The 144,179-nt window shown below is 39.9% G+C and overlaps 2 protein-coding genes across 6 annotated transcripts; one reads left to right on the top strand and one right to left on the bottom strand.

The window, feature by feature from the left end:
* Nucleotides 1-5,597: 5,597 nt before the first annotated feature.
* On the top strand, nucleotides 5,598-103,561 carry tnk2.S (tyrosine kinase, non-receptor, 2 S homeolog). 5 transcript variants are annotated; one of them, XM_018265636.2, is made up of 17 exons: nucleotides 5,598-5,923; nucleotides 25,589-25,936; nucleotides 60,755-60,932; nucleotides 62,187-62,257; nucleotides 66,349-66,555; nucleotides 68,418-68,570; nucleotides 68,969-69,246; nucleotides 69,552-69,678; nucleotides 69,933-70,079; nucleotides 71,450-71,544; nucleotides 77,651-77,845; nucleotides 86,432-86,523; nucleotides 89,571-89,615; nucleotides 91,372-92,813; nucleotides 100,753-100,848; nucleotides 101,301-101,428; nucleotides 102,491-103,561. In XM_018265636.2, exons 2-17 carry the CDS (start codon nucleotides 25,934-25,936, stop codon nucleotides 102,495-102,497), a joined length of 3,264 nt encoding a protein of 1,087 aa, XP_018121125.1. In that variant the 5' UTR covers nucleotides 5,598-5,923; nucleotides 25,589-25,933; the 3' UTR covers nucleotides 102,498-103,561. The 5 variants fall into 5 exon arrangements, with proteins under 5 accessions (XP_018121125.1, XP_041420708.1, XP_041420705.1 ...); XM_041564774.1 differs by lacking the exon at nucleotides 5,598-5,923 and adding an exon at nucleotides 18,952-18,970; XM_041564771.1 differs by lacking the exons at nucleotides 5,598-5,923; nucleotides 25,589-25,936 and adding an exon at nucleotides 36,700-37,571.
* A 12,631-nt stretch (nucleotides 103,562-116,192) lies between these two features.
* LOC108718064 (protein kinase C delta type) lies at nucleotides 116,193-119,737 on the bottom strand. The gene is made up of 4 exons (XM_018265638.2): nucleotides 119,604-119,737; nucleotides 118,921-119,097; nucleotides 118,007-118,135; nucleotides 116,193-117,846 (listed from the first exon to the last, which is right to left on the bottom strand). Exons 1-4 carry the CDS (start codon nucleotides 119,676-119,678, stop codon nucleotides 117,712-117,714), a joined length of 516 nt encoding a protein of 171 aa, XP_018121127.2. The 5' UTR covers nucleotides 119,679-119,737; the 3' UTR covers nucleotides 116,193-117,711.
* Nucleotides 119,738-144,179: the final 24,442 nt, after the last annotated feature.

The raw sequence follows: 144,179 nt of genomic DNA on the forward strand, positions 1-144,179 counted from the left end.
ATGGGGTGATTTTAGCTAAAGGCTCAGTTTATTATTATCTGAATCTTGCTACCAGCAATTACTTCAGTTTCCATGGGCTTTATAACCAATAGAAAGTAGAATTGTGTGTTACAAATTGTTTGAACAAAACATTCCTTCACAATGTGTGTCCTGCTAAATAAATTGACTCATGAGGAAGAAAGTGTTTAAAGGGGTTGTTCACCTTTAAATTAACTTTTATGACGTAGAGAGTGATATTCTGAGACAATTTTCAAATGGTTTTAATTTTTTATTATTTGTGGTTTTTGAGTTATTTAGGTTTTTATTCAGATTATCTTGCAGTTTCAGCAATCTGGTTGCTAGGGTCCAAATTACCCTAGCAACCATGCACTGATTTGAAAAAGAGACTGGAATATGAATATGAGAGGGCCTCAATATAAAAATGAGTAATAAAAAGTAGCAATAACAATGCATTTGTAGCCTTATTGAGAATGTGTTTTTTTAGATGGCGTCAGTGACCCCCATTTGAAAGCTGGAACGATTCAGAAGAAGGAGGCTAATAAAACTATAACAAAATAAATAAGGAAGACCAGTTCAAAAGTTGTTTGGAATTGGCAGTTCTAGAACATATTAAAAGTAATTTAAATGTGAACCACCCCTTTAAAGGAGAACTAAAGCTTAACTATAGAAGTAGACTAGAAATGTTTTGGATGTTTTGGATTTCTATGCCAGCCCAAGGCATCCACAGCCCTTTAGCAGTAAAGATCTGTGCCTCTGAAGATGCCACAGTAGCTCCCCATCTTCTTTTCTGCTGATTCACTGCACATGATCTGTGCTGCTGTCATTTACTGAGTTTAGGGACCCACTCACAATATACTGTATATACAGAATAGAAATGTCACAATGTTTGTACTTAATACAGATAACTACTACATGTCAGCACCAGTCAGAAACCAGTGCAATTAGCATCAGAATGTCAGCCCTGTAGCATCAGCTTATATTACAGACAAACTCATTTTATTGTTCACCAGAAAAAAAATTTTTTTATTCCAATTGCTTTCCGTGTTTTACAGTTTTTTTCCCCAAAATTTAGGTTTAATGTTCCTGTCTCTGGTTTTTCCGTCTGGCAGCTCATAATCCAGGTACAGACAGTAATGTAACTAGAGGGGGGCGGGTGCGGGACATGCTGCCGGGGGGCCCTGAGCGGGTGCGGGCCCTGGCCCGATCGTACCCCCTGCTCCCCCGGTAGTTACACCACTGGGTACAGATTCTGAACTGTTACCATTTGCTACATTAAGTTGATACAATTAGTTTACATTTCTCAGCAGTATCTGTGGAATATTAACAACTATTTTATTAATTCTAACAGCTGTCATGATGTCAGTGGTGGAACTACCGGGGGAACAGGGGGTGCGAGCGGGCTAGGGCCCGCACCCCCTCAGGGCCCCCCGGCAGTCCGTTCGCCGCTGAAAATGCTGCCAAATGCGGCTGTACGGAGGGGGGCGGGGCCCAGCTGCGCGTCATGCACCAGGGCCCGTCCCCTCTAGGATCGCTACTGCATGATGTATTTTTTATTTCTAAATTACACTGTTTACACTGCAAATAATTCACTCTACAATATATAGTGTCATTCCTGAACCAGCAAGTGTATTTCTTTTAGTTGTAATATTGGTGTGTAGGCAGCCATCTTAGGCCATTTTTCCTGGTCATGTGCTTTCAGAAAGATATAAGAAGGTGAAAAGTTTAAAAAAAAGTTTAAACTTCAATATTAGAAAAACCATCACAAAAAGAAAATAGAAAGTAATATAAAAAGGTATTTATTTTAGTGAATTGTCTGAAAACAACCAAACTAAAAAAAAGTTTTGGTGGGTGAATACCCCTTTATAGGAACATTTATTGACTGATATCCTTGGAAAGGATGAGTAATAACAGTTGCTTGTTAGGAAACCACACCTTAAGTACCAAGAAATGATCAGAAGTCTGGATGTGAATAATATGTTGAGCTCACCTTCTTTTTGGCATGCTGCTGGCAATTATGCAAATTCAAAGTAAGACTGAAGGCTTTATATCATTCTTACAGCAGTTTGACTTTATGTTGCCAATAGGATAATGAGTGGGTTATAGCTATTTGTCCATTGCTGCACTAATATAAAATAGATTTTACTAACTCTGTGTTCTGTTCTTTCTACTTGAGAAGGCTATGAGTCACAACTTGTAATACATACAAGATGGGTGGAGTAATTAAACTGATGATGGGTAGTCATCCTTTCGAAAACAAATCTCAAAACCAGTTTTTAATAAACAGCTCTTAGAATGTGTTTTTATTAGTAGAATACTGCTAAATTTAGGGCGAGTATGACTTATCCTTAAAGGGCAACTAAAGTCTATAATAGAATAATGTTAGCAATGCTGTATTTTATATCCTAAATATAAACATGAACTTACTGCACCAGAAGCCTAATAAGACAAATGATTTATGCTCTCAAAGTTGGCGCAGGGGGCTGTCATCTTATAACTTTGTTAAACATCTTTGCAAGACCAAGACTAGGCACATGCTCAGTGTGGTATGAGCTTCAGCTGGGAGGTTAAGCTTAGGGATCGTCATAAACGATCAAAACAGCACAAGTCAAATAATATCTGCCATAGGAGCCAATACAGCAGAATATACATACTGCACTGGGTCTGCGGATACAAATCTCTACAGGGAAACAAACAGAGCTGATTGAGTTGTGGGAATGAAAGTATGATCATTTCCCTGCAGAGCAGTTAGGGACTGTCTGAAGTTTCCTATCCGCAGCTGTGAGAGCAAGTAAAATGAAGGGGGAATTTCACTGCATACAGTCAGGTTTATTATAAAAACGTAGACATTATTTAATTGAAGATAGATTTCTTTTTCATTAAAGAAAGTAATTTTATTTTTTTGCCTTTACATCCCCTTTAAAGCTGTGATATTCATAGCAACAACACTGCTCTAATTGACCAAGTTTTTGTATAAGGTTATACACAGTGTAATTTCTCTGCTTGGGGTTTTACTCAACGTACCCTTCAGCTGTGATGGTAACCTCCTCTCACTTCACACAGGGTTGGACTGGGCCAGTGGGACACCAGGAAAAAAACTCAGTGGCCCGACCCTTGTGGGCCCGTATTACTTTGATACACTGAAACAATTGCTGCTCTACTTTATCTATCCCCGATCATGGTGGCAAGAGAAAAGAACAAGGTATGCACAGAGGGAGGAGGAGTTGATGTGCGAGTGAAGGACTCCACAACTGGGACAGGAGGGCCCAGGAATATGTCGGGCCCCTGAGGTGACAACCCTGGCCCTGGGCCCCCCAGTCTGAGGGAATAGACGCTCTAACACTAAAAGCTGCTGTTGTCCTCTAACACCAATATCTGTATATTGACATTCAACAAGCAAAGTTTTTGCAAGTAAATATCATGGGTACAGTTAATGTTTGTTTAATCACTGCAATATGAAAATCGTTTTTTTTGCAAAGTCCTACCAATTTTGTAGAACTTTGTATAAGTTAAACAGCCCCTTTAACGTTAATAGCTTCCTGGATGGGCGATTTGAAGTAGTATTTGCATTTGTTTGCTTTCATTTTTCTTCCAGCAGCCTAATGGTGTGGTTACCAAAGCCAGGTTCTGTAATAAAATGCACTAGGGGTTATTTATTATATTGTCTAAAAAAGACACGCTACTAGAACACCATACAAATCAGGAAGTGACATCACACTAATGCGCAGAACCTCTCCTGAATCCACAGAAACAGCTCCACTGACATCATTGAAGTAGTCTGTAGATGTGCATCAGATTTTTGCCTGCAATCATGCGAAATTGGCAGACTTTGACAGAAATGAGAGGAATGTGTGTAAGTGACGGGAGACCGGGGAACACAACGTAAAGTCTGGTAACGCCTGATAAAATAGGGGAGTTGACAGCTCTACCACATCAGGAAGAGATCCAGTTGTTTGGTGAGGTCGCCAACGACGCCAAACGAGTTGATCTCTGCATGTGTGGTCACCTTAACTTGCACCGTCTCCAGACTGATGGTGAGTCAAGCGAAACAGCACATGCATGGTAAGATCCGCACCCTGCGCCTCTTCTTTTTTACGTGGCGCGACCAAAAACACAGTGTGTGGCGTGGGGAGTCCCTAAGGAAGCAGCCCCTGTGGGCCCCGCCCCCCAGTCCGACCCTGCAGGTACCTGCCCTGCATCCCCTATCGTTGTGTCCTTGACAGGTGCTTCTTCTACCTATCCCTAGATCTGGCCCTGCTCCAGACTGATACCTGTTGTATGCGGATATCAGTCAGCAATGGCTGGCTAGAACACATGCAATGATTATATAAGGAAGATCCTATCTGTATGTGTATTGTGCCAGGCTGCCAGCTTTAGTTGTTGACCCATTCAGTATCTCACTTGCTTAGCTGTCTAAGGGTAAGGGCACACCTAGCGATTCGGGGAGATTTAGTCGCCCCAAACGGCTTCCCCCTGTCTTGCGCCGGCTATAATGAAAAGTCGCCTGCGGCATGGCACACACGGCGCTTTGTATTCCAAAGTCGTCCGAAGTTTCCTCGTGAGGCATTCCCGCTGGCAACAATACGAATTGACGGCAGCATGGCATAAGAATCACTTCGGATTCAAAGTCGTCCGCACCCTGTCTGCCACCACCCTAAGAATTTCTCACTGTGTCTGGATCATCTCGACATTTTTAATGCCATGGGAATCAGACAGGTTAGAAGATTTCTGTCAGCTTATGTTAAAATCTCTACATGTATTGCCTATCTGATTATATCAGTGGGGGACTGTCACTGCTCTTTGTTGGACAACCTTTGTACAATTTGCTGTCTGTCAATTCATGGAGAGAACATTGTCTGATTTGTTCTTTTTACTACTTTATTTCATCTGAATGGTTAGTTGTAGGTCAGAAGATTACAATTAACTATTGATCATCTGACATGAGGATAATCAGCACGTGTATGGCCAGCTTAAAGGGTTTCTGTCATGAGTTTTTATGGTGTCGTTTATTTCTAAATTACACTGTTTGCACTGCAAATAATTCACTCTACCATGTAAAATTGCATTCCTAACCCAACAACTGAATTTTTTCATTTTAGTTGTAATATTGGTGTGTAGGCAGCAATCTCAGGTCATTTTGCCTGGTTATGTGCTTTCAGAAAGAGCCAGCACTTTAGAATGGCACTGCTTTCAGACAGGCTGTTGGGTGCTGTTCTTGGATCTACCAGGGAGCTGTTATCTGTTTACTTGACATTCTTCTGCTGATGAGCTGTGGGAGTGCTATCACTCTAACTTGCATCACACATATCACATGACTGGGGCACCTGAGAAATAGACAATATGTCTAGACCCATGTCAGATTTCAAAATTAATCAGTTTGGTCTTTTGAAAAATGTATTTTAGTGCAGAAGTCTGCAGGAGCAGCACTAATAATTGATGCATTCTGAAAAAAACCAACAAACCCCTTTCTTCCAGAGACTTGTTGGGAAGGCCTGGTTTCTAGCCCCACCCCCTGAGCTTGGCGTGCTAGTGTTATAGGGCGTGTTCTTGTAAGTCCCGCCTCTGCGTGAGGCAAGTCTAAACACTTGTTTGGAGTTACAGTCACCAACACATATAGATACGGTGGGAAGGATGAAGAAGGGGAGTGAATGTTTGAAAAGTGAAGCAGAAGGGCCTCAGTGATGACGTTACAAGGCAAGGGGGGAGGTCTGTGGGATAAGAGGGATCGGAGGAGCAATCATTTAGTAGTCCGTAAAAATGATGATGGAAGGCTGGGGCCAGGGATAAGGTTGGACTGAGGAGGGACGGGGGATGACGTCACATGAAGGCGGATGAATGGGGAAGCTGAGACCTGTCAGGAACAAATACGAGGAGCAGACATCGCAAGGAGGAGGGTGAATGGACAGACGGGACCTGTCAGCACAAAGTAAGAGGAGCCTGCAGCGCTGTTACTGGGGGGTTAATGAGGATATCTTAGCCATATGGAGATTCTAGAGGGGGAAAGGGCAGGCGGCACTAGAATTGGGCGCAAATATGTACTAAAATTAACACCGTATTGGGGAAAAACCCTTGCCAATACACCCCTTTGCCAATACGCATAGGACATCGCAAGAAGGAGATGCATTTCGTTGCAGGATGTCCTAAAATGCGTTCGGTCAGCAATCTCTGCGGGACCCGTAGCTGCATTTCTATGTTATGAACTGCTGGGCATGAGTATACAGCTGTACACGCTGCAGTTTCTGCCTGTGTGTTACTATATCCAGTGATTAGCACGGGGATCGCAGTATAAACTCACAGAGCCTCAGAGCTGTCTGATGATGACGTTTGGTACATTGCATGTGTTTTGTTATAACTTTGAAATGAACATTTGTTGTTATTCTTGGTACCCTTGTCGTTCCTGGTGCCTTGATTTACAGAAAACCTATTGTTTGGAGAGGAAACAATGTTATTGTTACTTTTAATGCCTTATCTTTATATTCTCCTACTTACCTCCCAGGCTGTCTTGGTTGCTATGCTATATTGGACCCTAGCAACCAGATGCCTTCTGACGTTCTCAGCTGCAGTGCTGCTGCAGAATATGCCCAGTATGTCAAAATCCACATTTCAAGACCTACTGTAAATTGGCTTACATCGTACCTAGGTTAATTTAAAGGCAAACTATACCTTTAAAGCGGTGGGGTGTATAACTATGACTAGGCTAAATGCTGCCTAAAGCTGGCCATAGATGCAAAGATTCGATCATATGAATCATCGTACAATCGGACTTTCCCATCTCCCGACCCGCCACTAACCATTCAGATCAAAGTCTTACCAGTCAGATTAGTTAAAGAACAGATCAGCAATGTTCTGCCCCTGACAGCAATCGTACGATATCTATGTCCAACCAAAGCTAGTGACCGTCTCCCACTGAAAATCGTACGATCGGCAATACACGCAGAGATATTATCGGCAGCCGACAGAAATTTTCTAACCTGTCCGATCGACCAAACGACCGATCTCCACCGGACGAAAAATGTTGGGACTCTCCACACACGGTTCGAAAATCATACGAATCCTCGATTCGTACGATCAGATATTTGCGTCTATGGCCAGCTTAAGCCATAACGGGGACCAAGCTGAGTGACTTGGGCAGCAGCCAAAAAAGCATTGCTCTGTTAGGCTTCAGTTTTGTGATTTTTAATTTTTATTCTCTTTTCTGTTCAGACCCCTCTCCTATTCATCTTTTAGGCTGAAGCTGGCCTATTGTCTGGTTGCCAGGGTAAACTTCTCTCTAGCAACCCGATAGCTACAGATATTCCAAACTGGAGAGCTGTTGACCAAAAAGCTAAATAACTAAAAAATGAAAATCAATTGAAAGATGAACCACCTTGTTAACCACATTCACATCAGTTCTTGCCCCAATGGAGCATACAATCTAAGTCTCTACCACATTCACAGACATGCACCGCATTCACAGACATGACCCAGTTAATTTGCCTGTTCTCTTGTCTTACCCTCCAGGTATCCCCTCCACTGCAGCTTTAGACTAATCCTCAGCATCACATGCTCAGTGAGGTTCTCACATAAATTTAAATGTATTGGATCACATAAATGTGTTTCTTCATGGGACAAGCCTGCAACAACCTAGTGAATGCTGGAAAGGTGCCTTGTGTCTTTTGGCCTTTGAAGGGGTGGTTCACTTTTCAGTTAACTTTTAGTATGTTAGAATGACCAATTCAAAGCTATTTTGTAAGTTTTCTTAGAATATCTCTCTCTTCATCATAACTCAAAGGCGAATGACCCCTTTAGGATACAACTGACAGCATTCCTTTATAAAGTGAATTAAAATAATGCCCTCTCATAAAAAGCCAAAGTGCCTCAATAAAGGGAATATTATGATACTCGAAATCTTGTGACTCATGATTCTACAGGGGAGCTTCTGCTGTGAGGCCAGAGGAAAATTCAGCAGGAGCACTCTATGCTTCTCCTACCGCTCTGTGCCACAGAGGCCCCAAAGTGCCCATAGGGTTATGTCTTTAACAGAGTCAAAAACTGTAACATGGGAAACAAATAAAATAATCATCGTTCCACTTTGTAGGCAGAAAGTACCTTTAGTAAATGTGCACTGGCACAAGCCACTGACATAGTAGTGTTTCTAAAGCAAACGCACCAGTTTTACCAGTGCGGGGCAACACTGCATTATATTTTTATTACTTTAATACACTTTCATTTTTTGATGTTACTGTTATAAAATTCAACCAGACAGATATATCAATAGGTACATATTATGGGAAAAAACAACTTGGTATTCAAGGTAAAAAGTACATTTTATAGTGAATATGGTAAATGTAGAAAATGGTGGTGTGGGGGTGTTAATGTACCAAGTGTACAGGGTTCTGTTTTTTTTATAACTTGCCTTTATACTCCTATTGGAGGTTTTAAAATAGTTACTCATGCTACATTTTAAACGGTTGAATAATCACAGTTGGTGCTCGTGTTTGGAACATGTACATATCCTTTGTACCACAGGCTTCACTGTGAAGTGTTTTTGCTTTTCTGTTTGGGGCAGAAATGGCTTAAAGCTCACCTATCCCAATTAAAAACACACATTATGGCATTGGCTTGGCTATTTCAGATTTCATTTTGCATCCAGAAGTCTTACTGGGGCCTCTGAACTGCCCACTATGCACCTACAGTGTTCATCCTACATTGTACTTTCCTGCTGCAAATTCTGCACTTAGCACATACCCAGTAACTTGCTTTGGTTACTGCTACTTAATGCACCTGCATTCAGAGGTTGCACAGAGAAAATGTGCTATGTTATGAAAAATAAAGAAGTTAAAACATTTATGACCCGTGACTATATTTCTTTAAAGGCACATACTGTACAACCTTTGTTTCTGTTAGGCTTTGGTTGTCATTTTAAAATAAACCCCTTCAGCAGAGCTGTAAAACCATTTTCTTTATGTCAGAGAAGCAGCTTTGTGTAAGGGTAGGACTACATGGCCGACTTGGATGCATTTCCGTCGGATCCGACGCTGGGCGACAAAACGCACGCGCCAAGTCAGATGCGACAGGAACAAGGTAAGTAATATAAAGTCGGATGGTCTCGCAATGGTGAGCCGACACGACTGTCGGATGAAAATGCTGCAAGCTGCGTCTGCATCCGAAAGTCATGTCGGATCACTGTTGCGGCACCATCCAACTTTATATTACTTACCTTGTTCCTGTCGCATCCGACTTGATTGTCGCCCAGCATCGGATCCGACAGAAATTCACCCAAGTCGGCCGTGTAGTCCTACCCTAATACATGGGAATTGACAGCATGCAGATATAAGGGCCCTGTATGAATTAAAACCGCAGTAGTAGGAATTGGTTTGGGTTAAAACAAAGCATTATCCTTTTTTTCACAGACAAGAATAGGAAATATGGAGAAACACAAAATTATATTCTGATTAAAGTGGTATTGTGCATGAAGCATCTATGAATTCAGATGGGCCGTGTCTACCCTGTAAATTATTCAGGATAACATATCTTCTGGGATGATCCAGCCATTGATTCCCTTCAGAATGAAATACTGGGATGCAAATTGCAATGTTTTGTTTGTTTATTTTTATATACACACAATAAAGAGTAATTTTGCAGAGGCTGCATTTGGAAGGTGCAAAGGAGCATGTATGGGCAAAAGTGCCTTACTAAATAACATCAGTGCACACTTAAAGGAGAACTAAACCCTAAAAATTAATATGGCTAAAATGGCATATTTTATTTAATGAACTTGTTGTACCAGCCTAAAGTTTCCGCTTCTCAATAGCAGCAATGATCCAGGACATTAAACTTGTCACAGGGGGTCACCATTTTGGAACGTGTTTCTGTGACACTCACATGCTCAGTGCGCTCTGAGCAGCCGTTGAGAAGCAAAACTTAGGGGTCGTCACAAATTATCAAGCAAAAAATGAGGTTGCACTGGTTTCTCTGCTGCCATGTAGTAATTATCTGTATTCATTACTAATCAGCCTTATACTTTGACATTTATTTCTATGTGTACTGTATATTGTGAGTTGGTCCCTAAGCTCAGTAAGTGACAGCAGCACTGAGCTTGTGCAGCGAATCAGCAAAAAAGAAGATGGGGAGCTACTGGGGCATCTTTGGAGAGACTGATCTTCACTGGTACAGAAACCACATAATGTACAACATTGTTAGCCTACTTCTTAAATTACGCTTTAGTTCTCCTTTAACTTTGAGTCTGTCTGGTGCACGTTCATTTGGGAATGAGCCCTTCCTTATGTATTAGAGCAGGAATCCCCAACCTTTAGAACTGTGAGCAACATTCAGAAGTAAAAGGAGTTGGGGAGCAACACTAGCATGAAAAATGTTCCTGGGGTGCCAAATAAGGGCTGTGATTGGCCATTTAGCAGCCCCTATGAGGTTTGTCAACCTACATTGAGGCTCTGTTTGGCAGTGCCCCTGGTTTTTATGCAGCTAAAACTTGCCTCCAAGCCTGCAATTCAAAAATAAGCACCTGCTTTGAGGCCACTGGGAGCAACATCCAAGGGGTTGGAGAGCAACATTTTGCTCACAAGCTATTGGTTGGGGTAGAGTTTGGATGCCCTTTTCTAATCGTCTCCTTCAGGTTTAGCATACCTTATTTGTGACATTGCTACTGGGGCTGTTCATCTTTAACAGTTCAACTTTTAGTATGATGTCAAGACTAGAGAGTGATATTCTGAGACCATTTGCAATTGGTTTTCATTTTTATTATTCAACATATTTTTATTCATGTTATTTATTACTAACATTTAATTTAAAGGTGGACCACGCTTTTAAAGCTTGATAATGCAAAATGTTGTAGTGTTTTCTTGACGAAAGTTACTTGAAAGTTAGGTATGTTACATATAAAGTTTGGTGCTAGCGTCTCCTCTTGAACAAGCATGTGTAACTATCAGCTGTCCATCTGTTGTTGAATACAACTCCCATCATCTCTTTTGGGACATTGGAAGGCGTACTTCTAAAACTGCTGGATAACATTGATAACCTATCATTTTTTATATGGAAATCTGGGCACAACTTTGCTTTGTCTATCCGCTTTTCACAGTCTCAGTATATTGATTGTTTCCCGGTATATTGAGTGTATGAAATGATGGCTGAATCATGCTCTGGTGGTGCCTGTCATTGTTGTAATTGCCTCTTGTCTCTCTATCTCTCTGTTAACTCATATTTGCACAACTGTATTTATAAAGAAGAATTGTCAATTTACACTTTTGATTTCATTTAACTTAATTTCTGCATGTGAACCAGAGGAAAGGCAAATTTGCAGCTGCTGCAAAGACAGTGCTTTTATTACCGAACATTCCCGGAATCTTCTAATTAGCCAAGTCTTCCCCCAGAACAGGCTGGACAGCTGTATGTAAGTTTAGGGAAACAAGAAACACAGGGTCTCATTCAACTTAAACACTCCACCCCATTCATAAGTATAAAAGGGAGGGTCTGAGAAACATGAAGGACACATACCTCACCCACACTCTTAAACACCAGGACACTACCCGTCTCTCCCTTCCAATGAAAACATTAGGAACTGCCTCACAGCATCTCTGTGCACTTCCAGACACTCGGTGTACCAGACATGAAACAAAATCATCCTATGAATTGCTCTTAATACATAGCTTTTAAATGTACCTTCTTTTGCAGACATTTCAGACTTGCATACACAACCATCACTACTTTTGCAGACGTCTTATATAACTCTACATTTTGTTTTTAATGTTTATTTCATTTTTATTGATCGGCACCTCCCAGGAACTACAATCTATACCATTTTGCCCCAAGGTACTTTACTACTATTCCCAGACCCCTGCTTTGTTTATGCCCTGGGTGGGTGCATATCATTTTAGGGCTTTCTTCAGCTACTGTTCCGACCTTGAATATTTTTTTTTTTTAATATCTTTATTTGCACCAAACAAAACATATCAACAAACAAAATCAAATGCCATACAGTGTTATAGTTTTACATAGGGTTACAGATAAAGGGTAGGACTACACACATGGGTTTCCCCCGGCCTACTTTCACCTCCATCTATGTACATAACAAGATGAAGCGCCTTATTTCTATGTATATGTATCTTCTACTCTTTCCCAGGGGGTTACCACTAGTTATGTTCAGAATCATACTATGTATGCGGCCACCTGAACCCTCATTGATTCCAATACCCTTAAGTTCTTGTTTTTATTGCATTTCTCCCTGCCAACTCTTCTGACATGTACCATGTGGTAAAATGAAAGACATAGGAAATTTCCTGTTGACGTGTAGGGGGGTAGTGTTTGTATATATTTTGACCAAGTGGCAAAGAAGGCTACAACTTGGAGCTCCCCGTTTAGGGAGGCCTCGAGCCAATTCATGTGGTAGGCAAAGTCTAGCTTTGTAATCATTATTTCAAGTGGTGGGGGCTGGTTTGTTATCGAACAATGTAAAATTGCCTTTCTGCTGACTGCTGGAATGATGTTTGCTAGTTTCTTGTCTGCCTTTGAAATTGTTGCTGTGTCTCCAAAAATCGCCCATAGGGATGTAAGGTGGACCTGAATATGTAATGTAAGTTTACAATATGAAGTGGCCATCTTCTAAAACTGTTTAATTACTGAGCAGGTAATGGAGGGTTGTATTGTAGCTGATCTAGACAAGCAATCAATCGGGTTATCAATATCTTGTGTTGGGACAACTCAAATCACCATTTGTGCATAGTGTCTTATTTATAAATAACCTTGAATAATTTTAATGGATACCTGTGATTGGAGAGAAATGGCAGTGTGAGGATCTTCAATAGGTTCTGTGGGGCTGATGTTCTTTTAAAAAGGGACGTGCTGTACCAGGGAGCAAAATAAGAGAAGATTGATTCTGCCAAGATATTCACATCTGTTTATTTAGGAGACCACCTCTTCGCTATCAGCTTGGGACATGTGTACTTTGCTATGGTTTTTATATACAAAATATTCAGTATTTACAAGGACAAGCACAAACATTGTTTCTTGGTGATAGTCAGCATAAGGCATTTATTATGCATGTGCTTTTCATTTTGCACAGCAAAAATTTTGATTTCGAATAAAGAAACATCTCCGCCTCTGGTTTAAGTAAATATACATTTTATATTGTGATGCAAATGACAGAATAATGGCATTTTATTTATTTACTTGGGATTGACTGGGATTCGAAATAGGCCCTGCCATTTCAAGTATACAGAGACCCAAACACCCCCCACCAGTCCACTAAAGGTAACTGTCTATCTATGGCATCTTACAGCAGCCCCTAGAACATTTGCTAGAACCCAAAGATTACCAGTCTGGGCAGGACCTTCCAGTCCTACACCATACCTCCCAACTGTCCCGTTTTCAGAGGGACAGTCCCTCTTTTGACAGATCAACCTGCAGTCCCTCATTTGTACAATTGTACAACAATTTTAGGGCTCTTATAGATGAGCGTTTTTAGCTGCGCTCCCCTGCGTTCCAATTTCATGCGTTCAGCCACAGGGGAGCGCAGGAGTAGATGCACTTAATTCTTTATCTAGAAAAAAAGAGCCAGCGACCATAGGCACAGAACCAACAAACAAAATATAGGATAATATTTCAAATAACACCACTTTTGTGCTCAGGAGTATGGCTTAACTATATCACCGCTAAGTGTGAACCCTGGTAAGTCTTGCCACCACCTTACATATTGAAAATAGAGAGGCTTTATGAACTTTCCTTAACGGCCTTCAAGGTGGGTACTCACAAACCTAAATTAATTACTTGGCATATAAAGAGACTTCCCAGCGTCTATCTCAACTCACCTTCTTATGCAGCTGTTAAAAGATATGCGCAGCAAATAGTGTAAAACCTTTTTATACTAAAACAATTATTAAAAAAATGCATCTCATATAAAAAGCATAACTATGCTCCGTCCTGGTAGGAACCGTCCCCTTATGGAGTCCGCACAGTCTTTGGTATCTGTAAGGTGTAAAAACCGGTCTGTAGCGTTTTCCTTGTGTCCTCCGATCAGGGCGCCCTCCAGTGACGTCACCTGCAGTCCCTCGTTTGTACTGGAGAGTCCAGTTTTTCTCTGCACTGAACAGCCAGAAAAAGAAACAAAGTTTCTATCTTAACTGGCTTTTGGCAGAGAGCCCAGAGCAACCACAGCTGCAGATAAGATACTTTGTAACAATTTCAGGGCTCTTATAGACGAGCGTTTTTAGCTTCGCTCCCCCGCGTACCAATTTCATGTGTTCAGCCAAAGAGGAGCGCAGGTGTAGAGGCACTTAATTCTTTTCAATGGGGCTGTACTCATAAAGATGCATGTAATTGACGAACGCAGGAAGAATGCAACATGCTGCGTCCCAACCTGCGTTCGGCGCTTACATGCATCTGTGTGAGTACAGCCCCATTGAAAAGAATTCAGTGTGTCTACACCTGCGCTCCTCTTCGGCTGAACACATGAAATTGGTACGCGGGGGAGCGAAGCTAAAAACGCTCGTCTATAAGAGCCCTGAAATTGTTACAAAGTATCTTATCTGCAGCTGTGGTTGCTCTGGGCTCTCTGCCAAAAGCCAGTTAAGATAGAAACTTTGTTTCTTTTTCTGGCTGTTCAGTGCAGAGAAAAACTGGACTTTCCAGTACAAACGAGGGACTGCAGGTGACGGCTGAAAGCATGAAACTGGAACATAGGGGAGCACAGATAAAAACGATTGTCTGTAAAAGCTCTTAAGATAAGCAAATAAGTAATTGTAACAATATAAGCTAACGGGTCCCTTGGGAGAAGTTAGACTCACAGCTTAAAGGGCAAGTCACCTTCATTAGCAAAACTGTAATAATTGAAAAAAAACACAGAAAGATGTTCAAACTTTCATAACCTGCCAAATTTTGTAAAATTAACATGATAATTAGGGGGTGTGGCCATAAAAACAAAAAAACAAAAACACAACTTTTTTCTCTTAAAGAAAAATGGATTTTATTTCAGCCGGCAGCAACAGGTACAAAATAAAGGCAGTTTTCTTCCCAAACAATAAAAAAAAGCTTTTGGCAGCAGTATAAGTTCAATAATAACAAAAAGGCATTGCAATTACAGACCTTCCATGCAGTGACTGTGTGCACAGGCACATAGGATCCTTTGTGTTAAGATCATAGAGACTCTTCCTAAATCTCTCCCAGTCAGAGATTCTTAGGGTAGGACTACACGACCGACTTGGATGTGTTTCCATCTGATCCAATGCTGGGCGACAAAACGTCCGCAGCAAGTCGGATGTGATGGGAAACAAGCTAAATAATACAAAAGTTGGATGGCGTTGCAGCGTTCGTCCGACACGACTATCGGATGCAGACGCAGCGTATTACTTAGCTTGCATCTGACTTGCCGCGGGCGTTTTGTCGCCCAGCGTTGGATCCGACGGAAACGCATCCAAGTCCACCGTGTAGTCCTACCCTAAGGGCTCTTACTGACGAGCGGGTGAAGCTGCACTCCCCTGCATTCCATTTTTCTGCGTTCAGCCGCAGGGGAGCGCAGGAATAGACGCATTTAGCTTTTTTCAATGGGGCTGTACTCACACAGGCGTGTTTAGGCGCCGAACTCGGGTTGAGACGCAACATGCTGCGTTCGGCGCCTACACGCGGCTGACCGCAGAAAAACGGAATGCAGGGGAGCGCAGCATCAACCACTCGTCAGTAAGAGCCCTTAGAGACTGACCAGCCTGGGTTTTAATACTGATTAGCCACCTGAGGCTAATCAGACCCAGCTGGTCAGTCAGTAGCACATCACTCCATTGCTGCAATATGTTAAGGCAAGTGGAAACCTATAGACATTTTTCAAATCGTGAAACAACAGTTCTCCACAAAATACTCCCTCACACAAATAAATACACCCTCATACCTTAGGCCTACATTAGGCAGCGCTCTTTCCATGAGGTCCAGCAGAATAAAGGCACAAGGGTGTGCCCCAACCTGCAACATAAGTTTGGCAAAGTATTTTTTGCACTTTGGAAGAACTTTGCAATAGGTGAACAACCCCACCAAACAGCCAGGCAGCAGACTGGAAGTCACAATGGAAGAGGAGAGGACATACAAAGAAGAGTTACAATAGAGTTAGAAGCTTTTGGTTGCCAGGGTCAGTTAATTTTTTGTACTTTTTGTGAAAGATGAAAGCATGGGATGGTGAAGGCATGTTTGCTTCCACCATGGAAGAGAACACCCCAAAACAGAACATGACTTTGAATGGCTATCAAGCACTCCTTACATTCATAATGTTTTCATTTTGACGAATGCTTATCTTTCAGACTATTGTGGGCACAGGCCTGATCAAGTGATCAACTTAGTGGTCTTGGACTTCAAGCTATTTTGTGCTGATTTTTGCCATCATTTTCTGCTTCAATGCTTTTGGGACCACCTTTGCCTGAAATCCATTTCAAGGCTTTCTTTTTTAATGTAAACTCTTTATTTACTTTTAAACATAACATAACATTACATAACATGACATGACATTAAACAAGAAACATAAATAAAAATGTACCTTCAACAACACTGTGTTTCGTATATGTACGTATCATATTTGTTCTGTTCTCTAAGGGTGGCCTGTTTTTCTACAAAACACTTTGCATTTTGTATTCTCGATAGAAATGTCAAACATAAATAATAAAGAAGCTAAAAAGACACTAAAGTTTCTTGTAACAACAGTGGTTACATTTGTTCAAATGATCATTCCTTCAGTAGACAAGTAGCTTTCTTATAGAGTATATATATATATATATATATATATATATATATATATATATATATATATATATATATATATATAGAAATGAACAGTAGCAAAAATTCACCATTAAATGCTCGCCCAGACAAATTAATGCTAGCAAAAATTCCCCAGCGTTTGGCAGCTGAGACAAAAAGTGTACCCCTTAGTGCTTATTAGCACCTACCTCCATGTTGGAAATCTGGCGCTATAAATAGAGCACATCACTGGAGGGCACAAGGTAGCCCTATCCTTTCTGCCTGACATAGGGCAAATGGTAAGTACAGGGCTCAGTTGCAGCCTGCTGGCACTTCCTAACTTGAGTGTCTGACACTTGAGAAAGGGCACACAAGGCCCAAACATGTATGTAATCATATAGTCTTGCAGTTTTTGCTCTCTGAGTGCTCTCCTCACCCTTTATTTAAAGAGTAACTACTGGGAAAGTGGTAACCCTTAAGAGGATTGATGCATTTACATTGAAAAGGATTAAAGGCAGAACGCAAGAACAATCTCCACAATTCCTGTCTGACTGATGTGTTTTTGCCATCCAGCTGGACATTTACTGGCCTTGTCTGTAAAATACCAGCCAACGCTGGGGCTGATATTGCAGATTTAACAGTAGTGGAGTTGACAATAAATTTATAACAGTCTTCTGCTCCTGGCCTGATTCTAAACAACATCCCCTCTCCCAGCTCCACCTGCTCCGACTGTAACCCACTGAGCTCACACTCTGCCCCCAGCTTTACAGATCTGCCCACACCCCTGCCTGGCCAGTAAGAAACGAGCAAAAAAAAGTGTCAACCTAAGACTGGTGTTCAAATTAGGGGACAAGAGTCAACTACTTGCCTCAGCTGAACAATACAGTGCTGCAGAAAGGGGCTGAAATTCATCTGATGTGCAGTTACAAGTGTTATCATTATTTTTTCTGTGGGACACAGGCTGTGCTCCTGAGTGAATATCTGCCATAAAAACACAGTAGGGCTTCTGTTGCTTGTTCATTAGAGTTATAACAGATGGGACATTTTGTCGCCTGTGCTAACTCTCCTTCACAACTGGCAATAAAACATATAAAAACACTTTTGTATTAAAGTCAATGTGAATTTCAGTCTGTAAAACATTTGAATTGCGTAATTTCCTTTCCCTGCATTTTGATATGATGAAGCCATTAGTGTGGGCAACAAACTGGAGTGTATTCGCTGAGCTGATAAGTCACTTTGAGCAAAAAGATAAAGATGAATACACCTTTATTTTGAAGAAATATATCAATAGTTACTATAAATATATACAGTCTGTGAGCATGTGCAATGAGGTTACCAATGAATTTGTGACTGGAAATATTTGAACCTATATAAAATCTATACCTTCTTTTTGTGGGCAGAGCAATTTCAAAGGGCATGAAGTATGCCAAGTCCTCAAGGATGCTGATCCTCTTCTTAAAGTATAGGCATGGGATCTATTGTACAGAAAGCTCTGGACCTGGGGTTTTCCAGATAAGGGTTTTATCTGTAATTTGGATGTTCATACCTAAATCTAATAGGATTGATTTTCCTCCAAAAACGATACATTATACCTTCGTTGGGATCCAGGTACTGAGTACAAGGAACTGTTGTATTTTTACATAGAAAAAGTAAATCATATTTTTTTACATCTGCCTTTGTTCCTTCTAAGGCAGGAGTGCCCATGCTTTACTTTAATGCGAGGTCTACTTTTAGTGATGATGTCCCATTATGATCTACATCCATAAGAGCATTGTTAGCATTTTTTTCCATGAAAAATATTACTTAAATATCGATTTATGAGAAAATGTATATTGCTATATTTAAAAACAACTATTTCTTATGTAAACTTAACATAAAAAATATCTAAATGAAATAGGAGGGTGATATAGACAAGCTGTTTGTTGACAGTGTCTTGAGATCTACTGATCACCAGCTAAAGGTCTACTGGTAGATTGCAATGTACCTTTTGGGCACCCCCTGTTCGAAGGAGTTTCACACTCCTTAGAAGCACTTTCGCACTGTTTGAATGCAGAGCAGAGATGGAGGAGAGGGGAGGCCGCATGCTTATGTTGTGCAGCCTAAAGCCATTCTTCCAGTGGTGCTGAAATCTGTCAGTCACGCAAGGCGGGGCATAGCTGAATATCCACTCAGAGGGCAGTGGAGGCGGTCTTTAGGTTGAGTTCCGTGCATGCACAGAAGGAGGGGAGGGAGAGAACGGGCTGTAGTGATTTTCATCTCTGGACAGCATGTAAGTGATCCTATCATCCTGCCTATAGCACTTCTTCATCTCCTGCAGCAGAGTTTGCCAGTGGCAGCCATGAGCACAACAAGCCCAGTATTAGTGAGTACCTATACATGTCTGCTTTGTACTAGCCACATTGCTGCACCTGCACTCATTTGGAACAGGTCAGACTTTGTGCCAACCAGCCCTTTAGGTAGTCACATATTCAGATCCACAGTCCTCACTCCCTATTCCAACTTTTAGAAAAGAAATGCCATCGCTGCAAGTTATGCCTGAATTAGACACTGAATTAGGTATAAGAAGAAAAGGGACACAATTTAAATATAAAGCTTAAAATGAAGAAAGAATAAACGTTGAAAAAAGGGGGTGGATAGCAGGATAAAATGATGAAAAAATAGTTAAAGGGGTAGTCCACCTTTCAGTTAATTTTTATATATGTTCTAGAATAGTTCTAAGCAACTTTTCAGTTGGTCTGCATTATTTTTTTATAGTTTTTAAATAATTTGCCTTCATCTTCTGAGTCTTTCCAGCTTTCAAATAGGGGCCACTGTCCCCATCTAAAAACAAATGCTCTGTAAGGCTACAAATGTATTGTTATTGTTACTTTTTATTATTCATCTTTCTATTCAGGCCTCTCTTATTTATATTCTAATCTCTTGTTCAAATCAGTGCATGGTTGCTAAGGTCATTTGGGCCAGATTGCTAACATTGCAAACTGGAGAGCTGCTGAATAAAAAGCTAAATAACTCAACAACCACAAATAATAGAAAATGAAAACCAATTGTAAATTGTCTCAGAATATCATTCTCTACATCATACTAAAAGTTTACTCAAAGGGGAACAACCCCTTTAAGAAGGGAAAATTAAACCGCTTAAGAAGCTAATGAAAAAGAGCATAATGTAGTACTTAATGGAGAGAGAAGATTGCTGGGAGAGAAGTAGAGATGAGATGAGAAGAGTTGTGCAGATAAGAAAGGTGAAGGTGAATGGTCTATAGAGAACAGGTAAGATGAAGAAAACAGAAATAAAGAGAAAATAGACTGAAATGATGGTGAATTGGGGATCAGACTGAAGAAAGGTTAGCGAATGAAATATATTTAATAATGTGTTTGTGGTATCAGGCAGAGGGGAGAGTAAATACACAATTCTTTACAAGACATAAACATAGGCAGGAGTATAGTTATTATAAGTTATACAGTAAAAATAGATAAATCGTTGCTTAAGCTCTAAGGTGCTTTAATACATAGTTCAGATGATGTCCCTGTCCTACATTTTATATAGAATATGCTGGGGGTTTGGTTGGTCATGAAATTGTAGGGACAGCAGTACGACACATAATACACAGGCAGGGGGGGCTGTTTTTGCAGAAGCTGAATTGCCGACCAAGAAAATTCATATGCACTTTTTTCATTTTGGGTCCCTATAGGCCACACACTTTGGAAAATCTATGCATGTTGGGAATAAAACTGTTCAGTAAACTCCCAATGTTTATATTCAGGGTATTTTATATTTGTATGTAATACACTGTGTGAGATAAATGTGGTAAATTGCAATCATTTTAGCTGATTTTCAAAAATGTCATAAAGACTGTCTTTAGTATAGCTCAGTAGTTGGGAGTAGAAAGATGTCTTTACCCATTTTGGATTTGTCAAAATGTGTACTTTCCAAAAATATATGGTTTTTAGGGTGTCTACGACACATAATATGCAGGCAGGGTGATCAAACAAATAAATATTTTCATTTTATAATTAATACATACTTTAATTAATCAATGTATATTGGCCATGAAACTATTTGGCAGATTGAAATAGCAAAATGGTTTTGCTTTAAAGTGTGGCTTATAATTATGGGTTGGCTTACACACCTTTTTTTAAAAAAAATTTCAATTCAACTGCTGAATATATGTATGTTAATTATCTGTGCAAATATTTTATATTTATTATAACAAACAAAAGCAAATACACATTTCTTTTGTGGGTCCTGGCCTCATACAGAAGTATAATTATTGTGTAAACTATATTTTTAACACATGATAAACTAATCCACAGAGTAATATACAGGTAGGGGGCCTTTATCCAGAAAGTATTTCCCATGGGGTCCAATGTAAAAATTGGTCATTTTTACTGATTTGTATTTGCTCTTTGTTTTCTATACAGTAACTTGACCTCTTTAGTGATGGCAAAACCATCCCAACTTGTATTCTTTAGTTTTAGTAGCTTTAGGGCTATTCCACACGGGGAGATAGCGACGCGTTTGCGGTCGCGGCGACAAAGCGCCGCGACAGTCGCCGCGACCGGCGCAGGCGACAGTTTTGTATGGGCGCCTATGTAAAAACGCCTGTGCTAACCACACGAGGCGATGCGCTTTTCAACAGTCGCCTGAAAATGCCTCGCCAGGCTTTTTCAGGCGACTGTTGAAAAGCGCATCGCCTTTATATATTACATATTTTGCTAACTAACTATATTGGAAACATTTTTTATTTTGCACAGCCTATCTATTTACACAGTTTTTATTTTCACACTGAACTATTCCTTTAAGGCATAGTGGTCAAAATCATACAAACTGTATTGAAAAACTCTTGGTGCCAACATTTCTGCATAACAGATCACATATCTATAGTACGAAAGGGAAAGGAGAATGATGACAGCAATCATTCTCAGTGTGGTTCAGTCCTTTGTTGTTGTCATTTAGCAGTATGACATCTGGCTGCTAACTGCGAATATCTCTTGCAGAATATTGCATATGTATGGCAACATTTTTCTAAACCAGTGGTAATCAAACAAAATCTATTAACTTGTGTGTTGATTTGTAGATGATGACAATAATACTCAGCAAATGATATTAATATTGTGTTTGAGAAGCATGCAGAAGTTCATTTTAAAGGGGCCCTCCAACCCAAAATTACATTACATTTAGCAGACTTCAAAATTACTGAATAGGTTGAATGTATAATGGAAAGTTGGCTAGAATCACAAAAAAAAAAACAAAAAACCAACAGGTGAAGGCCTATAAAAGGGGGGAGAATGAGAAAGAAACAATTTAATCAAAATCGTCATTTTATTAGCTCGGAAAACATTGGGAGGTGCAAAAATACTCTTATATAAATAAGACCCTATGTGATTGGTTTTTTTTTTAAATTGCCGTTTATTTTTTGTTGAGTGCAAACCTTATTTAAAGCCCTTGTCAATCCTGTTTCATTGGACATGGTAAATACTTTTTTGAAAAAAACTGCAGATGCTGTTTGACTATTTGCTGCATGCATACAAGTCTGTATGTTTCAGAATTCCCTTATGTAGTGCTCACAACAGGTATTTCAGGTTCAAATATTGCTTAGTAATAGGGGAGTGGTCTACAATATAGGTAACCTTAGGGAAATAACCCCCGGGTGACGTGCACTTGTTTGGTTTCAGCCTGTTAAGGCAAGAGAGAAATTTTATGAATAAAGATATTGGAGCTATTATTTCGAATGCTTTGGGTTTTCCGGGCTTATTGTAGTTTGTCTCACCATGCCTTTAAAGATTTTAAAAAACATTTCAATGTACACATTTGTATTGTATCACTGTTAGCACTGATTCATGCTAGCTCAGCATAAAATACTGTTTTCAGACCGAAAAGAAGCAAGTAATGAATAAGGAGTAAACCTTATGTTGGTGTTTACTAGATAATTGGTTTCAGATAGATCTCATAACTAAATACTGGCAGATGAACTACATTTGTCATCTCTTCCTTTTGTGTACATTAAGCGTTATGTTGTCTTTTTTTCAATGGTCCATTGTACTAAACATAGTCATACAGCTTTATCATATAGAGTCAATAACGTGTCTTTGTGCCTTTTTGATTTATACTAATAGGACTGATTCTAGAGCATTTGTTCCTGCCTCACAGTTATTAACTTGTTGACTGTCTTGCCATAACTGATGGTGTATTTATTGAAAAAGTTCTTTTGTATGCCATGTATGTTTAGGGTTGCCCCCTTTTCTGTTCGGGGAACACGGGCAGGGGGCGGTGACGCCGGGGGAGAGGCTGGTGATGCTATGAGAGGAGCTGATGGCGTCAGGGGCTGGACTGATGGAGTGGTGATTGGATGATTGCCATGTCATTAACTTCAATGTCCTGTCCAGATTTCATAATTTGGAGATCCAGACAGGCAGTTTTTAATTTGGAAATCCAGACAGATGGCAACCCTATGTATGTTACATATTGTGAAATTCTGTAATCAGCGGGGGTCATTTACAAAGACCAAGGGAAGAAGTAAGAGCGCATCCCTTAGACTAGTGCTCATTCAGGAAGTGATTTTCCCTTGTATGGCTCCACTCTGCATTATGTGCCTCTCTCATGAATACAGCATTGATGAATGCAGACAGCTCTGTACTCATCAGGGTAGCTGCAGGTCTTTGTGTTCCAGAATGGAGCACCAATATTGGTGGCAGTTTTTTTCTAGCAGAAAGGCAGTGTGCAATAAATGACCCCTTTTAACTAATTTGAGAGGGTTAACTTTATGATTGGTGTGACCCTTTGTTTATTCTTTTGATTCATCAGCAGTTAGTAAACATCACACAAAGTCAGCCATTTATGGTTTGTCTTTTGAGGCTGGTAGTGACTGTATATGTCTTTCACAGCTGATGTGAGAATTCAGGTTGTTCCACCCAGTCATCACAAAAATCTCATTGCATCACCCTCTGCCATTCATGTACTAGAAAAGAAGAAAGGGAAGAACGAAACAGTTATTGGCATGAATACTGCATGTTCAGCTGTACAATTATGCACCCTACCCATCCTAAGTGCATGCATTATTGTCCAGCTGAACATACAGCCATTATGGCCATAATGCTTTATTCTCAAACACGAGGTAAAATAAACAGCAAGAGCCACAAAAGAAGCGCAGACATAATATTATTTAAAATAAGAAAGGTGTAAGATTTATATGGGAAGAATTGAGGAAGTATTTTGAAGCAGACACTCATCTGTTAAATATCTCTTGTGCTGCCAGAACCTCATAAATATAATTGCCATATGTTTTTATATAAATGTGACGTGGCAAAGTTCCAGTGGCAGCATTTTCTTAAGCTGCTTTTAAACAATTTGATAAGGGAACAAGCTTGCACTGCATTTCATGGCATACATGTGTTGCATAAAACATGTTGTGTTCTAAAATGAACTTTGTCCCCATTAAAAAAAAATATTTTTCAGACTTGGATGGGGGCTGTTGGAATGGTCACTCTGCTTTACAGCTCTGGAGATGCTTTGCCTCATTAGCTTGACACCCATTCACCGAAGCTAGTAGCTCAACCCCTGTGGGCAGTGGGTTTGCGGTCCATTACCTGAGCTTAGGGACCAACCTACAATATGCAGTATATTATAATCACAGTGCAAGTATGACAATTCAGATTCACATAACATGGCAGAACAGAAACCATTCTGCATCAAAAATGATTATTAATACTTTAGCATTAGTAGCATATTAAAAATCCCTTTGAAATCCAGCAGCAGATAAATTACATTAAGATGGAGGATTGCAGACCCCTCAATTGTACAAATCATCCTTTGGCAGGGATTAACATTTTCTGAACCTTAATCAGCCCCTTAACGTTTTGTGTTTGGGGACAGCCATTTTTTCCGTTTGCTTAATGCATGAATTGTGAGGATTCAATATGTAGTTCAATTACTGGCACTTCCGTCCAACGAAGCCAAGTAGGATAAGGAAAACAGTAATGAACTTCAATTAAGCGCAGAAACTGCTGCAAAAGTTGTGCTGGTTAATAAACAGAACAACTTTTGCAGCAGTTTCTTAATTGAAGTTCATTACTATTTTCCTTATCCTTTTCTTTTTGCTTATAACAACTTGTGCTCATTTTGATCTGGTGCTTTAACTATGGGGAGAGTAGGAAACTTATTTTGTTGTGTGCAAAGGGAAACGTACAACTACACATGTAAAAGTTTTAATAACAACTTAGGGGGGTTATTCACTACAACTCCACTTTATTTAAAAAAAAAAATCGACCAAATTCCCAAACCCAAATAAAACGTCTTGAAAAAGTTGCGACAAAATCGAACGTTGAATTGTGCGACTTTTTCAAATTGTCGCTCTGAAAACTCGACTTTATCGAATTGTTGTCCCGAGAACTCGAATTTATCTGATTATTGAACGAAAACCAGTGTAAACAGCCTAAACCTTTCGAGAACCCTGCCATTGACTTCTTTCAAAAGGTTTTAACGAAAGGTTTTAGCAGAGTATTTTCTGATTCTAATTTTTAGCAGCTTTAGCATAATAAATCTCTAAAAATTGGAGTTTTCCCCTTTACTTGCCCAGAAAAAATTGTGGATTATTAATTAGGCCACTGTGTGTTTATTAAGGTGTGGTTGAGGGACAAACCAGAAGTTGCAGATGCACGTCCGAAACTGTTCCACAATTACAGCATGGGATTTCCAAGCCTCCGTTAATTAAAGAATCATTATTGTTTGCATAAAGTGAGGGACCAATATGCACATCCGAATTAACATGTGCCCTTCATCATTCAGTATCAGTCAAAAAGCTTTCATGACTTAATTTGCTAGATAGATGTTAGGATAGACAAAATCATTTTTTTTTTTTAATTCTAACATTACTTCTCTCTTTCTACACAGGTATAATCAATATTTTGCTTTACCTGAACCCAAAAGTATGGCGTTGTGTTCATACGGTATCATTTGGCACATTAGATGTTGTAATAAATCTTGCGATATCACCTATGGAGTACTTCTGGGGTCGATGTGAGAAGAATCTGTTGGGCCCTCAAAACAGGATTACAAGACAATGCTGCTTTATAAAACACAACGGCAAAGACTTTTCTGTCCAGAGTAGCTTCTAATGCACTCCTAGAGATGTACAGAAACAAGCACAGGTTTACATATGAAAACACTGGAGGTGCATTGGCGGTAAAACAAAAGTGACCTGGGAATAAAAAGGCACTACGATATTGCACAACATCTATGGTAAGTATTAGTAAGGCTTTTAATACAACTATTGTCTTAAATATTTTAGGCTTATGATATGTGGATGGACATTCACATGTAGATAGAACATTGATTATTTTTATAAAGGAAGCACATTCTGATTCATCTTCTTTTCCTAAACCATTTTCTGAAAGTGTAGTCGAGCTAAGCACAAAGATTTGCTAATCATGGTTGTGTGCTGGAGCTCTCAAACACTGACACATACACAATTCTGTGTGTTTTGAGTAACTTGAAGGGCAGCTGTACAAGGTGAACAATAAAGGGTTCTTTTTCAATATTGTATGCTATTTCTCAGGCAATGTGCACTGTGTGTGCCCCCCACTGATTATTTATTTACCTGATACCAAGGGCCTTTAGCAGAAATCTACACTGGCCTGGGAATTTCTGTAGCTGCAATCTTCTTCCTTTTCTGTCATCATCGGGGTTCAGGCATGTACAGTAGACTGAATTAAAAATGCTTTCTGTGGCTAAGGTCAGCTTTTACTCTACTATGCATGCACCTGCCTGGAACAGAAAAAGAAAAGTTCAAAAAAGATGGAGAAGCTGGTGATGAGGAGCTTCTTCAGAAATACCCTGCACCGGTCAGTTTAACCAAAATTGGTGAGCCCCTTCATCTCCAGGCTTGTGTTTAGGGCCCATTTACATCAACATTTTTATCTCTATCTACTGCCTCTCTCAGTATATTTGTTCTTTGGTGCTCAACAAGTAGCTGGTGCAGTAGTTGTAGACCCAGTCCTAGGGGGTAAACTGAAGTGGTCAGATGTGTCCATGAAGGCTGCATGGGTCTTTTTATTGGCCGACACCAGGATTGTACTATTGTACTTCCCGAGTACTGGGTTGCTGAGGCACTGATCTGCACCCACAGAATCTTAAATATGTTACCAGGTGATTTATTTAACAGAAAGTTATATTTCCCTGTACTTTTAGAAGTCCCTGCTACTGGTGTGCATTTGTTATTTAGAAGTGTATTAGCTAGGCAACTTAAACCTTAGGTTCAATAAAATGACGGTTGTTGTGATGTTTTATGATGCCAGGCAAGTGCCAGTTGTTTCGAGGTTGTAGCAATGTGTGTTGTATGCAGGTTCCTCCCTGCATAGGTTTCTAGGTCAGAGGAGGTGTAATGGGGCTTTCAGGAAGTTCAGCTGGATTCCTGGGAACATTCCACAGTGGGTGCCCACTCCGCAAGGCTCTGAACCGCCTTCTCTTAATTACAGGCTCAGCCTTACATTACCTGTCTGTGCACTGTAAACATTATACCTTTCTTTTGTGGCCTTCACATTTAAAGGGGCAGTAACATGTATTTCACACCAGCTATTTTACCTATCATTATGTTTTTGATGTCTATATTGGAAAATGACAAGTCTTTTTTCCCCATCTTCACAATAACTATTTGGTGATTTTTGTATTCAGAGTTTAGTAAATAACCCCCTATGTGTGTGCCAACAATAAAAGCTTTTTTTTTTATCTTTAATAAGCCCTGTGAGTGCGATTTCTCTAGCTAGAAGTATTATGAATCCATGGCATATTGCAGTGCTCTCCAACTGTTTTCCTGTTAATTATTATACATACTGTTGATTATAAATATAATAAAAAAATACTAAAAGTTTTTTTCCCCTGTACAAAGAAGACTATGGAGCTTTTAGCTTGTTTAGGGCTTCAGGTCGGATCACTTTGGCATGCCCCTGCGCATGTGGGCATTGCAGTCGCAAAAGAAATCCTTTATCATAGGGTGAATGTTATTCCGCAACGTTGTTGCACATTTGTACAGTGCAGAAGTATTGCAGTTATGAAAGTGCCATATGGATTTCTGTATACCTTACTATTGTGCTGAAACGAAATCTCTTCAATTATGGTTTGTTTAATAACTACAGCAGGGAAAATAATTATTGAACACATCAACGGTTTTCTCAGTAAATATATTTTTAATGGGGTTATTGACAGGAAATTTACACCAGATGTCAGTAACAGCCCACGTAATGCACACATACAATGAACTTAAAACAAATAAGTCCATAAATGAAGTTATTTGCTCAAGGCATTGTTTTCACCTCGCCTCAAGGCAGAAGCAGCTCTGGATTTTTAATGCACAAAGGATTGTGAAAAACAGTAAATATCAGAAAAAATATTACTTTGCTTTTTCTTTTATTTGTTCAGCCCTTGCAGATAAGTTGATCTCTGACAAAAAAAAATTCAGTGAAGCAGGTAAACACGTCTATTATCAGGAAGCACGTTATTCAGAAAGTTATATGGTAATATAATGTTCCATTAAAGAAGGTATTTTCTGTCGTCTACAAGAAAAGTGACAACCAAGGACATTGCACATGTTTCATTAAAACTTTGTTGTCTAGCAGTGTAGTTGTCACAAAGCACACTTATCCTATAAAACCACTTGCACTGAAAGGGTTAAGTGAAAAAAACAAACAAACAAAAAATAACTTTATAATAGTTTTTTAGTAATCTTTTAGGAAAATTAAAGCCTAAACATGAATATGGCTTAAAGGGGACTTGTTGCCCAAAAAAAATATTCCAAATACTATTTTATGACATTAATCAAGCAGAATAAACTTTAATTACACTGTATAAATTATTTGAATCTCGTTTCCATCAGTCTGGGAACTCATAATTATAGCAAGCAGGCAGGAGCCATTTTGTGGACACTGTTATTAAGACAAGCCTTGCATCATCTCAGAATCATGTTTGTGCACCAGAATGGGGGATCTGATGTCCATCCCCATGCCCTGGCTACACAATTAAATGGTTAAGAGAACTGGGGGAATGTAGGGAGTACAGTGATATTTAGGAAGTGCTGGATGAAAAGGGAAAATAATTGTTTGCTCTGCCTCTATGCCTAAGGCATAGAGGAGGGTCAGGCAATATTTGATTGAGAGCTTAGATTTTTAAATCAGCCATGAATGTTTTAATAAAAATGAATTTGGATTGGATTTCATGTTTTATTATAAAAGGACTTTTATTATACAGCTTTGTATGTCGGAGTGACAGGTCCACTCTAAAATGCCATATTTTATATACTGAACTTATTGCACCAGACTAACGTTTCAGCTTCTCAATAGTAGCAATGATCCAGGACTTCAAACTTGTCCCAGGGGATCACCATCTTGGATAGTGTCTGCGACACTCATATGCTCAGTGGGCTCTGAGCAGCTGTTAAAAAAACTTAATTTAGGGGGCTACGTAAGTTATCAAGATGAAAATTAGGTTTGTCTATAATATAAGATAATGCTACAGGGCTGATTATTACATTCTGATGTTGTTTGGGCTGGTACTAGGGTTGCCACCTTTTAAAAAAATCTCTACCGGCTGTTGGAGGGGGCGGGTATAAAAGGGCGGGCCCTGGCTGCAAAGGGGCGGGTCGCAACAATTAAAGGGGTGGATCCATGGCACGTGATTGGCTGGGCCAGTCGTGACGTCAAAGGGGGCAGGGCCACAGCGCGCGTTTGGACTCAAGCCAGCAGCAAAAAGGTACGTTTTTACTGGGCTGGGTGCAGAGCACGGGCATTTTTTGATGTATTACAAATTTACCGGCAGCTACATTGCCGGTAAATTTGTAATACCGGCCCAGGCTAGGCCGGTAAAATACCGGCCAGGTGGCAACACTAGTTGGTACAGAAGTGCAAAACATAATGTACAGCATTTCTAACCTATTTCTTTAGTTACGTTTCAGTTCTCCTTTAAAGGAGAAGGAAAGGTTAAAACTAAGTAAGCCTTATCAGAAAGGTCCATCTAAATATACCAGTAAACCCCCAAAGTAATGTTGCTCTGAGTCCCCTGTCAAAAGAAACATTGCATTTCTTTCCTTCTATTGTGTATACATGGGCTTCTGTATCAGACTTCCTGCCTTCAGCTTAAACCTCATTGCCCTGGGCAAGAGCATGCTCAGTTTGCTCCTCTCCCCCCACCCCTCCCTTCTCTACTGTAATCTGAGCCCAGAGCAGGGAGAGACTCAGGCAGGAAGTGATGTCACACCACATTAATACTGCAGCTCCTATTCTAAACAAACAGAGAGTTTCTAGAGCTTTTTACTGAGGTATGGTAAAACATTCTACAGAATAAATATAGCATTCTAGCTTGCACTATTGCAGCTAATCTATTGGCAATAAAATGCCTCCGTAGCTTTCCTTCTCCTTTAAGCAGTAGTCCTTCACTTTACGGAAAGACTCCTTTACCTTGGTGTAAATAGAAGAGTTTTTACAGAAGGTGATTGGACTGCGTGGTAATGCGTCACTACAGCACACAGTCCTACTAGCTTCTGTAATGGCTATTTTAACTCATGTGAGGTGCAGGCCGAGTAGCCAATAAATATGGAGGGCTATACACCCGGCAAAAATCTCATTGGGCGAACACTACCACTGATAGCATACCTGCAGCTTCTCCCACTGGATTTTACCCTCTGTTCAGAAGTAAAGCACAATGCCCAAGCATATGGAAGGATTTATCTGCTGAAAGCTGCTTAAGCAGCATTTCTTGATAACTGCGCTGAGCTTTTCCTGGGACAAACTGATAGAGGAGCTTGGCTTGGATCCCATTTATGCTGCATGGCTTAAATATTCCTTCATTACTGTTTCCTTGTTGTTATTTTTTTTAGTCCATGCTCAATCTTCCTTTCATAATAAAAGCTGTTTTGAATTAAAAAATGTTGCTGACAGCTAAGGATGGTGGTAGTAATTAACTAGGGTACTTATTAAGTCTCCCTTCCCTGCCACTCTGTGTGGAATGTAGGGGTAATACATGTTTCAAAGAGGAATTTCCCAGACTGCCTTCTAGCAGTTTGGGGATCAGTATTTTATTTATTATTCCTTAAGCAGAAGTTCATCCTTTTTTGCCCTTCAACCCCAACCCCTGACCAGGCCCAACAACATTTTTCAAATATAAAATGAGAAACATTCTGTGAAAATAACAAAGTTAAAGGGACTCTCCTCAGGTTAGAAAATCCAAAAAATTAATGTCAAATAATTAAAAAAAGAATATTTATTACAAATACTGCTAGCACATATTAAAAATCCCAAACCCATAAAAAACATAGCTAATGCCTTCATGTTAGGGGTCCCTCCTACCCAACATTAATCAAATATGATCACAACAGAAGTAAAAGTCCAGTTCAGACACTATCCTCACTCCCTTATAAATTGAAAATTATTTAATAGGGGCACAAAACTAACTTTTCGACTGGGACACCAGCCTTTCTCAAAGTTAAAACTGGGGGGGGGGGGGGGGGGGGGTTTAATGTATGTAGAGCTTAATAAAGTCACAGATATTGTCTCCCTTCAAAAATCGTATGCAAAACGCACGTCGGCTAGCCTTCGTTCTGAAACCTTTTTAAAAAACCTTTTTAATAAGTCTTTTAGTCTCGAATCGGCAATCATTCTCCAGATCTCCTTTTACTCTAAGGGCTCTTACACATGAGCGTTTTTACCTGCGCTCCCCTGCGTTCCGTTTTTCGGCGTTCAGCCGCAGGGGAGCGCAGGAATAGACGCATTTAATTATTTCAAATGGGGCTGTACTCACACAGGCGCATGTAGGCGCCGAACGCAGGAAAAATGCAGCATGTTGCGTCTCAACCTGCGTTCGGCGCCTACATGCGCCTTTGTGAGTACAGCCCCATTTGAAATAATTAAATGCGTCTATTCCTGCGCTCCCCTGCGGCTGAACGCCGAAAAACGGAACGCAGGGGAGCGCAGGTAAAAACGCTCATGTGTAAGAGCCCTAAAGCTGGCCAAAGATGCAAAGATCCGATCGTTCGAATCCTCGAGCGATCGGTCTTCCCCATCTCCCGACCTGCCACTAACCATTCAGATCAAAGTCTTACCATTCAGATCAATAAAGTAGTTAAAGAACAGATCAGCCAATGTTCTGCCCCTGACAACAATCGTACGATAGTTATGTCTGACAAAGCTAGTGACAGTCTCCCACAATCATACCATCAGCAATACACGCAGAGATATTATTAGCAGCCGACAGAAATTTTCTAACCTGTCTGATCGACCAAACGAGCAATCTCCGCCGGACAAAAAATGTCGGGACTCTCCACACACGGTCTCAAAATCGTATGAATCCTTGATTCGTACGATCGGATCTTTGTGTCTATGGCCAGCTTTAGGCACTGAGGATTTGTGTTTTTTTAGGGAAGTCAGTTTCTCCTCCAACAGACAGAAAGTTAAATTGCGAGACCACAGTCCTCCGAGTCCTGCCTTCTTCCTTGTGTGATGTCCCAGGGCCGAGATAAAAAAACATCAGATAGGAGACTTTGGGACAGCTCCACCCCTATTCTTTTTTCCTTTTCCGTTCCATTACTCATGAATTGCTGGTTCTTTGAAAATTCTTAGCTGATGAACTCACCTTTTATAATTCTCAATATTTATTAAGCACAAGCACTTTAATTAATTGATTTTCTAATAAAAATTTATTAATTTAAAATGGATTTGTAATTAATTGATTGCTTTGATTACACTGAACTGTTTTTTAATTGAATTAATGAATTAATTAATTGTGTTAGCACTGAATTGATTTACACACTTTGGGGCCCATTTACTTAGTTCGAGTGAAGGCATAGAGGAAAAAAGTTTGAATTTCGAATGGTCGAATATTGCTACTTCGACCATTGAATGGGCTACTTCGACCTTCGACTACGACCTTCGACTTCGAATCAAACGATTCAAACTAAAAATCGTTAGACTATTCGACCATTCGATAGTCGAAGTCTCTTTAAAAAATTCTTCGACCGCCTAGTTCGCCACCTAAAACCTACCGAGGCCAATGTTAGCCTATGGGGAAGGACCCCATAGGCTTCCTAACAATGATCGAAGGAATATCCTTCGATCGATCAATTAAAATCCTTCGAATCGTTCGATTGTAGGAATATCGCAAAATCCTTCGACTTCGATATTCGACCCTAGGTAAATGTGCTCCTTTGTGTGAGGCACTAAGCACTTTTAATAATTGATACACTATATGGTTAATCAATCTATTTAAATTTAAAACAACTCTAAGTAAATAATCGGAGAGTGTGGGGTTTTACTACTACCTTATTTTTTGATAAAGTCACAGATATACAGTTTTGAAGCTTGTCCATATTGGGTATTGCGTGTATATCACAGCGTTCTCAGACTCACGGTGATTCCCATTGCTGACTGACACGTTGTGGGATAAGTATCATTGTTATTAGAGAAAGCTCTATTTATCCCCCACAATAGAAGCAAATCCGCTCAATGCAATTTATACTTATGGTAATGACTTATCAGCCTTGATTCCTGGACTGGAGCTTCCAGTGTAGAGCCCTTCTTATTGTGTCACATCCATGTACCAATTTTAGTTTCGTTCGACCAATGAGTCCTCCCACAGGTCTTTGCTAGGAAAAGGGGGCCCACTACTCATCGGCATATTATTGCTCACTAGTTTCAATCCCTTGGATAAGGATTTTTATGTTCCTTATTTCAGTGTATTCTTCTTCCCTTCCCTTCTGCTTTGCTGAGGTCATTTCAAGCAACCATCTCCAAATTTATCGGGAATGACCGCCCCACTAGAATTAAAATACCCAGACTGCCTCCGTTACCATAAGACCTCTGTTCTGAACAGACTTATTGATTGGTCGAATCATTTAGATAATAAAACCTGGATTAAGATTAGGGATGCACCGAATCCACTATTTGGGATTCGGCCGAATCCCCGAATCCTTCATGAAAGATTCGGCCGAAAGGAAAAAGTGGAAAAAATTCTTCATTTGTGATGAAAAGTCATGTGATTTCCCTACCTGCCCCTAATTTACATATGCAAATTAGGATTCGGTTCGGCCTGATACAAGGATTCAGCCGAATACGAATTCTGCTGAAAAAGGCTGAATCCTGGCCGAATCCCGAACCGAATCCTGGATTCGGTGCATCTCTAATTGAGATATAACAGCAATCCACATGTACTAATTTGATACATCTCCCATGGATAGATAGATTATTTAGGAGAATTCTTCACAATACCCATTCAAAGTTAAATTACACCTTGAAGGTCTGGGATACGCTCAAGGGGAACAGGAAATTTACTAAATACCCTACCCCACTTATACCCATTGTTAATAATCCCTCCAGTGTTAAATACAAACACTAAGGAATGGCTAGTAGATGACCAGTTACAATTTATTCATCTTATGGCTCATGTTTAATTAGCAGATTTGGATAAATTGCAGTGTGCCAGACCGAATAACCTACAGGTACTTCACGAATTCCAATACTCTCAGATTAGGCATTACAGATTAGGCATTACTATTAACATTTACGCGCCATTATTCGGCTAGGGAGAGACCTCACCCATTTTGAAACTCTATGCTATAACACTAATCCACCGAACCATACAATCTCAGTTCTGTATAAGCTTCTGGTCCCCTGCAGGTACAGTAAGCATTTGCTCTTGGATAAGTCCTGGGAAAGAGACCTTGGGCTGGATCTTTCAGAGGAGGTCCTTAGGAAAGGTCTGCGTAACTTAATTTTTAGCTTTCGGTCTCGGTGCTGTAAAATTCAAGAGCTGAACAATAAGATCCTTACTAGATGGTACCACATACCTCATAAATTGTAGCAAATTCTCCCTCAGACGAGTAATATCTGTTAGACATGCCAGTCCGCTACAACTACCCTGCTTCACATTTTATGGGACTGTACTGGAATACGTTCATACTGGACAAAAGTGCTGCAGCTATGCAAATTGGTTTTGGGTCGTGAAATACCAGATTCCCCAGCCCAGGTCTTACTCTTTAGGGACACAGGGGCCACAGATAATATTTTAGACTTGGAAAGGCATTTGCTAAATGCAGCCAAACTCCATATCACTTAGGTGGAAAACTGTCACTCCCTCATCTCATCTCAAAGATTGGCTGCGTAAGGTTGACAGATTGGCAAGATTTGAGGAACTTTCCGTATATACAGCCCGACAAAGGGAAGATTTTAGGGTGGTTCCTTTTCAAAGAAACAGAAGAATACAAACTGACCTTAGGCTCAGAGGTGTTAAACTTAATAAGCAACCTAGGTGGTATATCCCAAGCATGGTCTCTTTGGGCACGTAGGACGTTGTAGGGTATGCAACAATATAGCCTTTTTAACTTTGTGGTAAGAAAGGTGTCCCTGAAAAGTATTAATGTTCGATGTATACTTCTAGAATCTAGAGTGCTAGATATTGAACTTTCACTGTGTGATGATGGCATGCAACTTCCCCTTCCCCCCTTTTCTTTTTTCTGTATCCCTTTCTATTTACCGAAACCTTTTAATAAAAATTATATTAAAAAAAAAAAAAAGAAATGGCAAAATAGATTTTTTAGTATTAAAAGAATGTGAACTTGAGCATTTTTCTGGCTAAAATCTGCTTAGTGTCCGCAGTAACAAGCAGGTTGCAGAAAAATGTTGGTACTGTAATACTTGTTACTGAATCACACAGAAAATACATTGCCTCGAAACACCATCTTTGTCTTGTTTGCCTGGAGAAGAATGTGATTGTGTCACTCTACGTTTCTAGAGGAATTCCACTGTTTAGTGACAGCTTTGCTGCACTCAGATGAGGGATTTTATGGATTTGTTTGTGTACTGAAACAAAATTCAGCACTGTGACATGTAAACATGTCAATCCCACTTGTCTTTTATTTCTTGTGTATGGGAGCTGCCATAGTTCTTGTCTTAAATGAGATTGGCAAGAGATTTTCTAGTTAACTAAAGTGATAGCAGCACCTGTCGTGGTATAAACAGGTGGCTCTGTTATTGGTGGTGACTAGAGAGGGCATGCAAAAAAGCAGCTCCTACATCTTATAATGAATAATGTGCCAAGCTTGTTGTATTCCATCAATATGTAGAATATGGCCTATATCAGGATGTATGCATAGAGATGAGGCTGACATTTTGGCTAGATGCCCTATAGTTATGTAGTTCTTTGCTTTACTGGTGTTTTTAATTTTTTTGTTTAAAGGGGTTGTGAAGTTTATTTTGCTTCATAAACACCATAACATAGGATTTGGAATTTTTTCTTAGAGTGACAGGTTCTCTTTAAAGTAAACTAGAAGTTAAAGTAAAGGTGAACTTTTAAAAATGTTATTTATATTCAATGCATATTGCTGTTATTTTAATAAAGTGAGTGTAAAAGGAGGCACAGGAGCTGCACATTATGAGGTGCCAGGCGATTCTTACTATTTCATATGCACAGGGGTTCACAGTACTAGGTCTGTTACCTTGGCCTGGATTTATTACCCCCAGTAGACTTCCCAAGCCCACATTGTCCAGTCATAATGTGCTGCCCAGGCTCCTGGCTGCTAAGATGGGATGGTGCACAGAGAATGGAAGGTCCAGTGTAGAATTAAACTGTTCTACTAAATCTTCTGGATAAAAAGCTTTGTTTCTGTTGCATAAGCTAGATAATTGCTTTCTCAAAACATCACAGTAGTGGCCCATAAATTGCTATTGAGAATATTTTTTGAATGCGATTTCCTCCATCTTTTGCGCTCGGTGTCATCTCCATTGTTGTTGTAGTGATGTCAATTCTGCATTCACAGACAGCATTACCGGTAGGAAACACTGTGACAGAGGGACAGAAGTGCCATGTCCCCCTCCTTCATTTCATTATGTCAAAGATGTAGGGCTGAGGGGGGGGGTAGGCCGGTGGCAGCAGATGTGCCTCGGTGAATGCAGCCTCTGGGTTCTGAGCCTGTGTTGAAGCCTCACTAATCTGCAGTGAGAGGTGGAGACATAAAGGAGCTGCTTCTGGCACAGGCATGGAGAGGGAGGGCTGTGTAGTGTCCTGCAGTGGGGGGTGTGAAGCTGCAGCAGAACTGCGACAGACGTTTTGCAAAGGCTTTAGCTCTTCATTCTGCCACACATGCATAACATTCCTGGCCTGGCTCACACATTCTGCATACAACAGAGGAAATCATACCAGAATTCAAACCTGCATCATCATCATCATCACCATCACACTGGATACCCTTTGCTGATTCAGTCTTGTTGGCTTCTGCTCTGTGAAGTGCAGGTAGCATTACTGTATATTGCCATGGAATATTGCTAATGTTTCCAGCAGCCCAGCAGATCATGATAGGCACTGGAGGGGAATCCTGTTTCATCCTCTCACTGACAGTGGCATATTATTCTGGTGCAATGGTTATGTGTGCATATGTCAGGCTTTCGACTTGGTAGAGGCTTGAATATGTGTGCATAACATGGCAAACTCAGTGTTCAAAGCAGTGACTATTTGCTAGCACCGTACTGTGCTTCCATATTGGTACCTTCCACTATGCTGGGAGCGAGTGTCCTATATCTGCTTTCTTCTGCCTTTTTTGCACATGGAAGCAATGGGTATCAGAGATACATCACATGTCTAAAGAACTAGACATTCCAATGAATTTTATGGCTTTTGTTTTTTTTTATTCTTTGGTGTTTGTTTGTTTTTTTGTGAAAACTTCTTTTGAACTGCACATATGTGTAGCCAGACTTGATGTGTTCAACACATACTAGGACTATCGCCTCCAAATCCCTAGCCTGTTTATGCCTTGGCTGCATGCTGTGACAATATGGGGGAAAAATCTGACTACCAAAGGCTTCCAAGTAAGGAGGCCACAGAAGAAGAAGAAGAAGGAGACGAGGTAAAGGTCATGCCTTTTTATCATGCCATGTGTGTCTTATGTGTTACATGGTATTTTATAAGCTTTGCAATACAACGTCTTTATGCAAAAGGTTACAGTAGTTTTCTCATTGCATCGGCATGTTATGTGTTTTTTTTGTTATAAGAAGAAATGTGATGATCACAAATACAAAATTACATCTAAAATCCCAATGCACAAATGCACAAATGCACAGGAACCTGGGACAACAATTTGCTTATTCCACATGGTTTTTTGTTGCACATGTTACTGTACAGTATAGAATATGATAATAAGGTGGTGCTCCATATGTCATTCAGGAATCATTCATACAGATAAAACTGTGTTGTCTTTGTGGTTTGGCAGAATTCCACATTGGCTTGAAGTCGGAGATGCTGTCCAGATTATTTTTACATTGCTCCTTTATTTGCCCAATGCCAGAATTCCTCCCTAGTTGCCTAGTGGTTTCTATGGTAACTCTGAAGTTTCTATTTGCTGGTTGGTAGACTTTTTTTTTGCAAAGGCAGCAAATCAAAGAACAGTTTTCATTGTGGCAGCATGGTACTGATGCATTTAGCCTTTGAATACAAATATGTACACATATTATCTGTAGTTTAAAATCAAGACACAATTTTATTTCCCTGACAGATATATGTCAGTAGGTGTGTTCCTTACTGTTTGTTCATAGGAGTTAACACTAAAGCTCCAAATAATGGCATGAATGTTTGAGAACATAGCCCATAGAAACCCACCTCAAAATAACTTCATAAGTAGATAAAGCCTTCGAAGAAGGAAGCGGTGCTACATACATTTGAACTCAATTGTAAATAGATAGTTATAGTGTCATATAAATATGTACTGCACAGTGATGGGTGGCCTTTTAGTGATTGACAGAGGAGCAGGTACAATATGGTGTCTAGTTGGTTAGCAAGGCTGAGTGGATGTTTCAGTCTTTAAAGGAAAACTATACCCCCCAAACAATGTAGGTCTCTATTAAAAGATACTGAGTAAAACAGCTCATGTGTAAAACCCTGCTTCATGTAAATGAACCGTTATCATAATAATATACTTTTTTAGTAGTATGTGCCATTGGGTAATCATAAATAGAAAATTGCCATTTTAAAAAATAAGGGCCGCCCCCTGAGATCGTAAGATTCACTGTGCACACATACAAACCACATGTAAGGTCACATGAGCCAATCAACAGACAGAGTTCTGCCTTTTGCTTCCTCACTTCTTCCTGTTACAGTTAGTGTTGTAGTATTTCTGGTCAGGTGATCTCTGAGACAGCACAGATAGAGTCACGAAATGGTGGCTCAAGGCAAGAGATGTAAAAGGGCAATATTTATGTAAATATATATTCCAGTTTGGTAAGATTCTTTAATATGTCATTCAATTTGATATAAACTATCTGTTGCTTAAGTATTCATTTTGGGGGTATAGTTTTCCTTTAATAGCTCCCCACCAGGATTGAGTAGTCCCTTAATTAACATACAATATCAGTCTGAGGAATCAGGTATGTCTGTGTAAAAAAAAAAAGTATATTATTTCTTTACTTTAGCTAGTGTTTCTGCACCTTTTTACATATTCCCAACCAAATGAGCTTTTGTCAAAAAGAGGGGTATTTTTTCCCTTTAACTATTTGCCTGCCAATAACATTGTGCTATATATCATCAGCAAGCAAATTGACAACCTACCAACAACATACTGTAGCACCTGCGTTTAATGTCACACAAAGGGAAAAATGCATTGCCTAGCAACATGCTTTACTGGAAGCGTATCAGTTTTGTTTGCAGAACAAGGGTTAAGCATGCTAGAATTATTTACATGTGTATGTCCCTCATTCTATCTTGCCTATATTTTAAGTTCTGCTCCAGCCTGTTCCTATGAACTTTGGAGCTACCACCTAGGGATATGCTGAATCTAGGATTCGGTTTGAGATTCGGCCAGGATTCATCCTTTTTCACCAGGATTCAGATTTCGCCATTTCCAATCAGAATCCTTACAATCGTTATAGTTACACGAAACTGCAAAGATTATGAGGAAACTAATCTTAAACCCATAGTTAGAGCTTTATCCACAAAGATTGATATCTGGGAACAACTTCCCCTCACCTTACCTGGTAGAGTAAATCTCTTTAAAATGGTATTTCTCCCCAAGTTTCTATACGCCCTGCACAACTCTCCGATAACCCCGCGATCCCACTGGTTCAATTACCTTGATAGAATAATTAGAAGATTCCTTTGGGCTGGGGAACACCCCCGTCTCAATTTCAGGATTCTACAGGCCCCAGTTACACGTGGGGGTTTGGCCCTACCTAACCTAAAAATGTATTTTCTCGCTAGTCAATTGACATACGCACACTGGTGGTTATCCCCCCACCTTGACAATACCTCCATTATTCTAGAGGCAAATATAATGGGATCCCTAGAAGCCTTGGCCAACCTCCCATACCGGGGACCTCCACCACTCCAAGCCTGTACTACTCCAATGTTAACTGTGATCGCAGCCTTTCAAAAGGCTCTTAAACTAGCACAGGGCGGGCTTTGGTATGGTCCAAATGGGAACCCTTATGGGGTAACAAGTCTCTGCCCCATTTTTCCTCCCTCCCTGACATTAATGTATGGGCCTCGCGAGGTATCAAAATGTTGGGTGATATTGTATGGGAAGGGGAGATAAAACAATTTCAGGCCCTCAAAGAGACCTACCATTTACCCCAATCCATGTTCTTCAGATACCTCCAGTTATCTCATGCCTTCCGAGCACAATTCCCGACCAGGCCGTTAGTTACTCTAGAGACAACTCTAGAAAAGTACCTCAGGAGAGAAGACCTCACCAAACCTCTATCCCGCCTATATACTATCCTAGGGCAGACCTCCCAAGACCCCCTGGCAAAAACTTTTGCAAATGGAAAAGAGATATTCCAAACCTGACTGAGGATTTATGGGAGGAGGCTCTGAAACAAGTACCTGACTTAACAATATCCTTGAATGACAGGTATGTTCAAATAAAATTCCTCAATCGGGTGTACCTTACCCCATATAGACTCTCGAAAATATTCCCCCAGACATCTGATATTTGTATTAAGTGTGAACAAGAAATTGGTTCCTACATGCATGTGTTTTGGCATTGCCCACTAATCCAGTCATTTTGGAGAACTGTTGTACACTATATATCTGATGTCCTTGATTTACCAAGAATTCTATCGCCCCTGATATGCCTTCTCGGAGTTGAAGAGGACATGGACATCAATAACCACATTAGACTGTGTTATCTTCAACTTCTTTATTACGCAAAGAAGGCCATTCTCCTAAACTGGAAAGCTACTGGCCCACCATCGCTAAACTTCTGGCGAAGTCTTATAAATAACTCATTGTCTAACCAAAAACTGACATATCTTGCCAGAGGTTGCCCGCAGAAGTTTGATGCAGTTTGGGGCACTTGGGTATCATTTCATGACGAGAACAATACGACTATTGTCATTTAACATAATCAACTTTGACATGTGATGTATAACTGTATGAACATCCTTCTCCTCTCCCTGCTCCACTTCTTCTTCCTTCTTTCTTTTCCTGCTTTCTTCTCTTTAATTCGCTGTTTTGTGTTAATCTAAAATGCAAAAATAAAAACTTTAAAAAAAAAAAAAAAAAAAAAAATCCTTACAATCAAATGACTTTTTGTCACACACACTTGAAAATTACATTTTTTACTGTGTATGTAGCAAATGGTTCTCTTTAACCCTTCTAGTCTTAATTTGCATATGCAATTTCAGGGTTGGAATCTTTTGTGAAGGATTTGGGAGAATCCCAAAATTGTGCATTCGGTGCTTCCCCACTACCACCAGTCTGGACCTGGGAATAGCTCCAGGGTTCCCACGGCAGGCCGTGTCAATAGTCCCACCAAACTTGTACCCAGCAAATGGAATGCCAATCCCATTTTGAACCTGCATTTAATTAGTAGTCAACCCCCACCCTGAAAGTGCTAGACTCAATTTGCATCTGATTTGCATCAAAATTGCAGTTGTGTCAGATGCTACTCAGAGATTAGCCATAATTATGCTGCAATTATAGGGGAAAAATGCTGCCATTATGGGCTGGCAGACAACATAGCACTTGTGTTCATAAATAAACCCTATAATATCTGAATTTCCATGAGTGTGCAGTAGAACCCCAGTATATGTTTTTCAGTGGACCAGGACAACATAGTGTGAAATCTGGGAAAATGTGGTCAGTGAAATGATTCTCAAAGTACTCAGGATACAAGTACAACAATCTGTTTCACCTTGAAATACAATATGTACTGTTGTATTGGTTAAAGTATTGCAGCATTATATTACACTATGGGGGGTGCAAGACCTCCCATATGCACAACCTACAGCAATAAGGGATTTGTGCACGACTATGACATGTAGATGGCAAAATATGCCTCTAAAAAACCTTAATTTCACTCATAATATTCACAGAGGACATTTTTTGGGAATATCTGTACAAAATTTCCATGTAGACTCAGGGAAAAATTTTAACTGTGGCCCCAAAAAAAGCATTAAATGTGGGGAAACTTAAAATCAGGGCATGTAAAATTGGGGTTTCACAGTAATTGCCTACTGCTAAGGCAAAATATATTAAGCTATGTGGAGCACCTTATAATAAACGGCTTGTGTTTTAAGAAAATTGGCCCTGTTCAGAAGTCATGCCTGTCTTCCAAGGCAAATAAAGAGCTAAATGATTCTTTATTATTGCTCCCAGAGTCTCAGGAAAGATGTGAAAGGCCTGTATCATTGCTGGCATCCTGTGCTAGTCACACTCTGGAGAAGTCTTTGTTAGGAAATTTGAATAGAACAAATAGGTTTTGGAAAGGTTGTTGGTGATTTTTTACATTTTTTATTATAACTATGTAGTTTAGCTACTGAAATCAGTCAATTCATTGTGCTCTTAATTTTCCCTCTTTTCCACGGCATAATTTAATTCAAGTTTGTTGCTGCTCCTGCAAAATGTATATTTTATTTAATTTACAAAATATATGTATGCTTCTGCATTAAATATTTGATTTCCTTATATGCTTGTCCACTTTTCTCCCACCTCATGTTGTGTGGTGACAGCAGGGGAGTAACTACACAGGAGGCAGACCCTGCGGCTGCAGGGGGCCCAGGGATATAGGGGGCCCCACGAGGCCCTAATTAATGAACTATTTCAACATATACAGCGGTGTGTAAAACTACTTGCCCCCTTCCTGATTTCTTATTCTTTTGCATGTTTGTCACACTTAAATGTTTCTGCTCATCAAAAACCATTAACTATTAGTCAAAGATAACATAATTGAACACAAAATGCAGTTTTTAAATGAAGGTTTACGTTATTAAGGGAGAAAAAAAACTCCAAATCTACATGGGCCTGTGTAAAAAAGTGATTGCCCCCCTTGTTAAAAAATAACTTAACTGTGGTTTATCACACCTGAGTTCAATTTCAAAGGTTATAAAGCCATTTCTAAAGCTTTGGGACTCCAGCGAACCACAGTGAGAGCCATTATCCACAAATGGCAAAAACATGGAACAGTGGTGAACCTTCCCAGGAGTGGCCGGCCGACCAAAATTACCCCAAGAGCGCAGAGACAACTCATCCGAGAGGCCACAAAAGACCCCAGGACAACATCTAAAGAACTGCAGGCCTCACTTGCCTCAATTAAGGTCAGTGTTCACGACTCCACCATAAGAAAGAGACTGGGCAAAAACGGCCTGCATGGCAGATTTGCAAGGCGCAAACCACTTTTAAGCAAAAAGAACATTAAGGCTCGTCTCAATTTTGCTAAAAAACATCTCAATGATTGCCAAGACTTTTGGGAAAATACCTTGTGGACCGACGAGACAAAAGTTGAACTTTTTGGAAGGTGCGCGTCCCGTTACATCTGGCGTAAAAGTAACACAGCATTTCAGAAAAGAACATCATACCAACAGTAAAATATGGTGGTGGTAGTGTGATGGTCTGGGGTTGTTTTGCTGCTTCAGGACCTGGAAGACTTGCTGTGATAGATGGAACCATGAATTCTACTGTCTACCAAAAAATCCTGAAGGAGAATGTCCGGCCATCTGTTCGTCAACTCAAGCTGAAACGATCTTGGGTGCTGCTGCAGGACAATGACCCAAAACACACCAGCAAATCCACCTCTGAATGGCTGAAGAAAAACAAAATGAAGACTTTGGAGTGGCCTAGTCAAAGTCCTGACCTGAATCCTATTGAGATGTTGTGGCATGACCTTAAAAAGGCGGTTCATGCTAGAAAACCCTCAAATAAAGCTGAATTACAACAATTCTGCAAAGATAAGTGGGCCAAAATTCCTCCAGAGCGTTGTAAAAGACTCGTTGCAAGTTATTGCAAACGCTTGATTGCAGTTATTGCTGCTAAGGGTGGCCCAACCAGTTATTAGGTTCAGGGGGCAATTACTTTTTCACACAGGTTTGGATTTCTTTTCTCCCTAAATAATAAAAACCCTCATTTAAAAACTGCATTTTGTGTTTACTTGTGTTATCTTTGACTAATAGTTAAATGTGTTTGATGATCAGAAACATTTTGTGTGACAAACATGCAAAAGAATAAGAAATCAGGAAGGGGGCAAATAGTTTTTCACACCACTGTATTTATAAAAAAAGACAACTTCTGGATACGTTGGGGGCACTAAAATGAATTTGCTGTGGGGCCCAGTAACATCTAGTTACACAACTGGGTGGCAGCTAAAATATTTTATTTTTTGCAGTGTACAATATTGGCATCTTTCTCTTCCAGGCATCTGTAAATACATCATTCATTTGTCAGTGCCACTATGGAATTTATACCACCATAAGCCAAGATTTTGTCAACATTGTTACTGTGATTAAAAAAAAAAAACATCCGTCAAGTCAAACTTTTTTTCTGAATAAAATCCTACTTCACTTCTAGTGCAGTACTAGAATTATTATCATGCACTTAAAACCTTGAGCCCACAAATGGTCTATTAGCAGCTTTAAACCTCTTACTTCAGAAGAACAGGGTTTGGGCAAATTCCAGTTGTTCAAGCAACTAAACTGTCAAAATCTATAAATGTGTTTAACATTAGAATAAGGGATTGTTTTCGCACAGAAAACCTTATTTACTACGTAGTTCTGTGTCTAGTCCTATAGAGAACTTGAAATGTGCCAACACTTTAATTTAATTGGGAAGAAAAACAGGGTGGATTCATTAATCACCTCTACAAGTAGTAATGATTAAAACTCTTAAGTCTGTTATTGGCCTTAACTTCCCTGTACTACAGACATTATCCCCGATTACCTCTTCCTGGAGTGGACTTAGAAATGTCCTATAGCAAGCATATCCCACACAGATCAAATCTTAAAAATATGCTGCTGTGCAAAACTGGCTACTTTGCTGCTGTTATCCAGATATATATATATATATATATATATATACTTATATGATTCATAGCGTTGTAGATTGTAGTACAGGTATAGGATCCGTGACCTAGAAGCCCGTTATCCAGAAAGCTCTGAATTATGGACAGGCCATCTCCCAAAGACTCCATTATAATCAAATAATTCAGATTTTAAAATGATTTCCTTTTTCCTTGTAGCTTTTATCCAGAAAGCTTGGGACCTGGGATTTTCTGGATAGTAACGGATCTTTCTGTATTTTGGATCTTTATACCTTAAGTCTACCAGAAAATCATGTAAACATTAAATAAAACCGATAGGCTGGTTTAGCCTCCAATAAGGATTCATTACAAAGGTACTGTTTTATTATTACAGAGAAAAAGGAAATAATTTTTAAATATTTGGATTATTTGATTATAATGGAGTCTATGGTGGACATAATTTGCATAATTTGGAACTTTCTGGATAAGGGGTTTCAGGCTAACTTATCCCATACCTGTAATTTGTTTTTTACTGCAATAAAAATACTCCACCTGTGTTCAAGCTCACATTTCCATGCCCTTCCATGCCCCTCTCTGTGTGCAACTCCCTTCCCTTTGGCTACGGATAGAGTAGCTTTTCTTGGCCTGCATTTACATGTAGTGGAGAAACACCTATTGGCTCACTTCCAAAATGCATTCTCTTGCATTCCTGCACTGAAATCCACTCTGTGTCTGCTCCCAGGCTGACACAATGGGGATATTCTGTCAATCATATTTTACATTTTTTTTATCCACATACATTGGCGTGACTTAAACCAATAATAATGTACGACATGTTTCATACAGTTATTGATTCATATCTAATGGACTAAAGATCATGACTAATATCGAAGTACAGGTATAGGACCTGTTTTCCAGAATGCTCGGGACCAGGGGTTTTCCGGATAATGGATCTTTCCATAATTTGGATCTTCCTACCTTAAGTTTACTAGAAAATCATGTAAACATGAAATAATCCCAATAGGCTGGTTTTGCTTCCAATAAGGATTAATTATATCTTATTTTGGATCAAGTACAAAGTACTGTTTTAATATTACAGAGGAAAAGGAAATCATTTTTAAAAATTTGGATTATTTGGATAAAATGGAGTCTATGGGAGACTGGCATTCCGTAATTCGGAGCTTTCTGGATAACGGGTTTCCGGATAACACCTGGAACAATAACAATACCTGTACTATGGATCTGGAATTTCATCTGTTGATGCACCATGTCAGCCAGTTCATGGTATATTGGCAGATGAGGAAGTAATTAGGAGCTGTTCTGATCATTTGGGCATTTTGAACATACGACTGGAACAATAAGAAGATGTCTATACAGTGTGTAGCCCCCCGTGTGCTCTGTGTATGACCAGTTTCAGACTCCTCCATACCACCAGATTTAGATCCTCTAAAAGTGCAGTAAAAGATTGGCTTCCAGTGTGATACATAACAATTTTTTGGTTTGATCGTTTCTTGTGTGGCCATTAAGAACCAAGGGTAAAGATGCTGATAACATATTTATGTCTGTCGGTTATCTTTGTTTATTAATTGTTCTCTCATGTCTGCAAACTGGTTTCCTGATGATAAATGTGTGGGATTCCTGTGCATCCGTTTCCTGTGTGTGTAGATACTGGAGGGCTCTCTCTCCCTTTTGCATTCAAGTGTGCCCTGAATATAAACCAGTTTGTACACCTTTTGTAACCTCTGTATATATTAACTCTTTGCTGGTTCTCCTTTCTCTGTTTAAAAAAAGAAAAAGCTTAGCAGCAAGGTAGATCCTATATTGTATTTTTGCTCCTATTGTGGGTTCTGACAATCACTCAGATCATGCCGTTGTACATATTGCCTTGTACATATTTTCATCCGATTTGACGGTTTTACCTGCGGAGATTCTCAGCATCCATAAGCCAACAACACAATGTACCTCTGTTTTATTTTAGAGATATAGGATCAGTTATACAGAATGCTTGGGGCTTGCTGTTTAATGGATAATAGATCTTCCAATACTTTTGATCTCCATTGTTTTTGCCACCACTATAAATTCATGTAGCTTAAATACAAGGTATCATGTACAAGATACAGTTTTCTTATTTAATAGAAGTAATGACCTTTCTGTAATTTGTGGATTACAGGTTCCAGATAAGGGATCCCATACATAAACAGCTTTAAAGGTAACAGGTTTTGAGATATGGGATCTAGTAATGTGCGGGTCCACCCCTGCCCGGCACCCGTCCTCCCATCACCCGTGCCCGCACATGCCCGTCTTCCGGGTTCCTTTTATAGACCCGTGCTGACCTGCCCCACTGATGATGTCACAAAAGGGGCGGGGAGAGCAGGTGCATCATCTATAAAAGAAGAACCCAGAAGTCGGAAGCCGGCATTTGACGGTGGCAGGCGGGGAGAGCAGGGTAAACCCGCGGGTGCCGGGCCGCACATCACTAATGGACTCCTATACATGTATACATAAACAGCTTTCCAGGTAACAGCTTTCCAGATATGGGATCCTGTACATGTATACATAAATAACATTACTCACTTTAATATCACTGGGACACAGATATATATGAAGCTGTACTTCATGAAGAAACCAATGATGACTACAGAATTCTGTCTGTCTTGCTGTTCCTTAACAGCAAGACAGTTACTGCTGTTACTGATTTCCTCCCTTGGGAACCTTCCCTCGACCTCTTCAAAGCTAAAATTCTACTAGATCAGTATCTGATGAAGTCTTGGCACTTATGAACCAATGGCCAGACTATGGTGAATGGCTACACTCATTACTCTTTTTTTGTGTGACTTGTCTCTGTTATAGATCTGGCCAGACATATAGGAGTCTCTTTATTAAAGGTTGAGTAATATGCCCCACAGCAGCAAAAATCAGAATCAGAAAATACTCCAGCTAAAACCTTTCGAATTAATGTAAAAGTCAATCACAATAACATTTGAAGATGATTTTTGCCTTCACGATTTTCAGGTGTTTTGGGGTGTTTGATGCTGGTTTTCACTTGAAAACTGGAATAATTTGAGTTTTTCAGCAACAAACTCAACAAATTCAAGTTTGTCTTGTGACAATTTGAAAAAGTCGCAATTGACGTACTATTTTGTTACGACTTTTTCTCTCATCGAGTTCTTCAAGAAAAGTCCTTGGTAAATTCAAGGGATTCGGGTTTGGGAGTTTGGTGGAATATTTTTTTTTTTATAATAAAGTGAGAAAAAGTTGAGTTTTATTAAATAACCCCCTTAGTTTGCAAGGTCTGTGGGGAAGGCACCAGACTCCTTCTTTAACATTAGGCATATTATTATACACTGCATGCACAGTATTTAATTTGCATTAATTGCTAATTTCTTATTTTTGCAAGAAATACACAACTCATCATTGCGACCTGAGCTATGGGCATAGCTATTGTATCTCCTGCAAATTCTGAACAAATGTGGGTGTGGTTGGGACCATGCCGCCCCTAAAATCCTGCTGCCCTAGGCCCGAGCCTTGGTGGCCTTTCCACAAATCCGGGCCTGTATATACATAGACAAACCAGGGACACCTGTATATATCCTCATACAGTCAGGCTACCCACAGAAATTAATCTTGCAAGAGTCTGATAAGAATATAACTGCTAGATTAGCTCCATCTTATTTTAGAGCCCTATATATGAATTGTACTAGGCTGAAATGTAGTCAGTGCAACTCTGGGCTTCAAGTATTTCTTCTATAAACAAGTCATGTGTTCAGTGGATCAGGATTTTGGCAGATTCTCGGGCAAGTGCTGAATGTCACATGTGCTTGAAAACGGAAAGAAAACACTAAAAGTGGAGCACACAGCACAAAAAAAAAAATATTCTCACCTTTGTTTGAGGGAGAGAGAGACAGAGAGCTGTGGTAAAGTGATGAAAGTAACATTTACAAAATATTTAATTTCGTTATCAAAAGAACCTGTGGGCTGTTTCTGTATTAGAGTGAGGTGAGAAAGCTCTTTGGTGAATTAAAGGGGTAGTTCACCTTTAAATTAACTTTCAGAATGTTATAGAACGACCAATTCTAAGCAACTTTTTAATTGGTTTTCATTATTTATTTTTCATAGTTTTATAGTTATTTGTCTTTTTCTTCTGATTCTTTCCATATTTCAAACGGGCGTCACCGTCCCCTTCTAAAAAAACAAATGCTCTGTAAGGCTACAAATGTATTGTTATTGCTACTTTTTCCTATTCATATTCCAGTCTCTTATTAAAATCAATGCATGGTTGCTAGGGTAATTTGGGCCCTAGTTACCAGATTGCTTAAAATGCAAATTGAAGAGCTGTTGAATAAAAAGCTAAATAACTCAAAAACCTTCAATAATAAAAAATGAAAACCAATTGCAAATTATTTCAGAATATCCCTCTCTACATCATACTTAAAGTTATCTGAAAGGTGGACAACCCCTTTAATAACAGATAAAGAACATTGATGTGACATGGGAACAGGGGGTGCAATTGCACCTAGGCCTGATTCATACTGGCTCACAAGAGATACTTAATCATGAACCTCTAAATGTTCACGTCACAGTACAAGTTGTAATGGAGGTATGGGGGGCAGATGCAGAAGGCCAGTCAGGGGCTGTAGTTAACATCAGCCTAGTTAAATTGTAAAAATGCTTAATAGGTGAGGAGAAAGGTAGTGTTCTCGGGTGTTTATAGGTGACCAGAAGTATATCTGTAAAATGTAGGTGTACAATATTTTTCTCAAAGTGAGAAAAAGACTGTTTACCACATGTGCTTTTAAATACTTGGAGGGTATTTATGTTTAGTTATTCTTAGAATTGTGGCCTAGAATTCTGTGTTTAGGATACTGTTTGCATGGTTTACTTACTATAAGAGTGTGAATGGCATAATCCCTCCCTTTACTAACTGATATACAGGTATTGGACCTGTTATCCAGAATACTCGGGACCTGGGGTTTTCCGGATAAGGGATCTTTCAGTAATTTGGATCTCCATACTACATAATTGTATCTTAGTTGGGATCAAGTACAAGGTACAGGTATGGGACCTGTTATCCAGAATGCTCAGGACCTGGGGTTTTCCGGATAACAGATCTTTCCGTAATTTGGGTCTTCATGCCTTAAGTCTACTAGAAATTCATTTAAACTTTAAATAAACCCAATAGGCTGGTTTTGCTTCCAATAAGGATTAATTATATCTTAGTTGGGATCAAGTACAAGCTACTGTATTATTATTACGGAGAAAAAGGAAATAATTTTTAAGAATTTGGATTATTTGGATAAAATGAAGTCTATGGGAGACAGCCATTCTGTAATTCAGAGCTTACTAGATACCGGGTTTCCCGATAAGGGATCCTATACCTGTACTATTTTATTATTATAGAGAAAAGGGTAGGGATGTATCGAATTCGGTTCGGCATTCGGGCAGGATTCAGCCTTTTTCAGCAGGTTTCAAATTTGGCTGAATCCTTCTGCCCTGCCGAACCGAATCCTAATTTGCATATGCAAATGAGGGGTGGGGAGGGAAATCACATGACTTTTTGTCACAAAACAAGGAAGTAAAAAATGTTTTCCCCTTCCCACTCCCTTTGCATATGCAAATTAGGATTTGGTTCCGTAGTCAGATGAATCAGATGAATAGTGGATTTGGTGCATCCCTGGAAAAAGGAAATAATTTTTAAAAATGTGAATTATTTCATTATTATGGAGTCTATGGGAGATGACCTTTCTATAATTCAGAACTTTCTGGATAACGGGTTTCCAGATAATATATACCTTTTTTTATTTTACTAATTGATATATACCCTGTGATGGCACTAGATGTCCTGGTACCCAAGGCAAAGTTGGCAAATTGTGCAACCAAGTCTATATTGTGTCCCACTGGCTGTCTCAAAAAACTTTTTTCCCTTCTCCCTCTTGAAGTCATGAAGGCATAATTGCTCCTGGAAAGACAATCTCTTTCTGCTGTCTTTTTTTTTTTTTTTAGCATTTTACATGAAGTGAAGTACAAAGAGGTGCCATAAATGACCCCTATGGTCTTCTGCCTCTTTTCTCTCTCTCTCTTCTTTTCCCATGTTTTCTAGTACTCTTCTGCCCCACTTTTCTTCTGTTTCCTCCTGTTATCTCCTAAATAGGGATGTAGAGAACTGTTCGCCGGCGAACTAGTTCGCGCAAACTTCGACTGTTCGCGTCCGCCGAATGTTCGCGAACGTCGCGCGACGTTCGCCAATTTGAGTTCGCGTTCGATTCGAATAAAAATCATTCGACCATTCGACCATTCGATTCCTTCGACCGCTAAAATCGAACGATTTCCATTCGTTCGAACGATTGTAAGCATTCGATCGAATGAAAAGCATTCGATCGAATGGCTTCGATCGTTCGATTCGAACGAAAATCCTTTGATCGAACGATTAAAATCCTTCGATCGTTCGAATCGAACGATTTTGCGGGTGTTCGAAGTTCGCGAACTGTTCGCATTTTTGCCGGTGTTCGCGAACGGCGTTCGCGAACACCAAAACGGCAGTTCGCTACATCCCTACTCCTGAATCCTCATTAAAAAGTCCTCCAAATGTTTTCTCTGCATTACTAACTCCTTCTTCTCCCTATAGAACAGCTTAGTGATTTTCTTCTACTTGTTGCAAACCATCACTGACATCTATACATTTGTCCTGTAGCAAGGAATCTCACCTCTGTACTGATCACCCTCTTCATACACTGCTTGTTTTTTGATTTCTGCTATTTATTTAGGTTATTTTTCCCAGCTTGCTATAATGCATTTAAAATTCATCTTCAGTTTCTTTTTCATTTTGTAACAGCATTTCATTTCTATGCCTTGTCGTATTTAGGCAGGAAACATGATACTGTGTTAGACTATCTGGTATGATGCTTTGCTTCCATTCCCAAGAATGGAGATCTGGCTATTTTTCGAGGTTCAATGTATAGTAATTTCCCCTTAGCTAATAACAAGATAACAGTTAAAGGGGTTGTTCATCTTTGAGTTAACTTTTAGTTTGATGTAGAGAGCTATTCTGAGACAATTTACAATTGACTTTCATTTTTTACTACTTGTAGTTTTTGAGTTATTTGGCTTTTTATTCAGCAGCTCTTCAGGTTTACACTTTCCGCAATCTGGTTGCTAGGTTCCAAGTTACCGTAGCAGCCATGCATTGGTTTTAATGAGAGACTGGAATATGGATAGGAGAGGGCTCAAATAAAAAGATGAGTAATAAAAACTAGCAATAACAATACATTTGTAGCCGTACAGGGCATTTGTTTTTTGACGGGGTCAGTGACCCCAATTTGAAAGCTGGAAAGAGTCAGAAGAAGAAGGCAAATAATTGAAAAACTATAAAAAATGAAGGCCAATTGAAAAATTACTTATTGGTCATTCTATAACATCCAAAAAGTTAACTGAAAGGTGAACCAACCCTTTTAATGTTCAGTTTAAGCAGCCACCTTGTTATATTTGCTAGCTTATGCGAGATATCTCATTAGCTCCAAATCTTACCTTAATTCACCTACAGATAGTGCTTCTGTACATGTGCCATCCCTGCTAGCTGTAGTACAGTATTTTGTTCCCTTAAGGGGTTTGCCATTTTATCACTGGCCACAAGGTTCAATGTTGTTATTCCTGTTTCTTTGCTCAATCTGAGGTTAATTCATACAAGTAGAGTTTCTACGTTTAACTCCCAACCATCAAATTGTGCTCCTGAACTAAATAGAACCAGGACTGGATTTGTGGGAAGGCCACAAAGGCTCACTGTCCTCAATGAAAAAAAAAAAAAACATTGATTTTCTTTAAATTGCTATATCTTTCTCTTAATGCCCCCTCATATAAATTTCCATTTGAGTTTCCAAACGACTGTCTCATTGCCATGGAAAGTAAATCCTAACATCACAAGTTCGAATAAATTCTAACTAGAGGATAATAATCACAAATGAAGACCAATTGCAAATGTTCTTCTAATACCACTGCCTAAATCGTTCAAAAAGTTCACAAAGAGTTACTGACCCGTTTAAAATAAGCTTCTTATTTTCTCATAGAAAACATAGGGGGTTATTTATTATGCTCCGAATATCCGAAATTCGAATAATTCGTGTTTTTCGGACTAAAAAAAAAAACTATGATGGTCTTAAAGGAGAAGGAAAGCTATGGAGACATTTTATTGCCAATAGATTAGCTGCAATAGTGTATTTATTCTGCAGAATGCTTTACCATACCTGAGTAAAAAGCTCTAGATGTTCTCTATTTGTTTAGGATAGCAGCTGCCATATTAGCTTGGTGTGACACCACTTCCTGCCTGAGTCTCTCGAGTAACTCCCTGCTTACTCATTACTCTGGGCTCAGATTACAGCAGAGAAGAGGGAGAGGAGCAAACTGAGCATGCTCACGCCCGGGGCAAGGAGGTTTAAGCTGAAAACAGGAAGTCTGATACAGAAGCCCATGAGTACACAATAGAAGAAAAGAAATGCTGTGTTTGTTTTGACAGAGGACTCAGAGCAGCATTACTTTGAGGGTTTACTGGTGTATTTAGGTGGACCTTACTGATAAGGCTTACTTAGTTTTAACCTTTCCTTCTCCTTTAAAAATCCAGCATCTCAAAGCTCTCGAGGTTCTGTATAAGTCAATGGGGAAGGTTCCAATGTCTGCACTGCTGTCTGTACTGATATCCAATAATTTTGAGGATTTTGGACCAAAAAGTCAGAAAAGTCAGAAAAATTCATAGTATTTGCGGAGCTTTGCTCGAAAAGTATGAATTTTTTTGTACATTTTTACCCAATTTTTTCTGACTTTTTAAATGATAAATAAGGTCCATTCGGGCAGTTGGAGTTGATCTAATTTTTATGTTTTTATGTTTATGTAAGAAATCCTTTGGCAAATTTGGACCTTGATAAATAACCCCCATAGTGTATGCTTTTAAATCTCAGTGAGAAATAATTTTGTTTCCTCAATTGCAAGGGTTAAAATCTGAAGTTCTCATAACATGGCATTCTGAAGGACGTGTTGGGATAAATGCATATCCGCTCTCACGTGTGAGTTGATGTTTAGCGTGGGAATGCCAGGCTCCGTTAGGATCTGCCCAAGAATTTGCTGTTAAAGGCCTTAGTTGAATATGCAGTGTAAGAATGACACCTGATTGGAATTGCAGATGCTAATCATGCTAAAACGTTATTCTTCACAATTATAATAACGCACAGCCGGATGATAAACCGATTAGCAGGTATCTTTCCAGGGAATATGATCGTAATATACTCAGAAAAATGCAGTAAAGCTTTATGCACATCTGCATTTTGTCATGGATTTACCAACATTTCAGACATTTTAATTGAAAGAGATTTGTCTCAAGCATATCACACGGACAGAGCATTCAACCTAAAGGGATATTTAGACCTCCGTATGAAACGTTTATCTAATGCAGAAGTGCCATCCCTCAAGTGCCAGGACCTGATATTCTGGGGACAGTTCTTAAGTTTGACTACAGACCCCAGTGATGTATCTACTGGTGCTGTGTTACATAATGAAGAACAATGTGCCATGTCTGATTGACATACTTTTAAATCCAACCCCATTTAGAAATTTAGGAGAACATTTTAGGGGATAAGTGGTGCCCCCACTATAGGTATGGGTTCCATTATCCGGAAACCCATTATCTGAATTACTGAAAGGCCATCTCCCATAGACTGTATTTTAATCAAATAATTAAAATTTTAAAAATGATTGCCTTTTTCTCTGTAATAATAAAACAGTTCCTTGTACTTGATGCCAACTAAGAAATAAATTATCCTTATTAAAGGAAAATCATTGAACTGGGTTTGTTAAATGTTTAAATTATTTTAATAGACTTTAAAGTATGGAGATCTAAATTACAAAAAGGACCCCTTGTCCGGAAAACACCAGATCCCGAGCATTCTTGATAACAGGTCCCTTGTCTGTTTCAATATTACGTGGTTCAAGTTTTTGCACTTAAATGGGTCTCTTGAGGCATCTGCCCAGTGCAGCTACAGCAGTTATTCCTAGAAAATAGAAAACCCCTATGAGATACCTCCCAAATGGTCCCGATTTTGACAGTTCAACCCGCAGTGCCGGGAGTTACTGAAATGTCCCGACTTTCTCTTTGATCTTCTGCACTAAACAGCCAGAAAAAGATACAAGGTTTCTAAAATTGAGGCTTTTGGCAGAGAGCCCAGAATGGTGCACATAGATACACTTGTATCAATTTAAGATAAGGAAAGAAACAATTGTAACTATTTAAGATAAGCAGGTCTCTTGGGGAAACTGACTTGCAGGGCAATTCACCTTCATTAGCAAAACTGTAATAATAACACATAAAACCTGACCCCTAAAACGCCAGAAATGTGTCAAACTTTCCATACCCTGCCAAATTTTGTAAAACAAAGGTGGTATTTAGGGGGTGTGACCATAAAATGGGCGTGGTCCAAAAAAGTTTTGCTGAGCTATTTGCAGCAAATGTTATTGTGCCTATTTCTATTTTCCAAATGTTGGGAGGTATGCCCTATGACTCCACACTTGCAGACTGGCAGAGAGAACTGCTATGAGGAACAAATTACTGAAATCAGAATCCAGATACAAACTTTCTGTCCATGCATCAGGCAGTCAGGATGCTCCAGACTACTATAAATATAGTGTAAAAGCTAGCTGGGTTATAGAAAAGGTAAATAATATTTTACAAAAGGACTCCAGCTATTGCCCAGGCTCCTCAGGCAGTGAAGTAGTTAAGGGGATGTTGACAGATGAGTAAGAGGGACTGCTTTAAGTCCCAGAGGAGGCTTCCACAGGAAATTAACTCTCCATCCTGCAGTTAAATCTGACCCTTTGGCTGTGGTTCAAACAGTTAGCCATGTGAACACCATAGAGTGTCTGTATTTAGCGGGCAGACTCACAATCCGTGAGGACTGTGCTTCTTGGAATGAGCTGGGACTAGCGGCTACACCCCCAGAACAACTTATTTTGGAGTGTCCTGTCAGAGGCTGAGAGACGACTGGGATACAAAGCTGCTGCTGAGGACTGTAAATTAAAGAGCCACGTTATGAGATCAGCTTGGCATTCTCTCCGAACAAACGCTGCACAAGTTATAAACACATGATCCCTAGAGAAGCCATTCCACTTTCTTATTTCTGCTCTGATGGATTCCCCACAATCTTTAATTGTCTTACAAAACGGATTTGTAATTACCTTCACAGCCCATTTCAGACTCTGCTAGCTTTTCCAGCTGGCAGTTGGGCGTTATTTCGTAACAGAGGGTCCTGTTTACTAGAGAGTGGATGTCACAATCTAGACTGTTCGTTTCTGAGCTGTCAGGGCTTTAAAGCTGCTCTCCCCAGATATCAGAGGGAGCCCAAGTGAAGCATCAAAAATGCTTGGAAGACTGTTATTTTGCACGGGGTGAAGACTGCAGCATGTATTCCAGGAAAATGATTATAATGCACATCAATGCGATGGGACACAGGGAAAGCACTGCTTCTGTGATGAACTCCCTCTTCTCTTCTCACCGCTTGACTTTTGTTTTTGATTCTCCCCTCCAAGTTTACAGTCTGATTACAAGTGCCTTTTATTAACTCTGGAATCTGTGGATTACTTTAGTAGAATGGATATTTCTGGCAGCTGTTTGATGTCTTTTGGGGCCAAATGTATATCTGCATTGTTTACGACTATAAACTTCTTTCATTTATAAATAAGCAAAACAGAAGATGAAGATATTGTACTTGGTTTGGAATATTTGGGTTTCCCAATTGCTACATTTTAGGGTGCAAAGCCAAAAACAGCCTTGTCTGTTCTCTTCTCCTCCCTTTCCTTCCTGCTAAGAAGATGATTAGTGCATACAGGCCACAAACAGAAGTAAATATTGTGGGATATCCAAGGGCGGCTTGCTGTTGCCTCATTACTTCTGCTTGGAATGTTTGGAAAACTTTGACAAAAACTTTGGATATATCATCTCTACTTTCCCTGGCTATTTTGTGTGGAACTAAGCATTACAAATATGAAGCGTCTCCAAGCGTGGACCAATTCCATTACCTTTTTCTCTCGCTTTAATATATATAAAGTAAGTATAAATATGTGAAACTGCACAGTCAGAAAATTAGTTGTCCAGGTGCAGTAACTCATAGAACCAATAAGATGTTTGATTTTAAATAGGTGGTCAGTAAATGCTACCAGATAAGTGGTTTCCATAGGTTACTGCACCTGGGCTAACTTAGTAGCTGGGCATATCATTGAAGAATGCAATGTGCAAATGTGCATTTTTGTTGTACTTTGCACGATGCATTCTTCTGTTGCATGGGTGTTTTGGAGCAGAATGATTTGCAGTTAGCCCTTTAATTGATTGCTGCTTGCATTAGGCATCACTATATGGGACATGGGTGGTTGGGGGAGGCACTTATGCACCCCCCCACTCTCTAACTTATTTATTATTTAAACGTACAAGTTAGGGAACACCAGGAGGATCTTTTCTGTGCTTCACATGCTAAATTTCCATGGGGGTGAAAATGCTTGTTACATGAGCACTAAATAGCAGGCTCTTGGGCCCCTTAGTGCTCCAGCACATGCATCCCATGGAAACATAAATGACCCCTGGTGTCTTTTGTTACATAACCCTATATGTCTGTATGTGAAATGTGTCTTTAAAGGACCATTAACTGCAAATAATAAAAGGGTTTGGTTGCATAACATACTGTTACCTATACTAGTTAAAGGGGTTGCTACTGCTGAGAAATGTATCAACTAATGTAGCTACCAAAATATGACTGCATTTTACTTAATGAAGCTGCTCTGTAGTCATGGGAGTAGCCATTTAAGTTGAAATTGGGCTGAAAAATTGCCAAACAGACAAATATTATCAGGGTTGCTGTACATGTTTCTGGGCAATTTTGTAATTTTCTGTTCTTTTGGGCTGACACAATATGGCCGTATGTTAAGTGGTGCAGGTTATGGTTACATCTGTGTGTTGATGCTGTCTTTGTCAAACAGGTCCCATGCTTCTACAGTGCGATTCAGTTGTGGACCCCTGGGCCAATGATCGGAATTTGTCCAGTATGGCTCAGCAACCTAACCAAATTAAGATTGGCAACCTAACAAAATCAGTGGCTCTACAGAAATATGGCAAGACTCACAGGAGTCAAATGGCAAATGATTACATTTTCTTTATAAAATAGGAGATTTGTTGACAAAAATGGTTTTGTAAATGCTGGATGATCAGATAAAAATTGTAAATGTAGATTTACTTTGTAATTGTGGCTCTTTAAGGAATCATTGTTGTAATAATGAAACCAGGCTGATACCAAAATAGCTGTGAGAATTGGAATTTCGTTTTCTCTTCTGAGCCAAAACTATGGGATTTCTAAAATTACAGGAAGGCCATCTTGCATATTGCATAGATCCTATTTAGAGCATATAATTGTAATTGTTACCAATTACATTTTTCTCTGTAATCATTAGTCATTCCTTTGTACTTGATGGTTAGTTCCATACATTTATAGTGGTTGCAAAATAATCCAAATTATGGAAATAGCTTTTATATGAAAAACCCCTGGTCCAAAGCATTGCATACTTGCAATGGTTTTTGTTGTGCTTATCAGTGCTGTGGAAAGAGCCAGCATTTCACATTACTGTGTGTCTACTAACAAAACATTAGAAAATGCCAGCTCTCTAAAATTGTTACTTGTTCCTATCCAATGTGAATGATTTTGTTTTTTTTATTAGCCTTAGTTGAGCACTGTACACGGTGTACTCTGGGTCCCATCTACCAGATGTGCGAATTATATTTGCTAAATGCTATAAAATGAATTGCTGTCAGACTACAGATCCAGAAGCCATAGTGGAAGTAGCCACATATTAAAATACCCTCAAGAGGTTGAGCAAATTTGAGAATAGCTTTATAGTTGACATTAATTAGGATTGCAGCCAACTCAGTTTTGGCGATGCCTGATTCCACTTATCCACTTTGTTTTGCCGTAAGTACTTTATACTATAATAACAATCTTAATTAGCAGTCACTGAATGGAGAAATTCAAATAGACAGAATAAGGCCCAAGTAGTGGATGGTCATACCATCCTGTAAGCAGTTTGTAAAAGAAATTGCTTATTTGTTCTACAACATTTTAAAATTGTTTTGATAAAATGGACAGTGAAATATCAGTCCCTAAGAAGTAAATGTCAACAATTTTTGGTAAAACAAAACTATATACTGAGTTCATAGGCTTCTAATCCACATAGTAACTACTCAGGAATGTAAAGCAACACAACACATTATTAGCAGCTGATGTTGTTTTTACCAGACCTTTCCCCACTGCAGCCATAACGTAGTGCTGTTTAATGTTGAGCTGTTTGTGTTGTCCTTTCATTTATCAGCCTCCAGAGTGTTGTAATAAAATCATTTTTCAACCACCCATTAGTGTGTGTTCAGTCGTATCCTCACTTGGTTTTAGACTGCCAAAACAGAATGGAAGGCAGCCCAGGTCCATGGCTCATAATCCAACACAGATTTTGTATTCTTTTGATTTGTACACCAGACGCTAAAATTTGACTACAGTTGTGCTCCAGTCTTTGTTTTCCACTAGATTTATGTGAAATATTTATGTTGTTTTTACACAAAGCAATTATCTACAGAACCAAAGTAAATCTGTTTCATATATTTGTATGTTTTTAGCTTGTATGACAATCTGGCAGATACCATCTTCCTAACACAAATGCTGTACAGTATGAATACCAGATATGTCAACAAAAGTCTGCTCCATCTATATATAAATAAACAGTTATTTTTCTATTTTTATTTTTCTTCTGGGATGTGCTGAGGTATCCTTTTTGCATACCAAATTTGCCACCCGGTTGTCTTCTCTGGGAATCAGAGTGTGTGTGCGTGCATTCATTTCCACTAGGTATTACTGGAAGGATATCATATTCTTAATTTATGACCGTGGCAACTTTGTACAGATCAAAGCTCAAAAATACTTTCAGACAGAGCTATCTTAGACCATATACAGTGATGTGAAAAAAGTATTTGCCCCTTTCTGATTTCTGCTATTACTGCACTAGTGATGCCTGATATCCACCCTCCCTCCACCCAAGCCCGACTTCTGGGGTTCCTTTTATAGTCCAACCACCCTGCTGATGATGTCACAAAAGGGGCAGGGTGAACAGGCGCGCATCTATAAAAGTTGCACCCGGAAGTCGGCATTGTCAGGTGTCGGTCCGGCTCACACATCACTATACTGCACATTTATTTTTTGTTATTTCTAAGCCAGAAACATTTTACATGATTCACATCAGTCCCCGCCCCACTGCAATTTAGGACAATGGCCTGTGGTAAAAATGTGCTACTGTGTACAACAAATCTCCTAAAATTCCCATCACATTGGCTAACCTTAGAATTGCTGCAAGTAAATTGCATTACTTTGTGGCGATTTGGCTTATACACAGCAGGAAAAAATGCCTTCCTTTGCATTTTCCCCACGATTAATCCAAATCATTATGATTAATGATATTCACTGGGTTATTCTAGTGAAAGGGGTGGCATTTTCAGGAGGTCTAATGTCCACGGTAGTGCAGATTTAACCGTGGGTAAAACATTTTTGTGAAGGTTTTTCTACTTCGGATAATGATCATTGTGGTGAAAAATTAATAAAAAGAGGGGCACGTACCCGACTGCAGATAAATAGAGTGTGTGTGGATCCGTGAATATGCTACTGTACCTGTCAGCACACGCCAGCTCCTTTGGCATTTGTCCTTTGGCTTTGATTGTTTTCTTTTAACCTCTTTTCTCTCTTTTCTTATAAATGCAGAGGTTTGGTAATAGTATGCAGTCAGATGAAGGCTCAGAGTGGCTTCTGGAGCTCCTGAGCGAGGTGCAGCTGCAACAGTACTTCTTGCGAATCCGTGACGATCTCAATATCACAAGGCTTTCTCACTTTGATTACGTCAAGAATGAGGACCTGGAGAAGATCGGGATGGGCCGACCAGGTATACAGCCTTACACTGGTCATGTCCTTCAGATTCATCACCCTTGCTTCTATGGGACTCTTCTTTTCTGTTTTGTGTTTCCAAGTCTAAAGGTCTGGGGTAAAGTTATTCCTGATATTTGTGTACTAGAAATTCTTCACTGATTCCTGTGTAATTGCTTAAGAAGACCAATTTGCCCCTGACCTGCTTCAGCTTTGTTTTGATAGTTATGTCTTTTAACATAATTTTCATATTTTATAACTGCAAATTCCTTAAAGGAACTGTTCAGTGTAAAAATAGAACTGGGTAAATAGGCTGTGCAACATGGAAAAATGTTTTCAATATAGTTAGCCAAAAGTGTACTCTATAAAGTCTGGAGTGAATGGAATAGTCAAAACACTACTTCCTTGTTTATATGTTTCTAACCTCAGTGACTTGAAAGGTGGCCACATGGTACATAAGTGTTGAATGATTTTGCTTAAGAATCTGACCTGCATGCTAAGGACCAAAAGTAAATTAACTAACCAATTATGCCCCATGTGGCCCCTTTCAATTAACTAACTAACAGGAAAAAGAGATAAAAATTAGAAAGTAGTGTTCTGGCATGGTACATTAGAAGTCACTCCAGCCTTTAAGCCAGAGACACACGTGTCGCCCGGCGACAAATCACCTCTTCTTCGGTGACTAATCTCCTTGAACTGCCTTCCCGCCGGCTAGAATCTAAATCGCCAGCGGGATGGCATTTGGAGCGGTACGTTTTCCAAAGTCGCCCGAAGTTGCCTCACAAGGAAAGTTCAGGCGACTTCGGAAAACATAGCGCTCCAAATGCCATCCCGCTGGCGATTTAGATTCTAGCCGACTGGAAATTGCATGGAGATTAGTCGCCTGAAAAAGAGGCGATTTGTTGCCGGGCGACTAATCTCCACGTGTGTCTCTGCCCTTATAGGTTACATTTTTACAAACGATATAAAACATAGGCATCCCCCAGTGAATTCAATTGCTAGTTTTTTTCCTTGGGCCAGTGCTCATCATCAGGGTAAAAAATGTACCAGTCATAAATTTTTCTCTAAAAGCACCACAACTTCAGCATACTTGTATTACCCAGAGATCTCTTGTGTAGGCATGGACAGGCCCAAACATACTTTCCTTTTCTTTAAAAAAAACTTTTGATTAGACACCATTGCAGTTTTGGCCTGTCATTGTACAGTCTGTTTCTGTGTTAAGCTTCCAAACCAGTTAGTAGGCACTTAAGATTTTGCCTGTGTGTTTTTACAGGCCAGAGGAGGTTGTTGGATGCTGTAAAGAGAAGAAAGGCAATTTGCAAACGCAAATCTTGGATGAGCAAGGTATGTGTAGTCTTTACAACATTTTAGCTGATTTGGATAGCTATATTTCACTTGTAAGATGCTCTATGGTGTATATTTCAGTAACATTCCAATCTAAAGTTTCTTGTCTTTTCTTATGCCCTACATTAACTGCAGTAGTGTTTGTTTTATTTGTGTAATATTGTGTTTAAATATTTATTTAGATTATATCAGTCCACCAGTGTTTCTTTGGATATCTCATTAGCTGCCTTAGAAACACAGAGATGTAACAATATTATTTATTATAAAATTTTCATGCCAACATCTTAGTCTTAATATAACACATACCTATCACATTCAATGAAATATTTACATTTTGATGTATATTTAAAAATATACACTTTTGTTATTTATTGAGTCTTTGCAGCTGTTTATAAGATTAGCTCTGGTGAAAAAGCAGAGCCAGCTAGAATATTCAGCAAAAACTGGATTACAGGCATTGATTGCATTAAAAGCTATTGTAACGACATACCGACTAGATATTCTAGATCTGTAGTTCGACCACTGGTCGCAGGAAAGATAATATAAAAACAATAAAATTTCCCTGCAGTGGTAACTGCAGTTTCCTTAGTGTCCTAAGGACACATTTCCAATGCTTTAATATATAATTAAAATTAAACTCATAACAGTTCCTTGTATAGCCATATATAAAGACATTAAAAGTAGACGCAGTTCCTTAGCATCCTTCAGTGTATACTGTGCATGTCTCCTCACCAAACTCTTCCGCACTCCTCCGTCACCACTGATGCGTTTCGCCTACAAGGCTTCTTCCAAGAGCAAGGAAGTATATCCACTCTTTATTGTCCCAACAGCAGATTTACCAAGGGTCGAATTTCGAAGTAAAAAATACCATCGAATTTAAATACTTTGAATGTCGAATTCAAACTTTTTTCATCGAATTAGGGTTTTCTGTGGTTGAAGTAAAATCGTTCGATCGAATGATTAAATCCTTTGAATCCTACGATTCGAAGGATTTCAGCGATCGATCGGACGATTTTTCTTTGACTTCAAAAAACTTAGAAAACTGTTCTAGAAGGTCCCCATAGGCTAACATAGCACTTTGGCAGGTTTAATTTGGCAAAATATTGAAGTCAAAGTTTTTTTTAAAGAGACAGTACTTCGATTATCGAATGGTCGAACATTCGAACGATTTTACTTCGAATCGAAGTCACAGTATCCTATTCGATGTTTGAAGTATCTAAAAAAATACTTTGAATTTCACATTTTTTTACTTCGAAAATTCCCTCTAATTCACTTCGACCCTTGATAAATCTGCCCCTTATTGTTTTTACATGCGGCTATAGAAGGAACTCTTGAAAAGAAGAATATCGGAGGTGACTAATAACCTTGTTGGAGGGATCTGGTATACGCTATACTTTCTATGCAACACTGAAAAAAATCGTCAGTGCTCGGTCTAACCCACATCATGGCATTAACCAGCTGCTAGAAACACTCGTTTTCCAGTGCTCGGTTTAACCCACAATCTGGAGTTGACCAGCTGCCAGAAACAATAAAAAGCCAATACACAAAAAGAAGAAGAAAGATTGCCAGGGCATGGTTTGCCTTTAAAAATAATTATTACAAAAATTAGGTGTTAGTACTACACTTTGGCCAAAATATGTAGGCTCATATGCCATGTCAAGGCCTCTTGTTGTACGTGAGTCTTATACTAACTGTGAGCAATGTAAGTTTGTAGTAGATTTAAAATCAAGTCCCTCGGTGAACAGTGTGACTAGTGTGAGAAGTAAGATCATTGTGCACTTACCCTTAGCTCAGGAGCTCTAGTGAGAAAGCAGGGAGCTTTAAGGGTAGGACTCGACGAGCGATTTTAACGCGGGAGTATTTCCCGGGGGGGGGGTAGTTAGCCTGGGGGGAGGAGGGAGGGAGGTCTACCTGGGGTGGGGGGTACGGGGTTTTTTCCCCACAGGTTAATTTCTCCTTTAAGTTTGGTTGCAAGAGACTAAATTTATCAAGTTCAGCCCCTCCAAGTAAAACCCAGCACACATGTATATAAACACACTCACACCAGCCCCTTCATACATACAATGAACAGAATCCACACGTTTTGGAATTAACGGAATTCTGAATTCTCTGCCAAGCCCTAGTTTGCATATTAAAAATACAGAGGCACAGTCAAATCTAAATAAGAATGCATGAAAATTGCAAACATAGCTTTAAAGGGGTGGTTCACCTTTAATTTAACTCTTAGTTTATTATAGAATGGTCGATTCTAATCAACTTTTCCATTGTTCTTCATTATTTATTTTCTATAGTTTTTTAAATATTTGCCTTCTTTTTCTGATTCTTTCCTGCCTTAAGATGGGGGTCACTGACCCCCACCTCAAAACAAATGCTCTGTAAGGCTACACATGTATCATTATTGCTACTTTTTATTACTTATCTTTCTTCTCTGTCCCTCTTCTATACATATTCCAGTCTCTTTTTCAAATCAGTGCATGGTTGCTAGGGTGATTTAGACCCTAGCAACCAGATTGCTGATATTGCAAGATAATCTGAATAAAAAGCTAAATAACTTAATAACTGTAAATAATAAAAAATGAAAACCAATTGCAAATTGTCTCAGAATATCACTCTCTACTTCATACTAAAAGTTAACCAAAGGTGAACAACCCCTTTAAGGCTTCTGAGTTGGTATATGCTGGGATATGGCTGAACCTTAAACTGAATCCTGTATTTAGTGCATGAATATTGTTTTTAGAAGCTGCCATTGTGTTATCTGTTTTTGAGTAAACATCTACTAGGCAAGCAGGCTTATACAGAAACAAATCCTATGGAATGCATAAAACAAAACCCTGCCTGAATGATTTATGAAAACTGCTTAGTGTGTCAGAGGTTAATTTCTTTTCCTCCTAAACTTTGCCTCAATCCTCTGTCTGCAGTGTTAGAATATTTGGGTCTGGGGTTACTCTGAAAATAGAACCCACCCACTCAGAGTATCTTGTGTCTTTCCACAGTGCTAGTCTAAATTTGTTGACACATACACTGTACAAGTGTCAGCAGTTGTCCCAGGATTTCCTTTCTAGGTACAGTGACTAAGAGGTATGGATTGATCCAGCTGCAGGACTATCAGATGGCGGAAGCTCTTAATCCGGTTTGAGAGATTTGATGCACATTTCCAGGAAATACCTCATGCAATCAGCATTATGTTCCTGAGAGCTTGACATGCACACCTCGCGTGGGGACCTTCCATATCACACTATTGCTATGCAGCCTGTTGTCCCATTTTCTTGATTTCCATTAATAAAGGTGTTTCAGTTTACCATCATTACGGTCGTAAGAAAAAGGTTCTACTTTAGCTTTGCATGTATAATTGGGAATTATACAAAAGACTTGTGGCAGAGGCAGAGGAAGTTATTTTATATCATTAATCTGATTTTTGTGCTATGAAGGTGTGTGTCAAAGAGGCCCATATATCAACCTGGTGAGGGATAAGGTCGGGTTGGAGGGTAGAGAAGGAATATTTATTCATGTTAAAAAAACTGTATATTTTATGTGGGAGTGTTTTTTTCCCTAAGAGTACACATTTTACAATATATGTTTTACTGTCAACTAGATACTCTAACTCCAACTCCCACTCCCATAATACCTTGTATGTTCTTTGATTAACAGTTCTGTAACAGAGAATCACTACTCCTACTGCTACATGTCTTCAATAGAGAATAGTAAGGCACAGGCAGATACAGTACTGCTTTTAATAGCAATAAAACCACTGGGCAGCTTTAAAGTAAGCTGCTTAACTTGCATTTTCCTTCATTGGGAATTTGTATTTTGTTTTATTTGGGTGGAGTTCCCCTTTAACCCTCTGAACACTGACTAATTCATTGTAAGTTGTTAGGCAACATGGAATTGGCCAGAACCCAGAAACGTACAACATACAGAACTATCAGTCCAGTACAAGTGATCTAGCACTTAAGCTTTTTTGACCTATGACAGACAAGCAATTGCATTCCCTTCTTAAAGTGTAAGACTAAAATATAAAAGGCAAACATACATGTGACAGACATATCATACAATTTAAAACCAATGTAATAAATCTTAAAATTTCCTTTCAGGTGTTTATTGGCAAGCGGCCAGAATCAGAATTTGCATCTCAGCCCCAAAGTACTTTCCGGAAGCCCCCAAGCCCACCAACACTTGAGGGGCAGCAAGCACTCACTTGCTTGATTAGTGAAAAGAACCTGTCCATATTTGAAAAGCTCGGGGATGGGTCATTTGGAGTGGTGCGAAGAGGAGAATGGAACACACCAAATGGCACATTGGTAGGTACCACATCACAAGGCTCCAAGTCTAAAGTCTAAACCTGTAATCCATTTTCATTTATCTTCTGAACAGATTGTTTCCCAATTACCTTAATTTTTTCACAGGCTTTTTGTCTGTTTTGTATATTTACCAGTCATTATGTGTATATATGAGGATATATGTATAGTTATGTTCAGAATAGTAGCAGTGTGTTTAAAAAGCGAATAAAGCTCAACATCCTTATAATAGCTGCACTGCACATTCTATTCCAAATCAAAACATGAAGAAACATTTATCAAATTTGTGTTATTCCTTTACAGAAAGCAAAAAAAGAAAATATTAGGATGTTCCAAATAATAGCAGTTTCTGCTTTCTTTATAAACCCATACTGTACTTTCGATGTATAAATGGAAAAAAAAAAGATTTTGCTTTTCTTTGAATCACTGGAATAATATTTTTTCGTATAACCACGGTTTCTGAGAATTGCTGCACATCTGTGTTGCATTGAGTCGACCAACTTCTGGCACCTGTTACATTCCACAATTCTTCTGCATTTCTTGGTTTTGTCTCAGAAACAGCATTTTTGATGTCACCCCACAAGTTTTCTATTGGATTAAGGTCTGGGGATTGGGCTGGCCACTCCATAACATCAATCTGTTTGGTCTGGAACCAAGATGTTGCATGTTTATTGGTGTGTTTGGGGTCATTGTCTTGTTGAAACCCCCGTTTCAAGGGCATTTCTTCTTAAGGCAACATGACCTCTTCAAGTATTTTGATGTATTGAAACTGATCCATGATCCCTGGTATAAGATATATAGGCCCAACACCATAGTATGAGAAACCTCCCCATATCATGATGCTTGTGCCACCATGCTTTACTGTCTTCACACTGTACTGTGACTTGAATTCAGTGGGGTCATCTGACAAACTGACTGTGGCCCCTAGAACCAAAAAGAACAATCTTGCTTTCGTCGGTCCACAAAATGTTGCACCATTTCTCTTTAGGCCAGTCAATGTGTTCTTTGACAAATTGTAACCTCTTCAGCACGTCTTTTTTTATCTTTTAACAATGGCACTTTGTGGGGGCTTCTTGCCGAAAGCTTGGCTTCACATAGGCATCTTCTAATTGTAACAGTACTCACAGGTAACTTTAGACCTTCTTCGATCTTCCTGGAGCTGATCATTGGCTATGTTTTTGCCATTTTGGCTATTCTTCTATCCATTCAAATGGTAGTTTTTCATTTTTTTCAGGTTTTTGTTGACACTGTCACATTTCAGCTGTATTGTGCTGATGTTCGCTTTATATTCATCCAATAATATATTCATTCAATGAGCATAAAGTGGGCTTCTCTTTATATGGTATCGAATATCTTTTCCCAATGCCCAGATAGATTTCATCATATATATGATTCATTTTTCTTGTTACCTTCCAACTATTTTTGGATTAATGGCAGGTTTTATTTACAGAGACGTGGAGCTGCAATGGGGGCTTCATTTGCACCACCTATGCCAACCTGATTATGGGTTGGTTGGAGTGACTCCTTGTTTTTGGAGATGATAATCCAGTTTCTGATGTTATATTGACGACTGCATTGGGGTCTGGGATGAGCAATATTTTGTGGAATGTTGTTATAAAATGTTCAATCATTTCATATACCCTTTTTAGATGTAATTTTACACACAGGTTGGTGGGATAACAACGGTACTTTATTGTAAGGCTATTACTCAAATTACTTTATTGAATGCCCAGAGTGTGTGTCCAGCCTCTTGCTTGAGGGGTATCCCACTGAGACCGTTTTTGCTTGTTCTAATTTGCTGAGAAATATGTTTTCATGTTCTAATTTCATGAGAAAATAATTTATCTTGTCTCAATTTTGTTCAGTTTAATGTAGCCGTTAAGTGCCTAAAGACCGATGTCTTGACCCAGCCAGATGTTCTGGATGACTTTATCCGAGAGGTCAACGCAATGCATTCCCTTGATCATATTAATCTCATCCGGCTCTATGGAGTGGTCCTTACACACCCTATGAAGATGGTGAGATTTGTGTAAGAGTTGTGTGTAAAGAGATGTGCAATATTGTTTGAATTGTGGTCAGTATTGCTACAGTACTATGCATAACTGTACCAGGGTAACCACTACAAGGAGTTTTTATGTTATGCAGATGTTTTTGGGTTTTCTGTTTAATATGGAATGGTAAAACATTCATAGTATTCAGGAAACACTGGAACTAAATCATTTTAGAATAAGCACAACCTAAATAGTGAATAAAGCTATCTACCAGTGTGCTAGGTAGGTACATCACATGATCATCATATAGGTTCTGTGCAAAATATCCATCACATGGATTTTAAAAGTAGCCTCACTAGGTTTTTTAATAATACCCACTTTGATTCTTTGCTTTATTAGCACATTCTATTCTATTATCCCTCTAGGTCACAGAGCTAGCACCCATGGGCTGTCTTCTGGATCGTCTTAGAAAGAACCAGGGTTACTTCCTTATCTCCACGCTTTGTCACTATGCCATTCAGATTGCCAATGGTATGGCTTACCTGGAATCCAAACGTTTTATTCATCGGGACTTAGCAGCAAGGAACATTCTGCTTTCCTCAAATGACTTGGTGAAGATTGGAGATTTTGGCCTTATGAGGGCATTACCCAAGAATGATGATCACTATGTCATGCAGGAACATCGCAAAGTTCCATTTGCCTGGTGAGTTTCTTGCTGGGGCGGAGAACAGGCATGACAAATATTTACCAGCAAAATGGAACGTGTTTTTTTTAGTTTTCTAAATGTATCAAAAAAGGACAGTAGTTACTCTGTTCTAAAAGTTTTATAGTTTTTTTTTTAATCCAGTGTTAGTGACATAATTTTCATTGAGATACTAAATCTCTTTTCCTCTTATTTAGTAATTTAGGTAAAATTTGTACTCTGTACATAAGTGTTTTTTTTCTCTTTTAATATATTAGATTTACTGATTTTCTTCTGTTTTTTTTGTTTGTTTGTTTTTAATGTAGGTGTGCACCAGAAAGCCTAAAGACGAGAACTTTCTCTCATGCCAGTGACACCTGGATGTTTGGAGTGACGCTGTGGGAGATGTTCACGTATGGGCAAGAGCCGTGGATAGGTCTCAATGGTAGCCAGGTAAGATCAGATGTTGAGCCACAGGATCAGCAATACAAAATTTAACATAGCTGGAATTTCTGGGAAAAATAAAGCCTCTTAATTTCTTAAACAACATAGGAGCTTAGTATGAGGTTACATCAGCATCACTAAGAATGGCCAGCTCTCTTGTAATTCTGCCCTTTGCTTTATTTATGTTTTGGGGCTGGGTGGTTATTCTGCTTGAGTTAAGTATCTATGATTTTACAGCAATTCACCCATTTTTCTAATATTAGATTCTTCATAAGATTGATAAGGAAGGCGAAAGACTGGTACGGCCGGAAGATAGCCCACAGGACATCTATAATGTAATGTTACAGTGTTGGGCTCATAAGCCAGAGGACAGGCCAACCTTTGTGGCACTTAGAGACTTCCTGGTGGAGGTAAATTGATTGTACAAATAAAAGGATGTGAAGTTTCATTCAAACAGTTATTTCACAGTTATTCTCAGGCACAGCAGGCTTGTGACAATTTATAAATCTATAGAATATTAACCTATAGCAGGGATGTCCAACTGGCGGCCCGCGGGCTGCCCCCCCCCCCCGTCTGCGGCCCCCCACATGCTGTGTCTGCATTGTTTAAACCTCAAATTCAGACTATTCCCCTGTATTGTTCACAACCGTGATCCCCCTGTATTGTTCACACTTGTGACCCCTCTATTGTTTATGTCCTAACGGCCTGGACTGTTCACACCTGAGACCCAGACTGACATTGTTCACCTGTTCACACCTAATTCAAAATGCTAATGGGGCACCAGCACTGTGTCACTGTATGTAGTACATATTAGAATGATGGCTTTCCCTGTCTCCTGCTCTGTTCGGCCTTCCCTCCCTGTGTGTGCCATTCTCTGCTTGCCCAGTGCTGCGTGTGTGTGCCATTCTCTGCTTGTGTGTGCCATTCTCTGCTTGTGTGTGCCATTCTCTGTGTGCCCAGTGCTGCGTGTGTGTGCCATTCTCTGCTTGTGTGTGCCATTCTCTGCTTGTGTGTGCCATTCTCTGCTTGCCCAGTGCTGCGTGTGTGTGCCATTCTCTGCTTGTGTGTGCCATTCTCTGCTTGTGTGTGCCATTCTCTGTGTGCCCAGTGCTGCATGTGTGTGCCATTCTCTGCTTGCCCAGTGCTGCTTGTGTGCCATTCTCTGCTTGCCCAGTGCTGCTTGTGTGTGCCATTCTCTACTTGCCCTACGCTACCTGTGGGATGTAAGCCTGTTAGGGATTTGTTCTTGGGGTGTGTTAGCATTTGGAAATTGTTGTTAAGGGCCCCTAAGGTGTTTAATCATGTGTTGGGGGGTTGCTGTATTATCCACAGGGAAGGATGAGGCATATGGATTTAAGGGTATGTTTTAACATGACTTAAATTTTTCACATAGTGATGAGGAATTTCCCTGCAGCGAGCACCAAACATTTGGTTTTTTGAGTGCTGCCACCGTTAATGTGGATATGATCTTAAAAGTTCTTGTGGTAATATGGGTGTGGTTTACAGTGGGTGTGGTCTAAAAGGGGGAGTGGCCAACACTGACTTCCATTATCGGCTCTCCACCACATAGGCCACAGACAATGTTGGCCCTCGGTACCACAGAAGTTGGACAGCACTGACCTATAGAATAACCTGCTTTTCTAGCAATTTTTAATCCTACCATCATAGACAAAGTGAATATAGTTTATTTCAGCCTTCACTGATGGAAACCTGTGTCACTATGGCACAGTTGTAGGCTAAGTACAAGTTGGATGAAATGTTTTTCTCATTTGTACTCCAGGCTCGGCCAACAGATATGCGCGCCCTTCAGGATTTCCAGGAACCAGACAAGCTCCACATCCAGATGAATGATGTCATTACAGTCATCGAGGGCAGGTACCCATTCTCTTTCACCTGAGAAACAGCTTTTGACAATGGAACCCCATGTTTCTTACCCATCTATCAGCTTGCATGATGGCTTGCACCATTTTTTTGCACTTCTTTCCTGTCCCATATATCATACAGGAGCCCTAATAGCTTACTTCGGGTAGCATTCAAACATAGTGTAGAAAATGTCAGCTCAGAGTTACAGAATGAAAAATAGAAATATTTAAAAGAAATCCCAAAACAAAACATAAAGAACTGAGAATTTGTTAGGGATGCATCAAATAATGGATTTGGTTTGGGATTTAACCATATCCAAGAGCCTGGCTGGACCAAATCCAAACCCTTAAAATCATGTGACTTTGTATCATGTTATTAAGGGGTTGTCCAAATCCAGAAAATAGGGTTTTGGTGCATCCTTAGACTTTATTAAGCACATTTTTCTGATGTGCTTTCCGATGTCTCTGTTATCCAAAAGGTCATTTTAAAGGGGTAGATCACCTAATTAACTTTTAGTATGTAGACTGAGATTTTAAGACACTTTGCAGTTGGTCTGCATTTTTTTTTTTGGTTTTGAATTATTTTACTTTTTGTTCAGCAACACCTTATCTTGAACTTTTAAGGGGTGGTTCACCTTTAAGGTAACTTTTATTATGTTATTGAACAGCCAATTCTAAGCAACGTTTCAATTGGAGTTCATTATTTTTTTTTTTTTTTTTATAGTTTTTAGCCTTTTTCTTCTGACTCTTTGCAGCTTTCAAGTGGGCATCACTGACTCCCTTCTAAAAAAACAAATGCTCTGTAAGGCTACAAATGTATTGTTATTGTTACTTTTTATTAGTGATCCATCTATTCAGACTCTATCCTAATTCATATTCCAGTCTTTTATTCAAATCAATGCAGGGTTGCTCGGGTAATTTGGACCCTAGTTACCAGATTGCTTAGTATGCAATTTGAAGAGCTGCTGAATAAAAAGCTAAATAACTCATAAAAACAAAATAATAAAAAATGAAAACAAATTGCAGAATATCACTCTCTACAATACATCATACTAAAAGTTATCTCAGAGGTGAACAACCCCTTTAAGCAGCTATATGGTTGCTATGATCCAGACAGTAATTTGAATGAGTCTTGAAAGATAAATAGCAGATGGCTTGAATAGAAACATAAGTACTGAAAAGTACCAATAGCATTGTAGTCTCACAATTGGTGGGGTCAGTGATCCTGGTACAAGAGGAAGGCCTAAAGGAATAGAACATGAAGAACAATTGAAAAGTTGCTAAGAATAGGATATTATTAAACATACTAAAAATAACTTAAAGATAAGCGTGAGTCTGACACCCCTATGCCCTGTCAACTAAGCAGCACAGGAGGCATTGGAGAGGTTAACCCATCTAGTTACATGTTCAGTGAGCCACTGACTCACTCTGTGGGTAAGTTATCGGATCTGGGTGGGGAGCAACAGGTGAATCACTGAGGAGCGCCCTTGACAACCACACCCCATAATTGTGTCCAGGCGTCAGGGACATGTAGAATAGGCTAATATTAACCTACTATTGCTAAAGAGGAGTGTTTCTCATTTTAAGGTGGAACAGCTTCTAGCAATTCAGTTAATAACAACATGGTAGAGAATAGCATAATAAAGGGACTCCCAACTATGTATAATGCATGTATGGACCCAGGTTTGTGTGTTTATAGCAAAAATCATTTGTCCCATTTCAGTAGTACTCATTTTGTACATATGTTCTTATACACTGGTTTTTATCCAACCTGAATGGGTAAACTGTTCATATTTATTGTGAAACAAATCCCTCTCAAAAAATCCCAAAAGGCAAGTAAAAGGATTGGAGGTTATATTCTTTTTCATTTGAATACAGTGGTTTGGACTTCTGCTATGAACTGATTCATTACCCTGCAAAAGGAAGGATTTTGTGCCAGATTTGCAGCTAGTGCAAAATAAAGTACACATTATTGTGGAATCAACCTGCACCTTAAAGGGATACTGTCATGGGAAAAAAACATTTTTTCAAAATGTATCAGTTAATAGTGCTGCTCCAGCAGAATTCTGCACTGCAATCCATTTCTCAAAAGAGCAAACAGATTTTTTTATATTCAGTTTTGAAATCTGACATGGGGCTAGACATATTGTCAATTTCCCAGCTGCCCCTGGTCATGTGACTTGTGCTCTGATACACTGCAATCACTCTGCAAGTTGGAGTGATATCACCCCTCCCCCCCCCAGCAGCCAAACAAAAGAACAATGGGAAGGTATCCAGATAGCAGCTCCCTAACACAAGATAACTGCTGCCTGGTAGATCTAAGAACAACACTCAATAGTAAAAACCCATGTCCCACTGAGACTCCTTCAGTTACATTGAGAAGGAAAAACAGCAGCCTGCCAGAAAGCATTTCTCTCCTAAAGTGCAGGGGCAAGTCACATGACCAGGGGCAGCTGGGAAATTTGAATATAAAAAAATCTGTTTGCTCTTTTGAGAAATGGATTTCAGTGCAGAATTCTGCTGGAGTAGCGCTATTAACTGATGAGTTTTGAAAAAAACATGTTTTCCGATGACAGGATCCCTTTAATTACAACTTGTGTGTCCCTGGTGAAGAAATATTTATATCAAATATTTATATCAGGTTTATGATATTTACCGTATAGAAAGTACAACTCTCCTACATAATCTGCCTTTAGCTGTTGCTGAACTAGAGTTCTTAGCACCCACAGCAACCTGTACCTCTTGATGTATACTGAGAGATGAATTTTAGCAACAACTGATGGACCAATCCCTTATATTAAATGCATTTTTCTATAGTACGCAGAACAAATTCAATTTAAAAATATCAGTCTTTGCTATTCAATCTGAAGGGACCATGACTGTTTCTCTATTGGCAGCAAGTAGAAATACCATGTGGGTTGCTTGAAGGAATGTTTTATTTGAAAGATTTAAATTATCAAAATGTAATTGTTAGTTTGAATTTGTGTTACGCTAGGCATCTGTGGCCCCAAGCATTTACCTTTATTGAAAACTAAGCAAATTGTGGTTCATTTATAAAGACTGGGCAAACTTGCACTTGGGCAGTAACCCATGGCAGCCAATCAGATCATTGCTTTCACTGTTCAACCTGCAATGATTTATTCTTTACAAATGTGTATTGATTTCTAATAACATGACAATTAAATGATTAAAGACAGTCAAAGTTGAAGTTAAGAAAGATGGGGGGTTCAACAGTTGATCGTCGATGCGACAGGACTGTCGGATGCAGACGCAGCGTGCAGCATCTGTATCCGACAGTTGTGCCGCGTCGGATCAACACGACACAACCTTATTTCTGTTGCATGCGATTTGTCGCAGTGCGTCGGATTGCGCCAAAAAAGTCTGTGTAGTCCTACCCTTAAACCATTGGTTTCTGTATTATTGCAATTATTATTATTACAAAATGTAAAGGTGGCCATACACGGGCAGATTTAAGCTGTCGATTTGGGTCCTTTATCGGGCCTTCCGACTGATACCTGGCCTGATATTTGGCGACCTTGTGTGAATGTGATGGGAATTCATTTGTATACATTAGCACTGGATGGCAGTTGAGTCCTTGTCTTGGCTAGATATATTATAAAAAGGGGTGCTGCAGTTCTTAGTGACCATGTTAAATAAAATAAGTGCCTTGTAAAGGTCATTGTAAGAAATTAAAAATACAGGAAAAGGTTTTCATTACGAATTACGAATCTGTAATGTAATGCAATTTGGCAACTTTTGCGGAAGTTGTGAATTTCACCATGAATGCAGAATGACACAGTGTCTTGCTTAAAGATGAGAACCTTCTATCATTTACTTTAATACTGTGCACATTACTACCTGTAGGGATATTCAGGGGTGTAACTACAGAGGAAGCAGTCTCTGCGGCTGCAGGGGGGTCCCCAGGAGATATAGGGACCCCATGAGGCCCTAATTCATATACAATTTTAATAAATATTAGTAAAGCAGGTCAACCTCTAGACAGGTAAAGCAGGTCAACCTCTGCGGGGCCCGGTGATATTAAGTTGCACCACTGGTTATATTTGCATTTTTGCATGACCCACGAAGCCTGTATTACAAAGGGTTAAACTTGCAGCTCCGAACTTAAATGCACTCGTTTCCTTTGACCTGGCCTGTGTACCAATGGCGTGCTGCAGCTTGGATACACTCTTACACACCCACACACTGCTCCCATTCCTGCTGGCAGCAGTAGCAGCGGCGCAGCGGGGGCAGGTGAGCAGATCTTTACAGAAGGGAAGGGTTATAAGTAGAAGGGGGAAGGGGAGAGGTGTTAGAGCAGCGAGGACACTAGTCCTGTTTTAGCTGGGGAGAGAACTTGGACTGCTAGGATCGTGGGCTTTGTAAGTAACACACAAACACTGACACCTCTTGTTCCTTTAAATTAACTCTTTGGATTGATTGTCATTGATGCCTTTTGTGTTCATTGGATTTGTCTGTTTGCAGTTTTGTGCAGTCATTTCTATGTCATGGCAAATGGAAGTAAAAGCAAATGTTTCCTGTAAGAATGAACGTTCCTCACCGGGGTCAGTCCCTTAAAACCTTTGTCTTCCTTATCAGCGTGGCATCTTGTTTCTTATAAATATGTATATCATGACTCCCTGTTAATGGGGGGGTGGGAAGGTGATAAGATTTCTGAATGCAGCAATTTGTAGGGTGGATTTTATACGGACTCCTACAATTGTAGTACAGGTACAGGACCTTTTATCCAGAATGCTCGGGACCTGAGGTTTTCTGGAAAAAGATATTTCCATAATTTAAATCTTTATACCTTAAATCTGCTAAAAACCATGTAAACATCAAATAAACACTATAAACTGGTTTGGCTTCCAATGAGGATTAATTGTATTTTATTTTGAATCAAGTACAAGGGGCTGATTTATTGTTACAGAGAAAAAGGAAATCATTTTAAAAGATTTGGATTATTTGATTATAGTGGAGTCTATGGGAAATGGCCTTTCCGTAATTCTGAGCTTTCTGGATATCATGTTTCCGGATAGCGGATCCCTTACCTGTATAAGTATTTGGACAGATTATAGTTCTGAATAGGACAATCTATTCTGAGGCAGCATTCAGGATTTCTTTGTAAATGCAAGGGCAACAATTAAAAAGAGCTGTATAACCAAACCAAAAGTCTCATTCATGCGTGTTCATTCAGGGTGTATAACCTATGAACCCACAACTTTTTTTTTTTTAATATTTGAAATTTTTATTGATTTTCGTCATACAAAGAATAAGTGCAATAAAAGACTTTATACGTTTAGAACCCACAACTTTAAGTTGAATTACAACTTTCAGCATTGTCCAAACAGAACCCAATCCTTGCAAAAAATTAAATAAATAAATAATAAAAATGCATGGTTTACAGATTAATCTGTTTACTTGTTGCATGGGTACCAAAATTGATAATTTTTTGCTGATGGGAGAATATTTTTTTGCGCCCACCTCTTCCTGCAATGAGTTTTGATTTCCTAGGAAAGTGATGAAATCGAAAGCACCTGCAGACAGAGGACTGTGGGTAAAAACTGTGTGACAAGCTTGTGTGTTTTGTCCTGCCTAGACAATAACCTGAAGAGTTTTTCAGAGTGACACAAGTGAGTGGGTGGGAGGCTGAAAAGGGTAGAGCTCAAACAGCTTTATTTCCCAGTTGCATTGTTCTAGAATGCCAGGCTGTTGTTGGTGGGGGCTTGCCCGCAGCCCCCCTCTCCCTTTACTGCTGATGTTGTCAGACATTTAGTAAGTGAAAGGAGGAAAGAATTGCAGAAGAGGCATTCAGTAGTGACAGATACAGTAAAAGCATCAGGAATTGAGCTGTGTTTGAGCCCGTCAGTCCTGATATGACAGGAAGCAGGACTGACTCACTCTTACTATGCCTGCACCCACGTGCTAATTGGGCAGAGCTAATCAGTACACGTAAGCATGAAAGCCTTATTACATAAGCAATAATTCAGCTGCTAATTTATACACATTCTAAACTGGGATTGATCTGAAGGTAAGACATACAGACTGCAGCCAAACAGGCTCTGCCAGTAGCCGAAATAATACTTCATATGTCTTTTTTTTTTTTTTTTTTGGTCTCACAGGGCAGAAAATTACTGGTGGAGAGGGCAGAACAAACGAACTCTGAAGGTGGGACAGTTCCCACGGAACACAGTTACTTCAGTAGCTGGCCTGTCTGCTCACGATATCAGCCGCCCTCTTAAAAACAGCTTCATCCACACAGGCCATGGAGACACAGTACCTGCTCACTGCTGGGGCTTTGCTGACCGGATTGATGAGTAAGAAAAAGATCCTTGTATCCATAACTGTATTCTTACTAGGCAGCATGGACAAGTACTGGAACCAGTGCATCATGTGTCCTTAAAGGGATTCTGTCATGCTTTTCATGATGTATTTTTTATTTCTATAATACACTGTTTACACGGCAAATAATTCACTCTACAATATAAAATTTCATTCCTGAACCTGTCGTTTTTTTTTAATTGTAATATTGGTGTGTAGGCAGCCATCTCAAGTCATTTTGCCTGGTCGTGTGCTTTCAGAAAGAGCCAGCACTTTAGGATGGAACTGCTTTCTGGTAGGCTGTTGTTTCTCCTACTCAATATAACTGAATGTGTCGCAGTGGGACCTGCATTTTACTATTGAGTGCTGTTCTTAGATCTACCAGGCAGCTGTTAGCTTGTGTTAGGGAGCTGCTATCTGGTTATCTTCCCATTGTTCTGCTGATGGGCTGCTGGCTGGCAAAGGGAGAGGGTGATATCACTCCAACTTGCAGTACAGCAGTAAAGAGTGACTGAAGTTTATCAGTGCACAAGTCACATGACTGGTGGCAGCTGGGAAACTGACAATATGTCTAGCCCCATGTCGGGTTTTAAAATTAAATATAAAAAAATCTGTTTTTGAAAACCTCTTTTGAAAATAAGGTATTTAAGTACAGAATTCTGCTGGAGCATCATTATTAAAGGAGAAGGAAATTTGTTTAGCTCTTGGGGGTACTAAATGTTAGTCACCCCCAAGTGAATGTATTTACTTACCTGAAACCCCGGGGCTGGTGCTCCTATCAGCAGAAAACTGCACCGTCCCGGGGTTATTCCAGTGAACACCATGGAGCACTTCTCTTTTCCGGCTTCTTCTTTCTTCAAATTTCCTTGGGCAGATGCATGCGCAGTAGAATGAAAAATCTGTCTTTTTAGTTAAAGTTTGGCTTTTCACTCTAATGTGCATGTGCAGCCGCGAGAAGCAAGAAGAAGCCGGAAGAGGAGCACTCCATGGTGCTCACTGGAATAACCCCCAAGCCGGTGCAGTTTTCTGCTGATAGGAGCACTGGCCCAGGGTTTCAAGTAAGTAAATACTTTCACTTGGGGGTGCCAAGTGCTAAATGACTTTCCTTCTCCATTAACTGACATGTTTTCTCATGACGGTATCCCTTTACTTTTACTCTCTATTAGGCAGCTTAGGCACATGGCTCTTGCCACCTTTAACAACACACAGTGCCCCCTTGACATGCTGCAGTGCTGGGTTCTGTAGGTATATTGACAAAAAATGTCTTGTGTTAATAGAATTCTTTGTTTTTTACCCTTTTAGTATATTTCTGACTGTAGCTGTGTTACCAGTTCTGCTTTAATGCTAAGGTAGAGGTTGTTTTTCTCCATTTATATAGTGATTGTAGCATTGTTTTTAATGACGAAACCTTTGTTCTTTTGTGCTTTCTGGTTAAATTGTTATGGCATCCATTTCTTGGACATAATTAGCAACACGGTTCAACTTTTTGCCCAAGTAAATTCTGCTAATCTTCCAGTTGATCCCAGTGTGTAATGCCCGAAGGCGCAGTTGAAGTAAGGACCAAAGAGAAGGCAACAATCCAAGTTCGCGGTACAGAAAAGGGTTTATCAAAGAATGGTCGTAAAACAGGCAGAATGGTCAAGACAGGCAGTACAGATTCAAAGTCGATAACAGGCAAGGTTCAAACACGGTTAAGCAAAGCAGAATATATCGCACCCAGGAACTATATGAAATAGACCTATAATTGGGCAAGGTCAGGATGGAAATGAGGGTCTTTATAGTCCAGTCTATTGGCGCCAAAATTGACGCGCTGGCGTCAGACGCAGACGCCAGCGTCCCCACGCTGACGCCTTGACGCCGGCGCCCGATTCTGACGCCGGCGTCCGTTCCGTCGCCGGCGACCAATCACAGGGCAAGAAGGAGATGATGCAGGATGATTGCGACCACCCGGAGCCATGTGCAGGGAAGAGGAATCGCCATTTTGGACGCCATCTTGGAGCAGGTCAGTAGACTCCATTACAGTACCCCCTTCCTTAGGGGGGGCCTCAGGACCACCGGACCAGGACGGGAAGGAAACTGCTATGAAACCTGCGAACAAGGATGGGGGCATGGACATCCGACTTTTTCACCCAAGAGCATTCCTCGGGACCGAACCCCTTCCATTCGACAAGGTACTGGAGAGCGCCCCTGGAAAAACGAGAGTCCAGAATCCTGCTGACTTCAAATTCTAAATGGTCATCGATAACAACAGGAGCTGTGGAAGAAGAAGAGGGGAAGACACTGCAGGTTTAAGGAGAGACACATGAAAGGCATTAGGGATCCGCATCTCGGGAGGAAGAAGAAGACGAACTGCCACAGGGTTGATGACCTCGATGATGGGAAAGGGACCGATGAATTTGGGGCCAAGCTTAGGAGTGGGAATCTTGAGGCGAATATTCCGTGTAGACAACCAGACCTTGTCACCAGGAGCATAGGGTGGGGCGGCAATTCTCTTCCTGTCGGCAAACTTCTTTGAGAGGATGAACTCTTTTCCAGATTAGCAGTGGTGGCCTGCCAGATGGCCAGCATATGAGCGGCTTGATCATTAGCAGCAGGAACATTTGTGAGTAAGAGATCCTGAGGGAATGCCAATGGGTTCCGGCCATACACACAGAAGAAAGGAGATTTCTGGGAAGAAGAATGTAAAGAATTGTTATGGGCAAACTCCGCCCAGGGAAGAAGGTCCGACCAGTCGTCTTGACACAAAGACACATGGCAACGAAGAAATTGCTCCAAGGCCTGGTTAACACGTTCAGCGGCACCATTGGACTGGGGATGATAAGAAGAAGAAAATTGAAGAGAGATATTTAAAGCATTACACAGTGACCTCCAAAATTTAGACACAAATTGGGGACCACGGTCGGACACAATTTCTGCTGGGAAGCCATGGAGGCGAAAAATATGTTTAATAACAGTTCTGAAAGTTCAGGAGCAGAAGGCAGTTTGCGGAGAGGAGTGAAATGAGCCATCTTACTGAATCTGTCGATAACAACCCAAATGACAGTGTGGCCGGAGGAAATGGGCAAATCGACAATAAAGTCCATGGCGAGGTGAGTCCAGGGTCGAGATGGGATGGGCAGTGGAAGAAGAAAACCCTTGGGAGGAGAATGTCCGGATTTAGACACAGCACACGTGGAACATGAGGAGACAAAATCTTTAACGTCCTTTCTTAAGGTTGGCCACCATACTAGACGAGATAAGAGCTCGGTCGTCTTCTGAATTCCAGGATGTCCGGCCTGTTTGGAACTATGAGACTGAGACAAAATAGCAAGACGAAATTCTGGAGGGACAAAAGCAACACCAAGAGGAGTTTCTGCAGGAGCAGAATCTTGAGCGGACAACAATTGGGAGGCACAGGAAGGGAACAAGGCAGCAATAATCTTGATGGAGGGTACCACAGGTTCAGGTTCCTCGGACACAGAATCTTCGGGAATAAAGCTTCTGGATAAGGCATCGGCCTTCCTGTTTCTGGAGCCAGGACGAAAGGTAATGACAAAATTAAAACGGGGAAAAGAAAAGTGCCCACCTGGCTTGCCGGGGATTCAGGCGTTTGAGGGTTTGGATGAACTCAAGATTCTTATGGTCGGTAAAAATCGTCACAGGAACCGAAGAACCCTCCAGTAAGTGTCTCCATTCCTCCAAGGCTAATTTGATGGCAAGTAGTTCACGATTCCCCACATCATAGTTCTGTTCTGGGGCAGAAAATTTTTTAGAAAGAACGCACAAGGATGGAGTTTACCGTCAGAAATGGATCTCTGTGATAAAACTGCTCCAGCTCCGACATCAGAGGCGTCGACTTCCATGAAGAAGGGATGTAGAGGTTCTGGGTGCCGAAGAATTGGAGCGGAAGAAAAGGCCTCTTTGAGGGACTTGAAGGATTCCAGGGCTTGAGGAGACCAGTGTTGAGGTTTGCCCCCCTTACGAATCAGGGCCAGAATTGGAGAAAGTCTGGAAGAAAAATTTTTTATAAACTGTCTGTAATAATTGGCAAAGCCGACAAACCTCTGAATGGCTTTGACACTAGTAGGAAGAGGCCAGTCCAGGATTGCAGACACCTTGGCAGGATCCATCTTGAAACCTAGAGGAGAAATGATATAGCCAAGGAAAGGAATAGACGAGACTTCAAAAGTGCATTTCTCCAATTTAGCAAAGAGATTGTTCTTCCTTAGTCTGGAGAGGACTTCACGTACTTGGGCACGATGTTCCAAAAGATCTTTAGAAAAAACAAGAATGTCATCCAGATAAACGACCACACATAGACCCAACAAATCCCGAAAAATATCATTAACAACTCCTGGAAGACCGCAGGAGCATTACAGAGACCAAAGGGCATGACCAAATACTCATAATGTCCATCACGGGTATTAAAGGCGGTCTTCCACTCGTCCCCTTCACGGATCCGGATAAGATTGTATGCCCCCCGAAGATCCAGCTTTGTAAAGATATTGGCACCCCTAAGTTGATCAAACAGTTCAGAAATAAGAGGAAGAGGGTACCTGTTTTTAACTGTGATCTTGTTGAGTCCTCTGTAGTCGATGCAGGGCCGCAAACTACCATCCTTTTTCTCAACAAAGAAGAAACCTGCACCGGCAGGGGAGGTGGAAGGACGGATGAATCCTCTCTGAAGATTCTCCTGGATGTATAACTTCATAGCAGAAGTTTCCGAAGGAGAGAGTGGGTAGGTGCGGCCCCTGGGGGGCATAGAGCCGGATAGAAGTTCCACTGGGCAATCGTAAGGCCGATGGGGAGGAAGAATCTCAGCGGAAGACTTGTTAAACACATCGGCAAATGCTTGGTATACAGAGGGAAGAGAAGAATTAGAGGACACAGAGGAAATTTTGACAACCGGAACAGTGGGTAGGCAGTTCTGTAAACAAAAAGGACTCCATCTGGAAACTTGCAATGTGGACCAGTCAATGACTGGATTATGTGCACATAACCATGGCAGTCCCAGGACAACCGGAGTGGAAGGGCAATCAATGAGGAGGAAGGATAATCTCTCCAAATGCAAGGTGCCCACCTTAAAAGAAAGTTCCTGAGTAGAATGCGAGACGAAGGCAGACGACAGAGGACGATCATCAATCGCCAGGACACGAAGAGGAACTGCCAAGGGTTGGAGAGGGATGGAATGACGTCTTGCAAAGGATCGATCCATGAAGTTTCCTGCAGCACCGGAATCTAGAAAGGCTTGTGAGGAAAACTTTAAAGAGCCAAACTGGATCTGCACCGGAAGAAGGAAACGTAGAGTAGAAGAATGGGGAGAATGACAAATCCCACCCAGGTAAGTCTCCCTGAGCTTACCTAGGCTTTGGCGTTTCCCGGCTTCACTGGACACTCCTGGGCAAAGTGGGCTTTACCCCCACAGTAAAGGCACAGGCCGGCAGCCCTTCTCCGGAGTTTCTCCTGTTCGGACAGGCGGGCCCGCCCAATCTGCATGGGTTCTTCAGCCGGCAAGGAGGAAGAAGCAGAATCCATAGGAGCAGGAGGAAGTTCAGGGGGAACAGGATTGAAAAGCAGGGGTCTCTGGAAGCGGGGGGCCAAAGAAGGTTGGAACCGGGGGTACCTCTTTGTACGCTCTCGGTCGAGTTCAAGCTGGAACTCCCTCTGCCGGGTATCCACCTTCACCGCCAAGGCCACCAGATCCTCCCACCGAGAAGGAATTTCCCGGGAAACGAGGTCATTCTTAATGCGTATAGCCAAGCCGTTGTAACCATCGTTATTCCAGGAGGTCTCTGCCACCAGGGTACGAAATTCAATGGCATACTCGGGAACTGAGCGAGTGCCTTGTTGAAGCTGGAACAGTCGAGCCGAGGCTGCAGTAGTACGACCAGGAGCGTCAAACACCGTCCGGAGTTCTTGGAGAAAGGCCCCGGCGTTGTCGATCAGCGGGTCTCTCTTCTCCCAAAGGGGAGACGCCCATTCCAGAGCCTTCCCCTGCAGACGGGAGATGACAAAACCAACCTTGGCTTGCTCGGAGACGAACTGGCCTGGCTGCAGAGTGAATTGAATTTCACATTGGTTAATAAAACCACGACAAGCTTTTGGGTCTCCGCTGAAAAGAGGTGGAGCGGGAACACGAGGTTCAGACACCTGGAGAGGAGCAGGAATGGCAGGAACAGGCACAGCCGCAGGAGCCGCTGGAGACATGGCAGTCAATTTCTCCAGGATAACATCAATTGCCTGGCCAATTTGAGACTGCTGGGCTTCATAGGATTTCATGCGAGAAGCCAATCCCCGAATGGCCCCTCCGACATCGAGGGGTACTTGGGCCTCCTCCGAGGGGTCCATGGCCCAATTATACTGTAATGCCCGAAGGCGCAGTTGAAGTAAGGACCAAAGAGAAGGCAACAATCCAAGTTCGCGGTACAGAAAAGGGTTTATCAAAGAATGGTCGTAAAACAGGCAGAATGGTCAAGACAGGCAGTACAGATTCAAAGTCGATAACAGGCAAGGTTCAAACACGGTTAAGCAAAGCAGAATATATCGCACCCAGGAACTATATGAAATAGACCTATAATTGGGCAAGGTCAGGATGGAAATGAGGGTCTTTATAGTCCAGTCTATTGGCGCCAAAATTGACGCGCTGGCGTCAGACGCAGACGCCAGCGTCCCCACGCTGACGCCTTGACGCCGGCGCCCGATTCTGACGCCGGCGTCCGTTCCGTCGCCGGCGACCAATCACAGGGCAAGAAGGAGATGATGCAGGATGATTGCGACCACCCGGAGCCATGTGCAGGGAAGAGGAATCGCCATTTTGGACGCCATCTTGGAGCAGGTCAGTAGACTCCATTACACAGTGCCTGCCATGAGTGAACGTGGAGCTCATATTCTATTTCAAGCCTAAGGGCACACAGTAAGAAGTGGAAAATTTGCTACAGGGCTTGTCACTTTGCAACAAATCAAGTAGCATTTTAAAACATTTCCTCTCCCTATACACCCAGCCTACAGCTGTCAGTGAGATACTGGTAATTGTAGTCAAATATTTGTTTACTTTTTATTTTCATTAGGCATTGTGCACATGGAATCCTGTAGTTTTCAATAACCTCTGGACAAGTCTACTTGTATTTTTGTTTCTTTTCTACATTCCATCGCACTGGTGTTAACTCTATTCACTTGCACACGTAGAAATATGTGGGCACTGTCAAAGGAATGTTAGTTGTGGAGCCAGACCACCTATACCAGCGAAGCTCATAAGATTGTGATATGGCAGTAATTGTGATATGCCAGTAGATCTTCAGTTAGTGACTGGGAGGTCCAGTGGATATTGACAGCTAAGGATTGTTTACAAGCCGGTTATTAGATCAATGGACTGTGTATTTTTATTATTGAGAGTGGGTTCTTTAATGAAAGAGTAGATGTTTTCTCTGCAATGTAAATGTTATAATACAGTGAGGTTTTTGTTTTCCATGGCAGCATAACACTCCAGTTGGTAGAAACTGATGCAATAACGCATCTTCACTAAATCCTGAGGACCCCTGGTCTATGGGAACATACAAAATGGTGCCACCTTTTAGTTTTATGAACATAAATTCTGAGACCATTCAACTGCTCTGAGGGTGTTGTAGCTTTTGCATAAATATTTAGTAGTGAAGGCGGTACAAAGGGAGGATCCCAGGACAGCCAGTTCTGTTCAGTCTCATGGACCTCAGAAAGAAAGCCAAAAGCCTTACACCCATGTGTGATTCAGCTGGGCAGGAACAGTAGGAATCTTATTATATACAGACACCGATCAGGAACTGTATTATTCCTAATCAACATAATAGTGCTATTTTTCATTTTCCTACTTTGGTAAGTTTTTTACTTGGTTATTTTATGTTTCTTGACAGGCAGAAATTTGTAGTTCTTTATCATCCCATCTGTTCGGACATTTAGCAAGGCATTTGTTAGTATCGAATTTCCTGTGTCTTTATTAAGCTAATTAAATATAATGTACTGTATCCTGAACTATAAGTATTATTGTTTTATGTATCTTTATAGTAGTGCCTTTTGATAGGGAAGGTCAGGACCTGGATGTAGTGGAAGTTGCTAGTTATGGTGGGTTTTGTTTTTCTGGAAAATTGGGAAACCGCTTCTTTCTTTTTTTTTTAAAGGGAAACTGCACAGAGAAAGAAATACTTTATAGATTTAGATTTTGGGGATTTTATAAATTGCCCTGATGGGCTTCCTGCAAGTACAAAGGGGGCTTGTAGAGAAGAAGTATGGAAACATATCAGGGGCGTGTATAGTATGTGAATCTGCATAGTGCTACTTTATAATGTCTTTAATGAAGGTTACACATGCTGACAGACATTACATTTATAATGGACTAGCAATACATTTGAAGCCATTATTCAAAGAACTGTTGGGTATAGAGCTTTAACACCTGCATATATATGATATTATGGCTGAAGGTGTACTCCCTATGGGACTCTAATTACCTCTGCTATAAGTTTTTATTTGTATGCAGTCTGCATGTTCTGATGCCCTGCTACTATAGTACAATGCTGTTTAATGTTTCCTTTTTGGTATTTTAAATCTTTCTTCCTCTATTTAAACACCTTTAGGCTGTACTTGGGAAATCCCATGGACCCACCTGATATTCTAGGCCTGGATCAAGGCACTGCTAGACCCACCCAGCTTCCCAGCAGGTCAAAAAGTAAGTGAAGTGTGACTTCTCTGAAATGAATTGTTTAAGCATGTTTGTCTAACAAGGTGTGCCAATAATTAGGCATTCACTTGCTAGAGTACAGTTTTTTTGTATTAATAAAGGCGATGCATATATTTCGTAGTAGAAATACAACTTTTTTCAGAACTAGAACAAGTGAAAGGAAAGTTTATAGGCTTTTTATAGACCAAAAATACAGGTATGGAATAGTACTTTGTAAACATATATAGTTTCGTTTACATTAACTCTAGGAAAAAAATGCAAAGAACATCACATTGGTGAGAACCACTGATATTGTTTTTTCCCTAATGGTCTGAACACAGAGAATACTAATTTAAACGTATCCTATGCGGTCTGTTCCTGTGCTCAGTTCTCAGCACACAGTTCTAATGCAGTAAACAAAAGACGGAAACAACCAGGACTACATAGAGATTCTGCTGTCCTTCTATATATTTATAAAGTACATGCACTATAGTGATGTTTGAGTCCACAAACATTTGACCTGCACCCGATACCCTAACCCGCCGACCCCCTCCATTTTTACACCTGATCCACCCATCTCTGACATCACAAATGAGGGTGGGCGGTTCAGTCGTGCACTTATAAATGGAGGCTGCTAGAGCTGAAAGCAGCAGTGTAAGGTTGTGGGTGGGGAGAACAGAAAATGAGCTCATCTCGAACCCACGGTGACCTGCAAAATGTGTGTGGAAGTCGGTCTGACCCTCACTGGTGCAGGTTTCAGGTACATCACTAATGCACTACATGTTTTGAGCAAAGTTGACCCTTTTTAAGTGTACGTTCACCAATCAAGTGCTCTTTTAATTACTAATTACTGTAGGTATCGTAGACGTAAAACAGACATAACAATCTATATGTTAAAAGTCCTTTTCAAGTTAAACATGAGACCCAAACTATTTTTTAAATATTTAAAAATCTTAACTGTCAAATATATATTATATGCCCTACGCTATGCCTTAGGCAGGGCAAGCAAGTTCTTTCACTTTCCATTCTGTACTTCCTAGATGTCATTGCACTCACATTCCCCCTTTTCTTATTGCCATAATTGCGTAGCCAGTGCATGGGCATCAGGTCCCCCATTCTGGCACATAAACAAGATTTTGGGAAGATACAAAGCACAGTCAGCAAAACGCAGCTTCGCCAAACGAGCGGATCTCTCCGTGTATGTCCACCTTAAGACATAGAGGAGGGGCAGGCAACACTTGATTGACAGCTGAGATGTTTAAATGCATTTACAACAGCTATTGATGCTTTAATAAAAAAAGAATTTGGATTTCATGTTTAATTTGGAAAGGACTTATTATAAAAGATTTTTATGTCTGGGTGACAGGTCCTCTTTAACTTTTAGTATCCATCTAGATAACATGTAATGAAAAAGTTAGTATTGGCAGTGTAAAAGAAGCTCATAACATTGGTCTGTTGGCCCTGTATGTGGTATAATGCATTACATCAGTAAGACAACATCCTTGGACTTTATCTCACCTGGGTGAAGGTGTGGTTGCGCTTTAGGGCTGAGTGCTCGATTGGTGAAAGTACACTTGAGAGAGGAAACGTGTAGTGGATGCATTTCATGAAAAAATATAACCACAACACATTCTCTGTCTAGTCCTGTGTCTGCTCTCTGCTTATTGTTTTCTACATAGCACTCCATTTGAATCTGATTATTTCCCCACCAACTAGTCTTGAAATACATCTAAGCTTAGGCATAATCTGTTGCTGAGCAATAGCGTGCCGTTAATACTGTTGCAAACTATGAATTCCCACCTCAAACTGCAGCAATGAAGCAGTATAATGTATCTTTGGGTGTATTAATATGCTTGAACACCATTCCCCATTGATACAAATTATGCTTATGTGTGCACTTTGTGTATGTTATAGAAGTATGTGCTATTATCCTTAGAATGCATGCCTTCAGAATTGTGAAAACAGTTTGCAGCAAACTTATTCCGTGTCTTTTTATATACAAAAGCAACTGTCTGGGGACCTTTTCAAATGAAAAACTGCATCCCAACCTAAAATAATCAATAGTTCTCTCTGCAAATTATTGATCATTTTTGTCCTGGATATGCCACTAAATACATAGTTTGTGTCTAATACTATTAATAGTATTATGTGAGGTTGGAAGGAGTAAATGGTGAGCCGGAGAAAGCATTCTGTTTGGGACTTTAAGTAACGTGCCCATTTCTTGCAGGATAGTTTATCTGCTATGTCTCTACGTGAATGAATTCGAAAAAATAACTCTAGAATTTTAGAGATTCTTCCATTTTGTGTGCATTTTTTGCATACCTTAGACATAAAGAGAATTATGCTTGCTTTGTGTGTTATTGCTTTGCATCAAATGTATTTGGATACAGTCTTTGGGAGGGAATTCAGATTCCATTTTCCAATGTGCAGTCTACGTATATAGCTTTCATATATTTATCTCAGCCACACACCCAACTTTTCTTCCTATGATTTCTGCCACCAATATTTCTAATGTGTTCTAATATATTTTCTTATTTACTGTCTTTAAATCACTGTTTTTAATCAGAGCCATTTGCTCAATTCCTTTCTTTTCTTAAAGGGTTTGGAACCCAAAAATAACATTTTGCCAAATGAAAGAAAATCTAAATCTTACCAACTTTCCAAGCATTTTTTAGACATTTTCGAGTCTCGACGGTTTAAAAATGATTTGAAAATGTTATCGCAAGTGAAAGCAATGCTTACCCTAACTATTTAAACAAAGTAGCAGAAGCCACTGATTAATAGACTTAAAGCATGCAGAGCATTGTGGGCAGGAGAAAATCAGACTTCTGCCACATTGTTATAAGAATCTGAACCAACTGTGCTGAATGGGACAGACAAATATTGCTTTCAACATTTACAAATAACTGACCATATCATGGAACATTGGAAAGTTTCTTACTTTTCATTAGGCAAAATTTTATTTTGGGGTTTACATTGCTTTTAAACCTTTTACTGCTTCTTCTGGTATTTTTGCTTGGCTGTCTCTTAACGCTTTATGGGCTCTCTTCTCTCAGGGGAGCCTCCACCTCGCCCTCCTCAGCCGGCTGCCAGGGGAAAGAGTAAGTTTCACGGTTCCATCCTTCGTGCTCCCTGCTCCTGCCCACTTTGTGCAATTATTCTTCCTCTCTTTTAAGGTACAGAGTGCCCAGACCCAGCCTAAGTATTGACATAATCTGTGTGCAGTGAACAAAACACTCAGGACTAACCAATGCCTGTAAATGAGCCCTGTAATCTTTATTGCCAAATACACCAGGTTCATTTTATAATATTCTACATATTTTATGTTCCATTTGAAATATACTCGCGACCATGCGCTTAATCCAACTTTTATAAAAGCTGGTCCCCCTCATTGAAAGGGAATTAATTTTCGTGATCAGTCCTGCCATCACTTCCCTTGGCTGGTACTTGAGTTGTGAGATTTGCATGCACCATATTGGCCTACTTTAAGCAAAACAACAAAATTGTTGAATGGCTATTTCTATCTACATAGACCAGTGGTCTAATTATAGAGAAAGCAGACCCAGAATATGGAATCTGCTTCCTCTATAGCTAATAATAAAAGCCCCTCCTCCCCAGCCGCTCTCTTACCAGCGAGGAAGGGGCTGCAATTCGGGGTGGGCGGAGGCGGGACATGGGAAGATGGGGATCGGAGTGCACCAGGCCCCTCTGAAGGTTTTTTTGTCGGGGGGCCCAGCGCACTCTAGTCACGCCACTGACATAGACAGCCAGAATCCATAGAATGAGTCCCTGAAATAGATGTCTGAGCTTTTGGAAACACTGTAATACCTTAGTTTAGACATTGAATCACATACATTACAATGTAAACCATATCTAGGAATTGTATGGAACTTCTTCATCTTTATTTTTAGTAGTAGTTGTTTTCGTTCCATTTTAAAAGGGGACATTTATCTTTAAATTGACATTATAGATGGACCAACTCTTTCAACTGGTTTTTTTTTTGTGATATCCTGCCTAGTTTGCTTTTTTTGCAGCTGGCAAACAAGCTTGATGATCCCAATGACAAAAAATAATGGCAGCTTTATTTTGGTTTATGGCTTAACTTTCTATTAGTTATTTTCCAATCTCATTTCCCGCTAAGTCTTAGACAGCAAATTCTTATTTTAAGAGGTGCGCAGCAAAAATTTAATCCAAAATCCTGGTAGAAATCCACTTCACGTCCAACAAAGCTATAGTTGGCATACCTTTGTGTGCTTTCATAGAGCCACTGTGGTGGTTATTAGAAAGTGGTTTACATTGTGATCACAATAATTCACATATTAGAAATCAAATAAAACACTTCTATGCTTCCCTGTGACTGATTAAGCTCTAAGGAGAGTCACGCCCACCCATTAATACTTCTCATTCTCCCCCTTTCACGTTGCTTGTTGTCAGTCATTTGATAATGCATAATGCAGCTGGATAAATATCATATTGTTATTCATCAAAATCAGCAATGCTCCACCAAATTTATGTTGGTTGGTGGATACACACACATTTTCTGGAATAGTAAAATAGTCACATCATTAAATAATTAAATCATTTACTACTTCTGTGGAAAGGAGAAAATAGACCAAGCAACTACAACATAGGAAACATTTTTGAAAACTGTTTTTTTTTTTAATGCTAATGTTCTTCAGTGTAGAAGGTTTACAAGAAATGATGCCCATCCCAAATCCCAAAATGTCTTAAAATATTTTCTGTCTACATATTTTAACTGTAGTTTTCAGATGAATTACCCCTTTAAGAATAATTTTCTTTGCAGTGTTTTAGAGATTGAATATTAGTTGACCATGTTACCTCTGTTTTGTACAACAGAACCATCTTATAATACTGTCAACGGAGAAGACGATTCAATCACTTTGGGAATTAAAAAGCTTTACCTTAAGAAACCAACTCCAGCTAAAGGACTCAAACTAGTCAAACCTTCAGCTCGAGTAACTGGCACTAAAGTTACTGATAGGCAGCTGTTTGACATAAAGAGCAACAGCTTGAGAGAAGAGGAATTAATAGACTTTGGAGAGCATCTGAGTCCAATAAGCCCAGGTTACCTTTCCCCAGCAGTGGAGCAGACTGCTCCTTCTTTAGCAAAACTGGCAATGGAGGCTTTTTCGCTGCTTGATAAGACTCCACCTCAAAGTCCTTCCCGATCCTTGCCACGCCCTTTACATCCAACTCCTGTAGTGGATTGGGACTCAAAACCTCTACCTGCTGCACCAGCTTATGATGAGGTAGCACAAGATGAAGATGATTTTGAAGTGTGCTCTATTAACAGTTCTGATGTACTTTTGACCCAGAAGGAAAAAGTAACAGTAAATTTGCTTCAGAGGGCCAGAGAAAAAGGTGAGACCAACTATGGTTATGTAAAGGAAGCGGAACGTTCCAGCTGCAAGGGAAAAGTCGAAGACAATCTCTTCCTACCTCCAAAAGATACTAAGCAAGCCAGCTTTTCACAGACATCAGAGATCTTTGAAGAACTGCAACAAGAATGCATGAAGAGACTTAATGTTCCTCCTTCCACCTCACTGGCATCAACTCCAAGCCCTAGCACCTCAATAATAAACATAAATGTGACCCCTTCAGAGGACAAACCTCAGATCCCTCCCCGGATTCCTATACCTCCTAGGCCTGCCCGACGTAATGAACATGAAAGGTGGTCTGGTGAACTTTCACCTGCCTTTGCTTCGGAGGAGATTGGTCGGCCTCCTCTGTTGCCACCTAGGGACCCATTGTCTCAACCCACTTCTAGAACTCCAAGTCCCATGACTTTTCAGGTGGGTTCCCCACAGCAAAGATCAAACCTTTGCTCACCTTTGTCTATTGGCGCCTACCTATCTACATCTCCAGGAAAACCGATGCCTACCACACAGAGTTTTGCATCTGATCCCAAATATGCTACCCCTAAAGTCATACAAGCTCAAGGAAAAGATCAAGTTAAAGGTCCTTGTATTTTGCCTATTGTGAAAGATGGCAAGAAGGTCAGCAACACACACTACTACCTTCTGCCTGAGAGACCTTCATATTTGGACAAATATGAGAAGTTTTTTAAAGAAGCCCAAAGTCCAGAGGAATCTTCAGTTGTTAGGAATATCACTACAGCAACTGTGAAACCTATGGTTCAACAAACTGATTATAAAGCTAACTTCTCAACCAACAACAGTAACTGTTCTTCGAAGAGTACTGTAAAAACCTCTTGCAGTTCGCAGAAGATTGTTTACAATGGAACAGATTACATCAGGCCTGGAGACAAAATACGACTGGTGAGTACACAGATTGATATTTATTTGTAGCTGTATATTGCTTCCATTTATAAGGAGGTAACCTCTGATGGATCGTTTACACACACAGACATAAGTGCAGTGTTTTTCCTAGAATGCCAGTAAAATTACAAGCACACCCAAAGTAGCTTCCATCGAAATTTGAGTGCACTTCGCAAATGTGGATACAAATCAAGTTCCCACTTTTATCAACTGCGCAAAGTATCTGTTTGTTCTCTCAGTCTGACTCCATAACAGTGGGCTGGTCTCCTCTACAATTTTAAAACCAGCTTTAATCAGTTGGCTTGCAGCATTGATAGGGTAATGGCACACATGGCGTTTTGTTTCCCACACGTTTGAATCTTATATCACTAGCAGGGTCAGAATCATTACATGGTTGGCCTTATGAAGGGGTTTGCCTTTGCCCTTATATGTAACCTATATAACTTAAGGGATACCCAATGTATCCATTTTAATCTCGACAGGCAGCCAATTTGTTTAAATTAAATCTGGTCATGTTTCCATATCTGTGCCCAGATGTGCTTTGATTAATTTGACTGTAAGCGAATAGCATATATTGTATCACTGTGGCCAATCCTGTATGAACGTACAACTCCTGTATAAAGCACTACAGTGCCATCTGGTGTATGTTAAAGGGAAGCGTGTATCAGAAAAATGGATAAAGCAAAAATAAGAGAAGAGAAACAGGGTTGGAAGATTGAAGGAAGGCACAAATCAAAGGAGAAATGTGAGAAAAGGTTAGACTAGGAGAAAACATTAAAGATGATTTGGGTTGACAAGAAAACAAGTCTAATTAGGAAAGGTATGGCTTATAAGAACCTTGCTGATTAACAATTTACTTCCTGGAGGGAGGGAGGTGTGAATTACTTGTACACGTTAAACTTACACCAAGAAAAAAGAAGTAAAGCCCCCTTCCTTCCACACCCCTACTTAATTATCAACAAAATAAGTGCTTAGTGCAATAAATAGATTTTAAAGCATATTTATATCACTGGCACGAGGCTTTATTATAAATGTAGTTATCCACGTGCTTAAGTCTCTAATCGATTGCTTATAAGAACATTTAAAGTGCCATGTGCTATTTCAATGTATAAAGCAAATCTTCAATTGGATTCGACCACGGATCAACCACCCTAAAATCAATGCATTTAAAGTGCTAGTGCCACCCACCAATTGCAATCACAGATTGCCAATGTGCAAACAAGTGGCGTTAGAATTAGTTTTTTAAAAACAGCCTGAGCTGTTTGGTGTAGGAAGTGAATTAATAAACCATTTATTATATACAGACCAAAACCGGCATTTGAGAAATAAAAGCAAGGAAATGGAAAATAGTTGAGATGGAGAAGTCCCAAAAATCTACTGCCTGATTGTATTTTATAGGCCCTGGGACCCCACACAGGGAGAAAGTAGGACCCTGGGGATTGTGGTCTCGAGTCTACCTTACTATCTTTTGAAGGAGAGCTGAACTTCCCTATAAAACCACAAATCCCACAGAGCCTTATAGTAAAAGAGATTTGAAGAAATACAAATGCAGTGAAAAAAGGTTAAAATATCCAAGGTTAGAAAAGATTAATAAAAGCAATTTTTGGAATCCAATTGCTAAAATGCTAGCAGTTTGCCAACGTGCGTTTCGCCTTTGGCTTTATCAAGGCAAATCTGAATTCACTCGTTACGAAGTCATTTGGGAAATCTTGCGAGAATTACGCATTTGCGCTGGCGTAATTATGCAGCATGTATTGACGCTGGCGTGATTACGCTGCGTTCCATAGTAATACACACAGTGAACTTGCATAGACGTTTAGACGCTGCGAATAAGCGTATTAGGTCAGTGTATAGGGCTTTTTTCTCCTCCCATGATTGGTTGGAAAACCTATAACAAAAATGATGCCAACTGTGGGAGGAGCAAGACACTGATTCAATTTCATTACCGGTATATATTGGAGTATTGCATTTCTAAAAGGAGAAAAAAAATATAGTATTGCCTAGCAATATTGTTTAAAAAGTTACAGGGTTTATTATGAGGAATTCCGTATTATATTATTATTATATATATCATATATATATCATAGTGTTATTAACAATTCTATGTGTTTCACTCAAATAAAGGCATGGAATAGAATATTTTCATGAATCCCTCTAGGTGAAACTGTATTCAATTTGAATATCCAGTAGGTCTCACGTTTCAGTAATTCCTGCTCCAAATTGCCTCCTCTTATTCCCAAATTGATTTTGTCAATGGCCCAAAATTTGATACTGGCATTGTTCATGTTATGATACTGTTTAAAATGGCTCGCAACTGTAGATAGAGTGTTATCTGTTTTCCTTATATTATCAGCATTTCGAATCGAGCTGCAATGTTGTTGTACTCTTGATTTGAGCATCTGTGTTGTCATTCCTACATATTGTTTTTGACATGGACATTCCAACACATATGACTCCCTTCGCCCTATAATTTATATAGTCATTTATCTGATGATTTTTATTAAATCTTATCAGTGAAGGTTGACATTTTCTTCATTTTGTCCCACACATTGCAGTTGCCACATGGAAAGCAGCCCTTGATATTTTTGGGTTTGCCTGGGTTTTGATAGTGGCTCCTGGATAGCATTTCTTTAAGATTCAGGCTGCGTTTATATACTTTATCTTGTAAGATAGAGTCTAGAGTTGCGTCCTCTTTCAAAACTGGCCAATGTTTATTGATAATGTTGTTCATTTGTTTACTACAAGAGGAAGTGATGTGTCCTAAAATCATCCCACTGCTTTTCTGTCCTTCACACAAAATAGTCCCTGGCCTTAGCACTTGAAAAGGGCCCTTAGATGCCTTTGAAACGTATTGTGTGTATTGCAGTATAATTGCAATTTCAGCAGTGATTTTGTGTTTCTATTCCTGTTCCCTATTATCTGTTTCCTGCTTTCATAGAACCCAGGGGGCCCTATCCCAGACCTGCAAAATCTCCCCAGAGAATTATTCCTCATCTAAAAAACGTTGTCGTTACTATTAGGTAGATGCTGTGTCAAGGTTTTACATTTAGTTCTCTGAAGGGTATATGTATTTTTTTTTATTTATAAACATAAACCTAATACAGAGCCTGGTCCAGTCAATATTAACAATTGATAATCTCACAGTTCTTTATCCATGTATCCAAAGAGCACACAGTGCAGACTTGCAGTTAGACCACATGTAACACTGCTGTCTTACTACAGTATACAAAGAGTACATTTTTGTTTGATAGAGCCACGCTGGCTATTAATAAAAATGCCATTCTTCAGCACATATAAACTCATTTATAAAGGGGGATAAATCGTATGAACTTGCAGGATCCTCAGTAGACACATTTATCATTTATTAATATACAGTAAACTACCATCACACATATGGAGAGTTCCCTCTCAAAACTACCCAACCCTGCCCCTCGCTGTGGACTACAGTAACACAACACATATGTTAGGGTTACCCCTGTATTCATGAAACTTCTTTGCTCAGCCTTCTAGCTTTCCTCTCCGTTTCTGACACACTCAGGGGCCTATTTACCATGCTGTTTTCTAAATAGGCCCCTCAGTCTCTCACTAACTTGCTCAAATGCTCCATCTGCACCTGATAGTGGCAGGCAGCACCCCAGCCCCTTTGGGAGTTCCTAACACAGACAGGTAGCCTTCTTGTCTTATGTCCTGCTCAGACAGAGCTCCCTAACACTTTACTACAGTTAGTAACTTTGCACAGGACAGCCTGTGGCTAGTGAACTACGGAATAGAATAACTGGCCTGTCTGTTCTTCCAGAATACTCCAAAGACTTTACCCATCAGGCACTGCAAGTTAAACACAGAACATCTTCTCTGTGTAGAAAGACTTTCTGGAGCTTATATCTCCAACTATAGGGAACCTTATGACATATTACTTTGCTCACTCTACCTCATGTGGGATAAAAAACTGGAGCAAATATTTGTTTTATTGCCAACAATGCACCTTGTGTCTCCTCTCTTCATGATACTTCCTTCTTGGCTTAACCAAACTCAGCCTTGTCCGTCAGCTTGCCAGATAGTAACATGTGATTTGTCTCTCTTGTGAACTTGTGCAAGGAAAATTAGGAGCTCTGTTTTCACTATGTGCTCATGGCAGTTGGCCTTTGTGCCAGATACATAATCTGAAGAAACTGCCGGCCCAAGGAAGCAGAATGCAGCTGTTCTGCGCCAGATGTAAGTGATACCTGTATTGCTTTCTAGTAGAAGTAAACTTTGGAGAAGCCGCACACCACACACACCCAAAGGTTCTTATCCTGGTGCCCAGTGATAGAGGAATCGGCCGCCTCACAACAAGGGTAAGAAGAATTTCACCGGCACACAGGAGTTGCAGTAGCAGGGCAAGCCCTTGCAATTTTATTATGCAGTAGTGCAACGTTTCGGGGTCACGCCCCTTGACAAAGGGGCGTGACCCCGAAACGTTGCACTACTGCATAATAAAATTGCAAGGGCTTGCCCTGCTACTGCAACTCCTGTGTGCCGGTGAAATTCTTCTTGCTTTCTAGTAGACACAATTGAACAGGCTTAATACTTTCTATATTGTTATTCATCTCAAGCTATTTTTAGGGGCAGTAGCACATAAGGCAGTGGTGGTCAAGTCAGGGCATTCACCATTCAATTACATTGGGAGCAGTAATGGACTGTCACTGTTTTCTGCTGGATGGCCATCAGAAAGACTTGGGTTGTGGTTTATTATTTTTCATTGCTTGCTAGGGATAAGGAAACGCTGTGCCTAATTCAGGGGCAAGCCGTTTGAACCCATGCATGGTGTTAAAAAAAAAACTTGTATTATATCAACAAATAGTCATGCACCAATTGGGCTTGTGATTTGGTCAAACGTTAAATAAAGGATTATGTTTGCTCACTTTTTGTATTTGAAAATTCTCATACTAGGGCTCCCTTGTTTTACCAGGCGGCAGTCAGGGGGAAGGCATTCGGGGAGACTGTCACACCGCAGAAGAGGCTATTAGTCGCCAGGCGACTAAATCTCCTCGAATCTGCCCGTGTGCCCCTGCCCTAAGGGACTGATTTGGGCACTTTGAGTGCTATAGTCTTCAGTAGCCTAAAAACACCCCATATTTTTGCATAAAATTATACACGGCTTTGCATTGGTGTTGCAGGTATCTAGTCATGTAGCCATGCAGTTTATTGTGTGGCCATTAGATGGCACAGTTATGTTAGAAATTGTCTCAGGCCATACACATAGCACTGCCTAAATACCAAATATGAGATTTTAACTATCACAAAAGGCATCATGGGTGGAGACATGCATATCACTCCTTTATGTCCCTTTGGCCAACTATGCATCCAGAACTGCTGGTTTTATAGCACAGATACAGCCTAATGGTTCAGAGCCACATATCCAAACTTGCAGACAGCCTGTTTCGATCTTGTTAGATCTCATCGGTGCAAGATATTGGAACATGGCTTCTGAAGGGTAGGACTTGGAGACTTGAAATTGAAAACAGAACCTGTTTAGGGTGCGATAAAAGGAGCCAAAAAGCCCGTAATCAGCGCTGCTGTTCTGTATTGGAAATGTTGGCTTTCCTTGAGATCCAGTATTTCATTGCTTTCCAGTGATGCAAATGTAAGCTAGTCACAGGGACACCACATTTACTCATCGGAATTCCTCAGCAGCTGTGCTCTTAAATATATGGTTTAGTGTGGCCAACTTATTATTAGGAGCTCTTGTGCTCAGTGCATCGAGTTGTAAGTGGTCTCTAGAAGCCACATACAGTATTCTCAGGGGTGCTTCGCCAATGAGGCAAGTTGAGGCTGTCGCCTCAGGCGGCATCGCCCCACTAGGTACCAGGGGCAGCAAAAATGCTGCTCCTGGTACTTTAAGAGCGAATTTCCGGGGGAGGGGGGGCAGCAGCAACTGCTGCTGCCTCAGGCGGCAGAGGGGCCAGGATCGCCCCTGAGTATTCTGGTATCCTATTATTACATGGCACCATAGAGTTAGTGGGAGAAAGATGTAAATTGCGACTTTAGAGTCAGTCGGTTGTTAAAGGCGCATGTTTTAGCAAAGATTTGCGGTGTGCATTTCTGTGCACAAAGGTTGTTATTTATCCACTTTGTCAGGATTTTGTAGCTTAGGACATAGTAAGAGTCATATGCACATATGGAATACACAAATGTGGTATAAGACATGATGTTTTATAGATCAGAACTGAATGTTTCTGTGACTGGCTTACTGTGGCATTATTGGAAAGCTATGAAATATTTGATCTCAAACCCATTTATTGTACAGCAATGCAGAATATGTTGCCACTTTAAAGATACATGATGATAGTCATAATAATAATCTCCAGTAAAGTCCAAATATCCAATTCGGAACAGCAGGGCTAGTTGTTCTATTGGCCAGTGCTAATTATTGTATTGGCCATACAAGTGGACAATTTCTAACCCAACTGTGCCATCTAATGGCCACAGAATGTATCACATGCTATAAAACATGAATGTAGATGCCTAGCACACAAGTACAATGCAAATAAAATGATAACCCATAGGGCATATGTGCAAAAAAAACCCTGTTATATAAAATACACTGCCACTTTAATGTATGCTGTGTAAAATCCCATGTAAAGCTGCCTGTAAAGTGTGTTTAGGGTTCTGGAACCAATTACAAAACCCGTGTAAAGTAATGTATATGTATCAGTAAAGAAGAATGCAGACACTGCTATTTTTTGGAACAACCTTATATTTTATTATTTTTTATTTACTCAATACCTCACCATTTAATTCTTAGGTGACTTAGGAGCCAGTGTTGAAGCTGCTGCAGAACTATGCCTCCTTACATTTTTTTTAAATGGTACATTTTCCACTAAGCAGTGTCAGGACCTTTGTAATAACAGGGGTCTGACTGATTTTCTCCATTTCTCCAAGTTCTCCCTGTACTTTCAGTTGAAATGCTAGAGGACATACTGTATAGTCCATCCATGGAACATGCCAGTTATGCCATTCAGCTAGATGCCCTATGGCTAATGCCCCATACACAAAGTTCATGCTGCACATTTGGCTGCCAAATAGTGATAGATGCCAGGCATGTTTGTCATGGGATCGGCACCCTCAATTATTAGTAATGAAAAGAAGATGAACCGGCACTACGGACTCCATGCAAGCGGGACAAGCCCTGCATGTTTATTCAAAGTGAATAAACACGCAAGGCTGGTCCCGCTTGCATGGAGTCCGTAGTGCCGGTTCATCTTCTTTTCATTGCAAAATGTTTTGAGCCATGAGCCAGAGAAATAAAAGGTGTAATCCCAGCTCCATTCATAAGAGGTCCTGTGACTGTTCTGCAGCAGCCGCTGCTTAAAATTCCCAATATACTTTGGGTTCATAATGCATTGAGGAGTAACTCAAAAATGTCACTCCCATGAGTGTTCATTTGTCACTGTTATTATGATTATCATTATCACGGTGCTTTGATTGTGCATCTTCCACATCAGTAAGTTTTAAGCTTACATTCAGTCAAATTAAAAAAAGGCTTAAGCCGCTCCAAACTCACCCCATTCGTGTCCAACTTACTGTAACTCCATTTGGTATAACAGGGTGCTCTGCCACCAGCGTTCCCACTGTAGTTAGATAAGCTCAAGAAGAAAGACACTCTGGTTAAAAAGAATGGTGGTTTATTGCAACAGGTCACAAACCAACATCGACAACCAACAGCCAATGTTGGTTTGTGACCTGTTGCAATAAACCACCATTCTTTTTAACCAGAGTGGCGCCTTTCTTTCTTCTTGAGCTTATCTTACACTCACACCAAAGTCAATTTCATCAGGAGCAAATTTTAACATCTACTTTTTTTTATTTAACATTTATGCATTTGCATGTCTGTCCCCTTAATGTCACCTGTGGTGCTAAGTATATCAAGACCTATTGATAAAATGTATTTTTGTTTCAGGTTCAGGATATGGTTCATGGAGTGACAACGGAGGAATGTCAGACAGCTTTACAGAACCACGGCTGGAATGTACAAAAAGCAATCCAGTATTTAAAGGTAATGTCTCTCTGGAGTAGAATGTACCCTTTCAAAAATGCTTAGCCGCGAGGACATTCCTTTCTTCTTCTATTGCTTTTTATTTTATTAAAAGTGCAAAGTTGTAGCACATAATCTGCTGCAGTAGTACTGTTAACAGTGAATCATGAAGATGCTGTAGCTATCATCCATCAATAAGCTGTAATGCTTGACCTTTCCTATTCATAACCTTTCTACTACATGAAAGAAGCCCATTACTCTGATTGTGAGATATATAAACAAAATTGCCTTTTTCACTTCTGTTTTCAGTCATTTCATCTTATTTTGCATGTATCTCATGAAATGAAGGCTTTTGGTATGCAAGACATATTCATTGGAGAGAGTCGTTGCTGTGGTTTTATCTCCCCCCTGTAGATCTTCAGTGATTCATGAATGACGTATTGGTGACAAGAAGGGTGTGTTTATTTTTGCAGGTTGAGCAACTGTTCTGCCTTGGGCTGAAGTCCCGAACAGAGTGTCACAAAGTACTGGAGATGTTTGACTGGAACCTGGAAACTGCCAGTTCCCACTTACTTGAATCGTACAATGGGATACAGCAAAAGTATGTGTAAAAAAAAAAAAAAAAAAAGATATATGTGCAAATGGGCTATGGCATGTCACTGTTGCATGGTCAAGTGAGAATCGTCTGAAAAGTACCTTTGTGTCTTCAAGCGAGCAGTAGTAGAAAGGAATAAAGAGAGTGTAGAAAAGGAGCTGTAGACACTGGAGCCAGTGGTTCATACAGTTTTATAAGAGTATCATGAAAAGAAAGCCAAGGGCCCCGCACTGCCTCACACTTTTTAGGGCAGCCTCTTGATAGGGATGTCAGTTTTTGCTTTGGAAGGGTACTGTCAACTAAGTTCCTCAATAAGGGAAAAGGTGAAGGGGCTGTAGATTTCACGTTGACTAAAATAGCCTTTTAGCATAGCAGAGGAGTTGGGGGTAGCAAAGTATAAAATACTGTCTCAGTTGGGGGGTTTTCCCAAGACCAAGAAGTCAAACAGTGTAGACATTATATGTGGGAGGTTAAGAGCATCCAATACATAATATACAACAGCCCTCCAGAAACGTTGGATTAGTGAACAGTGGTGTAATTTGCCTTAGCCAGCCCCCTCCTCACAACAAAAAAATATTCAGAGGGGCTTGGCGCACAGCAATGACTACCCACATCTAAGCGCCCACTCCCTGCACCCGCTGACTTCGAGAGCTTGCTTCCCCAGATGCAGGTAGGACAGGGGCTGGGGACAGGGGATTTCTTTGTCCTTAAACAGATATAGAGAAAACAGCAGTCTGGGCCTCCATGTTCTCTGGGCAACCATGGGGTCTGCTTCCTCTATAGTTAAGTCAGTGCATGCGGATATAGGAACCCATCACTTATCCACATTTAACACATATGGCAGAGGTTTGTGGAGGGTTTGTTAGGGTTTTTCTCACTAGGGGTTACCTAAAAAAACTGACACTGATTTTAAGACTTTGATTGTTGTTCAATGAAGGGTAGTCTGTTTTCATGGTGCTCTGAATGAAATATATATAGTTATTTGGTTGTTTGCTAATAAGAACAGCACCAGGCTAGAGGGAACAAAGGGCTGCAGTTTAACCTGATCATGTTTACTTTATTTTACAGGCGATGATACTGTGCCCTGGTGGGAACGCTTCTGGCATTAAATAACTGCACAACATAACAATCTGGATCTGTCTACTCTAAATATCCAGCTGCAGAAGAAGTGCATTCTATATGTGCAGCAGCTTCTGAATCTGCAAGCATGGCAGCTTTCTTCCCCCTGAGGGGTGAACCGACCCAGTGTTCTGCTACATAGACTCATGTTAATGTTGCATTTTTTCTTTTAATGTTTGTTTTTTTCTTCCTACCCCATTGTTCAGTCTGTTAACTCATTGTTTTTATAAAAAAGATGTGTAATTTTAATATATATATAAATATCTTTCTCTATAAATATATATATATATGAATATATAAATATAAGATATAAAGTTTATTTGGAGAAAAGAAAATATGAAAGATATTGAAATCTGACATTATTTACTTTACATTCGAACATACAACAATATACCATTCAACTAAAATGAAGGCAGGTTTCGTTTGGATAAGAAATATGTCATACCCTACAAAATTGGCAGGCAGTTATAAGGTGAAATACAACCTTTACTAGTACATGGGAAAGCCTAACATGTCTCGTGACTAAAGGGGCACTTAATCATGGGCTAAAGGTCAGTTTTTTTTAAACTTCTTGCTATAGGAGTTTTGGTCAATTGCAGAAGAATTTACAACCACCAATTGCAATGCGCCATACAATACTTCAGGTTGAACTGGACAAATGGTTGGACTTGATTGACGTGTGTTTTTTTCAGCCTTAACTACATGAAAAAATCTACCTCCATAAGAAAAGCTGTTGCAGAGGCATACCATATTTAAAGGACTGCCTTATTCTGACGTTCTTCAAACTGAGGACAATTATTTCTTCATTTGCACATCTACCTCACAGGCTCAACAAATGGCTCAAGCAAGATCTGAATCAAACTGGAGCAGGAGCAGGGGATGAGAGGCAGTTGTGACACCCATGGCTTTGGGGTTGCCCCCCCCCCTACACCGGAGGCTTTTTCCGGCTTGTGACCTGCTGGGATTGCATAATGCAACCTAAATTCAGACCTGTACAAATAAAGGGACAATTGTATAATAGTTACCGTGATTTTCGTCTCCTGGGTGTACTCCAAATCAGTAGTCACCAGGATATCCCCACCCTCCATGCCCCATCAGAAGGACCATCCCCAAATGTTTAAAATCCACCCCAAAACCTCTATGGAGTTTTTGTTATGAGCTTTATGACAACCATTGTAGAAGGGATTGCAACAGACTTGGAGTACATCCAGGAAAGGAAAATCACAGTATCTTGATACAATTTTCCCTGGATGTACTCCATATCCGCACTCACCAGGACATAGCAAGCTTAATGCCCTGTTAGGAGGGAACTAGGCTCGAACAGACTCCTGGATAGTTATGCAATAACTTACTGTTGCGAAGTACAGCAATTGTCATTCTGTCAGTTCCAGGTGCAGATCCTATTAGGAGACTTCTAATAGGATTAGCCAATCTCAAATCCAACCTAAAAGAAAAGAGCAATGTATAAATGATACTAATGGGAAGAAAATCCTGCTAGGAACTCACAGTGAGGGTGACTCCAATTTGACCATTTCATATCCCTATAGTGAGTGCTGGAGCTTGCCTGACAGATCATAGGACCAATGCTCAGAATTGAACTATGGAGAGATTTAAATGAACACCAGCTAAGAGTGAAATGAATCACAATTAGAAGATACCTGTTAGACCATAGCATAAATCTAGATCATACACATATTTCACCCAGAGAACTAGAAGTTCTGGGCTAGGAATACCACATACATTAAAACTGTTTATTGAGAACAGAACCAAATCGGATTTAACATATCAGAAGGGTAGCAAAACAGTACAACAGAAGACCCCAAAAGGCAACACAAAAGATTGCCTCACAGAGAAAATACCGTAGGCAGAAAAAGAGCCCTGTCAGACACTCAAGAGAATAATATATGATTATGCTGGCCTCACCTAACTGAATGCCAGGTTATCTCTCCCCTTTGAAAGCTAATGGCGGGGGAGGACTAAGCCCTATGATGAAAACCAATGCCCAGTTCGGGAGACCTTATTTTTCAGGTAATGCTCTTATGCCGGGAGGCTTTAGCATTTGAAATTATGAACAGAGGTAAATAGTTAGGGACCGCCATATGGGTTTTACCTTGACGTGGTATGGTGGCTTATCAATCTTATGATCATAATTTTGTAACTAAAAAAACCCCTGTCTTTGTAAATACATGCATCTGCATAGATTACTGATATGACAGGGGACCAGGGAATGTGCATTGATCAATTTTTCTTCTTTTTTTCTATGTCTGTAGTTAATTTGGCCAGATCAGTAGCACTTCCAATGTATTTTAGTACATTTTTATTTAGCCATGGAGTGCTCTCACAATTTTTCCTTTTTGTATTCTGAATGCCAAAACGCCTGATGGTAAACTACTTACAGGAAGTTCCCATATACAAGCACTGCAATATTGACAAATAGTCCCTAATTGGCTGTATGACACTTTAAGGCAACCGTGTCTTGAAGCATAAATGCCATAAAATAAGAAAAGCAGGGCAACCCATGCCTACGTTGTTATACATATATATACACAGGTCCTCCTTACCTTGAATGTAAACCATGACAGATTGGTGTCTCAAGGTAAAAGACGCAAAATAGAAATATCTTCTGATATGTGCCAATTTTGTAAGACTCTTTGTAAGGTAATACATTATGGTCTATGGGATGTGCTTGAATAAGGTACATGAAAAAAAAAATTAAAGTGCTATAAAGGAATGACAAAATAATGTACTGGTGCCCTGCACTGGTGCAACTAGTGTGTTTGCTTCAGAAACTACTATAGTTTATATAAATAAGCTGCTGTGTAGCCATGGGGCAGCCATTCAAGCGCAGGACACACTGTAGATAACAGATACGTTCTGAAGAATCCCATTGTATACTACAGAGCTCTGTTATCTGCTGTGTCTCCTGTACCATTTCTCCTTTCAGCTTTGAATGGCTGCCGCCATGGCTACACAGAAGTTTGTTTATATAAACTATAGTAGAGTTTTGAAAGCAAATGCACTAGTTGTAATAATGCAGGGCAGCAATACATTATGTTTTCATTACTTTAAAACACTTTCCTTTTTTGTGTCACTGTTCCTTTAAATCCTTTCAGACAAATAGTTGGTCTTGAACACAAAAAGCTTTCAGAAGCACAGCAACAATCATAATACAAATATGTTTGAGTGTAGATATCTGGTAGTGATAAGCCTAAAGCATCGGGACTTGCTGAGTAGTTTCAAAAATGCTTCATCACGAGAGGCTTCTTCAGTTCAACTGAGTGGAAAGGAATTCACAGGCATTTTAAAGCCATTGAGGTGTGAAAGTGTGATCCAGCCTCAATGGAACCATGAAATTCATTTTAGCAAGTGTTAGTTCTTCAAATTACCAAAATGAAGGCATGGATCGTTGTGAAACTGCCAAATTAAAGTTGCTAAAAACAGTAATGCATGTTGCTAACAGGAACACAGGAATGTGATGTTTGTTGATAACTCTTCAAGGTTTTCAATGTTCTAGCTACATAAGTAATGACTATGTTGCTTTGCCTGCTTCCCGTCTGTTTGTTGGTCTGCTGATTTTAAACAAACTCAGGAGAGTTTTCAACAAACACCACATTCCTGAGTTTTTCCAACCAAGCGACACTGAGAAAGTAATTGGTACATCCAAAAAGACCCAGGACCACGAGTGCAGTGGTGAATGTGCTTAATTGCCTCTGCTTGCCCTTGGTGGGTTGGACTAAGTATACTCTCTTGCAGCTGGTACTGTAGTTGTGCTTTTTAAACTGTGTCTTGTGAGAGAAGAGTGGAGTGAAGCAGCCTAGAGCACAATTACAAAATGACATGTCATATTTAAAACCAATACTGCAGGAAATATAATGCTGCTCCTCGTTAGTTCTCTCCAAATGAAAAAAACAGTCACCTTTGGCATTTATAATGGATGTTATGGCTTATTAAGTGGCTGATCAAATCTTTCAGTTTATGGGCAGTGGAAAGGCCCAACCTTACACACCAACAACTTAAGCATTCGTCTATATAATACATTTCTTACATTTTACTTATTTCAGGGGTAATGATGCCACTGGCTTGTAACTGGGCCAGATTTTTACAACTGTTCTTTAGATGCCCTCCTTCTAGCTGTTAATGCTCATTGTGGTTCTAGATGATGTATGTACAGCACAGAGTACACATTCATGTATTTTATAGACCTCATGTGGGAGGAATTTTTTAATTTTAAACAGTTGGTAAATACAGTTTCAATAGTGGTGGAAGCTACAACCATTAATGTAGGTACAGCATGGTTTCTCAGCTAACTGTGTCAAGCACAGAGAGTACTCTTCACTGGAACAATGGAGCTGCTTTAAGGGTTCAAGAGCAAGAATAGATGGCCAAGGGAGAAAAAAGGGGAAAGAAAGTATTTCAGGTGGCGTTATGACACAGACACTGGGCTCACTTCACAAGATACCGTTAAAAATGTAAGTAGACTCATAGGTACATGATGAGGTTAGGTAGGGTATAGCATGAGACAGAAGATAAGGAACCAGGGCTGACCGGCACTCAAACGGATCCACAAGACGAGAGTTAAAAAATAAATTTATTGGTAGAAAAGTTAAAAATATAGCTTCATCTCCATCCACCCTACGCGTTTCACACTCCTCAGCGTGCTTAGTCAAGACAGGCATGAGACAGGCAACCAAAAATGAGATTAAGCCGTATATGTGTGGGATCTGTTATCTGGAAAGCTCCAAATTATGGAAATAGACTCTATTTTATCCAAAAAAATCCAACATTTCAAAATTATTTCCTTTTTCTCTTTAACAGTACATAATCCAAACAAAGAGATAAGTATTCCTTATTGGATGCAGAACCAACCTTTTTTGGGTTAATTGGAGTTTCTAGTAGGTAAGTTAGGTATGAAGTTCCAAATTACTGAAATATCCGTTAGTTGGAAAGCCCCATGACAAGCATTCTGGATAACAGGTTCCATACCTGTACATTACAGTAGAATAAGGCAGATATGCAAAATATTTGAAGGTAGATGTTAGTAATGGCTTTTTAAATGAATGCTGGTATCTATATAAACATTTTCACCATTTAAATGAGCCATGATCTAAACAGCAGGGTAGTTTTAATGAAGAAGCAAAAGGGGCAATTGCCCAGAGCATACAAGGATTGTCATTGTCAGAGCTTTCATCTGCTATAACTGAAGCATCCACCAGAAATGTCAGGTTCTTCTTGGTATTAAAAGCAAATTGATATTTTAAGTGGAGGAAATGTTTTTGTCTTTTGGCACTTTTTGTAGTGTATTTACATGGGGATAAAAGGAAAAAAGTATAAAAAAAGCAGCCACTGTAAAAAGAATAGATGTTGTTTTAGACAAATGCATCAGGCAATTCTTTGCCCTGTATAAATGAAAGGCCCATATATTTGCAGCAGCTGTGCGTTTATTTAGAATGGAGCAGTGGAGGTGCTAAAGGTCAGAACAGGTCTCAGGAAGGAGAAGCTTCACAACTTGCGGGAAGGTATGGGCATATGTGAATGTCTTGTTCTTGTAGTAGCACACTCTAGGGGGCACATTTATCAAAGGTCGAGGTGAAGTTTCGAAGTGAAAAACTTCAAATTTCGAGATATTTTTTGTGTACTTCGACTAGGGAATAGTCATACTTCGATTCGAATTTGAAAAAACTTCGAAATTCGAAGAGTACTGTCTCTTTAAAATTTCAACTTCAACCATTCGCCACCTAAAAGCTGCCAAAGTGCTGTTTTAGCATATGGGGGACCTCCTACAACCCGTATGGAGGCAATTGGGGGAGTTTGGGAGATTGAAGGTTGAAGTTAAAAAAAACTTCGAATCAAAGTACGATCGTACGATTCGAAGAAGGCCAAATTCGGCCCACTTTGACCCCAAAAAAACTTCGACCTCCATTCGATTGGCCCCTATGAGTGTCATATAGTCAGGACTAGCTAGGAAGAGCAGTAGTTCTGTGCTCCAAAGATGAGGAATATTGTGGAGTTGGGAATCTGTAGGAGACACAATCCAGTTTCATGGACCCCAGGTTAGTTCTCACTCCCTGGAATTCAATCATTATGTCTTCCACTTGGGTTTCCATTTTTTGTAACTGAGCTATACATTCTTTAACTACCAATGTACTAAGTGAGGTATGGTATTGGGGTAATGTAACAGAAATTCTGAATGATGGCCAAATCTAGGAATCAGCTGATGAGTAAATGCTGCCTGTTGATTGGTTACTTTTGGTAGTAGCAAGTAGCAAACCCTAGGCATTACTTCACTCCCCGTGTTTGCTGTTAAAATCCACTGGCCCCCAAATTTGTGATTAAGGCATATAGTTCAGGCACAACACCCTTCCCCCCACCACTTGTACAAGGGCATAGAAAAGGGAATGGGTTGCATTCAATGAGACTGACAGGAGTTTTAAAGGGATTTTATTTTACCATGTCCCATCCCAGGCTGCTACATCTCACAATCCATTGGTCCAGAAATGATAACTCGTTATATGTTATAAAGTATCTTCTCTTTAATCCTAGTTCCTTGTTTATGATATCAATGCATAAGAAATTAAACCCGTTTTTAGAACTAAACACCTAAAGAACACTATGCGTAACCTTACTTGGTGCTTGACTACTGTGTAATATCAGCATACATCAACTGCACAGTAGATAACACTATGCCTATAGTAGTAAAGGTAGGTTGGATTCTCACTGGCCAATCCTCTTGCATCCGTTATTAAGTTTCAGTCACCTGAATCGGAGAGCTGCAGAATACAAATCACTGTTGCAGAAAAAAATACATAATGTGTCCAACAGGGGGCAGTCCTGCCTAAGCCAACAGCACTTGATGAATATACTGGAATGACTGTGATAAGTGGTGAAAGAGAGAAACTGGGTGTTTTAGCAGTACTCAAGATGTAACAAACTGAAAAAAAAATTCAGATTGAAAGTTCATTTGCCTTAGTGAAGACTGTTTTTGTATAAGTCATTATGCTATCTGTTGCTTGTTTCATTTTAATGAACTGCCCTCATTCACAGAGTTTAAGTGCTTAGATGGTCTGTGTTGGGTGTGCCTGTGTGCAGAGTCGGACTGGGATACCAGGGGCCCACCATTAAACTTTAGACCAGGGGCCACTGTCAGTACTATTATTCTTCATCTCCTCAGTCAACTATTTAGCCTCTTTGTCAGTGGCGTAACTAGATGTTGCTGGGCCCCACATCAAATTAATTTTAGGGCCCCCAACATATCCAGTGTTTGTCCTGTTTTACCAATATATGTTCAAATTGCTCATCAATGAGAGCCTCATGGGGCCCCCTGTACCTACTGGGGCCCCCTGCAGCCGCAGGGTCTGCTTCCTCTTTAGTTAGGCCCCTGCTCTTTGTTCTCATAGAAATATGGAATGACCATGAAATAGGCTGTGTTTAGAAGCAGGAGGGGCCACTGAGACCTGGGCCCACCTGGAGTTTTCCTGTTATCCCGGTGGGCCAGTCCGACACTGCCTGTGTGTATTTAATTTATTCATTCCACTTTGTGAAAATTCATAAAAAGCCATGAAAGCTGCCATAGTCAATAAGTGCCTAACGTGTAACCCTTGCTTAATGCTTATCTATAACATTTTAGGAAATCCGGTAACTCTGAGGTTTATTCATTACATCTCTGGCTTCCTTCCCGTAATAAGAATAATGTATAATGATGTTTTGTGCACCAAGTGCCGAGCCATTATGGAACTACATACCTCCATAATATCCATCAGTGTGGCTCTGCCACTAGAACCTTGATCTGTATTACATAGTGCTCATCTGATCACATCACATGTTACTTGTCTTAAAGTCACACACTCACTTTTTAAGTTGGTGCGATTTATCCTTTTTGGACCCTTAAGATTGCAGACTGCTAAGAAACAATGGAATTTCTATTTTTATGTTAATACATTTAATTATGTTAAATTAAATTGCCATTATATATTCTGGGTTTAGTGGGATGCTTAAGAGAAAGGAAACTCAACGAGCAGCCTCAGCTTCACTCCTCCATGTTTTATCCACAGGTGGAGAGAATCCGGCAAGCTCCAAAAATGCAGTTTCTCTTTTCTGTGTCGATATATGTGCTGTGTGCCTGCTAAATACTTGTATGTGTGTGTAGTCACAGACAGCACAGGGCAACCCATATACACGAGAGCAGATATTTTCAAGCCAACCTCAGATGCGTTCGATCACTTGCAAGTGGAAGCAGTTCAGATGAATGGAGCTGGGGCATGGAGTATATCCACTTCTCTCAGTCTGAAAAAAAAAAATATGCCAATGCTCCATGTGCCCTTGGTCTAAAATCTTCCAATGTCAAATAGTACATTACAACCAATAATTGTCTTCTTTAGTATATTATAACCAGGGGCATAATTCTGGAGAAGCAGATCCTGCCACTGATGAGGGGTACAGGAGTTATAGGGGTCTAGGAGGGGTGATTATTGAAGTTGTTTCGTGAAAAATGTCGAGGGGTCCTCAACACCAGTTACAACAGTGATAATAACAGCCTGAAGATCCTAGCCGAGTCTCCCTGTCTCCCCCAACACAACCTCATTCAGCACAAGCTTTAAGTTTGACAATTTTCTGCTACTGTTTCCTGTACATTTCCACTATCTACTTGTACATCATAGGGGCAGAATGTCCCTGTCAAAATCTCTTCACAACTTCATTCAGACTCTGTTTGGGGAATGTAGAAAAGTTAGAAATGAGATATCTGCTATGTAGAAGGTATTTTGCTTAGCAACGTGCTATGCGCAAAGTCACAATGTAATAAGTGTCTGATGAAGAAATTGACACCCAAAACTGCACATTTTGCTACTTCTTTACTACTAAATATTTATTCCACTTACATCAATGCTGTATTTTTCAGGCTCAGGGGGGTTGTTACGTACTAAAAGGACACTGATTACTCTGTGGCAGTGTCTCTGTTCGGTTGGGATTTAATGCAAGCTGTTAATAGAATGTAGGGTTAATTGGAAGTGTCCATTGCAGAGACATCAGGGGCCTTAAAAAAGTGCTGTGATGGGCAATGACCAAGGTGTTAATATAGAGGGGCAATAGAGGAATTAAACACCACTTACAGTGATACTGGTTCTGAGCAAAGTCAAATTTACTAGAATCTTTTTAATGGTTTGCAAAAAGGCAGAGAACTAATGTAACTACAAGTGGCTGTACTGCCCTTAAATAGAATCAAGCTCTCAACCTCCTGCTCTCTGGCTCTGTCCTTTCCAGTAGTGGCTCAATGTTATCCATGCCTTGTCCCTTGTTCTGCTTTGTGCCTGTAACTTGCCATTGTAGTCTCTTCTCACTTTAGCTTGTTGTCCTTTTGCTATACAGTCCCTTGAACTTGTTTAGTCTGGTCTACACTATATCTGCCTTGCTTTCCTTGTGTTCTTATTCTTGTTGTAGGACACTCTTGATAAACCTTGTGAAAACTGCATCAATCCTGCATATCTAAGGTTTGGCAGGAACTGAGTTTTCTTAGGGAAAGTGTATCCTTTTAGCTGGTGTAAAAGCTAGTGAACTGTAATGTTACTGGTGGGTTGAAATGTGACAAATGTAGAGCAATTAGGGACTGGGCAAAGCCCTACACAGGCACATTGAAATGATCCCTGTCCTTTCCCCCTGCCCTGTGACACGTGATGAGAGTGGGGCAGCCTTGTGTCCTCCAGCTCTGCGCTCTGCACCTTGCATTGGATCTTTAATCGGACACTATTGTGCTTAGTGAAGGAGGCATTATGTTGCTCCCCTTGCACTTGTGTCAGGGCATCAGTAAATCCTGATCTAAGTTCAAAATACGAATTATGCCACTAAATATCGTAGTCAAGTCAAGTCAAGTCAAGTGGATTTTATTGTCATTTCAGCCATATAGTGAGTTAAACACAAAATATACCCCCTTTTAATGAAAGCTCATTCATTTTATGAAGAAAAGGTGGATAAACATTATATGAACTTCCATAAATAAATATATATTATTTATACAGAAATACCTGATTCTAAAGACTGAAAAAAATAGTCTCATAGTTTAATGCAGCCTCTCCCCCACCTGTTGATATTGTGAGTTGAAAGATTCTGCGGCTTGAAGGCCCAATGCTTTGCAGAAAATCTGTGCATCACCCACCATAGAAAGCAGAGGGACTTCAAGACTGGGAATCTATCAGTACACAGCGGGGCCGAGAGTGTTGAGGGGATTGATTAGTGACTTTATGGGGGGGAGACAGTTAGGGTGGGTCTATGACATGAGGGGGCATGTTTAAGATGCATAACATGAGAATAGGCACATTTTGGTCATGTCAGCAACGTTTTCAGCCTATGTAAAAACCAGAGAGGTGGCAACGTTAAGGCTCAACCACTCTGTATATAGAGCTTTGATGAATGCAAGTCTTCCCATGTTTTTGCACCTAGTGTTGACCCTGAGAATGTAGTCCATTATCCCTTCTTACACTTTTCTGAACCTCTATACTTTCCTGCTTCTTAACCCCCCCCCCCAATTTTACCTCTAACCTTAACAACCTTGTGGAGCCAGGCAGCAGCTAATACTCCCTGGGGTTACCTACAAATGGCCCATGGGAAGCTTTGCATTATTTATTTAGTTGTAAAAACTAGATCAGTCATCTCACTTATCTCCTGTATAATCAGCCTGGGCAAGAATTTCTTTAGTAAAGACTGACAGGGAAAATGCAGTGTTCTCTGTATTGTTTTACACTTGGCCTACAGAGCCAAAGTATTCACACCTAGACTCATTGTTTCATTATCAGGAATAACACATCTCATGCTGACATGTTATTTTTATTTTTCAAAGCAAAGCCATACTTTCTTTTTTATACGTATTCAGTCTCCACACCAGTTGTGAAAAGCCAGCAATAACTAAATAGCCTTGCCTTTTGGACTATTTATGTACTAACTTTGTACACTATTTGGCAGTGATTTTCCCGGCAGATTTGCTCTATGATGCTCAGGTTAGTGGCATGACACTTGTGTACACCCTGTTTTAAATAATGCCACAAATCCTGAGCTGGACTGAGGTGAGGGCTTGGACTGGGATATTCTTCCTTCTGCAGTAACACCATACACAGTCCCTGCTCATGAAAAACAGATCCCAGAATTATACTTACTACCACTATACACACTGAGTATAGGTCAACTATATCTACAGGTTTGCCTATTACTGGCATGTATGGGAGAATGGCAGCACAGAAATACATACTCAAAAGGAACCATATGAAATAACATCTAAAGGTTGCAGAAGCAAAAAGAAAAGTAAGAAAGTGAACCAATAATGTGGGAAAAGGTTTTGTGATCAGATGCAGCCAATTACATTTTGTCCATAGCCCAAAGCCATATGTGTGTGGTGCTAATATAACACTGTTACACCTTGAAACATGCCATACTGTACTAGTGTGAATGGTGAATATTGGCAGAACAATCTGCAGGGCTGCTTTTCATTATCAGAGGCTGGACATCTTGATGAAACAGAGGAGGAAATAACAGTGTAAAGGCGGTGGCACATGTGCAGATACGGGGAGATCAGTCACCCAACAAATCTCCTCTTCTCTTCTAATATCCACAAAATGCCTTCCATCCGGCAAGAATGTGAATCACAGTGGGATGGCATATGGATCACTTTGGTTTTCCGAAGTCGCCAAAAGTTTCCTTGTGTGGCAACTTCGGGCGACTTAGGAAAACAAAGTGATCTGAACGGCATCCCTTTTTGATTCACATTCTTGCCGGCGGGAAGGCATTTAGTGGAGATTAGTCGCCCGAAGAAGAGATGATTTGTTGCTGGGCGACTAATCTCCCCCGAATCTTCATGTGTGACACAACCCTAAAATATAAGAAAATACTGTAGTACAAAAGAACACATTTCAGTTTGCTTAAAGAAAAATGAAAACTTGGGCAAGAATTTCAGTAGGACATTGATCAATTAATATAAAGCAAAAAAAGTGAAAATCCTTTAATAGGCCAGACAAAGCCCTCAGCATCATCCGGATAAGCAAAAATACATCCATATCCCTCCTGAACAGTGTGCAAAGCTGCAGGATGGGGGGGGGTCCTGGGGCCCACTGAGCCCAAATCATAAGGGCCCACTAATCCTACTCTCCCATGCATGTCTGCCTGCATACCCAATGCACTAAACCCAATGTGCTGCAAGGCCACCCCTAATGCACCACCCACCAGCCCTTTCAAGTTACTATAACCACTATCTGTATCCTACAAGTTGACTGCACCTCTGTTCCAGTACTTTGCTCTATATGCATGTAAAGTAACTAATTCCTTATTTAAACCGTACATGTAGCAAGAAAATTATCCTTTCAAAGATTTTCTCCAAAAAAGTTCTGGTCAAGTGTGTCTCGGAGATTTACTGTAATTGAATCATTCCAGAAATAAATATGTTACACTCGAGAAACAAGATTCCCTTAGCTCTAGGGATGGGCAAATTTTTGTTTTGCCGAAAAAATGACGCCCATAGACTTATACCCACCCGTGGGTATGATGTAAATTATAGTTTGTAGTGTGTGAACACGAATATGTTTCTTCCCCAGTGCCAAGTAACCGTTGCTGCCAGAGCAATTCCCAGCAAATCCCGGTACCTTATACCTTGCCCCTGGTAGTAAAGAATCAAAACCACAGAGCTTTCTTTCAGCAATGAACACGTTTATTAATGGTGGATAACATAATAAATGCATTTAACAGTCACTTCTTTGTGATTGATCAATTCAATATCTGATATTCTTTACCAAAAGGCAAATGAACATTGTGAAATACCACACTTCTAGAAGAGGACTTCCTCCTGGGAATGATTCTCTATTCTTTGGGATCCTTTATTTGAGGTCTTGTATCATGGCACCCTATCTGGTACTCAACTCACCCACTAAAGGTCCCGATACTAGCGGGTTGATACTGCGGGGTCCTAAGCACTCTGCTTCTCCTCATTGGAGCAAAAGTCTGCTCACTATCTTCCCTAAACCTCCATTTCACTCCTAGAGCGACTATAAACATAAACTGACTATCACTAGCTAACCTTATCTATAATTTAACACAAACTGGAGCGTTGGACCTGTATCCACCTCCCAGTGAGATGAGGACCCAGGTAAGACACATGGTGCTCTACCCTTTTATATAAGAACTCACTGCCCCCTACTGGGCATTATTTAGGCCACTATTAAATTACACTTAACCCCCAGGGAGAGGAAATCACTATCTGGGTGAGCAAAAGACCCTCTAGGGGTCTGCATTTTTAACTGCAGAGGTACAATGACAGAAGGGACACAATTACCAAAAAAACAGATATATATGGTTTAATAACATAATAACATAGTAAGTTACGTTGAAAAAAGACACGTCCATCAAGTTCAACCTTTACATTTTTTTAACCTGCCTAACTGCCAGTTGATCCAGAGGAAGGCGAAAAACCCCACCTGAAGCCTCTCCAATTTGCCTATGAGGGGGAAAAATTCCTTCCTGACTCCAAAATGGCAATCGGACTAGTCCCTGGATCAACTTGTACTATGAGCTATCTCTCATAACCCTGTATTCCCTCACTTGCTAAAAAGCCATCCAACCCCTTCTTAAAGCTATCTAATGTATCAGCCTGTACAACTGATTCAGGGAGACAATTCCACATCTTCACAGCTCTCTCTGTAAAAAACCCCTTCTGAATATTTAAACAAAAACAATGAGTAATGTATAGTTAATTAGAGCTGATAATATTCCATTATCTGAAAAAAGGTATCTAGTTGCATAATAATATATTTCATTTTATTCCTTTAAGTAAGGTTCCTGTGTAGCAGAAAGTAAGTATGACCACTAGATCACTAATTACTGCTTTACAACCCTTAAGCCTAAGAGATAGGGAAATAAATGGATAATTTTATATTCAGCAACTCATTGGGCTGCAGGGTTGTGATACAAGGGAATAAAATAATAATAATTAGACCATTGTCTAAATGTCTGGAATGGTATGAGATGCCACATGCCAAATTGTACTTTTGTGTAGTTTGGGCGAAGAATATCTGGCCCATTAACTTACCGATTCCCATATATCGTCTTAATGATTATGCAGTTGATCCAAAACGTAGGAAAATCATTGTGGCCACACTTTTGAAATACCTGTGATTGGACTTAAATAAATACATTTTCTGACAATATTACAGTCTCACAATTGGTTAAATTAGCACATGTTTATACTCAGGGCTGGAACTAGGTGTAGGCAGAAGAGGCAGGTGCCTAGGGCACAAAGGTAGAGGGGTGCCAGGCATGTACCTCTTCTGATGCCTTTCCCTAGTTCAGACCGTTGTGTCCAGGAGCTTTGCCAGCAGTTTCTTCAGTATCCGAGTGTGCGATCTTCCGCGCATGCCCACTCATGATATTTCTGTGCTTCTACGCATGCACACTCACGCTTCCGCTTTTCTGCGCAGGCGCACTCGTGATATCTCGCCACTTGCACTCTTCTGCACATGCACAACGTGGTCGGCCGGGTTGCTTAGGGCACCCAACCGACTTGGCCTGGCACTGTTTATACTCATGTGAGCAGTAACGCCACGCCAAGGCTTCAACCATGTTACTGGCCATTCACACACCATTCACTCCGGGCATAACAGGCCTTGCCTCCTATAACATATATAATACTTAACATTAACATTATAACAATAGTAGAATAATAATAACAATATAACTATGGAGGTTGATAAAGACATGTCTGTGAAGCACAACCCTTTGCACATTCCAACTGATCCAGAGGAAAGAAAAAACCCATCTGAAGCGGGGGCCAATTTGCTACAGAAGGGGAAAAAAACCCTTCCTGATCTGGATCAGTTGTCTGCGCATTAAAACAGGGCATGGGCTTCACAGACAGACAGCAGAGCCTGATGGAATTTGGTTCCTATAAGAGGAGCCATCTCTGCCTGTCCTGTTACGTCCTTAGCCTTTCATATCTCACATTCTCTCACACAATCACGCACCATTCGCTCTAAATAAATATAAATATACTTACCTCTTCCTGATGTTACTGGGTGAGGTCTAGAAGGTGTTTCCCAGGTGGCACTGGATCAGATGGTACGACCAGGCATTGCAGAGTATGATGGTGTCTCAATGCAGCAGGTGGAGATGTTCTTGTTCCGAAGTTCATAGTTGATGGTTACTGAAACTTAATCCTGCCAAGTAGAATCTATGAAGGAAAGGCCTGGAATGTTCATTGTGTCCCCTGATGCGTTGTTGTTCTTCTGGGACTCCAGGAATGATAGAGCCTTTCCTTCGTATGGCTTCATCTGCTCCCTTGATGACTGTATAAAAGGGAGAAAAACACTAGTTAGTCTTAATAATATTAAATATTCAGTAAAGGTATTTGAACTATTAGTAAGTAATTAGCCAGTCCAACAGATTACATATCTATTTCTATTTTCTGTTTAATAAGTATAAGTATTTCAGCAGCCATGTACTTACTGTTTCAAGGTCGAAAGGGGATGGTACTGGCGGCCATTCCAGCTCCTCCCAGTCAATGGCTGAAAAGAATGGGTGCTGTCTGATGTTGCCATACACACCAAGGCGCCGGTCAGGATTCCTCTCCAGTAGCTAAAGAAACACATAAACTTTTATTTGAATATTGCAGATATGGGTCTGTGTAATGAACCCACCAGTAATAATCTCAAATAGCAAAGAGCCTAGTCACTAATAACTACTGTATGTGGACTCTGTTAAAGAAGTAAAGGGTATGGTCACTGTTTTTAAAAATGTATTTATTAAATTCTATCATTTCACTTGGTCTTTTATTTGTATTTACTTTGAATTATTAGCAATTCTATTCTGCCAAACACAGACCAACTGTGAATGTTCAATTATTTGAACTACTTAAGTTATTAGGCCCTCTCCTTCTGATCTTCTGTTTGGACTCATAGACTAATAGGATAACCAGGCTCTAGCAACCAGGTAGCAGCACAATAAGGGGTACATTTACTAAGGGTCGAATATCGAGGGTTAATTAACCCTCGAATTCGACACTCGACGTAAAATCCTTCGACTTTGAATATCAAGTCGAAGGATTTACCTCAAGTACTTAGATCGATCAATCGAAGTAAAAATTGTTCGATCGAAGGTTTAAAGTGGCAAAGTATGTAGTCTAAGTTTTTTTTAAAAGAGACAGTACTTCGACTATCGAATGGTCGAATATTCGAACGATTTTTAGTTCGAAACGTTCGAATCGAAGTTGTAGTCGAAGGTCGAAGTAGCCTAAAACTTCGAGATTCTAAGTTTTTTTACTTAGGAATCCTTCACTCGAGCGTAGTAAATGTGCCCTTTAGTGTAACTATTTCTTTCTTTTAAACAAAATTCGAAAATTCAAACAGAAATAAAATTCTCACCTTTCTCAGCAGATCTTTGAGATCCTTACTCAGCCAGGAAGGGATGTTGGGTTCGTCACTGAAGTCCTCATCATCGCTGTCATCTGGGAATGGGATCTCTCCGGTGGCCATTTCACAGATGATGACTCCACATGCCCACCAGTCCACCGCCGCATTGTAACCCTTGTTTGAGAGGATCTTTAATAGAAAAAAAAAATTACTATTTTGACTTTCTACAATGTTGGGGTAAACTGGGGCCTTTCTGATTTATAAATCCTTGCAGTTAGTATGTTCCTATGGGCAACTGCCACACAATGAAACTAGAGGAGCAGGTCCTTTTTTCTTATAATGATCAGTATTCATGGAGGGTGGGAGAGTTTAACTATAAAGTTGAGGGGATTTATCAGAACCTGGGCTGACATTGCTCTGGGTACAAACTACAGTTAAGGCTTAATGCAGCATAGAAGGAAGTTACAGTAAAGTCAGTGACTCTCCTGACACTGTCAAATATTAACAAGGGGTAATTTATGTAGATTCAAACATCATTATAACTTTCAGAAGAATTTTTAAGCAGCCATAGAGTGTATGGGATTCAGTGAGTAATGACAGGCCAGTTGGTATATGTAGCTGGGCCCAGAGCAACAGGTAAACAAACAGGAATGTACTTGCAGGATTATTCTGTAGAAAATACTTCAATTTCTTACCTCCGGAGCCATGTAGTCGAGTGTTCCAGCCTGGCCAGTGATGGTTCTACTGCCAAAAATGTTCTGCTTGGCCATGCCAAAATCTGCTATTTTTATATGACCCTCATGGTCCAATAGAATATTATCTGGTTTGAGATCCCTGTAATAAAAAGATAGTCCAAATTATAAAAAGTAGGAGAAAGTTGCATGTTATGTTGATTTTACAAATAACAAGATAGGTGAAATCACAATCAGGCTAACGCACAGGTCTCAGGGAAGCAGAATATAATAGAATTGGCTTTTTTGAAGGCACAAAGTGGTTTGGAGGGATATTCACACCAGTTCATTTGGGCTACAGGTTTGTCAACCAAACTTCCCAGTTCACTTACCTCTATTGACTAGGGAAAGAACACCAGCTAAAAGAGTTGTAAGGATGAGACAATGTTTATATAGTGTGATAATGTTTGCCAGAGGATATTGATATATGTCCGGTTATTGTAGTGAGTGATGTAGGTATGTACATGTATCTATATATCTTCTGATCCTGTCTTTGCTCTCCCAACTCACAGTATTATAAGTGTATTACCTTGTTTCACTATCCAGAATTCTAAGGATCAGAATTTAGCTGGATGAGACATTTTTGACTGAATTTGAATCTGAATGTTAAATTAAAATCTATTTTAAACGAGATTGGATGGGAACATTAAAATATCTGCCTTTCTGTATTAATGTACCACTCGCAGTGCTAGGTATATAAATGGGCACATATTTGTAACTATAAAAATGATATGCACAAAGTACAGGTATGTCATCCATTATCCGGAAACCATTTATCCAGAAAGCTCAGAATTTCAGGAAGGCCATCTCCCATAGACTCCATTTTATTTAAATAATCCAAATTTTTTAATAAAAATATTCCTTTTTCTCTGTTATAATAAAATAGTAAAGGTATGGGACCTGTTATCCAGAATGCTCGGGACCTGGGGATCTTTTTGTAATTTGGATCTTCATACCTTAAAGCTACTGGAAATCATTTAATCATTAAATAAACAAAATAGGTTTGTGTTGCCACCAATATGGATTAATTATATCTTAGTTTGGATCAAGTACAAGGTTCTGTTTTATTGAGAAAAACTGAGAAAAAGGAAATAATTTAAAAAAAAAATTGGATTATTTCGATAAAATGGAGTCTAAGGAAGAGAGCCTTCACATAATTTGGAGCTTTCTGGATAAAGGGTTTCCACAGATCCCATACCTGTACCTTGTACTTTATCCTAACTAAGATATAATTAATTCTTGATATAATGCATTCTGGATAACAGGTCCCCTGTACTTGTGAATACTGGTACTTCTAAATTAGCACCTGCTTGAGGTTTGCACAGATTTTTTTGTATTTGGACTCCTGTAGCGCACAAGTAAAAAGTCATCACTTGCTCAACATTTAGAAAATAAAACACAATAATACATAAAAAGAAGAGGGGTGAAATAGAAGACTTATACTCACCTATGAACGATGCCGTTGTCATGAAGGAACTGGAGACCACAGACTATTTCTGCAGAATATAACCTTTTTAAGGGGAAAAAAACATTTTTATTAATTATCTTTTTATTCAGCCCCCATCCCACATCCCGTGAAAGTCTGTATATAAACCCAGTGCCTGGTTGCTGGGATACGTGAGGCCCTCCCCTCCATGTAACCTCTGAACGTAGAATGTTCCCATTTACCACATTCCTCCATGTGCCACTTACTCGACTCTGGTCATGTCCAGTGGGCCGTGACTCTCCAGCTGATCCCTCAGGCTTCCCCCGCTGACATATTCCATGATGAGGAAGGCATGCCGCTGGGTACACAGACAAAAGAAAAGAGATTAAAATATGTCCAGTTTGAAGGTGTGTGTGGGTAGTGCAAGGCAAGCAGGGCTAATGTAATGTGTGTAAGGGCAGTATTATGTCTTCACTAAATGTAAATAAGTATTTTATGATACTATATTATACTACAGGGAGTCCTCGAGTTACATACACCCGACACATACAACTTACAGTAATATACTGTGGTAGTATTTATCTTTAATAAACCACCTTTACCAATCCCCTCTGGTATGTGTTGTCTACTGCAAAGCACAGAAAGGTAAAAATACATACTGTGTTAAGACAAACATCTGTCTTACTGCATTTAATAAGTAAATATATATGTTTTAACTTACACACAAATTCAACTTAAGAACAAAACTACAGCCCCTATCTCATACGTAACCCGGGGACTGCCTGTATATGATACTATATATTATGCCAGATAAAAGTTCTTGGCAGATTTGTACCGGTGTTTGAAAAGCGGCAAATCCTTGGCACAGGTATGGGCTTCCGCTTGTCAGCTGCAGTATATTTGCCTCGGTCTGGATGTTACTGCTACTCCCGGGCTTTTTCTTTAAGATTTTAACTGCCACCTTTGATCTCCTGTCTTTTAATGAAGCCAACATAACCTGAGAAAGGCAAAGAGAATAATGTAAATACATAGATACGTTTCTTTTGAGGACATTGTGGATGTAATAAATGGACATGATTTAAGGGTTAAAGGAATGATTTAATACTCAAAATATACTGGTGTATATTAACAGTTCTAAGATAGAAGGAAACAGTTATCATTTTCTTTAAAACCTTTTAAAGAATATCAGGACTTAATTCTATTTCAATACATTTTCTTCTGGTTCCAATCATGTCCATACCATAATAACCATATTAATAAAGAACAACTTCTTCCTTTTCTGAAGCCTGTCACTCACCTTGCCAAATCCTCCTCCACCAATCACGGAATGGAAGGTGTAGTTTGAAATATGCAGCAGGTTCGGCCCTTCAGGATCAGCACGGGGTCTCTTCTGGTCACTTTCACCTAGATCATACAATGGATATGTTAATTATCATATATTTAAAAATGTAAGTTTGGATAAAAAATGCCCAAGATGCCTGTGATATTAAGCCAGTACTCATTACCAAAATCCTTTTGTAAATAAAGTAAAGAACTTAAAAGGAAGATTAATTAAATATGATGTATTGTAAGCCTATCTATACTATCAGCCAACCTTTAGTATGTTATAGAATGACCAGTTCTAAGCAACTTTTCAATTGATCCTTATTTTGCATTGTTTTTTATTTGCCTTCTTCTTCTGACTTTTTCACTGACCCCATCTAAAAAAACAAATGCTCTGTAAAGCTACAAATGTATTGTTATTTTTACTTGTTATTACTCATCTTTCTATTCTGGCCCTCTCCTATTCATATTCCAGTATCTTATTCAAATGAGAGCATGGTTGCTAGGGTAATTTGGACCATAGCAACCAGATTGCTGAAATTGCAAACTGAATAAAAAGCTAAATAATTCAAAAGCCAATTACAAATTATCTCAGAATACCACTCTTTACGTGATACTAATAATTAACTCAAAGGTGAACAACCCCTTTAAGACAAACAAGTGAGACAAGCCCATCCATAACACTGTGATGAAGTGATACATATTGACATAATGCCCTGATCCCATCCCAGTCCCCATTTATAAGATCAGTTTAAGGCCTGTGGCACATGGGACATATTCTTCAATGGCATGTTTAATAAAGGGGTTGTTTATCTTTGAGTTAACCTTGACTATCATGTACAGAGTGATATTCTGAGACAATTTCCATTGGTTTTCATTTTTTATTATTTATGGTTTTGGGGTTATTTAGCTTTTTATTCAGCAGCTCTCCAGTTTAATCTGGTTGTTAGGCTCCAAACTACTCTAGCAACCATGCATTGATTTGAATAAGAGACTAGAACAGGAATAGCAGAGGGCCTGAATAAAAAGATTATTAATAATAAGCCGCTATAAGCAGCTATTTAGATGGGGTCAGTGACTCCCATTTGAATGCTGAAAGATTCACAAGAAGAATGGAAACAATTAAAAAAACTATAAATAATGAAGACCAATTGAAAATTGCTTAGAACTGACTGACTTAGGGAATTAGTCCAGTGCCTATCAGGACAGAGGACTCCATTAACTGTTTTATCTTTTGAATAAAGCATCTTTTACCAATGGCATGATAGAATATATACAGACAAGGCACAGAATGGAATTATTATTAAGGATTTACTTTTCTCTTCTGTACAAATATATACTTAAATGGTGGTTATGATTATTATGATTATTAAAGAATAATAATAATAGCAATAGTACTAAAAAGAGTACTAGTACTGAATTTTAACTTTGGAGGTTCCATTCAATCCTGTTTGGGGTTTCTATATATATATATATATATATATATATATATATATATATATATATATATATATATATATATATATATATATATATATATATATATATATATGTGCCAAGTTAGGGAACTACTGTTACAAATCTGTTGGGACAATGAGGACTGCTGGGATCTTGTCCTTTAAATCAGCCCTTATTCTAACCTGGAAAGTTGCATACGAAATAATCTAAAAATGGGGTTCATATGATGCACGACTTTTGCTAAATGAACCTCATTTACACAGAATCAAAGCAAAGGTCTATCAGGTAACAACCTGTGTTACCCATCAGCATCTCTGCAAGTAGGGAGGACTGTAGAGTGATCACATGCTTTATCTAAGTTTCCCTAATGCAGGTATGGCACCCGTTATCCAGAGACCCTTTTACAAATGATTTCCCTTTAATAATAAAACAGTACCTTGACCCTAGCTAAGTTATAATTACTCCTTAATGGATGCAAAATAATCATATTTGATTTAATTAATGTTTAAATTAGTTTGTAGTAGATATGGTATCAAGATCCAAACTTCCGAAAGACCCTTATCCTGAAAAACCCCAGGTGCCGAGCTTAATAATAATAATGTCCCAAGGATAATAGGTAGAGAGCTAACAAACAAATACAGTATACAAAATACAATATTTTAATATGTATTTGTAGACAGATATCTACTTGATACTTATCATTTTCATGCTACGCTATTACAATTCCAGGCATTCAAGGCGGTCTAGGTAAAACAATTATGGGCTATAGTGCATGTCACTGCAGGGTAATGAAGGCTATAGAATATGGGTGCACTATATGAAGGCACATTGGGCATTTTCTGCTATGGATAAATTATACAGAAGATAATATAAGCTACAGTTGGATTCTGGGCTATGGGCTGAGGAGTTTCAGGGGGAGTGTCAGTTATGGCAGTTACACTGGAGCTTTTATGGTGGGGAAATAATATTAAGTCACTCATATCTGTAGAAACAAGTCAAATAAACTGGACTTGCTGTTTCCCTAGTCATCCGTCATTTCTTTGAGATGACTTGGATGAATGGGAATCTTTACAAACATATTGCAACTCATTTTGGGTAGAAAACCCTTAAACTTCTGAGAAAGCCAGTCAGATGACTGCTGAAACATCTTCAAGAAAAACACAGCAAGGCCAGTATATTTGACTTATTTCTACAGATATACCATGACCTGGATAATGAGAATCTTTACAAAATACATGGATGACAAATACATTTGCAAAATGTTGCCTTTTTTTATGAGCTATTGGGAATGTCCTGCAGGCTGGCAACACCCCTGTCCATAAATGGTTCATCTCATCTGAAAATGGGTTGCTTTGCAATAGGCTTTCAACAGCATATACTGTAAAATGCAATAGAAATATATTTGCACCTATCAAGATGAACCAAGTTGGATACAGGACAGTTAAATAAAATTAGGGGCCATATAAAAACACAAGCAGGTCCCCAGATATAACAAACTGACACCCTGTGTGTTTTGGGCTCTGGGTCCCAGACCAAAGTCAAAAGATATCCTGGGATAAACCATTAAAAATATTTTTTTTAATTTTTTTCTCTCCTTACCTTCTGGGCTGTTTTCCCTGGACCTTTTTTCCTTCTTCTTGGGACGCTCTTCAGAATAATGGTCGCTCTCTCTTCTTCCAGTCTTCCCCTCTGATTTCTCTTCATGGTGTTTCTTCTTTCCCTTCTTCTTCCCTGGTCCTTTCTCTTCTTTACTCTCTCTCTTCCTTTTAGTGTCCATAGTCACTCCTGGTCCTAAATCAACACGCTCCTTCTCCATTTTCACCAAAAAAATGCACTCTGTCGTCTCTCCTACCTCTCCGTCGTCTCTCCTACCTCCTATCTCTCTGTCGCCTCTCTCCTCTCTCACCAACGACTTTCCAACTGTCAACCAGTGTAGCCCTATGGCAGGTGCCACTTGAGTGACATCATTAATGACATCATCATCGCATGCGGCATGTTACAGGTCCTATAGTCTTTTTTCAACCTCAGCTATTATCTTAAATATAAGCATTTTGATCACTTTTTGTGCACTTAGATAACATTTCATAGTTCATTGTGTGGTGCTGCCATTAACTTAGCATGGCATAACATATCAGCCCTGTTATATTAGTTAATTATAAATATGAGCAATATCACTCAACCCTTAGGTTATAAATACTTTCTTCTTTTCTTACTGTTCTAAATTGATACATTTAATTGATATATTTCTTATCTTTGTCCCTGATGAGCAGAATCCCTGTGTTTCATTACAGAATCCCTGTTTCATTACTGTTAGAATTGATACAATAGTTACTAATATCCCACAGATGTTGCTGAGAAATGTAACAACTAATGGAGCAAATTGTAACAGTTCAGAATCTGCACCTGGATCACTGAGCTGCTAGACTGACACTTAGAATAAAAAAAACTGAAGAAAATAAAAATGGAAAGCAATTGAAGAAAATTATTTATTGGTGAACAAGCTGAAAACAACTGAACTAAAAAGGTGAATAACCATGTTAAAGATTCCCTGTAATCCTTTTACTATTTCTAGGGGCCTGGGGTTGAGTGGTAATAATAAGTGAATCTCTCCAGTTTTGCTTTGCTGAAATATTCATGAAACCGTGGGGAAAATTTGCAAAACCACACAAATTCATGAAATATATTAAAGTCATGGAAACTTTTTCAGTGCAAAATACATTTAAGTCTATGGCTGTGGAACTTTGCTCTAAATCAGTACCTGCTGAAAATTTTTGCTCATTGCCTTCCAACACCCTTTGAGTATAGGATCTCTTTTTCTGCCCTGCTTAACTCTTCTTATTTGATGTACTTACCATTATACTGTGCAGATTACTCCATTATAACTACACTTTTGGGGTCAGTGACCATCCTTTTAACTTTAGTATTTCTCCTTTTCATCACCACATGCTGCACCTTGCATCAGAAACACCACCGGAAGCACCACCAACAAATTACATAAACAACACATTACCCAAAGCATTTATAAGCATATATTAGCTGAAAAAGGTGTATTGTTAATTCCATTTTTAGGGCAGTAATATCTGATCTAGTTCAGTACTAAGTAAAGTTGCCACCTGGCCTTTATTTTACCAGCCTGGCCAGTAAAAAATGGCCAGGGGAGTAACTACCGGGGGTGCAGTGAGTGTGATTTCACCCTGGCCAGCACCCACTTGGGGCTCTCCAGTCGCTGGCGCTGATGCAGAGGTGCACAGAAAACTGCTTCCGGAGGGGGTTGGGGGCCCTGCTGCATGGCCTGCACTCGGGGCCACCCCTCCTTAGTTCCGTTACTGAAAATGTTGCTTGATGTCAATGTTATTAAAAGAGAAAAATCATAAAACTAAAGGAAGGCTGGTATATGTTTTCCAAAAATGGCAGCAACCACAGTCTTAGCACTGGGCCTGCCAATATTAAATGATCCATGAAGTGTCTTTTGTTCAGACCTAAAGAATAAAATGCATGAATTAATGTCCCAGCTCTGGTTTGTCAAAATCAGAAATATGGGAGCAGCTTTGGGCCCTAAAAATCCCCTGTGACATTTTTAAATCATCAATTTAGCCATTCTCTAGTTATAATGAGAACATGGTTTTGACTTCCAACACAATGGCTGGTATTAACTTTGCAGTAATGTAGAAGTAGTGTTCCCAAATAACGAATTGCAGTGAATTCAAAGCAAATTAAGATCTGAACTCACACTTTTGACTTTTGACATGCGACAAATTGCGCAACAAATTTTTGATGCGTGGCAATTTTTTTTAACCCATTAGAGTCAATGGGCATCATTTTTTGCGGCAAAACTTGGTGAAAAATTTTGCTCATCACTATGTTTAACCCATTTATTTTGGCCACAGAGTGTGAAGGGAAAGCATAACTTTTTGGGCAGTGAACACAATAATAAGTGGAATAGTTGGGCTCTGTTATTTATAAGGGCCCATATATGGATATATGGATTCCCCTGTACTTATGCCATTGGTGTAACTAGAGTTAGGCCCCTCCCTCAGAAGGCTAAAGAAGAACACACTGGATAGCAGATGTATACCTCCCAACACTTAAAAAAACAGAAAGAAAGGTGTAAAGAGCTACTGTATGCATGGGCTTACTCAGATAGGGGCAAGGGGGGGGCACTTGCCCCGCATGACTTGTACGGAATGCATTTTAGGACATCATCAGGAGTGCTGAAGGCTGAGAAAGGAGGGCTGAGCGACAAGGCCTGAGGAGGGAGGGCTGAGCCACGAGGGGGAAGATTGCAACAGCATCTGTGGGCAGCATGGAGGTGTTACTGCAGCCTCTTCGGATCAGTGAGTGTATAATAAGAGGCGAGTCTGCATACTACTTCGTTAGGAAAGTGCATGCAGGAGCATTTGTTCTCCTGACGGTGTCCTAAAATGCGTTCCATAAATGAAGGCCTCTCATGCCCCCCCTGGAAATTTTTCTGTGGATGCCTCTGGCCCTTAAGTTGTGCTTCCCCCTACTCCTAAAAACTTGTGGCCACTAGTACTGATGGGTCTGTCCCAGGGGTGTAACTACAGTGGAAGCAGACCCTGCAGCTGTGGGGGGGCCCAGGAGGTATATGGTCCCCATGAGGCCCTAATTCATATAGACCTCTAAAAAAATAATTTGCTGTGGGGCCCAGTAATATCTAGTTCTGCCACTGCCACTGGTCTGTCCAGTCCGACAATACAAATCTGGTACATACTTACTCCAAAGCTGCAATAGGTGTCTCTACAAAATACTGAATACTTATATAAACAATATATAAAGCAATGCCACATTATTAAACTAAGTTTGGCTTTCAGTGCTTTGAAGTAAAAATATCCCAGGGAACAAAATGTAATTGTAGAACTTTTAATTCAGTAAAATATGAGCACGGTCAAGGGTCAGAATACCTTTGCAAGGCCCTGCACGCAATGCTGGAATTCCGCATCTTTCCTTTTCATTGTTGCTGACATCACTGAGTTAATCCTGTTGTTAGGAAAGACTTTCTGGCCTTTGTTGTGGCATCATGCAGTCCTGAGATGCCTGGAGATTCGTTTTTTTCTGCCAACCACAACTAGTTTCCATCTAGTCACTCAACAGGTTCTACCAGCTTAATCAGAATGTGCCTCCTCCCACCATGTTTAGCAGCTTACTTGCGCAAACAGCCCACTGTTTATAATCCAAACTAATAGCCCAAGTAAAAGCCATAACTGAATATATAATTATGCTGTAAGAATCTATAGTCTCAGAATCAATTTCTAAAAAGGATACTGTATATTTGATTCAAGGAGATGTTTTTACATTCTACTATATTGTATGTCCCTGCAGCTGAATGACTGAGAGCATATGGGAAGCATTGAGCTATGGGTTCAGTCATCCATATTAGGGCCAGATTTAAATAAATGAGAAATGTTATTCATGGTTTATTATGCAAAACACTTGTGGATGAGATTCAATTTAAGGGAAAAACTTTTCTGCTTTTATATATCTCTCACCATATAGAGAGTACCTGAGCCTAATTGCAATACTGAATGAAATACAAATTAAGGTTCGGTAGGGGACACCTATTAGGGTTGCCACCTGGCCGGTATTTTACCGACATGGACGGTAAAAATGATGGTTGATCCCAATGTGGGAAACTCCTTTCTCATCTTTGAAGGCCTGGACCATTATTACTATAGAGATGCTGAATCTCCAAGCTGGTTTAATAAGGTCAGTGTATAAGATGTGGCATTTCAAGCACATTCATTTTTAGGATTCAGTTCTCCTTTATAATGGGCATGGTAATGAATGGGGCCTTAAGGCAAAGTTGGTGGGGCTTAGTTTTTCACTATAGCAAGAACTGTATAAGTTGGAGGGAAGAGGGGGTACTTATTTTATTCATGGGGTCCATGTATTTTTTTAACATTACCCCGCCCACCTAACAGCACAGGTAACTAAAGGCATGGAGCTTTTTCCTTTAAAGGGGTTGTTCACCTTTAATTTAACCTTTTGCATTGATTTGAATGAGAGACTGGAATATGAATAGGAGCGGCCTTAATAGAAAGATGAGTACTAAAGCAATAACAATAGATGTGTAGCCTTACAGAACATTTGTTTTTTAGATAGATTCAGTGCCCCCCCCAGTGGCGTAACTAGTTGCTATTGGGCCCCACAGCAAATTAATCTTAGGGCCCCCCTAAATATCCAGAGGTTTTTGGTTTTACCAATATATATTAAAATGGCACATTAATTAGGGCCTCATGGGCCCCCTGTACCTCTTGGGCCCCCCTTGTTTATATTTTTTATATCTTTTATATCTTTTATTTCCTATGACGGACGAATGGCTAGTGTCGGAGGGTCTATATCTATTATTTGAAACCCCCAATCCTTTGTTACGAACGGCAGGCCCAAGACAGGGATGGACTATAAGGGCAAATGGTCAACTGTGGACAGTGGTCACTCATATAACTTATAGTAGGCCATACAAATAAATGATCTCCACTCTGTTATTTAGATTCCTTGAGTGTCAGTATGTCTCTTATGCCCTTTGACAGAAGTGTTGCTCAATAGCTGTCTGTACCACAATGGCTATGTTTAGCCAACAGATGTTTACGAGGCTGTGGAGAGTTTGAACCAGAAAACTCTTATGTTGCAAAACTGTACATCTTGCAGGAATGTATAAATATATATGCCAGTATGTCTCCTCGCCAGATCATGTATGGTATTTCCATGTACCCCTTGTCACAATTACCGTAAATGCCTTCTGAAAGCTATATAACGCTTGGACCAAGAGGTGGGTCTTTGGTAAGTCCTTGCGTGCCATTCTGTGTGTTACTCCAACAGCTTACCCAGACAAAACTGTTATGTTGTATTCTGTGTGAATAAATTGCCTGACTATTACTAAAGGTTTTCCTTTACTGAATATTGTCTTACACGAGGTCAAAATGGTAATACTAAAAATACCATCACCCTGTAGCCAGCGCTACGCAAATTCACTAAAATCCGAAGTTGCGCTCAGGGGAAGTGTAAGGTTGCGAAGTTGCGCTAGCGTTAATTCGCCAAGCAAAGCAAAGTTACACTAGCGATGCTTAATTTGCATACGGCGCCAAATTGAAGTTACAATGGAGGTATATGTAAGAGCACTACATAAGCCTGGGAAACCTTCAAAACAGCAAATAAAATTTTTATTTTGCCCTACACATGTGCCCACTGTATAGTTAAGGTGCCATGAGTTAGGAAATGTAGGGGGGAAGCCCCAAAAATTTTTTTGAAGCAATCCCTATCTACTCTATTGCACTTCGCCTGGTCTGAGGTGGCGAAGGAAGTCTGGCATAAAAGGTAGCGTTCAGAATAATTTGTGCGTCAGTGAATTTGCGTAGTTACCTCCGTTGCACAAATTCGCCAGACTTAAGGGTGCAAAGTAACACTAGCAAATTTACGCCAGCGTCCGTTAGTGAATCGGCAAATTAACGAAAATGCGCTACGCTAGCGCATTCACGCTAGCGTTAGACGCTTTGTCGTTTAGTGAATTTGCCCCTTGGTCTCCACTGGGAAGTAAAATGTAGGTTATGCTATCTTTGTACATAAGGAGATATGGGAAAATAGTTGCTGTAAGTGCAAGCTCTGAAATTTGTGAAAAAATGCTAAATTTAGCAAAGTTTTATAGTTTGGTAGCTATACAGTACATATTGAGCAATTTTTGATTTGTCAAAATGGGTATCTTTTAATATAAAATATAATATTAATATTTTAGGTCAAATTACTTTTTGGGGCTTTTACCCCCATAGATAGCAGGCAGCGATGTTGAAGCTGTTTGCATTTGCTATTTTCATATTGAGTTTCTACATGGCACTTACTATGCATTTTTGGGCATCAAACCCTTTAGAAGACCCCTGAAATTAAAGTTTAGGAGGTTTATCTCTGTAATTAGGGACCTTTGGGATACAGGGTGCAGTAAATTACAACCTTAGAGATATTTAATGGCATCCCAGGTGGTCCTTTGTTAGATGTTTGCTAAGGGAGCCCCATGGTGTAAAAAAACTAGTACATGTGGTGTAGGCAGACTTGGCTGTAAACAAGGGAGTCTGTCATGGAAAAACATTTTTTTCCCAATCGCAGAGACTCCATTGTTGCCTAATGTGTCTGTAGTGACAGGAATCTGCCCCCAATATCTACCCTGTGTGTGAAATGATGGGAAGATTCCTGCTTAATTCCTGCCATTGCATGCACATGGAGGCTGTTGGTGGGATCGGCCTTTCCTGGTGTTTTTCTGCTAACACCTTGTCCTTGTTTAATTTTTGTTAGGTTTTTTTTTGGTCCCCTTTTACAAAATATTTCTGGCAACATACAGTAACTGACAGTAGGGCAAGGTAAAAACCTGTTGAAGAGGATCTTATTTCAATAATTACAGAGAGAATGTACTAATAATTGTCAGATTGAATCACTTTTGTGTTGCCTCACCTGCAGGTTAAATGGCCTATTATATGTGGTTGTTTGTTTCTTTATCACACAATGGCAAACCACACAATAACCTCAACAAATCCACCCACTGTTCAATGTTATTACTAAATGCCTGCTTAAACTATGTAACCGTGCATAGGAATTGAAAGGAGGAAGCAGGGTGGTTGTGGAGTTAAAGTGGCATTTTCTAACAAACAAATGATGATCTTTGACCTTCAGTGTGACATGAAAGACTGAGAGGACTGCTGTTTCCTTGTACCTCTTGTTGCCTACTTTGGAATTACAGTAGAACCCCCATTTCACACCCCCTGATTTTAAGTTTTCCCTCATTTTACACTGTTGTTTTGTGTTCCCACCTATATATTATACATTATACATTTCCCTGATCATTTATTTGATTAGGCTTTGTGGTGCAGTAAGTTCATGCTTATGTTTAGTATACAAAATACAGCATTTCTAGCCTTATTCTATTTTAGACTTTCCTTGTCCATTAAGGCAGAGCAGAGCATTAACACAAGTCCCATAAGGACCCATTTAGGCGTCTAAAATACTGGGGAATTGCCTGCAAATTTTAACTAGGGGTGGCTATTTTACACATCCCTACACATGTAAAGACATTGTTTTTGCCATCATATACAGTGAACAGTCTTGTTTGAAATATATTGAAAAAAGAAACAGAAACGATAAATCAAACATAAAACAGGGAGGGAATAAGGAAACTTATAGGGGGAATAAAACAACTTATAGGGGGAATAAAACAACTAGCAAGTATGGATGCTGTCAGTTCAGGATGTGGCAATTGTTACGACTGTCTTGTGGCGGAGATTGGTTAGATGTAACCAGGGCCAGATGGGACAAAATTGGGGATTGTAAGGATCAATCATTTTGCAGGCTTTGTTAATGTTAATAAAAATATTAAAGAATTTACCTATACCTCTGTGTGCTGTACAAAATATGCTTAAGACAGTGGTGGCTTACATTAAATAATGTATTAGGATTTGCCTTAAAAAAAATAATGTATTAGGAAAGCCAATCTCTATATAAGGCTCACAGCCCTCATAAAGTGAAATTTCCTGGGAATGTTAGGTAGCATGGAAAGTGTGACTTTAGTCATCTTCGATGGTTGTATATTATCACTTATTTTGGAAACATACCGTACACATTTTATGCTAAGTTTTCAACGGCAGAATATTAGCTAAGTGAGGCATGCACATAAACAAGTAAACAGGTGACCAAAAAATACAGCTTGTCATTTTTGCTAATCTGATTCCAGCTGGGTTACATTCTCATGCATGAGTTATGAGCAATATGTAGAAAATGTAGTGCATTGAATGTATCTCACGGCAAAAAATTATGGGGACCCCCGGCCTACCAGGGGTCCCCAACATGGTACATAAATAGTCAAAGAATTTACATTCAGTCTCACAATTCATCATCAGTTCAAAGGAAGCTTTATCACTTGGTCTGCCTGAACTGTGCCAGGTGCCTCTATGCCTTCTTTGACAGTGTATCACAGAATACTTCTTCCTTAATTGGGACTGTCCCGCAGAATGAGGACCATTGGCAGGTATGGGTGAGCTCGGTTTTATCTGTCATGTACAGAAGTAAATTTAGATCCTATAACTGTCTGTATATTGCAGTCATAGGTTTGGATTAAGTTGCTTCTCTTCTGGTCATAGGATTATAGCACCTATTTGGGCAATCTTGACCACAATTACTCAAAGTGTCCAACTGACGGTATAAGCATGGGCCACACTGCGACTCACTCACATTGTCAGGGCCTTCGCTAAGTGGAAGCTCTCCCTTTACGGTGTAGTGGAACTACAACCACCAGGCTACTGTACACAAAAAGAGAAACTTTGGAGCCAGGAGGTTCTTTGGTGCAAACAAACAAAAGGTTTATTAGTCAGAGACAATGGCCACAGGTTTACTCCCGCAGGAGATGAGGTTTTAGCACATGACAAAATACTATACAGCTCACACAGAAACGGATAGACTCATAAAGAGCTTATAGACAGAAACAGCATATGGAGAGGCACATATAACTCACTCAGAGCTTCAGGTAATAGGTAATTCAGCTGAAGCAGAACTCCATTAGGCATTTGCAGTACATCAGTGCAACCATTCCCTCCAGGGAGTTGTCAGGAAACAGCCTCTACCCTACAGTCCCTCTTCACTGAGGTTCCTGCACTTGAGGCAACACGCAGAGCCTCTGGGAAGCTACTCCCTTTCTGCAAATCCTTGTTGGAGCTTCAGCTGCTCTTTCTCTCTTACCTATCTATCTCTCTCTCCTAGAGAGACTATTACAAGTCTGCCCTACTATAGCTGACCTCATTCACGGGGTTTCCTGGTCCCCGACTTCTTCTCCAAAGCATATGGGCCTTTCTGGGCCTAGCTGTACCCAACCCCCCCCCCGGGCACATCCAGCTGGATCACCATCCAGAGGCCAAAGAGGAAGAGGCCACTCCTTACACACACTATAGTGCAGTGTGGCAGGAAGTTGTCATTACACCTCTTGGCCAATAACACTGAGCTACACAGGATTTTGCCTGGTAACTGAGAAAAGGGTGGGGCCTTAAAACCATAGGGGCAGATTAACCCCTATGTGCCCCTACAGGATTAATATATAAAATGAGTGTATGAAAAGTATAGGGATCTTTCAGGGTACTCTTTATTCCAAGAATGTTGCAAGTACAATATGACTGTCTCTTGTTAATGGGAATATTTATAAGCCAATAGCAAAAGCTGGCAACTGACATGCAGTATACATACTGTATTTAGTACGATATTTATTAAGTGCAGAAAATATGCAAAGCTCGAATGTAAAACTTTACCATCTAAAAGCTGCCAAGCTCATGTTTCAAATTTTTGAAACCACTGACAATGTAAAAAGTTCGTGCCATTACGATTTTGCCCACTGATTTTTTATATCACATTATAATAAAAAAGCATTCGCTTTTTTTTTAAATTAAAGTTTATTCAAAGTATAAAAAACCTCTAACATTATCCAAACCTGAATTTTGATAAATAAACCCATAAAAACAGTGCTGGCAGTATAGAATGATTGAGGTTTTATTTTTTTAACTTTGCTTTATGATTACCTAACTTTCCTTCTACTTAAAGGAATACTGTCATGGGAATTTTTTTTTACAAAACACATCAGTTAATAGTGCTCCTCCAACATAATTCTGCACTGAAATCTGTTTCTCAAAAGAGCAAACTGTTTTTTTTTATATTTAATTTTGAAATCTGACATGGGTCAGTTTCCCAGCTGTCCCCAGTCATGTGACTTGTGCTCTTATAAACTTTAGTCACTCTTTACTGCTGTACTGCAAGTTGGAGTAATATCAACCCCAACCCCCCTCCCAGCAGCCTAACAACAGAACAATGGAAAGTTAACTAGATAGCAGCTCCCTAACACAAGATAACAGCTTTCTGAAAGCACATGACTAGGCAAAATTACTTGAGATGGCTGCCTACACACCAATGTTAACTAAAAAAATACACGTGCTGGTTCAGGAATTAAATTTTATATTGTAGAGTAAATTATTTGCAGTGTAAACAGTGTAATTTAGAAATAAAAACTACATCATAAAAATCATGACATAATCCCTTTAATTGTCATTATGAACCACAAAGTAAATTCAATTACTTATTCACCCACTTTAAAAAAAAAAAATCTCTTAATATCTATAGGACAACCACTACTTCTAAAGCTGCTTATTTGAAAGAGGAAGTAATATTTTAAAACAGTGATACCTTAAGCTAAAATTTTCCTTTCATGTTACAGGATCAGATGAAATCAGTCCAACCGTGCAAAGCTACATGAGAAATCACAACAGACATGAAAACAAGAATATTCTACATTGTTTGTAGATGCAAGGAACGATACCAAGGGACAGTGCCTCAATGCTCAAGTAAGGCCAATGATCAGGCACTGTATTTGAGGAGGGCTGGAGTTATATAGGACAGGGTCAGCCCTGACTGGATGACCCATCCCACAATAAGGATGCTGGGGTAAGATGGTTAAACCAGGGACCCAGATGAAAAGGAAATGAGAGCTTACTGGTTGCGCTCCTGGCCTGGTGGTCAGGGAGAGCAGCCACCAACCAGGAGGTCCAAGGATCAAAGGCCAACAGATTTATCCACTTGATTTTAACACAGGCAAATATTATTTGTTTAGCTAACGTGCTAGCTTCTCTGCCCCAATTCACATGTTCTTGGCTGACTCGTTCAATATAAACACTGCAAAAGAAGTACAGGGGTTCCCCACAATTGCAATATTGGCATGATGGATAATTTATCTGGCATACTTGCAAATCAATTATCAGAAAAGATTTTCTACACGGTAGCTATCATACCCTATTTATACCCATATACCCATTTCAGTATACAGGAGTTCTCACAACTATATGTGAGCCCTATACATTTTAAGGAATTTGATGAATTCTTACTGATTTATTTGCATTTTATATTTTTTGCATGGTCCACAACTGTAGCCAGGTTATAAATACATCTGTACAGAACATCTCTGCTGATCAAACAAGATTAAAACAAGCTGAAATCTATAGCTCTGAATAGTAATGATGTATTGGTGCTATTAAACCAGTGGTTCTGGGGGCATAGTTGGCCACATTCACATAAAGGAGTAGTTTATATATCTCTGAACATAATTCCCTACATAGGGGTTAAAAATATGTGTTTCTTAGGCATGAGGTATGTGATTTTTGAAGTAGAGCTTTGACAAAATGGGGCAAACTAGAATTTGAAGACCACAGGTTATTGGGAAGTCCGTACAGTAGAAACCCAGATTTTACATTATCCAGGGGACTGTGTCAAAACAAAGTAAATGTAAATAAGAAAATGTTAAATCCAGGAACGAAAGAATGCAACAAAACTATGTAAGTTCCAGGAAAATCGAATATCTGGGGACCTCAAATGGGGGTTGTGTACAGTATTAGCTGACGTTTGCATGGCTAATAGTGATGGGTGAATCTGTCCCGAATAATTTGCAAAATGCATTGAAGTCAATGGGTGTCAAAATAATATTGACACATGACAATTTTTGGCACGAGCCAAAGTAAGTAAGTGGGGTGAAGCCAATAAACATCACTAGCATGAGATGGACACACATGTGAAAGAAAAAACCTGCATTATTCAGAGAAGACATTCATTTGATCCTTTACACACTAGTGGTGCTGGGAGCTCTAGTAGTGGTGCAGGCACAGGCAGAGGGTGATGTTTTGGTTTGGGAAGGTTAATTACAACTATAAACTCAATTACTTGTTTCATAGTCAAATGTCACTTCATACAAGCACATACAGTGCAGTGCTAATCTAATACGTAATGCCCCAGAATAGTTTCAGTGCCAATGTCATGTGCCCGTCCCTTTTGTGACATAATCGGTGGGGCGGGGCAACGTGGGTCTATAAAAGCAACCCGGAAGCATGGATGCGGGCGGGTGTGGGCTAAGGGAGGGCGGGTTAGGTTCGGATGCGGGTCGGGGAAATCATGACCCGCACATCACTAATAGATACACCGTGCCAAAACAAAACATTAGAAGATTAGGACAAATCTGGAGCTTTCACTGACAATAAACTTTAGTGCTATTACCTTATTCCAAGCCTGCTGCTGCCTGCACAAACTGCTCATCTTCCCCTCAGTCTAAGTCCCAGTTCAGCCGCACAGGGATTGGCTAGGATGCACAGTGAATCTTTCAAGTCTATCCAATCGTGTACAGCTGCACAGTGATTAGCTGTACTGCTGTGTCAATTCCTCTAGTCTACCCAATCAGTGTTCAGTTGTACCGGGACTTAGACACTGCGAACATATCTACAGGCAGTGGCTCAAAACAGCTTAATTTCAGGTCAGAGACTCCAAGGGGGAGCAAGCGCCCTCCATTGCCCCTATTTGTGGACAACCTTGCAGGGAGATGTGACTTTGTATGCTCTGCTGAGACATAAAAACTGACATAGGTTCATTAACCTGATATGGGTTTCACCTTTTCATTGCTGGAAGAAGCTGTTTTGTTTATAACACATCCTAGCTGAAGAAAAAATGTTTGTGTGACATCAACTAAATACAATTTCTTTGTTGGCCCAGCTCCTCAGTGATTGTTTTCCCTAATGGCAGGGTGCACGCCACATCATGTGTTCACCTCCACATGCTTCCATGGAACCAAAATACGAAATTGGCAGCACTCCCAGTTGTAGTATAAAACCGCCTTTATTCTTTTACATACATCATGGCAACAACAGCAACGTTTCGGACCTACAATGGTCCTTTTTCAAGCTGACAAAAATATATATATATATTTTTGTCAGCTTGAAAAAGGACCATTGTAGGTCCGAAACGTTGCTGTAGTATGTCTCTTTAAATGACCAAAATTAAATAAATTAAATGTACTCTTTAACACAATATTTTTTATGAGGATGTCAATCAAATATAAGGCTTAGCTCTGGTATTTCAGGTTTGTAGACTTGCAAAAACAGCAATATGCTTGTCATTGTTATCCATTAATCTCTTGGCAACAGTCTATCGCTATGACTCTAAACATGCCAGATTGGGTTTAAAAAGAAGGTTATTTTTGCTCCTTGGCTTTTGTCATATGAAAAAGGGAATTTTCATGTAGGATTGCGCACATAGATGCCAATCTTTTTAACCACTACCTGACAACTCCCATATTGAAATGTTTATCTTAAAGAGTTCAAGCTATTGTTATTTCCTGCATTGAAACTGATTCCATAGATTCTATCAATTTTTATATTTAATCTTTAGTTCTTTCCAATACTTATTACTATTCGTAAAGCAATTATATGCTTTACATAACCATGATAATAAATAGTAACACTGCCTTATTGCCTCTGTTTAATTGCTCAAAATTGCCTCCTTCCGCATATTCGGGCAATTACACAGGATTGCTACATGAATGTGTTATACATTGGCGATTGCAATGATCGAGAAGGGACAGATATTATGTAAGAGGGACCATTACGCTCAGTTTTATGATCCTTACATTGAGTAGAAAATAGAAATATTGATGCTGGATGGAACCAGGTAAACATACAGTCATAGGGACACAGCAGCTCTGTGCAGGGGCGTAACTACAGAGGAAGCAGACTCTACGGCTGCAGGGGGGCCCAAGAGGTATAGGGGCCCATGAGGCCTTAATTCATATATAATTTCAATAAATATTGGTAAAACAGGTCAACCTCTAGACATTTGGGGGGGGGCTAAAAAATAATTTGCTGGGGGCCCCCTAATATCTAGTTACGCCACTGGCTCTGTGCAAGGAGTTCTTCATGCAGAGGTGCTTTCAACATTCATTTATGAGCCCAACAAGCTCCCAAAAATGTTGCACTAACAACAGCGCTGCATTTCCATCAAATGCTGTATTTCCTTTGTAAGTTTGTGTAAAAGGGAAGCATTTTATAAACTTACAGCAAAATCAATGCTTACATAAGAAAGGTTAAAATACAAAAGGTTGAAATTTAATCCTTAAAACACATAAGAAAGGTTAAAAAGAATGTGAGGATTCCTTCAAGCAAACAGCCAGCGGCTAAGGTTGGTCTTTGGGAACTGCTTACAAAACCAACAGCAAACAGTAGTTTAAGGTTAAACACGTGTCGCCATCTAAAAATAACTTTCTGTACATCTTATGTCACTTGGATTTCAAAATTATGAAATAACTATTTTTCTAATCAATTGCTAAACGTTGCCTACGGTTAAGATCAAGCTGTGGCCATAGAAAGTAGTAAGACATTCTATTACTGTTTATAGCATTAGTATAGTGATCATTACACTGCTCCAATACAAGTAAATGGGATTGTTGTGTAGTGGGCAGGAAACTCTTTGGGGCAAAATCACTAAGATTCGTAGTTGTGCCAGCGTCCGCTTCACCGCACTTCGCCAGGCGTATTTTCGACAGCGCTATGCAAATTCACTAAATCTGAAGTTGCGCTCAGGGGAAGCGTAAGTTTGCGAAGTTGCACTAGCGTTAATTCGCCAAGCAAAGTGAAGTTACGCTAGCGATGCTTAATTTGCATACGGCGCCAAATTGAAGTTACAATGGAGGTATATGTAGCATCACTACACAAGCCTTTTTATTTTGCCCTACACATGTGCCCACTGTATAGTTAAAGTGCCATGAGTTAGGAAATGTAGGGGGGAAGGAGGGTAGCCCCAAACATTTTTTCGATCTTTTTCAGCCTATCACCCATAAAAAAGAAAAAACGCCAGCGTTTTTTTGGGACTTAGAATTTTTTTTTACTTTTTTTGAAGCAATCCCTATCTACTCTATTGCACTTCGCCTGGTCTGAGGTGGCGAAGGAAGTCTGGCGTAAAAGGTAGCGTTCAGAAAAATGCGCGCGTCAGTGAATTTGCGTTGTTACGTTCATTGCGCAAATTCGCCAGACATAAGGGTGCGAAGTAACCCTAGCGAATTTACGCCAGTGTCTGTTAGTGAATCGGCGGATTAACGAAAATGCGCTACGCTAGCGAATTAGCGCTAGCGTTAGGCGCTTCGTCCTTTAGTGAATTTGCCCCTTAGTACCTTGTTCTCTGGGAGAATCTTCTGCTTTCAAATAGAGTAATATCAATTCCAGCTTTGTGTGTAGTTAGTACAGTATATGTGGTATATGTAGTGGCCCATTGCCTCAGAATTATACTGTTCAGTGAGATATGAAAAGAACAAGACTAAATTAAATTATAATTCACACTTATGTACCCATTCTTTGGGGCATACAGTATTTATCGGAGGGTGAAACATGACTCACCACAAATCAACAGAGGGAAATTAATCCACTCTTTATTGATTTGTATGGGGTATTAGGGACACATTTCAAAGGCATGTGATAAATATCCCCCTAAAATCCCATAAAACTAAATAGAGAGCAAAATATTTTTTATCTAGTAATCTTTGTGAGCTGTGTTTTGCTGTAGTTAAATTTACTCTAGTAGCTATGATCCTATTCAGCTGGCCACGAGTAGTAATATATTTATCAAAAGGTAAACAGACAATTTTCAATAAAATTCTCAAAAAAGTCCTACTTCACTTGTAATGGCCATTTGCTTTTTTTTCGATATTGGATAATAAATTTTTACCGCTCTAACAATGATGCCCTATACCATACCCCCCAACTGTCCCGTTTTTCGTGGGACAGTCCCGCTTTTATCCGCCTGTCCCGCTGTCCTGGAATGTGGCCTTAATGTCCAACTATGTCTCATCAGCTTACATACACGCCCCGCCCACCGCAGGACTGAACTGCCACACAGGAGGGCGAGTTTTAGCGACTAACCGGTTACCAGAGTCCATTCACCCCAGCTACACGCTAAATACACAGACACAAACCCTGTCGCTTCTCTGCACCGCTCTATAAGACACGTGTCGGCGCAACCGGATGGATGTCGCTGGCGCGCCAGAAGTGATGAAAGCAACCCGGAAGTCAGCCGAATAAAGTTGTAGGCAGCAGCTTGTAAGTGTCATTAGTGCATTGCTGAACATGGTAATTAGGGGGTGTGGCGCGGCACAACTTTTTGTCCCTCTTTTGATTTCCAAAATGTTGGGAGGTATGATATACTGCACACAAAATACAAGAGCAGAACGAGCAGATAGATGGCACTAGAGGCTAAATATTTTCTACACCAGTAATGAAAGTATCAGCTTGTAATAACTGAATCTTTTACATAGCCAATTACTAGTTCATAAAATAAGAACACAAGGGCATTTGAAAACAAGGGGCATTTCAAATAGCAGCAAGTTGTTCAGTTGACTGATTATAAATATATTCAATATAAAATTCAGTCCATCAGTGCAGATCTTCTAGCTGGAATTTCTAGAAGAGTTTTATATATGGACTGTCAGGCGACCAATCTTAAATCATCTTATCTTTAACCCAGCAATCAGTACTCCCCGAAGGCCTTCAACTACTGGGATGCTGTGAGTTGCTGGGTAGCAATATCTCTATGGCCACCATTTCCCCATTCATGTTCTAATTGTTTAGTCTTTTTGTATATGGGGAATGTGTTTATAATCTTAGCTCTATAAAAAAAACCTAAATCACAAGGTGCTTGGCCATTTAAAGAACATGTAAAAAAAATCTAGTTCTAAACAGCCACTATTCTTTGTCACAGCCCATCTGAGTTCTTCCCACTTAATCCCCATGTTGTTTACATGTTTTAATTGTTTTAGCATCGCAATGTGTTTTTAAGCATTTTTATACAGCGCAAAAGTTAGAAAAGAACGAGTAGCCGGGAAAAGCTGTGATAAAAATATCTATGGGGACCCCAAAATAAAGCCTTCCAGTGGTCCTTGAACTGTACAGAACTATAAAATAATATGGAACAAATAGATATGGGATCTATTATCTAGAATTCCTTGAATTTGGAATTATCCAGGGGGTTTTCTTCATACATTGTCTATTAAATTACATTAAATAAACCCAATTGGTCTTGGCACCTATATGGATTTATGCAGCTTAGTTCCCTTCAAATACATGGTACAGTTTTATTATTACAGAGAAAAAGGAAATCACTTTTTAAAAATTAGAATTATTTGCTTACAATGAACCCTATGGGAGTCTATAAATTGGATTTTTCTGGAGGATGTGTATGTGGGGTTGCTACCTGTCTGGGTTTGAACTGGACAGTCTGGTTTTTATGTGGGCTGTCTCATTCCAAAATAGCTGACAAAGGTACTCAGAAGAAAGGTCGCAACTCTATGTAAGTTTGTATGTATGTAACATCATTTCAAGCCCAGTGCTCCACAGTCCACATCCATCGGTTTACATGTATAAATATGAATTAAGATCTTGCACTTTATTAAGCAAGATCTCTTCATTAGGTGTGTCACTAAATCATGAACTGTCATTAAAGGGATGCTATTATTTTTTAAAATAATGCATTGTTGTTGAAAAATATATAGCTGTTTAATGTATTCATTTAATTAGCTTGTAGCTTAATATTCTTTGCCATAGAATGACGTTTTAGTGGATAATTGTTCCAATCAGTAATCCAATAAGTAGTTGTATCTACCACTCATTCTTTTCAAACTCGTCAAAGTACTGTAGACAATAGAATTCCAGATAATGACCAGGTTAACTTGCTCTATGTGCTTTAAAACAGGTTTGAAATTTATTGCACCGTGTGACTGGATTGGCTGGGGTATAAATTACTTAGGGAATTTTCTCCTGCCGGGGAAAAATAAATATTCTGTAATGAAAAGAGTTTTCCCCTAGGTAGGTCAATTCTGACAACTGTCTAGTAGGGATGGGCGAATTTTTTCGCCATATTTTGCCGCAAAAATGACGGCCATAGACTTGTATGGCGTTGTGCATCAAAAAAAAAAAGACGCGCGTTTAAACGCCCATAGACTTTAATGCCCGTCTGCGACATTTCGCCATTACGAAACAGGTCAAATTCGCCCATCCCTACTGACCTTTTCTGTTTGGTTCTGACTTTTTGCCTCAGTTTTTATTTGTATCTGTGCTGTCATTTGTTCTTTCATTGTTGAACCGAATACTACAGAAAATGTATAGGTGTTTTAATAATGTCACCATCAGAATGAAAAATATGTACACTTGACTATACCAGGCACTCACAGATTGTACGGCCAGACATTGAAAAGTAAACTTTATTGCAAAAGCACAGGCTCATAGCTCATGATTCATTTCTGTGTAGCACGAAATGCATAAGGCACAGATTAAAGTGTGGTCAAAAACTGCACAATTTTCAGCTGTCTTGCTGGTACGTAAGGTATTGATTTTAATATTCCTCTCAATAAAGTATTCAGGGTTTTATACTTTCATTTTAATTTAGTCTTTTTAGATCCAGTGATCTAATATGACAATAGCTATCAAGGTTTTCCCTAGATCCTTTGAAGA

Source organism: Xenopus laevis, chromosome 5S (genome assembly GCF_017654675.1).
Source record: "Xenopus laevis strain J_2021 chromosome 5S, Xenopus_laevis_v10.1, whole genome shotgun sequence".
Lineage (NCBI taxonomy): Eukaryota > Metazoa > Chordata > Amphibia > Anura > Pipidae > Xenopus > Xenopus laevis.

Excerpts from the sequence above, each read along its gene's own strand:
- tnk2.S (XM_041564771.1), top strand. The coding sequence starts at position 37,500 with ATGGGGGAAAAATCTGACTACCAAAGGCTTCCAAGTAAGGAGGCCACA. Across the intron at positions 66,556-68,417 it reads ACACACCAAATGGCACATTG|TTTAATGTAGCCGTTAAGTG; the intron begins GTAGGTACCACA and ends AATTTTGTTCAG. Across the intron at positions 86,524-89,570 it reads GCTTCCCAGCAGGTCAAAAA|GGGAGCCTCCACCTCGCCCT; the intron begins GTAAGTGAAGTG and ends CTCTTCTCTCAG.
- LOC108718064 (XM_018265638.2), bottom strand. The coding sequence starts at position 119,678 with ATGGCCAAGCAGAACATTTTTGGCAGTAGAACCATCACTGGCCAGGCT. Across the intron at positions 118,136-118,920 it reads TCAAAGATCTGCTGAGAAAG|CTACTGGAGAGGAATCCTGA; the intron begins GTGAGAATTTTA and ends GTGTTTCTTTAG. Across the intron at positions 117,847-118,006 it reads CCCCTTTCGACCTTGAAACA|TCATCAAGGGAGCAGATGAA; the intron begins GTAAGTACATGG and ends CCTTTTATACAG.